General features: G+C 52.2%; 4 protein-coding genes, 1 long non-coding RNA gene, 2 pseudogenes and 3 gene segments (V, D, J or C); 5 read left to right on the top strand and 5 right to left on the bottom strand.

Annotated features, from left to right (window-relative positions):
* Nucleotides 1–6758: 6758 nt before the first annotated feature.
* Nucleotides 6759–15224, bottom strand: LOC128919225 (feather keratin Cos2-3-like). The gene is made up of 2 exons (XM_054224414.1): nucleotides 15144–15224; nucleotides 6759–7085 (listed from the first exon to the last, which is right to left on the bottom strand). Exons 1-2 carry the CDS (start codon nucleotides 15210–15212, stop codon nucleotides 6759–6761), a joined length of 396 nt encoding a protein of 131 aa, XP_054080389.1. The 5' UTR covers nucleotides 15213–15224.
* A 12636-nt stretch (nucleotides 15225–27860) lies between these two features.
* Nucleotides 27861–29737, top strand: LOC128919487 (T cell receptor alpha variable 1-1-like; annotated as a pseudogene).
* Nucleotides 29738–42821: 13084 nt separating this feature from the next.
* Nucleotides 42822–43778, bottom strand: LOC128919357 (olfactory receptor 6F1-like). The gene is given in 1 exon segment (XM_054224641.1): nucleotides 42822–43778. A coding segment is annotated over 1 exon segment (945 nt). The 5' UTR covers nucleotides 43767–43778.
* Nucleotides 43779–49437: 5659 nt separating this feature from the next.
* Nucleotides 49438–58203, top strand: LOC128919486 (T cell receptor alpha variable 26-2-like). The segment is given in 3 exon segments: nucleotides 49438–49494; nucleotides 49924–50207; nucleotides 57940–58203. Coding segments are annotated over 3 exon segments (600 nt in total).
* A 1832-nt stretch (nucleotides 58204–60035) lies between these two features.
* Nucleotides 60036–60861, bottom strand: LOC128919224 (feather keratin Cos1-1/Cos1-3/Cos2-1-like). The gene is made up of 2 exons (XM_054224413.1): nucleotides 60811–60861; nucleotides 60036–60362 (listed from the first exon to the last, which is right to left on the bottom strand). Exon 2 carries the CDS (start codon nucleotides 60339–60341, stop codon nucleotides 60036–60038), a length of 306 nt encoding a protein of 101 aa, XP_054080388.1. The 5' UTR covers nucleotides 60342–60362; nucleotides 60811–60861.
* Nucleotides 60862–74079: 13218 nt separating this feature from the next.
* Nucleotides 74080–74839, bottom strand: LOC128919223 (feather keratin Cos2-3-like). The gene is made up of 2 exons (XM_054224412.1): nucleotides 74761–74839; nucleotides 74080–74387 (listed from the first exon to the last, which is right to left on the bottom strand). The coding sequence occupies exons 1-2, from the start codon at nucleotides 74837–74839 to the stop codon at nucleotides 74080–74082; spliced, it is 387 nt and encodes a 128-aa protein (XP_054080387.1).
* A 6617-nt stretch (nucleotides 74840–81456) lies between these two features.
* Nucleotides 81457–82304, top strand: LOC128919485 (T cell receptor delta variable 1-like). The segment is given in 2 exon segments: nucleotides 81457–81502; nucleotides 81910–82304. Coding segments are annotated over 2 exon segments (441 nt in total).
* A 4668-nt stretch (nucleotides 82305–86972) lies between these two features.
* LOC128919484 (T cell receptor alpha variable 1-1-like) lies at nucleotides 86973–88368 on the top strand. The segment is given in 3 exon segments: nucleotides 86973–87045; nucleotides 87922–88240; nucleotides 88344–88368. Coding segments are annotated over 3 exon segments (393 nt in total).
* A 3526-nt stretch (nucleotides 88369–91894) lies between these two features.
* On the bottom strand, nucleotides 91895–97204 carry LOC128919379 (uncharacterized). Its single transcript, XR_008469890.1, has 3 exons — nucleotides 97161–97204; nucleotides 92572–92753; nucleotides 91895–92123 (listed from the first exon to the last, which is right to left on the bottom strand). It is a non-coding gene; the product is annotated as an uncharacterized LOC128919379 (long non-coding RNA).
* A 3427-nt stretch (nucleotides 97205–100631) lies between these two features.
* LOC128919483 (T cell receptor alpha variable 12-3-like) lies at nucleotides 100632–110649 on the top strand (annotated as a pseudogene).
* The last annotated feature ends 724 nt before the right edge of the window (nucleotides 110650–111373 follow it).

Below are 111373 nucleotides of genomic sequence, written 5' to 3'. Positions count from 1 at the left end.
GTTCACAAACTTCTCTTACATCAACAAAAAAGAATTCCTCACACCAAAATCGAAATAACACCATCACAACACCCACTAAGGTGGGCAATTTACACACACTCCATGCCCCGTCCCTCCACAACAATGACATCAGCAGCAATTCCCCACAATTATTCCACTCTCTGGTCTCTAGCAATATTTAGTCCATGTTCCAGGGTTCCCCAGGGCTCAATTTCAGGGCCAGTCCTCTTTAATGAGGAGGTTTCATAAATGATCTGGAGGCAGGAATCAAATGTACCTTGAGTAAGTTTGCCAACGATACTAAACCAGGAGGAGCTGTGGACTCCCTTGAGGGTAGAGAGGCCTTGTAGAGAGATCCGGGTAAACCAGAGCGCTGGGCAATCACCAGCCATATGAAAAGCAACAAGATCAAGTGACAGATTCCTCACCTGGGATGAGGTAATCCTGGTTACACATACAAACCGGGGGATGAGAGGCTGGAGAGCAGCCCCGTGGAAAGAGGTCAGAGGGTTTGGGTCGATGGCAAGTTGAATATGAGTCACCAGTGTGCCCTGGCAGCCAAAAGGGCCAACAGTGTGCTGGGGTGCATCAAGCCCAGCGTAGCTAGCTGGTTTTGGGAGATGATTGTCCCACTCTACACTGCACTAGTGTGGCCCCACCTCGAGTCCTGTGTGCGGTTATGGGCGCCTCAACTTAAGAAGGACAGCAAACTATTGGAGTGTGTCCAAGAGAACGGTGATCAAGATGGTGAAAGGTCTCGAGGGCAAGACTTAGGAGGAGTGGCTGAGGTCACTTGGTAGGTTCAGCTTGGAGAAGAGAAGGCTGAGGGGTGACCTCATTGCAGTCCACAATTTCCTCACGGAGGGGCAGTGGAAGGGCAGGTGCTGATCTCCTCTTTCTGGTGACCAGTGACAGGACACGTAGAAATGGTATGAAGCTGCATCAGAGAAGCTCAGATTGAACATTAGGAAAAGGTTCTTCACTGAAAGGGAGATCGGTCACTGGAACAAGCTCCCCAGGGAAGTAGTCACAGCACCAAGCCTGTCAGAGTTGAAGGAACGTATGGATGATGCTCTTAGTCATATGGTTTAGTTTTAGGTAGTCCTGCAAGCAGCAGGGAGTTGGACGCGATGATCCTTATGGGTCCCTTCCAACTCGGGATATTCTAAGATTCTATGACATGCCAGCACACGTAAAAATACATGTGCATATACATCCAGTTACACGGGAACCCCTGCGCAGGCACACACACACACACGTTCACCCCTGAGACTTGTCACCACATAAGTGTTCACATGTGCTTATACACACTTGCACCTATATATATATGCAAGCTCCTGTACAAACACAGATATGTGTTCGTCTGCTCACATGTATGCCCACAGACATACAAACGCACGCACACTGGCAACACACACACACTTACCTCCACACCTGCAAAAATGTGTGTGGACACAAACACATGCACAGACATAAACAGAAATGTCTTTGTTCACACACACGATGGCAGACACTCACTCTCACGTGTGCATTTGCAAATGCCCACACAAATGCAAATACAGAGGCACAAATATGCCCCCAGGTGCAGACAGATGCATATGCACAGGAGGAAGCCCAGCCTCTCCCCACACTCTGAGAAGCAGGACTCCACGGGCAGCTCTCTGCCCCTGTGCCCCTGAGGCAAGTCCTCGAAAGCCTACTGCTAAGAAGGCAAATGAGGCGCCAGCCACTGTTGGTGGATTTAGTGACAGCAGAGGGCTTTTGGGCTTTTGTGCATTGGCCAGAGGTAGTTCAACTGATTGTGTTCTCATTACAGGAAAGAGAGAAGGTGTATTGAGGTCCAAGCAGTGGGGTCTTTTTTTGAAATTTAACCATGTTCACATACCAATTCTGTCCATGAGAGACAAAGTCAAAGCTCAAGACCATCCCTATTGCTGCAGCTCCAGGCATTCTCCACTTTCCAAGTCAAAATGATCCCGACGTTTTGCAAGCTCCGGCCCATCCCTGGTGATTGCCGTAAGGCAGTTGTGGAGGTCTGGGACCAGTTCCAGCTTCAGCGCTGGGAGAGGTGCTGCCCTGACATGCTCACATGGCAGCAAATGTTGTGTGCGGGGGGTGAGCCCCATGGCCTACAGCTGCAAATGCTGGGGCTGGGACACCAGAGAGGAAGCTGGCCTGATGAAGTTGCCTTAAGATAAATACCATCTCTTCAAAAGACAAACTAATATTAATTAGCAGGTGGCATCAGGAGGAGATTTCAAGCTGTCTGAGCCAAGCCCTGACATCTGTCAGTTAACGTGGCTCATTCAAGCTCAGGGAGCTGCTCTGCTGAGGTGACCATCTCCTCATCTGCTTTTAGCACTGGAGCAGCCGGGAGAGCCAGAGGAGTGGTGGCAGAAGGCTGTGCCCAGCACTGCACTGGCACCAGGAGGACAAGCCTTGTGCCCGGAGAGCCTCCCAGAAAGGCTGGCATTTTCCAAGGGTCCTCACCTGGCCTGGAAGGCTCCCATTCAGGTCCCGCCAACTGGGACCTGCCTCCCATGGAAGGAGTCCCTCTCCCAGCTGTGGTCTGCAAGGGCAGCATCAGGAAGCAAGGTGCCAGCCAGACGGGTTTGTTAGAAATCTTCTCAGAAAGCGGCTGCCACATTGCTTAGGCTAAATCATCTGCTTCTGTCATTAGCCACAGGGCAGCCATAATAGATATGTACAATGTGTGTAAAAAGCACACCTATGTCAGGATTTTCCATTGTTGGATGTTGAGCGTGGCAGTGGCTGCAAGGTGCCAGACAAACGGTTTTTCCGGCTTTGACAAACATGCAGGTATGGCCTGCTCTGAGCAAGCTCTTGAAATTGGTGACCTGCAGAGGTGCTGTCCAACCTAAATTATGCTATGGAAAGAGTAAAGACAGTTGGGTTAGTTGGTTTGTTAAATGCTAAAAGTAAGGAGAGGACAAATGGAGATCCTACCTGTGTTGAGGAAAGTGAGAATGGAAGGGCTATGGTCAAGTGGAAGGACCGTCTCTTTGGGTTTGAGTGTGTTTTTTTCCCCAAAGAGCTTGAGATGGGAACGATTTATGAGATGGGATGGGAAGTGTGGCAGGAAACTTGATTTGTTGGTTCCTGAGACATCTTCTTTTGGACAGAGGAAGAAAGTGCCCAGTGCCTTGTTGGGCTGAGTAGGGCAGCTGGTGTCTGCAGGGTGTGGGGGTGTTGACCGTTGTGTTTCTGAGACCTGCGGGTTTGGGTATGCTGAAAGGAGCTTGGGACTAGACACCATGCAGGAGCCAGGAGAGGCCAACCCAGCCAAGGGCTTGAGGATGGAGAGAGAGAGGACACAGGCATCAGGGAAGGAGACACTCCCAACGCGTTGCAGAGGGGGATGTGTCAGAGAGGTGGGTCACCAGGTGCAGGCCTATCCCCCTTTAACCCCTCACCTTGCAAAGGCGGAAGCTGTTGACTGCAGGAGCAACATGTGCCAGTACTGGGGAAGAGAAAACCGCAGCACAGGCATTTGAGATGTGCTAAGAACAAGCATTTTCTCCTCCCCATTTCATTCTTTGTTCCCCTTGCAGAGCCACTTCCGGCAGCTCTGCTCTCTCGGGGCTTTTGGTGGGGATATGTGGGTTTTCTGAATCTCTCTCACACATGCAGGAGGATCGGTCTCAGCACACACATCAGGTATCTCGTCCTCTCTGCCTTCCTGAGGCAACCACTGGGTAAGGATTGTCTTTGACTGGAGGCATGATTCCTCTTCTTCCCAGGAGACCCACACCCCCTCAACAGGTCTCTGCGGGGAGCTGCTCTTGAATTATGGGCAAATGCACCTGCTTTCTCAAGATACTGCTACATAGAGAAAAGATGAGACCAAGAAGAAAGAGCTCCTCTCCTGACCATCATAGACCCCTTGCTTTCCTTTTCTCTTGCCATCCATCCACCTCTCTCTGCCTCTCTCTTCTGATCTCTCTGAGCCCAGTGTTTCACAGACATACCATTGCAGAAGCTCTTTTCTGTCTTGGTAGTACACCTTTCCTGACCTTGTACTTGTGTTTTGACACACAGGGTTTTTTGAAAGCTGATGCAGGGACATGAAAGCTCTCTCGTGCCACTCACGCTCTTAGGGTGTCCCAGTCTCTCTCCAGGCTGGTGCATGTCATGCAGCTTGCCCGGACTATGCATTCCTCCTGCAAGTCCTCAGTGCCTGGGCTTTCTTTTCCCTCCCTACCTTGACTTCGGAGCCTCCTGAGAGGACAGGGAATGGGGAGCAGCATGAAAGTGCTCACAGGTGTTCCCATGATCTCTCACCATGCTGGAGGTGACCTGGAGCCAGCACAGGAGGGCCAGGCACCACAGGCTCTTCCCTGGACTCTCCGGGCAGCAGGAGATTGGAAATCAAAAATGTGGGTGAAAGCACAGCTCTTCTCTGGGGGTATCCCTGTGGGAGGTAGTTGGTATTACTGTGTTGTGAGATCCACGCTGAGCTGAGGTGTGAGGCTGCCTGCTCAAAGATACCGCCTTGCTGTACCCATCCATGGGGCTAGTGCTGCAGAGAAAGGAAAAGGGAGCCCGCTCCTCTGACATTTTGCATCTCCTCTTGTTTTGCATTTCAGAGTCTTTCCCTGCACAGTCACTGACCCTCTTTTTCTTCCAGGCACCATGGGATAGACCACTGTCACCCAGCAAGAAGCACAAGTCACAGTGAAGCAGGGAGACACCTTTGAAACCACCTGCACCTACCAAACCTCCAGCTTTGATGCCTTGCTCTGGTACAAACAGAGAAAAGGACAAGCCCCACAGCATATCTCCTATCAGGCAGCAGCTGGCTACAAGCCCAGTGGCTGTCTCACCACCATGCTGAACACCACTGAGAAATACAGCCTCCTACAGCTGGAGAAAGTCGAGCTCTCTGACAGTGCCTTGTACCTCTGAGCTTTGCATGACACCCCGGTGCAGGGAGCTTCCTTGGCTGTGCAAGAGCCCAGGGGAGGGAGGGGATGGGTCTGAGCTTGGGGGAAGGGGCCCTCAGGTGTCCCTTGGCAGCGATGCTTCCCCTGTTCACCCAGGGATTTGCAAGACAAGACCCTCTTCCAGGATAGGACAGTGCCAGTGGCCTGAGAGGAAATCGAAGGGGGGTGAAAGACTCTCAGGTTCCCTTGTTTTCACCGGGGGTTATGTGGTTATTCTGCCCAATGGCTCTGGTGAGCTGGTGGGCAATGCAGGAGGTTGTGGGGGTTTGTGCAATAGTTCCCCGCTGCTGCTCTTTGCTTTCTGGATCTCCCTGCTGCACACTGCTTCCTCAGGGTTTCCTGTGGGCCTGTTTCTTTGAGCCTCTGCTCTGAGATGTGTCCCTTAGAGGCTGGAGTTCAAAGAAAGATGGAAAACCTGCCCTCTGGCAATGCTCCTTCCTGGAATTACGATTGCAATAATTTTCAAAAAAACTCAGAACCACCTTGTGGACCCTCCAGTTGCTGCATGGCCGTGTGCTGAGATCTGGAGGACCTCCTCCCCAGTGCACTCTGCCCATCCTTGGAGCCCTTCTCATGCAGTACCTCATAGGTTTCCTGCAGCCCTGCCCCATTTCTTCTGCAGTGTGACCAGGCTGTACAGCTCTATGCAAGATCTCGGTAGGGGAGTAGACCAGCAAGCAGAGGTGAGTAACAGGCTCTGTGAGGAGAAGAGCTGGCCTTAGGGAAAGCTATTTCATGATTCCAACATCAACCTGTGAGTCCCCTTAGCCTTGCACGTCTGTGTAACTGCTGGGCTGTGCAGGAAATTCTTTCGGGGTAGAGGGTGTATAGGTGGCCTGCCCTTACTACCCTTGGCCTTGCGTTCAGGCCGTGTGCCCTCATTCAGGGGACGAGTGTGAGGACAAGGATGAGAAGGCCGGATGTTGCTCTGAAGGCTTTTCCTCACACCATCTTTGCTCCTGTATCCTTGGGGGCCATCTTCTGACTGAGCTTCTTTTCCCACCACAGGGCTATCCAGAGCAGGAGGAATTCCCTTCTGCACAGGCTTGTGAGCTGCTGACCTCTCAGAGCCTCCAGCAGCACTGGGGAGCACTCTCTAAGGGAAAGCAATGGTCAGTCTCCTTGTTGCAGGACGTGTTCTGATGCCAAGAGATTCCATGTGAGCAGAGATGCTGGAATACAGGGCCTGATACCCACTGGCTGTGGAGGAGATGAGTATATCTTCCTCAGCTCCAAGGGACAGTGATTGGAAGGGACCCATTACCCCATGTCCCACCCTCCCCTTCCTCTTCTGCTTGTGCCCGCACCTTGTCCCCCACCACCCAAGACAATGCCTTTCTTCCTTGGCATACAAGGCAATGTTGACCATGAAAAGGATTACATGAAAGCAGATGTAAGTATGAGAAAACTTTAATGACTCTGAGGTGGAAAGAAGTACACTTGTAGAGGAGGTGGCCAGAGCAGGGAGAGGACCAGCAGATGACAGAAGTCTGCTGCCATTGCCCACAGTTGAGACCCCACAGGCCTGTCCCACAGAGGGAGAGGGGCCAGCAGATGCCCCACGGTGGCTTTGCAGGTCTTATGGCCTAGAAGAACAAAAAATACCAGAAGAAATGGGAGAGAGAATAAGGCAGGGAAGTTAGACTTTGGCCAGAGTTTCAGCGAAACCCATCAGCTCTCCTTTGGAAGGGCAGCAATGGCTGCTCAGCCTCCCTAAAATCAATGGCCAGGAGCTTTGTCTTCAATCCAGCATCAGGTTCCTAGGGGTCCTTGTCAGGGCTGTCACCAGCGCATTTAGCAGGGGGGGCACCTTCTGCCATAGTAGCGGCTGGAAATGCCAGAGAGGTCACAGCACCCAGAGGTGATGGGCACTCCATCACAGCTGAGGATGTTGCCAACAGCAGCGGAGGTGGAGGATCCCACAACGGTGTTCTGTGGGAAGGAGCTGAGGATGGGGCCAGGCAGGGTCACCACCACGGGGGAGGGCTGGATGACAACGCTGGAGTTCTGGCACTGCCTGACACAGGGCTCATTGCAGCTGTTGGCCAGTGGGGTGGGGCCACAGGGCCGGCAGGGCTGGCACCGGTCATAGCAGGACATGTCTCTGGGCTGCACGTGCAGCTGGGAGAGAGGGCAGAGAGGCAGTAGAGCACATACATATTTGAGGAACAGTCTGCCAGGAGTCTGTCACTCCACCACAAGCGTGTCAAAGGCACCTGCTGAGCCAGGAGCTAGAAACTGTGCAGTGAGGCAAAAGGGTTACCAGACACAGTACTGTGAGGATCACCCAGGCCCAACCAGGCTGCTGCCAATCTTTGCAGTGAAGGGCAACCTCAGCCAAGTGCCAAGTCCTCTTTCAAGATAATGCAAAGTGTCTCCAGGCCCAAGGAGGCTGCTGCCTATCTCTTAAGAGAACAGCTCCCTCAACCGAGTCCCAGACACTCTCTGACTCAGACCTTCACCCTTCTTCCCCTTCTGATGGAGAGCAGCACCACAGCCCCACTACAGGAGGGAGGAGTACACACCTGCATGAGCAGAAAACAATGCAGGGAAAGGGCTTCAGACTCACCTGGTTCCCAAGGAGAAGGAGGAGAGAGAAGTGGATGGGAGAGCGAGGAGTTGGGCTGGTTTTATGATGGCCCTGACCTGCCCTGGGCCCAGAGGTAGCTTCTACCGAAGTGGCATTGTCTAAGCTGCTCATGATGAACAGAAAACATCCCAGCTAATGACATGGGCTGGGTAGCTGTTTTCTCAATGCCGCCTTCTCATTTCCTGGCTTATGCTGTCCACCTTCCCTCATGGAGTCTTCTCCTGAGTGCTGGGATAGGAATGTGTCAGTGCCTGCTGCAGCCTCAGCTCAAGTGCCGAATGGGTGCAGTGCAGGCAAGTGATGTTGGCCTGGGGCGCACTGATGGGGTGGTCTGTGGCTGCATTGACAGGAATGAGCCAAACTACTCCCAACTCTGCAATCCTTGGTCGGTCTCCCAAGGACGTACCTTGTCTTTCCCTCTCATCTCACTCCAGTGGTCACCTGTAGGGTGCAGGTGGGCTGCACTGCTGGGTTTCATAGACTCTTCAAATCTTTTAAGCAGGAAACTAAGCAGCCCTCCCCAAGCTATGGGTATTAAAGAGCTGTAAAATTATTTCCCCCATTATTTCAATGCTGATGAAAATCAAAGTTATGCGGGTCCTCTACCACCACCAGGATGTTATTCTGCCCTAGTGAGGCCACATCTGGAGGAGGAACTTCTTTACTTTGAGGGTGGCAGAGCACTGGAACAGGCTGCCCAGAGAGGTGGTGGAGTCTCCATCTCTGGAGACCTTCAAAACCCATCTGGATGCGTTCCTGTGCAACCTGCTCTAGGTGAATCTGCTCTGATAGGGGGGTTGGACTAGATGATTTCCAGAGGTCCTTTCCAACCCTCATCATTCTGTGATTCTGTGATGACCTCCCTCGACCTGCTGACCACACCCTTCTTAATGTACCCAGGAGACCACTGGCCCTCTTGGCCACAAGGACACATTGCTGCCTCACAGTCAACTTACTGTCCACCAGGACTCCCAGGTCTCTCTCTACAGAACCACTTTCCAGCAGATCAGACCCTATCCTGTTATTCCTCCCTTGTTGTAGAACCCTACACTTGCCCTTGTTGAACTTTATTAGGTTCCTCTCCACCCAAGTCTCCAGCCGGTCTATGTCTTGCTGTATGGCACCACAGCCTTCTGCTGCAGAGCATCGGAGAAGGCCCACTCATTGAGCAGGGGGACTACAGTTCCTCTAGCCTTCCTTTTGTCACCTGTGTCCTTAGAGAAGGCCTTCTTGTTGCCTTTGACATCTGTTGCCAGAGTCAGTTCCACTTGGCCTTTGCCTTTCCTAACCTCATCCCTGCATGCTTGGACAGTGTCCCTGGAGTCCTCCCCAGTTTCCTCTGCTCACTTCCTTCTTGTGTTTTAGTTTGGCCAGGAGCTCCTTGTTCATCCATGCAGGCCTCCTGGCATGCTTTCCTGACTTTCTGCTCATTGGGATGGCCCGCTCTTGAGTTTGGAGGAAGTGGTCCAGATGTCTTAAGCCTCTGTTGCCTCCAGGGCTATACCCCACAGGAATTTTCTAAGCAGATCTTTAAAGGCACCAAAGCCTGCTGTCCTAAAGGCCCAGGTTATGAGCTTGCTATTTACCCTCCTCAGTCCCCTTGGGATCATGAACTCCACCATTTCACGGTCACTGCAACCCAGGCTGCCTTTGATCTTCACATCCACAACAAGCTCTTCCTCCTTGATACCTATGAGGTCCAGCAGAACACCTGTCCTCGTGGGATCCTCTATCACTTGGGGGATGAAGTTGTCATCCATGTACTTGAGGAAACGTGCTTATGTCCTGCAGTGCTGTTGTTCCAGCAGATATTGGGGTGGTTGAATTTTCCCATGAAGGCCAGTGAATATGAGACTGCTCCTGCCTGCCTGTAGAGGGTCTCCTCTGCTGGTTCTTTCTGATCAGGTGTCCTATAGGGGACACCCACTGCAGTATGTTCTTTATCTGTCTTCTCTTTAATGCTTACCCACAAGCTCTTGGTTGGCACATCACCCATCCTCAGGCAGGGCTCCACGCACTCCAGCTGCTCTCTCACAGAAAGAGAAAGTCCCCCTCCTCATCTTTTCAGTCTGTCTTCTGAAAGAGCCTGTATCCCTCCACTGAAACATGCCAGTCATGGGAGCCATCCCACCCTGTCTCCATGATCCCAACATGATCGTAGCCCTGCAACTGCTCACTGATCTCTAACTCCTCACATTTATTCTCTTTAAAGGCAATGAACTGTTTTGCAGTTGTAAACCCGTAGGTGGGGCAGAAGCCTTCCGCTTGGTGCCAGAAGTCACCAGCATCCATCCTCCAATTGTCCTCTGCAAATCTGCTTTTAGGAGTCTACAAGCAGTATTCAGTTTTTAAGAACCATCTTTTAAAAGCACAGGAACAGGCAATTCCATTGTGTTTCATGTCAAGCAAGCAGGGCAGAAGACCTCATGGAACTCAAGAGGAAAAAGAAATTGTAAAAACTCTGGAAGGAAGGTCAGGCTTCGCAGGAAGGTTATAAAGCTGTGGTTCACATATGCAGGGAAAAGGCAGGAAAGGCCAAGGCTCAATGAGAGTTGAGAGTTGGCCCGTCTTGTGTCAGTCAACAAGAAAGGATTTTTAAGTACTTAGATAGCAAGAGGAGGTCTAAAGGAAACACTGAACAAATACGTGTTGAAGATGGTCACTTGACTGAAGTCCTGTTGAACTAATTAGATATCCTTCTATGATGAGGTCACCCACCTAGTGGATGAAGGGAAGGCGGTGGATGGAGTTTTTCTGAATTTTACTAAGGCTTTTAATAGTGTCCCTATCCTTCTGGAAAAGTTGGGAAGTCAAGTGAGAAGTTCTGGAGAGTCAGCTGTGGGATGAGCAGGAATATGGTGTGCTGGGTGAAAAACTGGCTGAAAGGCAGGGCTTGAAGGGTTGTAGTGAATGGGGCTACATCTGCCTGATGACCAGTCAGCACTGGTGCTCCTCAGGGCTCAATTCTGGGGATGGTTCTGTTCAATATTTTGATCAGTGATCTGGATGTAGGAGTTGAGTGTGCCATGAGCAATTTTGCTGATGATACCAAACTGGGAGGTGTTGATGCGTCTCTGGAGGGACAAAAGGCCTTGCAGAGGGATCTAGGTAAATCGGAGCATTGGGCAATCATTAATGGCATGAAATTTAACAAGTCCAAATGACAGATTCTGCATCTGGGATGGAGTAACACCAGACACAGGTATAAATTTGGAGAGGAGTGGCTGGAGCTGCCCTGCAGAAAGGGATCTGGGGGTGCTGGTTGTCAGCAGACTCAACAGGAGTCAGCAGTGTGCCCTGGCAGCCAGAGGGCAAACCACAGCCTGGGGTGCATTAACACAGTCCAACCAGCCGGTCAAGAGAGGGGATTATCCCACTGCATCAAGCACTGGGGCGGCCTCCCCTTGAGTACCGTGTGTAGTTCTGGGCCCCACAAGTTAAGAAGGAAGTGAAGGTGCTTGAATGCATCCAGAGGAGGACAACAAAGCCTGTGAAAAGGCTGGAAGGAATGTCCCATGAGGAGTGGCTAAGGACTTTGGTCTTGTCTAGTTTGGAGAAAAGGAGTCTGAGAGGTGACCTCATGGCTCTCTACAGCTTCCTGAGGAGGGGAAGTGGAGAGGGAAGTGCTGATGTCTTCTCCCTGGGATCCAGTGTCACGACACAGAGCAATGGTTCAAAGCTGCGTCAGGAGAGGTTCAAAGTTGTCATTAAGAAACAGTTCTTCACCAAGAGAGTGGTCATACACGGGGACAGGCTTCCTAGAGAGGGGGTTGATGCCTGTCAGTAGTTAAGAGGCACTTTTGGACAATGCCCTTAATAACATGCTTTAACTTTTTTAACTTGCAACTGCTTGACGACTGACGAATGCCCACTGCTTGCTGTTTGTTATGCCTGAGAATATTCTGTGGTCTTACAGTTGCTGGCAACTGCTGCTTAAGGAAGTGCTCTGGAAAGATCCTTTTACCAAATTTGTGGAGGACATAAGGTTTGCTCTTCTGCTCATTTACAGAGCTTTAGGTAAAGCAGGGATGGACTATTTGGGGGAAAAAGAAGCACCTAGTCCATGCAAATTAGCACGAGCAACTATGGGGGCTGTAATGACCTGGGAAAGACATGAGGGCTGATACAGTCCTCTCTTTGGATGCTGAAATGAGGGACATTCTCCAGACACCAGCTTTGCTGGCCTATGAGAAAGCTTAGGTGTATACAAACGCTCTTCAAAAGTACTTCTCCCACAAGAAGGAGAGCAATCAGAAAAGGGGGACAATAACTCCTGCTTTTCCAGAGGAAAACCAGACAGAGGTGGATAAGCCCCTGGAGACTCCTGAGGACTCCAGCCCTGTTGTTCAGGAAGTGCCTGATAATATGCATCCACGGTATTGGAAGAATGCGCAAGTGCTCCTAGGTGAACTAGGGCAGCACAAGCCTGTTTCTTCTTGGGAAAACCAGGGAAGTGTTGTGTACAAAAGAGATGTCATTAAGGGGTCCCACCTGCATGATTTAGTCCAAGGTATCCTTCAGACTTGTGTCCCATCTGAGAAGACCTGAAGACTAGGATGTGTTTAGGAAAGCCATGGATGCGGTGAATGTCCCCTCTGGCATCATGGATCATACAACAACCGCGGTCTCTGGGAAAACTAAAAGTGACTGAAGATGTCCAAGAAGCATCCCAGACATCTTGTAATATGAGGATGATACCTAAAACTCAGTGGCACATGCTCTAAAGTTTACTGTTGAAATAAAAATATTCATGACGCAGTGGTATCCGCAGGCCATGACGGGGAGATGCTGCAGTTGCTTCCTCTGGAAAGCACTTTCTGTAGCATTGTGATTTTCAAACGCCATGATGCTTTCAGGAAAGAGAGCACTCTTTGAGTGGGGGGTAACCACATGAGTCAAAAAACTCTGTGTGGTTCTGATGTGCCAAGAAAATTGCTAGCCAGTGCACTCCGGTCTGGTTATGAGGGTGTGTAGTCACCACCACGCTCACTGGTCCTGCGGGATCATGGGCCCTAGGGAGCCAGTTCCTCGGCTAAGCACCCAGAAATGTTTTCCTGTTGTAGGGCTCTGCTAAGAAAAAACAAGAGAGTTGCTCCATCTCAGACTGGGATCTCATCCCTGTGTTACCACTGGACTCAGCACTGACTCCTACAGAAGAGGGAGAGGTGGGGAGAGGTGTCCCCAGTCCTAACCCCGTGCAGGAATCACTCTGTCCTCTGCCCTGGTCCTGTGCTGCTGTCGGTGTGTGGCATTTGTATGAGGTCAAACTCCCACAGCACATGGGCACAGAGCCTGCAGTTGTGGGATGCCCTTGGCCTGTGTGTGGGGAGCAGCAGTGCTGCATGGAGCACAAGGTTCACTTCAGCCCCAGGGTTCTGGGAATGCTGAAGGAGGTTGGTGCCTGGGGAAAGGCACCCCAGCGTGTAGCCTGTGTTTGGGCTGGTGCGTGCCCTATGCCGTTCAGAGACAGCTCATGGATCCTGCTGAGGGTTGAATGAAATCCCACTGTCACTGCCATGTCTCCACGGAGCTGGAATATCTCCTCTCACACAGCACCTTTCTGGACTAGACTGGGGTTGTGGCACTTGTGGGGCTGCAGAGTTCCTGTGCCTCAGGAAAGCTCTGCTTGAGGAAGACAAGGCAGCACAGAGCAGTGCTGCATCTTTGGGCACCAGTCACTGTCCTAGGCCTGCCTTCAGCCAAGGGGTGCTGGGTTCACAGGGACAGGGGACTCCAGTGAGTGGCCTACTGTAGCTGATACAAATAGGAACTTGTGAACACCTCAGCCCTACATATCTGGGCAACAGATGAAACATGCCAGATGCTGGAGAGTGATAGAATTGCATGGGGAATCTGTCCCTGCTGCTCGTGCATGGCATACTGACCATGTCCCCTAGATAAGGTGAAGGAGGGAAGAGGCAGGTGGAGTAGGCAATGTGGGCCATCCCCAAGGCTATTCACCCATTCCCAGTTCCTGCCATCCTTTGGGAACATGGTCTTCTGAGCCTCCTTGCCCAGCACAGCTCCACCCAAAGCAAGAGGAGCACTCTTCCCCAAGAGCTTGTGGGACTGCAGACTTCCCAGGCCTCCCACATGCCCACAGTTCCTCTCTGGAGGACAAGAGTTGTCATGATTCCCTTTCACACGACAGGGTCCATGGCCAAGGGGCTATTTCTGAGCAGAGCTGCAGCAAGGCAAGGACTGATGGCCGTTGGCTGTGGAGTAACCAGGGATGTCTTCTTCAGCTTCAAGAGGCAGTGCCTGAAAGAGGACTCGCTGCAGTGTGTCCCACCCTCCAATGCCTCTAGGAGTGATGAAAGGTTCCCCTGTGCCCCCACCTAATTCCTCCTGGAAAGCAATGGCTTTCTCCTTCCACAGTCAGTGTGCAGATAAAAAGACCATATAAAGGGCACAGGCAGGGTTGCAGCAGTTGTTTAATGAGTCTAAAGAATGCGAATGAGTCTAAAGAATGTGATCATTCCAAGTGGAGGCCCCCAGCGTGGGGAGCAGAAGGAGCAGACAAGAATGTGTTCCCTATTTCCTGTGGCAGAGTTCCCACAGGGCATCTGTTGACCTGCCCATCAAAGGGAGACAGGCTAGAAGGTTCCTCCAGGCTGGTTTCTGAGGTCTACACAACAAGGCTTTAAGGGAAGCACAAGACATCAAAGAAAAGATAGAAAAAGGGTGAGAGGAAGACTGGAAAGGTAAATATTGTCTGTGTTTTCAGAGACACCAGGTTGGCGTCTTCACATCTGTACTTGCAGGGAGAGTCAGAGATGGTCAGCTGCTCTTAAAAAAAATGGCATGAAGTCTGATCCTCTGTTCAGCACCATGTTCTGAGTTCCAAGGGGTCCTTACGGGGAGCCGTTGTCAGCATGTTTAGCAGGGGGGGCATCTGCTGCCACAGTAGCGGCTGGAAATGCAGGAAAGGTCACAGCAGCTAGAGTTGATGGGCACTCCATCACAGCTGAGGATGCTGCCAACAGCAGCAGAGGTGGAAGATCCCACAACGGTGTTCTGTGGGAAGGAGCTGAGGATGGGGCCAGGCAGGGTCACCACCACAGCAGGAGGCTCAATGACGACGGTGGAGTTCTGGCACTGCCTGACACAGGGCTCATTGCAGCTGTTGGCCAGTGGGGTGGGGCCACAGGGCCGGCAGGGTTGGCAGGGCTGGCACTGGTCGTAGCAGGACATGTCTTCGGTTCAGAGGTGCACCTGTGAGACAACCGAGTGAGGAAGCAAAACAACGGGATGCATGAGGAACAGCCTGTCACAGCACCATGAGAGAGAGAAAGAACATGCAGGGCTGGGAGACAGAGGCTGTGCCAAGAATGTGAGGACTTCTTGGCCTCGTTCTGACAGGGCCCAAAAAAAGCCACCAGCTCCTACACAGCTACTGCCTGGCCCCTGATTCCAGAAGGCACCTCAGCAGAATCCCAGCCTCCCTCCATGTCTAACCTCCCTGCTTCCCCCTCCCATGACAAGCAGCCCCATGAGCTGGCAGAGAACAAAGCTGGTATCAGCTGAGAGGTCAGCCGAAGTGAGACTCCCTTTTAGAGACAGTGGAAAAGAAAGTTCTTCAGACTCACCTGACTCCCAAGGAGAAGGAGGCAAGAGAAGTGGATGAGAGAGTGAGGCGCTGGGCTGGCTTTTATCATGCACCTTAACTGCCCCAGGCTGCCAGAGGCATCCCTTGCAGAGGTGATTCTTTGCTGACAAGCTCATCTTGAATGCAAAACATCCCGAGCAATGCTATGAGCTATGTTTTGGCTTCCTGGATTGCTGTCTTTCCATTTCCTGCTTTATGCCAGGCACATTCCCCAGTGGAGGCATCTTTTGCATGACAGGATGAGAGGCCCAAGCATTTCCGGTGCAATACACGTTGGCGTGGGCAGACGACTCATCTCACATTCTGGAAGAGTCCAGGAAGGGTCACTCAAGACACACTAAACAGATGCTTTGACAACACACACACACACACATACTCACACACTAATCTAGACCTCCAGGCATCTAGAGTGAAATGAGGAGACTCAAGACACCCAATGAAAGGCTGCCTACGCTGTCCAGGGCACAGGACATGGACCTGACAGAGTCATCTTCTGCAAATCCTGTTTGAAAGAGTTCATTGTAGCTGAGGGAAGACTGATGTGCACTCAGGGAGAGCCAGAGATGCAGCTGAGGAGAGTGACATACCCAGCTTGATTCCATTCACCCACACAAAAGCCCTTTCCCTGCTACCCATCTGCGCCTGAGTACCAGGGACATGGATATGGGGTTTAGCCATGGGATAGAGGTGTTTGTAGGCTCTGGTGGAAGATCCTGTGGGTTCACTTCTGACCGTATGATGAAGCAAGCCATGTGCAGGTGACCAGGTAGGCAGGCCCTGCTGTGAGCTTATGCTAGCTGAGGAGTTCAGAGGCCACCATTGGTCATTTTTAGGATCGGTGTCTCCAGAAACATGATTCATTCCATTTCCTGTGGACATCTGCTTAGGATGGGACAAGTCCCCTGTGTGAGCTGATGTCTCTCACTGACTGTGGGAAGAGTCTGTTGGAGTGGGTCCAAAGAAAGGCTCCAAAATGATCCGAGGGTTGGAACACCTCTCCTGTGAAGAAAGGCTGAGAGAGGTGGGGTTGTTTAGCCTGGAGAGGAGGAGGCTCTGGGCAGACCTTCTTGTGGTTTTGCAATTTTTGAAGGTGGCTTATAAGAAAGAAGGAGAAAGATGTTTTACCAGAGCCTGTAGTGAAAGGCCAAGGGTCAATAGCTTAAAACTGAAAGAGGGTAGATTTAGATTGGACATAAGGAAGAAATTATTCTATGATGAGGGTGGTGAGAAACTATAAAAGATTGACCGGAGACGTTATGAAAGCCCCATCATTGGAGGTGTTCAAGGTGAGGTTTGGTGAAGGCTCTGAGCAATGTGATCTAGTGAGAGATGCCACTGGCCATGACAAGGGATATTGAACTAGATGGTCTTTCAAGGTGCCTTCCCATGGGTGCAAATGCATACATGAGCAGAGCAAGAGGAACATGTACGTGAGCATGAACCTGCATACACACCGCTGAGAACTAGGGCACCCAATGCCAGCTCACAGCCTCTTGGGATGACTTTAGGCAAATCCTTCAGACCCCACAGTCAAGGCAATGAATCAGGCACCATCAGCTTTAGTGAGTTCAAGAGCTTGACGCTGGTTCAGTCAATTGTTTTCTCACTAGAAAAGAGAGAGAAAGCACAGTGGAGTCGAAGCTGCCATGACCTTTCCAGATATTGAGCTTCTCCATGTCCCAACTCTGTGCGTCAGGCATAACAAAAAATCTAGAGAACATCCATATTGCTGCAGCTACAAAGAATCTCCACATTACATTGGAAAAAAACTCCTCCAGCCTTAGATGATCCCGGGTGTCCTAAGTGATCTCTTTAAGGGCGATGTTGGGGTGTGGGACTTGCCCCAGCACTGTAAAGGGTACAGTGCCTCAGTGGTGAGCCTGGGACAAGCCCGACTCCCCACAGGCTGCAAAAACCGAGGCTGGAGCACCAGAAGTGACATGGACTGATCCCACTAATAAAGTCACTCAGCATCTTCAAAGCATTCCTTAAAATGCTATTTACTAGCGCTAAGACTAGAAAGAGAGGACCGTGTGGATAACCTTAAATCCCGCCAGAGACTGGGAACTCCAAGCTGGGAACTCCAACAACACCTGCTGTTCTGTCCAGTGACCATTTGGAGGTCACTTCCCATGATGGTGAAGACACACGGGCCCTAGCAACAGACCACAGCAGTGAAATGGGAAGCATAGGTTGAGGCAGCTCTGGGCCTGCCTTCTGCACAGCAGTCACAGGATGGTTCTCGCTCTGCACCTGTAGGAAGTGAGTATGAAGATGAAGCAGTGGAGGGTCTCATCACCAATACTGAAGGTAATCACGGCCATGTGATTAATCATGGCCAATCACGGCCAGCACAAGCCATGTCCAGGGCAGCTTGTGAATCAGCTAAGAAGTGGAGGATGTGCTTGGGCCTGCAGGAAGCCAAATGGGAGGTGAGTATTACATGCAGAGAAGGAGACAGGGAACTGGCCAGCCATGTGCCTGCCGCCAGCCAGATGCACACAGCCTTATGCACGATGGCCTCATAGAGCAGTGGGTTGCAGAGAGTCAAGCAGTGGCCGTAGGACATGAGATCGTAGAGGAAGCATTGAGCGCTTCTCAGGAGCCAGAAGTACAGGTGGGCCATGCAGCTGTGGAAGGAGATGTGTATGTCCCCTGGCCTGAGAAGTCATCCAGCACCTTTGGAAGGAAGGCACCAGAGAAGAGAGACTGCAACTTTTGGTCTTCAGTCATTCTGAGCTACACTTCATCCACCATAATTCCCTCTCAGTGGAGGACATGGGTGGGAGGATTACCATCCTTGCACTTGTACAGTTTTGCCAAGAAAACCTAGATTTTCATGGTGGGAAATAAGATATGAGACTGTAGTGGCGGCCAAGAGGTAGTTCCACGGATCATAAGGGATGAGACGTACAGGCTAAAAAGTGTCCTGCTCCCAAGAAAGGCAGCCAATTCCTGAGTGCACATTCTTTAGGGGGACCAATGAAGCAGTCAAGAGCTCTGCACCTGCCTTCAGCATTCATGGGAAGTGCTCCCAGTACCCTCATCCTTGCTGATCTTCCCGTTCTCCTGCACGGTCTCTATCACAGCAATTTGATCTCCTTCAGAAATCAACTGTCCCCGCTTCTGTGCTGACCACTCTCAGCTCCCACATGCTTAGCTCCAGTTTCGAGCCTTGATACATTCAGCGGCATAGATAACTACCCTGCTGATGCCTCCAGGCCATGGCCCCTAAATTACGTGGTGGAGGGGAGAGGTCATGCCAAAGGCTGTTCCCTGCATGACCACTCCTGCTATTCTGCCAGCAAATCATCTTCCAGAGCCCCACACCCTTCACCCCACCACCCCAGAGCAGCTCCGTCCATAGCAAGAGGAATGCCCTTCCTCAAGAGCTCATGGGGCCGCTGAGTCCTCAGGGCCTCCTGCCTTCTGGGCATTTGTGGGCAGAGATACCAGCAGGGCAAGGCCTGATGCTCACTGGCAGCAGAGCAGCCACAGATGTCTTCCTCAGCTCCAAGGGATGGTTCCCAAAAGAGGAGCCAATGTAGGGTGTTTGAACCGCTCATTTGTCTGTGACTGGAGCAGGGTTTCCTTGTGCTCTCAACCCCTTCCACCCCTTGTGCTTTGTCAGGACGGGATGTGTCCACAGAGGGAAGGACCACATGGAGGCCAAGCTTGAATGCAAGAGAAATTTAATGAGTCAAAAGCAGGAAAGAAAGTCATTCCAAGTGGGGGGTGCCAGTTCATGGAGCCCCAGGGGCATCTGTGAATCTGCGGTCCTCGGCTGTGGAGAAGTTCCTGCATCATGTCTCTCTACCCGCCCCACAGAGGATGAGGAAGACAGATGGTTCCCACCAGATTGGTCTTGGGGGAACCTTGCTGCTAAGGGGATGTGAAGCAAACAAGGAAAAGGGAGAAAAAGGCAAAGTCATTCAGCTATGCTGAAAGCAGCATTGAAAACATCAATCCTTTGCCCAGCACCATGTTGTGATTCCTCAGGGTGTCTCCTTGGGGTTTCCCCACAGTCTTTAGCAGGGGAGGCATCTTCTGCCATAGTAGCAGCTGGAAATGCCAGAGAGGTCACAGCACCCAGAGGTGATGGGCACTCCATCACAGCTGAGGATGCTGCCAACAGCAGCGGAGGTGGAGGATCCCACAACGGTGTTCTGTGGGAAGGAGCTGAGGATGGGGCCAGGCAGGGTCACCACCACAGCAGGAGGCTCAATGACGACGGTGGAGTTCTGGCACTGCCTGATGCAGGGCTCATTGCAGCTGTTGGCCAGTGGGGTGGGGCCGCAGGGCCGGCAGGGCTGGCACTGATCATAGCAGGACATGTCTCAAGGGTGGAGGTGCACCTGGGAGAGAAGCAGGGAGGAAAGAGAGCACAAGGGTGGGTGAGGAGCAGCCTGGTTACCCCGTCAGAAAGGAGCCAAGGCCACTTCTGAGTGGGGAGCTGGTAGCTCGGCCAGGAGCCACATGGTATATATTGCACTACAAAGAGCAGCCTGGCCCAGGGAAGGCCTTTCATTGGGTATAAATCAAAAGATCCTTCTGCCACATCCCAGCCTCTTGCTAAGCAGACCTTCTCCACTCTTCCCTCTATCATGACAAGAAGTTACAAAGCCCAGGACAGGACATAGCCAATATCAGCTGAGATGTCCATCAAGGATAGGTCTCATTCTGGAAGAGGTAAAGAGGCTCCAGACTCACCTGGTTCCCAAGGAGAAGGAGGCCAGAGAAGTGGAGGAGAGAGCAGGGACTTGGGCTGGCTTTTATACCTGCCCTTCATTGCCGCAGCACCAGAGGCACCCTTTGCAGAGGTAACAATTTTTGCACACAGTCATCTTGAATGAAAACCGTCACAGCTAATAATATGGGCTGTGCTTTGGTTTCCTGCACTGTTGCCTTTTCATTTCCAGAGCTGTGCCGTGCCCATTCCCAAATGAAAGCTTCTTGTTAGTGCTGGAAGGAAAGACTCCAGGATTTCCAGGGCAGGAATGCAGCAGTGCAAGGCAGAAGAGTCAGCTCAAGTGCTGGAGTGGTCCAGGGCAGGAAAGACACCTCAGCTTGGGTCACTCCGGTGGGGATGTTTGAAGTGTTTTTCTCAGGAAGACAATTCAGCCATCCTCAGCTGGATGCGAATGGGCTCCCATGCATGAGGACTCTTTCCCCCCCTTCTCTACTCCCTCCAGTGGTCACTTGTTGTTGCCTCCCCAGGTATGTGCATTGTGTTGCTAGGTTTTGAACCTGTCCTGACTACCACTGACCTCAGCAAAAAATTCTGGCTGCTTTGGAATGGTGCCCACTCCCTGGAGTCTGTGAGTACACAAACAATGGCATGGGCATGTCTGGGGCCTTGTGCTTCCGCACAGAGTTCTAACTCTGTAACAACCCCATCTGTCCTTGGCAGACTCCACGCTTGCTTGTGTCCCTACTTGTCTTCTTGTCTTATGTGCACTTACGTACAGCCGTGTTTGTGTGGATGAGTGTGGGAGCACAAATTTGTGGATGACTTGATGCTGTTGTGCATTAACGTGTGTGTGTGTGTATCCTTGTGCATTCCTCATCACAAGGGAATGTGCTGCTCATGGTAGGGACAGTCACATGAGTGCCAAAGTGCAGCAGGTTCCCAGGGTCAGAAGGAGCCTTACTGCAGTGGAGTGGTGATGGCACCAGCCTGCTGAAGATGCGTCCAGGGAAGAGACACTAAAATGCAGCCCCTGCCTCCTGATGCCTCCTTGTCCTGCCCCTGCAGAGCTCACGTTCCACTCCTGCCCATTTCAGGCCCCAACAAGGTTGGTTTCACTCCAACCTTGATCCTTAGTTGAATTCAATGTGACAATACTGAGAGTGCCTCAGCATGGCTGGCAGTCCCCACTCCTTGCCATTCCAGGCCGGGACACAGCTGCTCTCCCCAGTGCTAGAGAGTTCAAAGGATGGGGACTGCATTCTGGGCAAAGTGAAAGGCTGAGGAATTCTGCCCACCATGTGCTGGCCATCCCTGAGTGGATCTGCTTCCAAAACGCTGTGTACTGTGTCTGGGATGGGACACAGCCCTCCCTCATGCCCAAGCCAATGCCAAAAGTACTTGTGCTCTTCACAGGCCTAGTGCTGTGCCAGGCAGGGGCCGAGACCTTTTCCCAAACAGGTCCTGAATGAAAGAAACACAGAGTCTGATATCACTGCGCTGTGAGCAGAAGAACAGACTCTGTGGATTTCATAGGAGAAGCCAAAGAACTGATGACAGCTTTGATGTTCATGCTCAGAATGTTCATGTCCCCTACTGGAATCTCAGACTGAGCACCCAGCAACTGTCCCTGGGAGGGAAGGACATTGGATCCAAGACCACACTCCCCCAAAGCCCACTGCTGTCCTGCAGGGCTGTCCAGAGACACCCTCATTCAAACAAGGGCTATGCACAGTACAGAAAGTTCCTGAGCCCATATCCCTGCCTGAAGGTTTGTCTGCCTGGACTCGCATCCAGCTTGGAGATAAGGCAGCTGAGGGCTCCTCCACTTCCCTGTAGTGACCCCATAGAGATGAGTGCCAGGGAGCTCTTCCGGGAGAGCTCATCCAGGGCTGGTTTCCCTCTCCATGGAGGTGCTTCCGAGCTGAGGAGCTGATGACCAAGCTCATTGCTTTCTCAGGAGGTAACAGTCACTGTGGAGAAGGGAAGGGCAGGGCATGAGTGTACGTAGAGTTTAGCAAGACCTTTGACAGCCTCTCTCCTACTTCCTTCAGAGCCAAATTGGGGATAAATGGGTTGGAGAATGATAAGGTGAGAAGAAAATTGACTGGAGTGTTATGCAGAAAGAATTGTGAGCAGTGGTGCAAAGCCCAGCTGGCAGTCAGGTACTAATGGGGTCTCTCAGGGATCAGCAGTAGGACCAACACTGTTTCTTGATTTCCTGAGCAACATGAGAGGTTGGAAGGAGGGCACTCCCACCAAGGCTTTGGGAAACACCAACAAGGGGGAAACAGGCACTACACTGAGCTGTGTATAGGTAAAGTGTTCTGAACAGATCGAGGAACCACTTGCTCAGAGGAGGCGGAGAAGATAGGCCTTGCCTCTGGAAGTGCCTAATGACAGGAGTAGAGGCAATGGACATCAGCTGGAACATGGGGAATTCTCATGAAGCAGTAGTCTAAAAGAAATAGTGAGTCAAGGAAGGGGTTTCCCAGGGAGGCTGTGCAATCTCCATCCTGGGAGGTGTTCAAGGCTGGACTGAATGTGGCTTTGGGCAATCTGAGTTGTTCTGAGCAAAGGCTGATGCAAATGACCTCTGGAGATCCATTCTCACACACATTCTGACACTGGGATTCTCCACCACCCCTGCCCTCCCTGACCCCTGCCCGCCCATGGGCACATTTGTCCTCACATTCCCTCTGGCCCAACACAACTTCTAGGTGTTGTGCTGGGGCTGCAGAGCAGCAGCTGAAGGGAGGCTCTCAGCCTCCTCACTCCCAGCCTCAGGAAACGAGTGGCTGCTGGTTCCAGCCCCTGGGCTCGTAGAGAGCTCTGGGAAGCTGGTCCATGTGCTGGGCCAAGGCCCCGCTGCTGTGCCAGGCTGCAACTGGCGCTGTGCAGGCTTCTTCTTTCTGGAGGATGGGGAGAGTCCATTTCCCAGTTGGGCAAAGTGCTGCCTGCACCGGGGACAGCCCCTGAGCACTCTGAGCCCATGAGGAGCCCTCCAGCATCGCTGGCGCAGATCTGAGCTCCGGGGCGGAGCTGGCGTTACCGTAGGTGTCAGCAGTGAGAAGAGTGGGGAAGGGAAGGGAAAGGAAGGGAAGGGAAGAGGAGGAGAGGAGAGGAGAGGAGAGGAGAGGAGAGGAGAGGAGAGGAGAGGAGAGGAGAGGAGAGGAGAGGAGAGGAGAGGAGAGGAGAGGAGAGGAGAGGAGAGGAGAGGAGAGGAGCGGGGGGCAGCATGGCGCCGGGCTGGTGGGGCTGGCCACGCTGCTGCTGGGTGCCTGGGGCTGGCGGTGGTGGATGGGGCCGGGGCTGTGCCCCGCGTGTTCCCCGGGGAGCTCAGCGTCAACTCTTCCCTCTCCTCCTTCAGCCTCTCTTTCCCGCTCCTGGCTCTCTGCCATGTTTTGTGCCCCTTCCCAACCCTCCGAGTCCCCTCTTCTCCCTCTTTCTTCACCACCTCTATCAGTACGAGCCTCCTGGCACGTATGCCTAATTTTCATGTACCCTTTCCTTCCCCTGTGCATTCTGCAGTTCTTACTGCTCTCAATATAGCCCTCTCTCCTTACCTGTAACAACCTCTGCTCCCTCTCTGCCCTTTGTCCATCCACCCACCCATATTCTGATCCATCTCTCCATGTGTCTACCATCTCTAACCCCTCTTCCTAGTGCCTGAGACCCCTCTCCCATCTTTCCCTCTGCTTCCTTCATATCCATAACTACAAATTGACTTTTCTGCACTGTGTCATTATTCCATATATCCTCTGATCCCCCTGTGCTTTCAGCATTTATTCTTCTCAATTCAACCCTTCATCCTTCACTGTAACACATTCAACTCTCCTGTCTCCTCTTCTTCTCCCCATCCATGCATCCACCCATCCATGCCTCCACCTGGCTTTCATTCGATCTCTGTATGCATCTATTACAGAGTCCCTTGCGGACTTGTCCCATTGCTCCACAAACCCACACAAGGATCACTCTCGATGACCACATGGTCCCCATTTGTTCCAGTCCAGCTCTATCCACATGCCACTCTTTCTGACGATTTCTCTGGCATAAGAGCCATCAGACCTGGCTGCTCTTTAGTGATCTTTGGCCTTTTCCTATCCTTTCTCTGTAGTGGCTGTGGGCAGAGCGCAGGTGCAGCAGGAGCCGTCGGCAGAGACCAGCAAGGGCACCGCCATCAGCATCAACTGCTCACACCCCAACATTAAGGGAAACATGAACGTTCAGTGGTATCATCAGCTTCAAGACCAGGCACTGTGTCACATTGTGACAAGTGTCACTGGAGATAAACCAGTGTGGGACCCACCGGAGCGGCTGTGAGTATCGGCAGACCACTGCTCCAGCACTCTGTGGCTCGCCTGGCCCCGGCGCGGGGATGCGGCCGTGTATTACTGCTTCCTGGGAGACACGGGGAGAGGAGCCGGGGCTGCGGCCGGGCAGAAAATGGCATGGGCGGGGCTGGGCGTGTGTGTCGGGGCCGCGGGGACAGCCCCGGGCGGGCTCGCCACAGGGCGCTGCCGCTCCCGGCCAGGAGCAGCGCCTTTCTGCTCCGCACAGGGCGGTGGGCGGCAGGGATCCTCCTGCCCACGGGAGGCCGCACAGCCCTCGCTCCTGCCGCACGGACTGCCCACTGCTGACATGGAACATACAGGGCCTCTTCTCGGCCTTTTGACTTTCCCCATGAGGATGCCGAGGGAATCCTGAGCAGGTGCTTTCCTCTACTCTGCAACCATAGGGACTCCAGAGCAGAGTTACCAATGCCAAATGGTCCTTAGAAAAGAACAACCAGAAAGGGTTTCACAGTTCATTTTCCTGTAAAAGCTCAGATATACAATGGAAAACTGAGTCCGCCAGCTACAGAATTCCACACTCCTGCCCAAATGTTCCTGCTAGCGTTACACAGTCATTGCATGGGGTCAAGAGTTGAAGCTCCCCAGCAGCAGGAGAAGGGCATGTTGAGGTCAGAGGCACCTTCAAACACTCCCCACAGGGGCTCAGTGGTGAGACCACGAGCTTCTTTGACAGGATTCCACACATTTGCAGTTGGTGCCCAGGAGACAGGGCAAACTGCTTGGCCTGGAGACACTGAGCACAGCCTCAAGGCATGCCAGGTTCCTCCTTGAGGAATGAGTCAGAAAGGGATTTGCTGAGTTGCCCTCAGGGGCTGGAGGTCTGAGGGGAATGAGAGCTGGCAGGAGGCCTCTGGCCTCCGGCCAGTCCCCGGGGAACTCTGTGTGGCTCGAGCAGCTGACAGAGGTGGTCAAACCCATGGGCAGAGGCTTCTGAGTCACACAGGGAAGGATCAGCCCTGCTCTCTGTCCCAACTGGACTTGATAACTGCGTTCCCAGGGAACTCCTGGCAGGTGACAAACAAGGCAGAGCAACAGGCATTGCCAGGCCAGCACATGCATCTGATACATGGTCACATGGGATTGGCCCCTCTTATTGCTGTCTCTGTCTTCCCGTGCTTGCTCCTGGCCAAATTGCCTTGATCCTTCCCTTTCCCTGTCTCTGCTGCTTCTCCGAAACATCCCATGTCTTCCACAAACTAGAAAAAAACTTTTCCACTTCACAGAATCATAAAATGTGTTGGGTTGGAAGGGATCTTTGAAGGCCATCTAGTCCAACCCCCCTGCAGGAAGCGGGGACATCTTCAACAAGATGAGGTTGCTCAGAGCCTCATCAAGCCTGGCCTTGAATGTCTCCAGGGATGGGGCCTCCACCACTGCTCTGGGCAACCAGTTCCAGTGTCTCACCACCCTCATTGTAAAGAACTTCTTCCTAATGTCAAATCTAAACCTACCCTGCTCTAGCTTAAAACCATTGCCCTTTGTCCTAATGCTACATGCCCTTGCAAAGAGTCTCTCCCCAGCTTTCTTGTAGGCCCCCTTCAGGTACTGGAAGGCCGCTATAAGGTCTCCCTGGAGCCTTCTCTTCTCCAGGCTGAAAAACCCCAAATCTCTCAGCCTGTCTTCATAGGAGACGTGCTCCAGCCATCGGATCATCTTTGTGTCCCTCCTCTGGATCCGCTCCCACAGGTCCATGTCCTTCTTGTGCTGAGGGTTCCAGAGCTGGAATTGGAATCCCATAAGGTGTTTGATCCCCCTGAAGGTGGAAACATCCCTGAGTTTATAAGATGATCCTCTCTTCTCACCCTTCTGGAGGGTGTCGTCTTCAGGCAAAGGGGCAGACCGTTATACCTGAAGGGATGGGCAGTAGATGTCTGTGAAGCAGAGGGCTGTGCTGGATGTCCTCCAGCCAGAGAGAGGTGTTTCGTCTGACTCTGGGTGGGATGGTTACAGCAGGTGCTGTTCCCAGAGACATTTCCCTTGAAGGGCCTCATCCATGGCCTAGGGAGAAGGGAGGGAATACTCCTGTGGCAAAAGAGACACAGATACTGTTCCTGGGTGTGTCTTGTCTGTTCCTGGTTCTACCTCTTTTCAGACACTACGGAGGAACAGGGACCACATGAGTGGCTACAAATGGGTCTTTCTTCAGGTGGTTGCAGGCCCCTGTCTCCGGCTGGGCACTGCATGGCAGGAGCAGGTCACCATGGACCCTGCTCCCATGCTGGGGCTGGTTGGGCTGGTTGTGACCTCCAGGAGGAGCAAAAAGCAGGAAAACAGCCTGCAGCCTCCTAGACTAGAACTGGCCTTCTTCAGCGTTCAAAAGAGAAGCTTAAGAGAGACCTGTTCCTAAGACATGACTGGAGCATGAAAAGCCGGATGGAGCCAGACACTTCTTGAGCACAGTGACAGAGCGAAAGGCAATGGACATGATCTGGAACAGGGGAAGTTCCTACTGAAAATTTGGAATTGTGGAGTTTTTTGATGATGAAGGTGCAGCATGGCTGTAGATAGATCCCACTAGGAATGGGTGTCTGCCTCTGCAGAGTCTTGACTAAAATACCATGAGCTGGAGATAGTACCAGAAGGTAAAGGGGGATAGAATGTGTGATGTTATGCCCCTTCAAATGCTGGGAACCCTGAGTTATGGAGCCTGAGGTGGAGATCGAGTTGGGACTTAGCACATAGTGCAAATCCTGCCCATGCTGAGATTCCTCTTAGGCATTGTCATCTCTGGAGTTTTCATGGCATTTCCTTAGAAATAAACCGCTCCCAATTTCTACTGTTCAGCAAAAGGGCGTTTATATGAAAGCACAGTGCTTCACTCCTAGATCAAGACAAGGACGTGTTTGTGGCAGCGTTGCCAAGTTTGCCAAGTGATATATACAGCTCAGCACAGCACAGGTCTGGGCCTACTCAGCTCAGGTTAACTTAACGACAATGAGCGGTTAGTTTTCTCTGCCATGAGTGGTGCATGGGATCACTCTGGAGTTCCTGTGGCAAGGGGGTGGGAGTAGGGGTCCCCACCTGCAGTACCCCCACCCCTTCACATGCCCTTTCAGCTGTGGGTGCGGGGCTGCCCTATCCCCATCCCTCACAGTGCAGCACTCCAATGGGTGTCCCATGTGCTCCCTGGGAGCGGGGGTGACCCACTCATGCCTAGTTCTGTTCCCTCCTGGTCCCTTACAATTTACCCTAGTGTAGGAGTATGTTGTCCTTGGTATCTCTGGGTTTGTTGCATCTACACAGCAGTTCTGGAGCCAGGTTCCTTGCTCATACTGTGGGTTGTCCTACCAGAACTGGACACAGCCAGAAGCCCTGGGCTGCTGGATGGTTCCTGTCCTAACAGGGGAGGACTCCACTGTGAGCTCGCTGGAACAGAGTGAGTCCCTTTCCACCACTGGGACCCCCAGATTCCCCAGGAACTCTTCATGGGGAAATGCTGAGAATGCCACTGGCTGAGGGAGCCACAGGTGTTGCTGCTGGAGGAGGGAGAAACCCAGAAGCAGCATTTGAAGCACAGGACGAACAGATCACTGCTCTTCCCCGCTTCTTCCTTTGCTCCCCCAACAACGTTGTTTCCAGCAGTTCTGTTATCTCGGGTCTGGGAGGGCGTTTTCTGACTCTCTCTCACTCCACAAACAGGTGGGTTGGTCTCAACATGCAACTCAGATCTCTCATCCTCATGGCCTTCCTGGGGCAACGGCTGGGTAAGTCCTGGCTTTCTATAAATGCATCCTTCTTCTCCCAAGGCTTGCCAGGTTGATCAGGATCATGCAGAGAACTACTCCTTAACTAGAGGAAAATGCTGGGAAATATTGACTCACATTTTTGGATTTCAACCTGTTCTCTCAAGATCCTCTTTCTTTTGGATATGAAAAGAAAGAAGAGAGATACCTGCTTTTCTCTCACCTTCATGCCTTTCTCTCTGACTTTCTCTCCTGATCCGCGTGCTGTCGCCACAGGAGATCTCAGCTCTCATTTTTGCATGAGAGCACTCTCACATTTTCCCTTTCCAATGCAAATTGGCAGAACATGTCAACACTGCCTGGAGGACATTTATGCTCTCATCCCACTGGCATTACCAGGGCGTCCCATTATGCCTCCTGGCTGGCACATGCCTGACATGCCTTCCAGTTTTCTCCTGGCTGTTTACACAGCCAGGGATCTCTCTTTCTACCATTCATCTCAGCATCGCCGGTCATCAGGGAGCTAGGAACTCTTGGAGATGACAGGCATAGTGAAACAGGATGAACCTTTTTGCCATAGCTCCATAGATGCCTCAACATGCTGGAGTTGTGCTGGTCCCAGCACACAAAGGTTAGGAGTAACAGGCTGTTCCCTGGTTCTCTGGGCACTAGGAGCAGGGAGGAGGAACAGGACTTGGGAGGAGGAGCAGGGACACTGCACAGCTCTTCTCAAGCTCCACACTGGGCTCAGAGCTCCGAGCTGCTGCCCAAAACTCCTCTCCACCTGGATGTCCCCAGAACTCAGGATTTTCCTACAGGACAAGGGAGAGGCAGCCTTCTCTGCCTGGGTCTTGCTTCCACTCCTGATTTGTTTCCCAGAGCCCTTCCCTGCTGAGCTGCTGACCTTCGCTTTCTTCCAGGCACCATGGGCCAGGTCACTGTCACCCAGCAAGAAGGACAAGTCACAGTGAAGCAGAGAGACAACTTTCAAATAACATGAACCTACCAGACTTCCAGCTATTATGGCTTGGTCTGGTACCAGCAGAGGAAAGGCCAAGGTCCCCAGCTGGTCTGCTATCAGGCAACTGCTGGCCGCAAGCCCAGTGGCCGTCTCACCACCGTGCTGAACACCATGGAGAAATACAGCCTCCTGCAGCTGGAGGAAGTCGGGCTCTTTGACAGTGCCTTGTACCTCTGTGCGGTGCGTGACACCCTGGTGCAGCGAGCTTCCTTGGCTGTGGAAGAGCCCAGGGGATGGAAGAGATGTGTCTGTGCAAGGCTGAGGATGAGGGAAGGGTCTGTCAGGTTTGCCCTTGCAGCGCTGCTTTCCCTGTACACGCAGGGGAAGTGCCCTCGGGTGTCCGTTCCACACATCAATTTATGCAACCATGGCCTTAAATATTCCCATACCACACTACATGAAGGCACAGTCTTCTTATTGCCAATGCATTGGAAGTTCTTCTGTCTGATTAAACAGCACACACTTGAACCATTGCATTTATATATTAGCCATTTGTTTATCTTCACCGCTATTAATAACCGCAGGCACATCCATCCTCCCCGACACCCACTGGGTTTGTCTTGTCTCAAGATGGAGACACCTTAAAGCTGGTTCCATTTTGTTATTTCCCTCTTGAACATTGGCCATGGCAGTTGATGTAAAGAGATGCTGTGCCTTTTCTTCTCCTAGGCAGATCCCAGCATGGGGCATCCATGGGTCTTCATTCCCCTGTTCTCGCTGGGGGCGTTAAACATTCTAGTGGGAGCTGGTCAGTTCCTCCTGCTCATCTGCTGTGATGAACTGGCACTTTTGGTAGCAAGTGTCCTGGATCTGCTCAGTCACAAATGAGTGCCTGAGCACTCCTCTCTTCCCCCAGAGGGATTTTCTTTCTTTTTGTCCCTGTGCATAGAGGTGACTCCTCAAGGGAAACATCTCCATGAACAGTAGCTGCTGCAGAAGCTCCCCACACAGGGACAGGCATTGTCCCTCACTCTGCTGGGTTGAGGGGGACACTCAGCACAGCCCTCTGCTTTACAGACAGTCCCTCTCCAAGCTTCACATAGTCACACGTGTGACCTCTAAATGCCTTTGCTAGCCAGGGTCCTGTCCCCTGGGCAAGCACATGGTCTACCCTAGTACAACAGCACAGTCCAGGGAAAGGCTGCATTGCTGTTGACAACAGGAACATTGGGTGCCCCTGACGTGTAACTGTCATCGTCCCCTTGGGAGCTGCAGGCTCCAGTCCCCGAGAAGGAGATGCCAGGCTACAGTGACTTGGGCCCACAGCAGGAGCCTGTAAGGTTTTACATTTCAGGTGCAATTGGGTAGGCTAGAGTGAGAAAGCAAGAGCAGGAAAGAGGAATGAAGATGACCCCAGTCCGCGTCAGGCAGTGCGCACACCATGGGTTCAGGTGCTCATGGATGACTTTCACCACCTCATTGTCTGCTGCAGGAGGAAAATGGCTGGGCACAAGCAAACCAGGACACGTGTGGGCTGTATGGAAGACACATTTTTGATGCAGGCAATCCATGAACAGACTAAGAAAGAGGCTCTCTGTGATCTGCTACTCACAAATGAGGAAGAACTGTTGGATGATGGAAAGTTCAAGATCAGCCTTGCCTGCAGTGACCAGGAGACTGTGGAGTTTAAGATCCTCAGAGAACTGACCAAGACAAACAGGACAACTACTGCAATGGACTTCAGAAGAGCGCATCTTGAAGTGGTATGGAATCGACCGGCTTGGCACAATGCCCTGGGAAACTTCCCCAAGGCAGGGAGGTCCCAGAGGAGCTGGCTAACCTTCACAGAGAGCCTCCTCAGAGCACAAGGATGGTCCTCTGCAAAGCAGATTTAAACGCACAGCTGGAGTGGAAAATTGCAAGAGATGTGAAGGGAATCAAGAAAGGTATTTCTGGGCCTATTGGCAGCAACAGGATGGCTAAGTAGATTTGGGCTCATTACTTGGTAAGGAAGTGGATCTGGAGACAAGTGACATGTACTCGATGTCTCTTTCTCCTCAGCTTTTACTGGTATGGCTTCTCCTCAGGCCTACCATATCCCTCACCCTCCTCACAGACTCTATGGGAATGAAGCAGCACCCACAGTAGAAGAATAAGGAATTAAGGAGCTCGTACTACCATTTGGACATACACAAGTTCATGGGATCACTTGGGATGCATCCAAGGGCATTCAAGGAGCTGACTGGACAGTATCTACCCAGTCCCTGGAAGGAAGATGGAGACAGTACTCTCAGGAGCCTTCTCTACATGCGTGAAAGGCAAGAAGGGGATTTGGAGCAGCTGACATGGTTTTACTGAGGACAAATGATGCCTCACCAACCTCATTGCTTTCCATGAGGAGGTGACAGGCACTGTGGGAAGGGGAGGGGCACTGCCTGGGGTGTGCCGTGACTTTAGCAAGACCTTTGACATAGCCTCATGAGTGCACACACATGCACACCCATAGGCAGACGAAGCTATGCACACTCACAGGCATGGACACGCACAAATATGTGTGCTGTTGGGGAATTTTTATTGTACCATTTGAGGCAAGTTAAACACTTGCCTATGCTTAGAGTAAAAACAAAAAAAAAAAAAATGAAAAAAAAAACCCAACAAATGACCACTAAATGATCAATCTATTGGCCAGAGTCCTATCACCATAAGCAGTTCTACAAGGAATCTGCAAAGATGAGACAGAAGGCAATTCCTTATATACACTGGCAGAAGCACAGGTGCCAACTGTCATAAGTGATCTCCCTAAGGGTGCCGTGGGGGTGTGGGACCAGTCCCAGCTCTGTAAAGGGAATGGTGCCTCAGTGATGAGTATTCACAGGGCAGCAGAGTGTGGCACACCTGGGACAAGCCAGACTCCCCACAGGCTGCAAACACTGAGGCTGGGGCACCTGAAATTATAATAACTGATCCCAGTAAGAAAGGCACTCTGCCTCTTCAAAGCATTCCTTAAAAATGTCATTTATTAGTGCCAGGACTAGAAAGAAAGAGATGATAATATAGGTAACCTTACATCCCTCGAGATGCTGGGAACACTGAGCAGATCCCATTCACAGAAGCGTTGCTCCATTTTGGTCCGTTGAGTTTTAGAGCATTTTCTTCAAAGGAAACAGTTCCATTCATCATTTCAACTGTCAAACGCTACAACTCTGCCAGTTGTTTATTGCATGTGAAAAACTACGAGCAGCTTTCCCATCCTTGTTTCTTAGGGTGGAAACCAAGGTGTTGAGCAGGGGAGTAAGAATGATGCAAAGAAGAGCCACTGCTCTGCCTAGCGACCCTTTGGAGGGGGCTCCCATGTACGTGGAGACACACGTGCCATAGAAACTGGCCACAGCAGTGAAATGGGAAGCACGGGTTGAGTCAGCTCAGTGCCTGCCTTCTGCACAGCAGAGCCACAGGATGATTCTTGCTCTGCACCTGTGGAGAAGTGAGGATGAAGTGGAAGCAGCAGAGGGTCACCTCACCAATACTGAATGTGATGACATCCTTGTTGGCAGAAGTGCCAGCACAAGCCATGTCCAGGAGGAGGGGTGGCAGATGACTGAACTGGTGCATGTGCCTGGGTGCGCAGTAAACCAAGAGGGACGTGATCTTCTCATTCCCCTGCATGCTCTTTATGAGAGCAATTTGATCTCCCTCAGAAATACACCGTTTCACTGTCCCCATTTCTGTGCTGACTGCCCTCAGTTCCCACAGGTTTAACTCCAGTTTCCAGCCTCAATTCATTCAGCAGAATGAGTGACTTTTCCCTGCTGATGCCTCCAGGCCATGGCCCGAGATTTGGTGATGGAGGAAAGAGGTCACCCCAAAGCCTGTTCCCTGCATTACCACTCCTGCTATTCTGCGGAGCCAATCATCTTCTGGAACTCCACACCCACTACCCAACCACCCCAGCACAGCTCCGGCCATTGCAAGAGGAACACCCTTCCTCAAAAGCTCATAGGGCTGCTGCCCCCTCAGGGCCTCCTGCCTTTCTGGGCATCCATGAGCAGAGGCAGAGCAGGGCAACACCTGATGCTCATTGTCAGCAGAACAGCCAGGGATGCCTTCCTCAGCTCCAAGGGATGGTTCCCAAATGAGAAGCCCCTGCAAGCCGTCCCAACCTCCCACTCCTCTGAGAATGGAGATGGGTCTCCTTGTGCTCTCAATCCCTTCCATCCCTTCTCCTTTGGAAGCCAGGCAGTGTCCCTAGAGGGAAGGACCACATAGAGGCCAGGCTTGAATGCAACAGAACTTTAATGATTCAAAAGAGGGAAAAAAAGTCACTCCACATGGAGGCCACCAATGCGTGGGGCCCCAAGGGCAGCTGTGAGTCTGCTGTCCTTGGCTATGGAGAAGTTCCCACATCATGTCTGTCATCCTGGCCCACAGAAGGAGATGAGACAGACAGTCCCTAGCAGGCTGGCATTAGGGGGAAAAGGGGATCCAAAGCAAACAAGGAAAAGGGAGAGAAAGGCAAAGCCATTCCGCTGTGTTGAAAACAACATTCAAAAGATCAATCCGCTGCCCAGCACCATGTTCTGAGTTCCTCAGGGAGTCTCTTCTTGGGGCTTTCCTATAATCTTTATCAGAGGAGGGACCTTCTTCCATAGTAGCGGCTGGAAATGCCAGAGAGGTCACAGCACCCAGAGGTGATGGGCACTCCATCACAGCTGAGGATGCTGCCAACAGCAGCGGAGGTGGAGGATCCCACAACGGTGTTCTGTGGGAAGGAGCTGAGGATGGGGCCAGGCAGGGTCACCACCACGGGAGAGGGCTCGATGACAACGGTGGAGTTCTGGCACTGCCTGACACAGGGCTCATTGCAGCTGTTGGCCAGAGGTGTTGGGCCACAGGGCCGGCAGGGCAGGCACTGGTTGTAGCAGGACATGTCTCTAAGGGTAGAGGTACACCTGTGAGAGGATCAGGGAGGAAAGAGAGCACAAGGGTGAATGAGAAGCAGCCTGGTTACCCTGTCACAAAGGATCTAAGGCCACTACTGAGTGGAGAGATGGAAGCTGTGTTAAGGAGCCACGTTGTTATCAATGGTCTACAAATTGGAGCCTGGCCCACGGAGGGTCTCGTAATTTGTAAACCAGGGCCACCACAGCTACATCCCAGCTACTCTCTTTGCAGAACTTCCCCACACTTCCCTCTAGCACGACAAGGAGCTCCAGGACACAGAAAAGAAGAGAGGCAATACCAGCTGAGAGGTCCATCGAGGAGAGATCTCACTTTGGAAGAGGAGGAGAAGGAGCTTCAGACTCACCTGGTTCCCAAGGAGAAGGAGGCCAGAGAAGTGGAGGAGAGAGCAGGGACTTGGGCTGGCTTTTATACCTGCCCTTCATTGCCGCAGCACCAGAGGCATCCTTTGCGGAGGTAACAATTTTTGCACAAGCTCATCTTGAATGCAAACCATTGCAGCTGATGATATGGGCTGTGCTTTGGTCTCCTGCACTGCTGCCTTTTAATTTCCAGAGTTGTACCATGCCCATTCCCCAGTCAAAGTTTCCTGTGATCACTGGGATGAAAGGCCCCAGGATTTCCAGGGCAGGAACGCAGCAGTGCAAGGCAGAAGACTCAGTTCAAGTGCTGTGTGGGTCCAGAGGAGGCAAGTGACACCAGCCTGGGTCACTTCAGTGGGGCTGTTTGGTGTCGTTCTCTGGAAGAAGCTCCAGCCATCCTCCGCTGGCAGCCCAAGTGCTCCCGCACATGAGGAAGTGACACTTCCATCTCTTTCGTTCCCTCCTCAGCTCACCCCAGTGGTCACTTGTTGTTGCCTCCCCAGGTGTGTGCGTTGTGCTGTTAGGTTTTTGACCCCATCCTGCCTAACACTGTCTTCAGGAAAAAACTGTGGCCTGTTTTGACTCGTCCCCACTCTGTGCAGTCTGTGAGTACACAAGTAAAGACACAGGAATGCCTGGGGCCTTGTCCTTTCCCAAATGCTCTAACCCTGCCACAGTTGTCCCCAGGTGTTGTCAGCAGGATCCACACCTGGGTGTGTTCCTGCATCTGTTCTTCTCATCTGTGCTTTACGAGCAGCTGTGTTAGCGTGGATGAATGTGGAATCACAAATTAGCGTATAATTTCCTGGTGGCCTGCATGAGACCGTGTGTGCATGTGTGTCCTTGTGTGTCCCTCCTCAAGAAGCAATATGCTGCTCATGACAGGGACATTCTCTGTTGCTCTCTCCATGAGCACCAGAGAGCAGCAGATTCCCAGATTCAGAAGGCACCTGAGTGCAGCTGAGTGGTGATGGCACCAGCCTGCTGGAGATGTGTCCAGGGAAGAGGCACTGAAATGCAGCCCCTGCCTCCTGACACCTCCTTCTCCTGCCCCTCCAAAGCTTCTGCCAATTTCAGGCCACAAGAACAGTTTCACTCCTGTTTGACTCCTTAGTTTAATTCATATTAACAATATTGGGAGTGCCTCAGCATGGTTGGCAGTCCCCGCTCCCTGCCTCTCCAGGCCAGGACACAGTTCCTTTCCCCAGTATTAGAGAGTTCAAAAGGACAGGGATTGCTTTCTGGGCAAGGAGAAAGGATGAGGGATCTTGTCCACCATGTGCTGGCCATCCCTGAGTGGATCTGCTTCCAAAGCACTATTGATGTGTCTGGGATGGGACATAGCCCTCTCTCATGCCCAAGCCAATGCCAAACGTACTTGTGCTCTTCACAGGCGTGGTGCTGTGCCCGGCAGGGGCTGAGACCTTTTCCCAAACAAGTCCTGAATGAAAGGAACACAGAGTCTGATATCACTGCGCTGTGATTGGAAGAACAGACTCTGTGGATTTCATAGGAGAAGCCAAAGAACTGATGACAGCTTTGATGTTCATGCCCATTATGAACACCAGTGTCGGTGGTGTCTGGGGTGGGACACGGCCCTCTCTCATGTCCATGTCAATGCCAAATGGGCTTGTTCAGCACATTGACCTGATGCCAAGTCAGGCAGGGGCTGAGACCTTGGATCAAACAGGTCCTGAATGAAAGGAACCTGAAGCCTGACATCGCTGTGCTGTGAGTGGAAGGACAGACCCTGTGGCTTGCACAGGGAAAGCCAAAGGGCTGACAACTGCTTTGGTCTTACAGCCTACAAGGACCTTCATGTCCCACACTGGAATCTCAGTCTGAGTGCCCAGCAACTGCCGCAGGAGGGTACAGACATTAGATTTGAGGCCACATCCACCAAAGCCTAGTGCTGTCCCACGGGGGTTTCCAAAAGGGACCCTCTTTCCGACACGGGGTGTCAAGGGTGTATAGAGTTCCTGAGCCCATCTCCCCTCCTGAATGTTTGTCTTCCTGGACTCAGGCCCAACCAGGAGACAGTGTAGCCAAGGCTTCCCCCTTCCCTTTCATGTACTTTGGTGAGCTCATTGCCAGGGGACATTGCTCATTGCTCTGCTGGGACAGCTCAGCCAGGGATGACTTCCCTCTCTGTGGAGCTGCTTCTGAGCTGAGACTCTAGTGTAGTTGAGGGCAAAGCTCATTGCTTTCTCAGGAGGTGATGGGCACTGTGGACAAGAAAAGGCAGTGGAGATGAGTATCTAGAGTATAGCAGGACCTCTGACAGCCTCTCCTGTCCTTTTTATGACCTAACTGGAGGTAATTGGGCTCAATAAGAGGATGGTAAGGTTACAGTGGAATGTCGGTCAGAAAGAGTTGTGAGCAGTGGTGCAAAGCCCAGCTGGCAGACACGACCTTGTGGGGTCCCTCAGGGATCAGCAGTAGCACCAACACTTCCTAATGTTTTCATGTACAGTAGTGGTAAGATCAGCACTTCCTGCAAGTTTGGGGATGATGCCCAAGTACAGGGAAGAGGCAGGACACTGATCTCTGTAAGCCAAATTGTTCCCAGCAGGTCCATGAAGTACCTGTTTCAAGGAAACCGAGAAGGTGGCCTAGACTCTGGAAGCACCCAATGACAGGAGTAGAGGCAATGGACAGTAGCTGGAGCATGTCGAGCTCAAATTCAGTAATGGGCTAAAAGAATTGAGAACAGGAATGGATTTCCCTGGGGGTTTCTGCAATCTCCATCCTGGAGTGGCCTGATATAATGGGAATCAATAATGGGAACTGTTCAATGCAGGTGTTGGTCTAGATGACCTCTGAAGATCTCTTCTCACCTACATTCTGACACTGGGATTCCCCACCAACCCTGCCCTCCCTGACCCCTGCCCACCCATGGGCACATTTGTCTTCACACTCCCTCTGCCCCAACACAACTCCTAGGCATTGTGCTGGGGCTGCAGAGCAGCAGCTGAAGGGAGGCCCTCAGCCTCCTCACTCCCAGCTGCAGGAAACGAGTGGCTGCTGGTTCCAGCCCCTGGGCTCGTAGAGAGCTCTGGGAAGCTGGTCCATGCGCTGGTACAAGGCCCCGCTGCTGTGCCAGGCTGCAGCTGGCGCTGTGCAGGCTTCTTCTTGCTGGAGGACAGGGAGAGTCCATTTCCCAGTTGGGCAAAGTGCTCCCCGTGCCGGGGAGAGCCCCTGAGCACTCTGAGCCCAGGTGAGCCCCCGAGCGGCGCCGGCACAGAGCTGAGCTCCGGGGCGGAGCTGGCGGCGGCGGAGAGGAGAGGAGGCGGTGGAGAGGAGGCGGAGCGGCCGGAGCAGAGAGCCGGGGCTGGCGGGGGGCAGCGAGGCGCGGGCGGCGGAGCGGCGGGATGCGGCGGTGCCGGGGCGCAGGGCTGTCGGGGCTGGCCGCACTGCTGCTGGGTGCGTGGGGCTGGCGGTAGTGGATGGGTCCAGGGCTGTGCCCGGCGTGTTCCCCGGGGAGCCCAGCAACAACTCTTCCCTCTCCTTCTTCAGCCTCTCTTTCCCGCTCCTGGCTCTCTGCCATCTTTTATGCCTCCGAGCCTCCTCTTGCTATTTTCCCGATGTCCTCACCGTTTTGATCGGTAGACCTGCTTTGCATTCACCTTTGCATGTCTATTTTTGCATGCACCCTCTCCTTCCCCTGTGCATTCTGCAGTTCTTATTGCCCTGAAAATTGTCGTCTATCCTTTGCTGTAACACCCACTTCCCCTCCTGGTCCTCTCTCGCCATCCATCCACCCACCCACCCACCTGACTTTTATCTAATCTCCGCATGCATAAATTTCAACTTCCCTCCCTGCCTTCTCTCATGCCTTCAGACACCCACACCCGGGTCACTCTCCATTTGTGTTGATAGGCCCATACTGCCATCTCTTCCTGTCCTGTGTCCCTGCCACTGTTCCTGTCAATTCCTCTGTTACAAGAGCCATCAGAGCTGGACCACCTTTAACAGCTGTTGTCCTTTCCTTCTCCTTTCTCAGCAGCAGCTGCAGGAGGAGCCCACGTACAGCAGCAGCAGACGGTAGAGACCCCCGAGGGCACTGGCATCAGCATAAATTGCTCGCACCCCAATATAAACTCTTACGACTTCAAACACTGGTACACTCAGCTGCCAGGACGAGGCCCTGCATTGCTCATGCGCACACTTGAAGATTCGAAAGAGCTGCGGGACCCGCCGGGGCGGCTGTGGTGTCGGCAGACCGCCGCTCCAGAGCCCTGTGGCTCGCCCGGCCCCGGCGCGGGGCCGCGCTCGCGTATTACTGTGCCCTGGGAGACACGGGGAGAGGAGCCGGGGCTGCGGCCGGGCAGGAACCGGCGCGGGCGGGGCCGGGCGTGTGTGTCGGGGTCGGAGGGACAGCCCGGGTGGGCCCACCAGGGGGCGATGCCGCCTCGCCCCAACCGGCTCCAGCTGGCCCCGAGCTCCGGGCCGCTTCCCCCGCCCGACTGGGTCCGGCCCCGGCAGCGGCAACCCCGCACGCCCTGAGGGACGCACAGAGAAATCCCCCGCCGCACTGCCGCCGCCGCCGGGGCAGGAATGGCGCCCGGAGCGCTTGCGGTGTCCCGCGGTGTCCGGCAAGGAGAGATGGCAGCGGCCGGCCCCGCTGGCTCCCGGCCAGGAGCCGCGCCTTCCTGCACCGCACAGGGCGGCGGGCGGCAGAGATCCTCCTGCCCACGGGCAGCCGCCCAGCCCTCGCTCCTGCCGCACGGACCGCCCACTGCTGCTGCTCCATGGGCAGGGGCTGGCGATCTCTTTCCACCCCACTCACGTTGCCAGGCACTCTTAGAAGAGAAAGACCCAACTGCTACAGTGCCATCTCAAGCCCTTGCTCTGAAACCACAACCACAAGTGGTTTCTTGCTGGGAACTTTGTCAATCCACTCAGCTACACAATTACAACCTGTACCCTCCAGCTTCACGCTGCTTCTAGTGTTGCAAAGGCATCCTGTGGAGCTTGCAGTTCTACTCCGGCACCAACTTGAGAAAGAGATACTCATTGTCACAGACACCTTCAAGTCTCTTCTGCAGTGCCTGGTGATCAGAACATAGAGCTTGTGGCACCAGATTCCCGTTAACCTCAGATTGAGAGCCTTTGGTGTTGAAGGGAAGTCCAGGAGAAAGGAGAGAAGCCAGAGCTGGGCACTAGCTGAAAGACACATCTGAGACTCGAGGTCAGACTCAGGAGGGAGCCCCAAAGAGATGTGCTAAGTTACCCTATGGGGCTGAAGGTCTGTGGGGAGAGCTGAAAAGGGGCTTCTGGGCATGGGGTCCTGGGCCCAGCTAGTCCCCAGTGAGGCCTGTGTGGCTGTAGGAGCTGAGAGAGCTGGGACAGTCCGTGTTCAGAGGCTTCAGGGGCAGAGAGGAAAGGCTCAGTCCTCTTCCCTGCCTCAGCTGGGGCCTGTAGTGGCAGCCATAGTTGTATTCCAAGGGAACTCCTGGCAGGTTTGCAGTCATTGGAGAGCAGACGGCAGCCCACTGTCCTTCTGAAATGGCCTTGACTGAACAACAGGACAGTAAAGGCCTTGTGGGAGCGTGGCTGTGAATGGGGGCTGTTGTGACAATAACGTGCTTCCTGCAGTCCCTGCCAACTGTGTGAGAAAGGCCCTGGGTGAGAAGAGGCGGAGGAGCCCTGCTCCAGGCAGCAGACACCAGAAGACATGAAAATCAAGTAGCTCTTTTGCTTGCCTGGGTATTGAGGTTCTGGGGCTCAGGGTGGGAGAAGCATGTGGAGGCTGTGTGTAATGTGGGTAAGTGAAGGGACACAGAAGGACTGCCTGCACAACAGAGAGCTGTGTTGCCATGCCAGAGTGAGGCAATGTGTCTGTCCCTGTGCAGCTGGTTTCTGGAGCAGATGCTCTTCACAGAGATGTTTCTCTTCAGGTTCCTCCTCTACGGCCAGAGGAGAAGGGAAAGAGTGTGTGACACCTGGGTCCAAGGCACTTCAGTGTGTGCCTGGTCCTCTCTCCATCCAGACAGTCCAGGGACAGGGTGGACATGGGTGGGTGCAGGGGTGCCTTCTCCCTCTCCTGCAGAGCTGGGTGCAGGCCTGTGCAGCTGGCTAGGTGGTGGGTATCAGGAGAAGTTCTCAAGGGATCTTTGTTCTTTAGATGGCCACTACTTAAACCATGATTCTTTTATGTCTCTAGAGGGCTGCCTTGTGGTAGAGGTCGGGGGAAAGGCCCAAAGAGGCCTGGCTGGAGCAGCAGGCAGAGAGTTTTGCTCCACCCTCTGGGCTGTGGTTTGGAGGCCTCTTTGATCGGGCAGAGGGATAGAAGAGGTGAAGGTGCAAGCCTCAGGTCCCTCATGCTCGCAGGTCCCTGGGCACCCCCGTGAAGAGAGAGCGTGACATGGTCCTGATTTTCCTGTCAGCCCTGGTGGGACTGGCTGACTTTGGTGAGATGTGACTTTCAGGCTGGGGAGACTGAGGCAAGAGTTTGTGCATCTGGTGGTGGAAGGGAGGGGATGTGAGTGCTGACTGCCTAGGACACCCGGGAGTGTATCCGTAGGGAGATCAGGGGCTGCATATGGGTACAGCAAATAATCTGGGAGATGTCAGGAGTAATGGGCATCAAAGGAGGAACAAGACCTCACCTGAACTTTGCAGCTGCTCAGCATTCCTGAATGTGCTGCTAATACATATTAAGCCTGAAAAGAGGGAAAGGTGCTGGGGAATGGACCAACGTGGCATAGAGCAGCTTCTCTGCTGTTTGTATTGGATACAATGCTACCAATCTCTGTAGGGATGGTCATAAACAAGAAGCTGCAGAATAAACAAGGGCAAACAGCTAGTCATTTCTGAAGCTAGGAAAAGTGAGATGGACAGTGGGGACAGTGAGCAAACTGATGAAGTTGTAGATGGACAGGTCCATTGGCAAGCAAAGCTGGAAGCTCTTCCTGGCTTTACAGGTCATGCCCAAAAGGACTCTGTGCTCCAGTTCCCAGCAGAAATGACCATCCAGGTGGGACACAAGGCAACGCGGCATTGCAATTTCTCCACCAGCGATTCCAATCCCTACGCCTTCTGGTACCAGCAGAGCCAGACCCAGTCCCTTCAGATGCTGCTATGAGTAAGCAAGTACAGAGCTCATGAGGCATCAGGGAGGTTCTCCTCCACACTGTCTGCAAAGGACTCCCAAGTGCTTCTGCATGTGCGAGACACCGAGCTCCAGGACAGCGCTGCCTATTTCTGTGCACTGAGCCCACACTGGTGCCCACAGCTGGCAGCAGTGCACAGAAACGTGGGGGTGCTCTGAGGAGCAGTTCCCTCCCTGCCACTGCTTGCATGGAGCTCTGAGCTCAGCCTGCCCAGCAGTGGCACCTGGGGCTGTGGTGAGGGTGGGCCTCTGCCTCCCCAGCCTGTGCTGCTGTGAAGCACATGCCAATGTGACTTTTACAGCTGTGTCTAGATCCAGGGTCTTTGTTGGTGAATAGAACCAAAGAAACCTGACTTGGGGCAGGCCCATTGGAGGCTAAACCATAAAGAAGCCAAACCAGGCTTGTAAATGCCCTCTGTTTAAAATAGCTGGTATACTGGAGTGAGTCCGCAGGGCAAGTAACCTAGATGTTCCGTATGGATTCAATCATCTCAATGGAGAGCTCTACACTGAGGTGAAATCCATCCCACACTGATCTTAAAGGTGTGTCTGCCATCTTGATGCCTCCTCCTTCTGAAGTGGTCACATGGACGCCCTTCAGTGTCCATGTGCAGAAAGAAGAGCTTTGAGAACATGATGCCTCAAATGAAAATTGGAAGGGGGAAAAGCAAGTGCCCTTTGCACGTCCTCCCAATGAGTGTGAGGAGAGAGTTGCTGCCCAGCCAGGCTTCCACAGCTCTGCAGTTTGGGGACTTTGCCAATCTCATTGAAGTGTTTCCACAACAAAGCCCAAAATGGGTGGAATGATGGATTGTTAAAAACTGATGTGGGGTTTCAGATGTGGAAATGTCCTGACACATCTAGCATGAAGCATAGTGATTTGCATATTTTTAATTAGAAAGAACAAAGTACCTCCAGATACTGGATAGGGGGAAGGAAGAGGAGTGTGAATTTTGTTGACTGCCTTCTGTTAGAAGTAATGGCTTTTGAGATACCAGACATTGCCAAATTTTCTGTTGAACCAGAGCATGATTCTCTGAAACAGCCCCAAGAATGGGACATAAATCCTTCCAGAAAATGTCAAACTAAACAGAGAAACACATGCCCCTTTCCTAAGGCAGTGAGCCAGCTGCTAGGAATCATTTAGGGGGCACAGGTGAATCCCTGACAAAATGAAGCACTTGGCAACCTGGAATTCAAACCTGTGGGAGGACAACTCTTCCAGTGTTCTGTTGGAGAGCTGCTTCTGGATGGGGTTTGTGAGCCTTTCCAAGTGGTGGTCTTTAGAGCACTGGGAGGCATTCTGAGTTTACCCAGGAGGGAACAGAGGGAGGTGGGAGCATTAGAATTGAGGCTCAGCCCAGCCTAAGGTGGCTGTGAGGTGAATGAAATGGGCTCAGTGGGGAACTGGTGGCTTCTCACTACCTGTGATGCCCAGGTGCAGTTACACTTTGGTGAGGACCTTCTGCAGGGTGGAAACCATGGGAGGGAGGGGATGAACCTCTTTGGTCCCACTGAGACCCTTTGAAAAGCCACTTCACTTGTTCTGGAAGGCCCACCACAGAGCTTGCTTCACATCTTTGTTCCTGAGTGTGTAAATGAAGGGGATCAACAGAGGAGTTACAGCTGTGTGAAAGGTGTTCATGAGTTTGTTCAGATCCAGTGAGTTCTGGGCCGATGGCTTGACGCACAGGAACATGGTGGAGCCATACCAGAATGTGATAACACTGAGGTGGGCGGAGGAAGTGGAAAATGCCTTTTTCTGACCATGAGCTGACATGATTCTGAGCATGGAAGAGGTGATGTACGCGTAGGAGAGCTGGGTAACCACACAGGGCGCCACCAGAACAGTTTAGGAGGCAAGGAATGTCGCTAGCTCCATGGGCCACATGTCACTGCAGGAGAGGGCGAGGCAGGAATCTATATCACAGAGGAAATGATTGATGACATGTGGCCCACAGAACATCAGCCTGGATGTCAGAAAGGCCATCAGCGAGACGGACAGAAAGCCTCCCAGCCAGGAGCTGAGCACCAGCCGAGCAGAGAGGACACTGCTCATGAGGGAGCTGTATCTCAAGGGGTAGCGTATGGCTAAGTAGTGGTCATAGGCCATGACAGACAGGAGAAAACACTGAGTGGAGCCTAGGGAGAGAAGAAAGAACAACTGGAGGACGCAGACGTTGAAGGAGATGGTCTGGCTACTCCCCAGCATGACTCCTATGGCTTTGGGAACAACACGAGTAGTGTGCCAGATCTCCAGAAAGGGGAGATTACGGAGGAGAAAGTACATTGGGGTACAGACGTTGCTGTTCGTCCACATGAGAGCCATGATGGATGCATTGCATGTTACTGTCAGGGAGCACGTCAGTGCAAATACCACCACAAGGGAGACCCAGAAATGCCACGTGCCTGGCAAGCCAAGAAAAATGAATTCTTCCACAGTTGTCCCATTTGCAGTGTGTTCCCGAGGATTGAGGTTCATTTGCAAAGACAGGAAAGTTTCTGTGAGCGTCTGCATGCCCGTGCTGGTCCTTCAGATGCCACTAGGAGTGAAACTAGAGCAAATGATGCCTCATCAACCTCATTGCTTTCTATGTGGAGATGGGAGGCACTGTGGGAAGGGGAGGGGTACTGCCTGGGGTGTACCTTGATTTCATCAAGACCTTTGACCTACCTTCATGGGTGCACACACGTGCACACCCATGCGCACACAGAGGTATGCAGACTCACAGGCATGCACGTGCACAATTACGAATATACAGACCAGTCACACACATTTATGCCCTCCTCCATGTGTGTGTGTGTATGTGTATGGCGGTGTGCTCTCCCCCTTTCCCCACCTCGGCTGCTGCTCAAGCCATAACCATCAGTGGGAGTTGTGATGAGTTGCACCTGGACTTTGAGGGATGGCTGGCAACACAGTCAAAACACTGCCTGGAGTGGGGACCTAGCTATTTTGTTCCCATGCGAATATGACTATAGGACAACTCTCTTACTCTATAAATAGTGGACTGCGTGCCAGGGTCTCCCCTTGAGTGAGGAAACCCACTTAAGGTTCTTCTCCTCGAGGCTGAGAGGTTCCTTGCCGCAACAGATTCTTGGTAAGTGACTAATAGCATGCTAAACTTTGAAATCTTAGCTAAGTGATATAAAGGATTGATTGCGCGTATATAATCCTTTAGACATAAACCGTTGAGCAAGTCTGGGACTAGGGCTGCATCCAGCCACGCCCAGACTCCTCTCTGAGAAGGAGTTTAGAAAGCAAGGGGGTCCTTACTGAACCGCGTGACTCAATGGGAGGGTTTCCGTGACAGCTTGTCTGACCCTGTCCTCTATGCAGTAAATAAACAAGTGTGCCCTTCTACTGAAGCTCGTAAAACACTGTTGCATTCACTACTAACTTTCTTAAATTACTGTTTCATATAAATAAATATTTCACTACTTCTCTCTTATGAGTGAAGTTAATCACTCCCCCCATGACAGTCTGCGAAAACACATACACATGGATACAATTGCCAGAACACATACCCACAGAGAACATTGGTGCACGCTCACATTTGCATGTGTATTACCACAGGCACACACATGTATGTGTGAATGTGTTGTCCCAAATCTGGGTTCTTTACCCGGTGTGCAAGCCAATAACACACATAGCAGAGATATTTCCAAGTTTATTTCATTACTGCGCAGAAATGGAGTGCTCGTTCCAAGGGAGCACACCTTCGTTTCAAAAATTTCCCTTTTCATACACTGATTATTACATATTCTAATAATTGATACATATTCATTGTTATTCTCTTTAATGATTGGTCAAGGTTTCTTTGCTTCCTTTATGTATTGGTATGCAGACTCTGTCCTCTTCGTCTGTGCTTCTCTTTTAAATAGGTGGTATCAATGGGTCGGTGGTCACGGTCTCCCCCTGCCAAAATTACCTTTTAACTACTTCTCCTCTAATCTTAGATTAATCATGTCTAGTTACTATTTCTCTGTAATTAATGAAACATGGTTGGCGCTGTATAGATGACTTCTAGCAGCAGCAGCAGGTTCCCTTGGTTGCTTCAGATACATGCTATATTTCACTTTTCAAGTTAATATCAATTTTACTACAAGTGCACACATGAGTACAGCGAGAGGAACGTGTACACAGCCACGATCATGCACACACACCACTGAGAACCAGGACTCCTGACACCAGCTCTCAGCCCCTCTAGAGGAATCTAGGCCAGTCCTTCAGACCCTACAGGTAAGGAAGGAATCAGCCCTGCATGCTCTGTATCAGAGCAATATGATCTCCCTCAGAAATATACCGTTTCACTGTCCCCGTTTCTGTGATGACTACCCTCAGCTCCCACAGGCTTAGCTCCAGTTTCCAGCCTCAATGCATTCGGCAACATGGATGACAATCCCCTGCTACTCCTCCCGATGCCTACTGGCCATGGCCCCTGGATTGGGCGATGGAGGGGAGAGGAATGTGGAGTGGCAGCTATGGGCCATCCCAAGGGCTGTTTCCTGCTTAACCACTCCTGCCATTCTGCAGAACAAATCATCTTCTGTAGCCCCACACTGACCCTCTGACAGCCCAGAGCAGCTCTGGCCATAGCAAGAGGAAGGCCCTTCCTCAAGAGCTCATGGGGCTGCTGACACCTCAGGGACTCCTGCCTTTCTGGACATTTGTGGGCAGAGATAACAGCAAGGCAAGGCCTGATGGTCACTGGCAGGAGAGCAGACCAGGATATCTTCCTCAGCTTCAAGGGTTGGTGCCCAAAACAGGAGCCACTACAGGCTGTCCCAACCTCCCACTCCTCTGAGAATGGAGATGTGTCTCCTTGTGCTCTAACCCCCTTCCACCCCAGAGCAACACCCTTCTCCATTGGCAGCCTGGGGAGTGTCCACAGAGGGAAGGACCACATGGAGGCCAGGCTTGAATGCAGCAGAAGTTTAATGAGTCCAAAGAGGGAGACAAAGTCACTCCAGGTGGGGGCCGCCAGTTCATGGAGCCCCACGGGCAGCAGCAGAGGCTCTGTTGTCCTTGGCCGTGCAGAAGTTCTTGCATGCTGCCTGTCTGCCTGCCTGCCCCATAGAGGGAGAGGAGACAGCAGGTCCCTACCAGGCTGGCATTAGTAGCACCTTACTGCCAAGGGGAACTGAAGCAGTCAAAGAAAAGGGAGAGAAAAGCAAAGCTCTTCAGCTACACCGAAAACACATCCTAAATCTCGATCCCTTGCCCAGCATCATGTTCTGCATTGCTCGAGATGTCTCCCTGGGACTTTCCCAGCATCTTTATCAGAGGAGGGACCTTCTGCCACAGTAGCGTCTGGAAATGCCAGAGAGGTCACAGCACCCAGAGGTGATGGGCACTCCATCACAGCTGAGGATGCTGCCAACAGCAGCGGAGGTGGAGGATCCCACAACGGTGTTCTGTGGGAAGGAGCTGAGGATGGGGCCAGGCAGGGTCACCACCACAGGAGGAGGCTCAATGACGACACTGGAGTTCTGGCACTGCCTGATGCAGGGCTCATTGCAGCTGTTGGCCAGAGGTGTTGGGCCACAGGGCCGGCAGGGCAGGCACTGGTTGTAGCAGGACATGTCTGAAGGGCCTGGAGGTGCACCTGGGAGAGGATCAAGGAGGAAAGAGAGCACAAGGGTGGGTGAGGAGCAGCCTTGTTACCCCATCAGAAAGGAGCCAAGGCCACTACTGAGTGGGGAGCTGGAATCTTGGCCAGGAGACACACAGTCTTCATCACCCTACAAAGAGTAGCCTGGCCCATGGAAGGTGTCTCCTAGAGCATAAACCAAAAGCCCTGTCAGCCACCACTCAGCTTGTCTCTAAGCAGACCTTCTCCCTGCTTTCCACTAGCATGACAAGAAGACGCAAACCCAAGGATGGAGAGAGACAATATCAGCTGAGAGGTCCATCGAGGAGAGATCTCACTTTGGAAGAGGAGGAGAAGGAGCTTCAGACTCACCTGGTTCCCAAGGAGAAGAAGGCCAGAGAAGTGCAGGAGAGAGCAGGGACTTTTATACCTGCCCTTCATTGCCGCAGCACTAGAGGCATCCTTTGCAGAGGTAACAATTTTTGCACAAGCTCATCTTGAGTGCAAACCATTGCAGCTAATGATATGGGCTGTGCTTTGGTTTCCTGCACTGCTGCCTTTTCATTTCCAGAGTTGTTCCATGCCCATTCCTCATTCCCCAGTGAAGGCTTCCTGTGATCAGTGGGATGAAAGGCCCCAGGATTTCCAGGGCAGGAATGCAGCAGTGTGGGCAGAAGACTCAGCCCAAGTGCTGGACAGGTTCAGAGCAGATGACAATAGCCTGGGTCACTCTGCTCATCTCGCCTCATCTCACCCCAATGGTCACTTACTGTTGCTTCCCCAGATGTATGTGTTGCACTGCCAGGTTTTCACCCTACCCTGCCTAATACTGCCCGGTTCCCAGGGGTCCTCAGAAGAATCCATGGTTCATGGTGTTCCTATGCGTGTTCTTGTCTTTTGTGTACTTGTAAGCAGCCAGGTTTTTGTGAATGCACATGGGAACACAAGTTTGTGCATGATTCCATGCCAGCGTGACTGAGCCTGTGTGTATGTGTCCTTGTGTGTCACTCATCAAGAGGGCATGTGCTGGTTACGGCAGGGATACTGTCCGCTGCTCTATCCATGAGCACCACAGAGCAGCATGTTCCCCGGGGCAGAAGGAGCCCGAGTGCAGCTGAGCGGTGATGGCACCAGCCTGCTGGAGGTGTATCCAGGGAAGAGGCACTGAAAGGTAGCCCCTGCCTCCTGACACCTCCTTCTCCTGCCCCTGCAGAGCTCACACTCTGCTGCTGCCCATTTCAGGCCACAACGAGGATGGTTTCACTCCATTTTGGATCCTTAGTTGAATTCAGTGTGACACTATTTAGAGTTCCTCAGCACGGCCTCTCCAGGCCAGGGCACAGCTGCTCTCCCCAATGCTAGAGAGTTCAAAGGATGCGGATTGCATTCTGGGCAAGGAGAAAGGCTGAGCAATCCTGCCCACCTTGTGCTGGCTGCCCCTGAGTGCACTTCATTCCAATGCAGTGTCGGTGGTGTCTGGGGTGGGACATGGCCCTCTCTCATGTCCATGTCAATGCCAAACGTACTTATGTAGCTTATCAACCTGGTGCGGGGACAGGCAGGGGCTGAGACCTTGGATCAAACAGGTCCTGAATGAAAGGAACATGAAGCCTGACATTGCTGTGCTGTGAGTGGAACGAGAGATCCTGTGGCTTGCACAGGAAAGCCAAAGAACTAATGACCACTTTGGACTTCAGCCAATAAGGTCCATCATGTCTCACATTGGAATCTCAGTCTGAGCCCAGCAGCTCTCCCTGGGAGGAAAGGGACGTTGGATTCAAGACCACATCCCCCAAAGCCAGCTACTGTCCCACAGGGCTGTCCAGTATAGACCGTCTTTCTGACAAGGGCTGTGCCCAGTGGGGAAGTTTTCTAAGGCCATGTCCCCTCCTGAATATCGGTTGCCCTGAGCTCACATCAAGCTTGGAGACAGTACAGCCAAAGGCTTTCCCCCTTGCCTTTGAGAGACCTCAGTGAGATCAGAGCCAGGGAGCTCTGCTGGGAGAGCTCAGCCAGGGCAGGTTCCCCTCTCCGTGGAGCTGCTGTTTCTGATCTGAGGCTCTAGTGTAGCCACGATAGCTGACTGTTCCTTTTCTATTGCGACCTGAGAGCATCCAGCAGAACCCCGTGCCCTTCCCTTCCACATCTGGTTTTAAATGTCCAAGTTTTGTCCAAGAATGTCCGAGACATATTCGAGAAAATAAGAGTGCTATTAAAATAGCAAGCACTTGACCTCCAAACCTTCCTGCCATGCCCTGCTGCTGTGCCGTTTGCCCTCCCCTTGGCTCCTTCCAGAACACCAGCGTCCCCGTGGCCGAGGTGCCCGTGCCGGGGACATCCCGTGCCCGCCCTCCCTCACCACCGGTGTCGCTGCGGGCAGCTCCGCTCCGGCCGGTCTCTGCCCTGGTGCCGCCTTCCTGCTCAGGGCGCAGGGCTGAGCCCCGGGGCGGAACTGGCGGAGGCAGAGAGGAGAGTAGAGGAGGCGGCAGAGAGAAGGGGGCGCGGCGGGAGCAGAAAGCCAGGGCTGGCAGTGGGCAGCGAGGCACGGGCGGCGGAGCGGCGGGATGCAGCGGTACCGGCGCGCAGGGCTGTCGGGGCTGGCCGTGCTGCTGCTGGGTGTGTGGGGCTGGTGGCGGCAGGCAGTGGGCTGTGTGTTACCAGCGCTGGAGCCGGGGCTCTCCTGCTCCTTCTCGAACCTTATTCCCCCTCTGTTCTCCTTTCTACAGACATCCCTTCTGCCCTCAATGAGGACATTCCCTCCCAGATGACCTGTCTCACTCTGTTACTCCATCCATCCATCCATCCATCCATCCATCCATTCCTCCCAGTCCATATCTTTTCCTTATTCCTTTCTCCTCGTCTTTATTCTGTTCTTCCAAACATCCCTCCTACATTCTTGTCTCCAACCAAGCACTCTCAGAGAAATTTTCTCTCCATACTTTGTTCTCTGAACATATCCCCATCATCAGTGACCTGTCTTCTCCCCTCTCCTGGTGCAAGACATTTCGTGCTGAAGCAAAGTGATTCTTCTTTTCTTCTTGGCAGTGGCTGCAGGCAGAACCCAGGTGCAGCAAGAGCCGTTGGCAGAGACCACCGAGGGCGCCGGCATCAGCATCAACTGCTCCCACCCCAACATAAAGATCACCTACTTCATCAACTGGTACCGTCAGCTCCTGGGCCGAGGCCCTGCATACCTCGTGAGCAGCCTAAAAGACTCCAAAGAGCTGCGGGACCTGCCGGGGCGGCTGTGGGTGTTGGCAGACCGCCGCTCCAGCGCCCTGTGGCTCGCCCGGCCCCGGCGCGGGGACGCGGCGGTGTATTACTGTGCCGTGGGTCTCCCGCGGGGAGAGGAGCCGGGGCTGCGGCCGGGCAGGAACCGGCGTGGGCGGGGCCGGGCGTGTGTGTTGGGGGCGGAGGAACAGCCCTGGGCGGGCCCGCCAGGGGGCGCTGCGCTCCGCCCGCCGGGGCCCCTCCGGACAACCAGGAGGGGTTTCACAGTTCGTTCCCCTGTAAAAGCTCAGATATACAATGGAAAACTGAGTCCGCCAGGTACAGAATTTCACACACCTGCCCAAATGTTCCTGCTAGTGTTACAAAGTCATTGCATGGGGTCAGAAGTTGAAGCTCCCCAGCGGCAGGAGAATGGCATGTCGAGGTCAGAGGCACCTTCAAACGCTCCCCACAGGGGCTCAGTGGTGAGACCAGGAGCTTGTTTGACAGGATTCAGCACCTTGGCAGCTGGGGCTCAGGAGACAGGGTAAACCGCTTGGCCTGGACACACTGAGCGCAGCCTCAAGGCATGCCAGGTTTCTCCTTGAGGAGTGAGTCAGAAAGGGATTTGCTGAGTTGCCCTCAGGGGCTGGAGGTCTGAAGGGAATGAGAGCTGGCAGGAGGCCTCTGGCAAGAGGCTGTGGGCTCCAGCCAGGCCCCGGGGAACTCTGTGTGACTCAAGCAGCTGACAGAGGTGGTCAAACCCATAGGCAGAGGCTTCCAAGGCACAGAGTGAAGGATCTGTCTTGCTCCCTGTCCCCGTCCCCTGCACCATGGGGCTTCCCCCACCTGACCGGAACCGGCATCAGCATCAGCACTGGGCGTGGCATCAGCATCCACCATGGCCCCAGCACCGGCATCACCGGGTCCTCCTTGGAGTCAGTGCCTGGGCTCAGCCCCATTTCTCATCAATGGCTCCTGTGGGTCTGTGCTCCTGAAGGCAGCGAACAGCCCCTTGGTCAGCAGACACATGGAGACTGAGATGCTCAGTGCAAGGCAGGGAGGGGAGTGTGGTGTTTCCTACAAGATCCTCTTGCTTCCCCATAAAGTGCTCCCAGTGTTCTGGGTAACGTGGCATTCTCTGGCCTGTCCGTAAAGACCTGACAGCTTTGTCTCAGAAATGCCTCACAGACGTAGAATAAGTTGCAATGGCAGTCATCCACTCCAGCGAACCATAAATGTTTGTAAGAGCTCCTTCAAGTTCTCTTTACTGTGGCCTACCACCTGCTCCTCAGCCCTGTCAGGGGCAGACCTTCACCTGGGCTGTAGTGGTTCCCTTGCTTTGCAGCAGTGCTTGATTTTATTCCTCTGACACCAATGGAGACAAAGAATTCACCCCAGAACACCTTTGGATCCTCCCTCTTGCCTAGGTAGCTGATTCCTTCTGGACATGACAAAGCTGTTTCAAACAGGGCAGTACATTGCCCCAAAGGAAACACCAATATAGTCAAACAGGGGGACCTCCCCAGGGGGCACATGCTTCTGCTTGTCTTGTCTTCTCCGTGCATCTCCTAATCATAGTGGGAATAGCCTCATGGTTGTCACCGCAGGATCCTGAGGTAGCTCTTCCTTGGCTGGTTTTCCTTCTTGGAGATCTGCTGTGCCACCACCGTTGTCCCCAGATGCTGGAGGCATTCCATCATTTGTGTTTCCTGCTTTCCTTTTCCCACTTCTTCCTAGGTATGACTGAGTTCCTGATCCTCTCAGCCACGTCCTTTGATCATTCTGTCACCATATGCAAGCTGCTCGGTGAAAAATGCTGTCACGACAAAGAAAGTCTGCTTCCTGCCAGCACTGGGAGCACGCACAGTGGGCTTTATGGTCATCTTTGCCCAGGTGTCTCTGCTGCTGCAGTGCCCTTTGTGCACCAAGAAGGTTGTTGACCAGTTCCACCGAGATGCTGGGCCAGCAGGATCATGGCCTGTTTGGGTTGGGTTGACCTTGTCTGGCTGCCAGGTGCCCACCAAGCTGCTCTGTCACCCCCACTCCTCAGGAGGACAGGGGGAGAAAAGAAGACGAAACAAGAGAAAACAAGCTCATGTGTTGAGAGAAGGACAAGGAGATCACTCAGCCATTACTGTCACAGGCAATACAGGCTTGACTTGGGGAAATCAATTTAATGTATTGACAATCAAATCCGAGTAGGATAACAGAAAATAACAAATCTAACAGCACCTTCCCCCCACCCCTCTCTTCTTCACAAGCTCAACTTCACTCCTCACTTCTCTGCTTCCTCCTCCCAAGCATCTCAGGGGGAAGGGGAACGGGGGGTGCAGTCCGTTCATAACGCTTCTTCTCTGCCACTCCTTCCTTCTCGTGCTCTTCCTCTGCTCCAATGTGGAGTCCTTCCCATGGGAGACTTTGTGAACCGCTCCAACACAGGCCCTTCCCATGGATTGCAGTTCTTCATGAACTGCTCCAGCATGGGCCCTTTGCATGGTCTGCAGTCCTTCAGGCACAGATTGTTGCAGTGTGGGTCCCCCGCAGGGCCACAGGTTCCGCCAGAAAACCTGCTGCAGTGTGGGGTCCTCTCCATGGGGCCACAGGTCCTGCCAGCAGCCTGGTCCAGCGTGGGGTCTCCATGGAGTCACAGCTTCCTTCAGGGCACATCTACCTGCTGTGGTGTGGGGTCCTCCATGGGCTGCAAGTGGATATCTGCTCCACCTCTAACCTCCATGGGCTGCAGGGGGACAGCCTGCATCCCCATGGTCTTCACCATGAACTACAGGGGAATCTGTGCTCTGCGCCTGGAGCACCTCTTCCCACTCCTTCTTCACTGACATTGGTTTCTGCAGGGCTGTTTCTCTCACCTATTCTCACTCCTCTCTTCCAGCTGCTCTTGCGCAACTGTTTTTTCCCTTCTTAAATATGTTAGCATAGAGGTCCTACCACTATCGCTGGATGGCTCCGATTTAGTCAGTGGCGGACCTGTCTTGGAGCCGGCTGGAGCTGGTTCTGTTCAACATGGGACACATGCAACTTCTGTCATCTTCTCACAGAAGCCACCCCTGCAGCCTCCCTGATACCAAACCCTTGTCCAATAAACCAGATACAGTCCACCCCTCGCCTCTGTGAATCGCATATTTGAGAATTGTCCTTAATAGATGCATTCATCACACAATCTACAATGTTCACAAACTTCTCTTACATCAACAAAAAAGAATTCCTCACACCAAAATCGAAATAACACCATCACAACACCCACTAAGGTGGGCAATTTACACACACTCCATGCCCCGTCCCTCCACAACAATGACATCAGCAGCAATTCCCCACAATTATTCCACTCTCTGGTCTCTAGCAATATTTAGTCCATGTTCCAGGGTTCCCCAGGGCTCAATTTCAGGGCCAGTCCTCTTTAATGAGGAGGTTTCATAAATGATCTGGAGGCAGGAATCAAATGTACCTTGAGTAAGTTTGCCAACGATACTAAACCAGGAGGAGCTGTGGACTCCCTTGAGGGTAGAGAGGCCTTGTAGAGAGATCCGGGTAAACCAGAGCGCTGGGCAATCACCAGCCATATGAAAAGCAACAAGATCAAGTGACAGATTCCTCACCTGGGATGAGGTAATCCTGGTTACACATACAAACCGGGGGATGAGAGGCTGGAGAGCAGCCCCGTGGAAAGAGGTCAGAGGGTTTGGGTCGATGGCAAGTTGAATATGAGTCACCAGTGTGCCCTGGCAGCCAAAAGGGCCAACAGTGTGCTGGGGTGCATCAAGCCCAGCGTAGCTAGCTGGTTTTGGGAGATGATTGTCCCACTCTACACTGCACTAGTGTGGCCCCACCTCGAGTCCTGTGTGCGGTTATGGGCGCCTCAACTTAAGAAGGACAGCAAACTATTGGAGTGTGTCCAAGAGAACGGTGATCAAGATGGTGAAAGGTCTCGAGGGCAAGACTTAGGAGGAGTGGCTGAGGTCACTTGGTAGGTTCAGCTTGGAGAAGAGAAGGCTGAGGGGTGACCTCATTGCAGTCCACAATTTCCTCACGGAGGGGCAGTGGAAGGGCAGGTGCTGATCTCCTCTTTCTGGTGACCAGTGACAGGACACATAGAAATGGTATGAAGCTGCATCAGAGAAGCTCAGATTGAACATTAGGAAAAGGTTCTTCACTGAAAGGGAGATCGGTCACTGGAACAAGCTCCCCAGGGAAGTAGTCACAGCACCAAGCCTGTCAGAGTTGAAGGAACGTATGGATGATGCTCTTAGTCATATGGTTTAGTTTTAGGTAGTCCTGCAAGCAGCAGGGAGTTGGACGCGATGATCCTTATGGGTCCCTTCCAACTCGGGATATTCTAAGATTCTATGACATGCCAGCACACATAAAAATACATGTGCATATACATCCAGTTACACGGGAACCCCTGCGCAGGCACACACACACACACGTTCACCCCTGAGACTTGTCACCACATAAGTGTTCACATGTGCTTATACACACTTGCACCTATATATATATGCAAGCTCCTGTACAAACACAGATATGTGTTCGTCTGCTCACATGTATGCCCACAGACATACAAACGCACGCACACTGGCAACACACACACACTTACCTCCACACCTGCAAAAATGTGTGTGGACACAAACACATGCACAGACATAAACAGAAATGTCCTCGTTCACACACACGCTGGCAGACACTCACTCTCATGTGTGCATTTGCAAATGCCCACACAAATGCAAACACAGAGGCACAAATATACCCCCAGGTGCAGACAGATGCGTATGCACATGAGGAACCCCAGCCTCTCCCCACACTCTGAGAAGCAGGACTCCACGGGCAGCTCTCTGCCCCTGTGCCCCTGAGGCAAGTCCTCGAAAGCCTACTGCTAAGAAGGCAAATGAGGTGCCAGCCACTGTTGGTGGATTTAGTGACAGCAGAGGGCTTTTGGGCTTTTGTGCATTGGCCAGAGGTAGTTCAACTGATTGTGTTCTCATTACAGGAAAGAGAGAAGGTGTATTGAGGTCCAAGCAGTGGGGTCTTTTTTTGAAATTTAACCATGTTCACATACCAATTCTGTCCATGAGAGACAAAGTCAAAGCTCAAGACCATCCCTATTGCTGCAGCTCCAGGCATTCTCCACTTTCCAAGTCAAAATGATCCCGACGTTTTGCAAGCTCCGGCCCATCCCTGGTGATTGCCGTAAGGCAGTTGTGGAGGTCTGGGACCAGTTCCAGCTTCAGCGCTGGGAGAGGTGCTGCCCTGACATGCTCACATGGCAGCAAATGTTGTGTGCGGGGGGTGAGCCCCATGGCCTGCAGCTGCAAATGCTGGGGCTGGGACACCAGAGAGGAAGCTGGCCTGATGAAGTTGCCTTAAGATAAATACCATCTCTTCAAAAGACAAACTAATATTAATTAGCAGGTGGCATCAGGAGGAGATTTCAAGCTGTCTGAGCCAAGCCCTGACATCTGTCAGTTAACGTGGCTCATTCAAGCTCAGGGAGCTGCTCTGCTGAGGTGACCATCTCCTCATCTGCTTTTAGCACTGGAGCAGCCAGAAGAGCCAGAGGAGTGGTGGCAGAAGGCTGTGCCCAGCACTGCACTGGCACCAGGAGGACAAGCCTTGTGCCCGGAGAGCCTCCCAGAAAGGCTGACATTTTCCGAGGGTCCTCACCTGGCCTGGAAGGCTCCCATTCAGGTCCCGCCAACTGGGACCTGCCTCCCATGGAAGGAGTCCCTCTCCCAGCTGTGGTCTGCAAGGGCAGCATCAGGAAGCAAGGTGCCAGCCAGACGGGTTTGTTAGAAATCTTCTCAGAAAGCGGCTGCCACATTGCTTAGGCTAAATCATCTGCTTCTGTCATTAGCCACAGGGCAGCCATAATAGATATGTACAATGTGTGTAAAAAGCACACCTATGTCAGGATTTTCCATTGTTGGATGTTGAGCGTGGCAGTGGCTGCAAGGTGCCAGACAAACGGTTTTTCCGGCTTTGACAAACATGCAGGTATGGCCTGCTCTGAGCAAGCTCTTGAAATTGGTGACCTGCAGAGGTGCTGTCCAACCTAAATTATGCTATGGAAAGAGTAAAGACAGTTGGGTTAGTTGGTTTGTTAAATGCTAAAAGTAAGGAGAGGACAAATGGAGACCCTACCTGTGTTGAGGAAAGTGAGAATGGAAGGGCTATGGTCAAGTGGAAGGACCGTCTCTTTGGGTTTGAGTGTGTTTTTTTCCCCAATGAGCTTGAGATGGGAACGATTTATGAGATGGGATGGGAAGTGTGGCAGGAAACTTGATTTGTTGGTTCCTGAGACATCTTCTTTTGGACAGAGGAAGAAAGTGCCCAGTGCCTTGTTGGGCTGAGTAGGGCAGCTGGTGTCTGCAGGGTGTGGGGGTGTTGACCGTTGTGTTTGTGAGGCCTGCGGGTTTGGGTATGCTGAAAGGAGCTTGGGACTAGACACCATGCAGGAGCCAGGAGAGGCCAACCCAGCCAAGGGCTTGAGGATGGAGAGAGAGAGGACACAGGCATCAGGGAAGGAGACACTCCCAACGCGTTGCAGAGGGGGATGTGTCAGAGAGGTGGGTCACCAGGTGCAGGCCTATCCCCCTTTAACCCCTCACCTTGCAAAGGCAGAAGCTGTTGACTGCAGGAGCAACATGTGCCAGTACTGGGGAAGAGAAAACCGCAGCACAGGCATTTGAGATGTGCTAAGAACAAGCATTTTCTCCTCCCCATTTCATTCTTTGTTCCCCTTGCAGAGCCACTTCCGGCAGCTCTGCTCTCTCGGGGCTTTTGGTGGGGATATGTGGGTTTTCTGAATCTCTCTCACACATGCAGGAGGATCGGTCTCAGCACACACATCAGGTATCTCGTCCTCTCTGCCTTCCTGAGGCAACCACTGGGTAAGGATTGTCTTTGACTGGAGGCATGATTCCTCTTCTTCCCAGGAGACCCACACCCCCTCAATAGGTCTCTGCGGGGAGCTGCTCTTGAATTATGGGCAAATGCACCTGCTTTCTCAAGATACTGCTACATAGAGAAAAGATGAGACCAAGAAGAAAGAGCTCCTCTCCTGACCATCATAGACCCCTTGCTTTCCTTTTCTCTTGCCATCCATCCACCTCTCTCTGCCTCTCTCTTCTGATCTCTCTGAGCCCAGTGTTTCACAGACATACCATTGCAGAAGCTCTTTTCTGTCTTGGTAGTACACCTTTCCTGACCTTGTACTTGTGTTTTGACACACAGGGTTTTTTGAAAGCTGATGCAGGGACATGAAAGCTCTCTCATGCCACTCACGCTCTTAGGGTGTCCCAGTCTCTCTCCAGGCTGGTGCATGTCATGCAGCTTGCCCGGACTATGCATTCCTCCTGCAAGTCCTCAGTGCCTGGGCTTTCTTTTCCCTCCCTACCTTGACTTCGGAGCCTCCTGAGAGGACAGGGAATGGGGAGCAGCATGAAAGTGCTCACAGGTGTTCCCATGATCTCTCACCATGCTGGAGGTGACCTGGAGCCAGCACAGGAGGGCCAGGCACCACAGGCTCTTCCCTGGACTCTCCGGGCAGCAGGAGATTGGAAATCAAAAATGTGGGTGAAAGCACAGCTCTTCTCTGGGGGTATCCCTGTGGGAGGTAGTTGGTATTACTGTGTTGTGAGATCCACGCTGAGCTGAGGTGTGAGGCTGCCTGCTCAAAGATACCGCCTTGCTGTACCCATCCATGGGGCTAGTGCTGCAGAGAAAGGAAAAGGGAGCCCGCTCCTCTGACATTTTGCATCTCCTCTTGTTTTGCATTTCAGAGTCTTTCCCTGCACAGTCACTGACCCTCTTTTTCTTCCAGGCACCATGGGATAGACCACTGTCACCCAGCAAGAAGCACAAGTCACAGTGAAGCAGGGAGACACCTTTGAAACCACCTGCACCTACCAAACCTCCAGCTTTGATGCCTTGCTCTGGTACAAACAGAGAAAAGGACAAGCCCCACAGCATATCTCCTATCAGGCAGCAGCTGGCTACAAGCCCAGTGGCTGTCTCACCACCATGCTGAACACCACTGAGAAATACAGCCTCCTACAGCTGGAGAAAGTCGAGCTCTCTGACAGTGCCTTGTACCTCTGAGCTTTGCATGACACCCCGGTGCAGGGAGCTTCCTTGGCTGTGCAAGAGCCCAGGGGAGGGAGGGGATGGGTCTGAGCTTGGGGGAAGGGGCCCTCAGGTGTCCCTTGGCAGCGATGCTTCCCCTGTTCACCCAGGGATTTGCAAGACAAGACCCTCTTCCAGGATAGGACAGTGCCAGTGGCCTGAGAGGAAATCGAAGGGGGGTGAAAGACTCTCAGGTTCCCTTGTTTTCACCGGGGGTTATGTGGTTATTCTGCCCAATGGCTCTGGTGAGCTGGTGGGCAATGCAGGAGGTTGTGGGGGTTTGTGCAATAGTTCCCCGCTGCTGCTCTTTGCTTTCTGGATCTCCCTGCTGCACACTGCTTCCTCAGGGTTTCCTGTGGGCCTGTTTCTTTGAGCCTCTGCTCTGAGATGTGTCCCTTAGAGGCTGGAGTTCAAAGAAAGATGGAAAACCTGCCCTCTGGCAATGCTCCTTCCTGGAATTACGATTGCAATAATTTTCAAAAAAACTCAGAACCACCTTGTGGACCCTCCAGTTGCTGCATGGCCGTGTGCTGAGATCTGGAGGACCTCCTCCCCAGTGCACTCTGCCCATCCTTGGAGCCCTTCTCATGCAGTACCTCATAGGTTTCCTGCAGCCCTGCCCCATTTCTTCTGCAGTGTGACCAGGCTGTACAGCTCTATGCAAGATCTCGGTAGGGGAGTAGACCAGCAAGCAGAGGTGAGTAACAGGCTCTGTGAGGAGAAGAGCTGGCCTTAGGGAAAGCTATTTCATGATTCCAACATCAACCTGTGAGTCCCCTTAGCCTTGCACGTCTGTGTAACTGCTGGGCTGTGCAGGAAATTCTTTCGGGGTAGAGGGTGTATAGGTGGCCTGCCCTTACTACCCTTGGCCTTGCGTTCAGGCCGTGTGCCCTCATTCAGGGGACGAGTGTGAGGACAAGGATGAGAAGGCCGGATGTTGCTCTGAAGGCTTTTCCTCACACCATCTTTGCTCCTGTATCCTTGGGGGCCATCTTCTGACTGAGCTTCTTTTCCCACCACAGGGCTATCCAGAGCAGGAGGAATTCCCTTCTGCACAGGCTTGTGAGCTGCTGACCTCTCAGAGCCTCCAGCAGCACTGGGGAGCACTCTCTAAGGGAAAGCAATGGTCAGTCTCCTTGTTGCAGGACGTGTTCTGATGCCAAGAGATTCCATGTGAGCAGAGATGCTGGAATACAGGGCCTGATACCCACTGGCTGTGGAGGAGATGAGTATATCTTCCTCAGCTCCAAGGGACAGTGATTGGAAGGGACCCATTACCCCATGTCCCACCCTCCCCTTCCTCTTCTGCTTGTGCCCGCACCTTGTCCCCCACCACCCAAGACAATGCCTTTCTTCCTTGGCATACAAGGCAATGTTGACCATGAAAAGGATTACATGAAAGCAGATGTAAGTATGAGAAAACTTTAATGACTCTGAGGTGGAAAGAAGTACACTTGTAGAGGAGGTGGCCAGAGCAGGGAGAGGACCAGCAGATGACAGAATTCTGCTGCCATTGCCCACAGTTGAGACCCCACAGGCCTGTCCCACAGAGGGTGAGGGGCCAGCAGATGCCCCACGGTGGCTTTGCAGGTCTTATGGCCTAGAAGAACAAAAAATACCAGAAGAAATGGGAGAGAGAATAAGGCAGGGAAGTTAGACTTTGGCCAGAGTTTCAGCGAAACCCATCAGCTCTCCTTTGGAAGGGCAGCAATGGCTGCTCAGCCTCCCTAAAATCAATGGCCAGGAGCTTTGTCTTCAATCCAGCATCAGGTTCCTAGGGGTCCTTGTCAGGGCTGTCACCAGCGCATTTAGCAGGGGGGGCACCTTCTGCCATAGTAGCGGCTGGAAATGCCAGAGAGGTCACAGTACCCAGAGTTGATGGGCACTCCATCACAGCTGAGGATGTTGCCAACAGCAGCGGAGGTGGAGGATCCCACAACGGTGTTCTGTGGGAAGGAGCTGAGGATGGGGCCAGGCAGGGTCACCACCACGGGGGAGGGCTGGATGACAACGCTGGAGTTCTGGCACTGCCTGACACAGGGCTCATTGCAGCTGTTGGCCAGTGGGGTGGGGCCACAGGGCCGGCAGGGCTGGCACCGGTCATAGCAGGACATGTCTCTGGGCTGCACGTGCAGCTGGGAGAGAGGGCAGAGAGGCAGTAGAGCACATACATATTTGAGGAACTGTCTGCCAGGAGTCTGTCACTCCACCACAAGCGTGTCAAAGGCACCTGCTGAGCCAGGAGCTAGAAACTGTGCAGTGAGGCAAAAGGGTTACCAGACACAGTACTGTGAGGATCACCCAGGCCCAACCAGGCTGCTGCCAATCTTTGCAGTGAAGGGCAACCTCAGCCAAGTGCCAAGTCCTCTTTCAAGATAATGCAAAGTGTCTCCAGGCCCAAGGAGGCTGCTGCCTATCTCTTAAGAGAACAGCTCCCTCAACCAAGTCCCAGACACTCTCTGACTCAGACCTTCACCCTTCTTCCCCTTCTGATGGAGAGCAGCACCACAGCCCCACTACAGGAGGGAGGAGTACACACCTGCATGAGCAGAAAACAATGCAGGGAAAGGGCTTCAGACTCACCTGGTTCCCAAGGAGAAGGAGGAGAGAGAAGTGGATGGGAGAGCGAGGAGTTGGGCTGGTTTTATGATGGCCCTGACCTGCCCTGGGCCCAGAGGTAGCTTCTACCGAAGTGGCATTGTCTAAGCTGCTCATGATGAACAGAAAACATCCCAGCTAATGACATGGGCTGGGTAGCTGTTTTCTCAATGCCGCCTTCTCATTTCCTGGCTTATGCTGTCCACCTTCCCTCATGGAGTCTTCTCCTGAGTGCTGGGATTGTGAGACCCCATGATTTCTGGGGCAGGAATGTGTCAGTGCCTGCTGCAGCCTCAGCTCAAGTGCCGAATGGGTGCAGTGCAGGCAAGTGATGTTGGCCTGGGGCGCACTGATGGGGTGGTCTGCGGCTGCATTGACAGGAATGAGCCAAACTACTCCCAACTCTGCAATCCTTGGTCGGTCTCCCAAGGACGTACCTTGTCTTTCCCTCTCATCTCACTCCAGTGGTCACCTGTAGGGTGCAGGTGGGCTGCACTGCTGGGTTTCATAGACTCTTCAAATCTTTTAAGCAGGAAACTAAGCAGCCCTCCCCAAGCTATGGGTATTAAAGAGCTGTAAAATTATTTCCCCCATTATTTCAATGCTGATGAAAATCAAAGTTATGCGGGTCCTCTACCACCACCAGGATGTTATTCTGCCCTAGTGAGGCCACATCTGGAGGAGGAACTTCTTTACTTTGAGGGTGGCAGAGCACTGGAACAGGCTGCCCAGAGAGGTGGTGGAGTCTCCATCTCTGGAGACCTTCAAAACCCATCTGGATGCATTCCTGTGCAACCTGCTCTAGGTGAATCTGCTCTGATAGGGGGGTTGGACTAGATGATTTCCAGAGGTCCTTTCCAACCCTCATCATTCTGTGATTCTGTGATGACCTCCCTCGACCTGCTGACCACACCCTTCTTAATGTACCCAGGAGACCACTGGCCCTCTTGGCCACAAGGACACATTGCTGCCTCACAGTCAACTTACTGTCCACCAGGACTCCCAGGTCTCTCTCTACAGAACCACTTTCCAGCAGATCAGACCCTATCCTGTTATTCCTCCCTTGTTGTAGAACCCTACACTTGCCCTTGTTGAACTTTATTAGGTTCCTCTCCACCCAAGTCTCCAGCCGGTCTATGTCTTGCTGTATGGCACCACAGCCTTCTGCTGCAGAGCATCGGAGAAGGCCCACTCATTGAGCAGGGGGACTACAGTTCCTCTAGCCTTCCTTTTGTCACCTGTGTCCTTAGAGAAGGCCTTCTTGTTGCCTTTGACATCTGTTGCCAGAGTCAGTTCCACTTGGCCTTTGCCTTTCCTAACCTCATCCCTGCATGCTTGGACAGTGTCCCTGGAGTCCTCCCCAGTTTCCTCTGCTCACTTCCTTCTTGTGTTTTAGTTTGGCCAGGAGCTCCTTGTTCATCCATGCAGGCCTCCTGGCATGCTTTCCTGACTTTCTGCTCATTGGGATGGCCCGCTCTTGAGTTTGGAGGAAGTGGTCCAGATGTCTTAAGCCTCTGTTGCCTCCAGGGCTATACCCCACAGGAATTTTCCAAGCAGATCTTTAAAGGCACCAAAGCCTGCTGTCCTAAAGGCCCAGGTTATGAGCTTGCTATTTACCCCCTCAGTCCCCTTGGGATCATGAACTCCACCATTTCACGGTCACTGCAACCCAGGCTGCCTTTGATCTTCACATCCACAACAAGCTCTTCCTCCTTGATACCTATGAGGTCCAGCAGAACACCTGTCCTCGTGGGATCCTCTATCACTTGGGGGATGAAGTTGTCATCCATGTACTTGAGGAAACGTGCTTATGTCCTGCTGTGCTGCTCCTCCAGCAGATATTGGGGTGGTTGAATTTTCCCATGAAGGCCAGTGAATATGAGACTGCTCCTGCCTGCCTGTAGAGGGTCTCCTCTGCTGGTTCTTTCTGATCAGGTGTCCTATAGGGGACACCCACTGCAGTATGTTCTTTATCTGTCTTCTCTTTAATGCTTACCCACAAGCTCTTGGTTGGCACATCACCCATCCTCAGGCAGGGCTCCACGCACTCCAGCTGCTCTCTCACAGAAAGAGAAAGTCCCCCTCCTCATCTTTTCAGTCTGTCTTCTGAAAGAGCCTGTATCCCTCCACTGAAACATGCCAGTCATGGGAGCCATCCCACCCTGTCTCCATGATCCCAACATGATCGTAGCCCTGCAACTGCTCACTGATCTCTAACTCCTCACATTTATTCTCTTTAAAGGCAATGAACTGTTTTGCAGTTGTAAACCCGTAGGTGGGGCAGAAGCCTTCCGCTTGGTGCCAGAAGTCACCAGCATCCATCCTCCAATTGTCCTCTGCAAATCTGCTTTTAGGAGTCTACAAGCAGTATTCAGTTTTTAAGAACCATCTTTTAAAAGCACAGGAACAGGCAATTCCATTGTGTTTCATGTCAAGCAAGCAGGGCAGAAGACCTCATGGAACTCAAGAGGAAAAAGAAATTGTAAAAACTCTGGAAGGAAGGTCAGGCTTCGCAGGAAGGTTATAAAGCTGTGGTTCACATATGCAGGGAAAAGGCAGGAAAGGCCAAGGCTCAATGAGAGTTGAGAGTTGGCCCGTCTTGTGTCAGTCAACAAGAAAGGATTTTTAAGTACTTAGATAGCAAGAGGAGGTCTAAAGGAAACACTGAACAAATACGTGTTGAAGATGGTCACTTGACTGAAGTCCTGTTGAACTAATTAGATATCCTTCTATGATGAGGTCACCCACCTAGTGGATGAAGGGAAGGCGGTGGATGGAGTTTTTCTGAATTTTACTAAGGCTTTTAATAGTGTCCCTATCCTTCTGGAAAAGTTGGGAAGTCAAGTGAGAAGTTCTGGAGAGTCAACTGTGGGATGAGCAGGTATATGGTGTGCTGGGTGAAAAACTGGCTGAAAGGCAGGGCTTGAAGGGTTGTAGTGAATGGGGCTACATCTGCCTGATGACCAGTCAGCACTGGTGCTCCTCAGGGCTCAATTCTGGGGATGGTTCTGTTCAATATTTTGATCAGTGATCTGGATGTAGGAGTTGAGTGTGCCATGAGCAATTTTGCTGATGATACCAAATTGGGAGGTGTTGATGCGTCTCTGGAGGGACAAAAGGCCTTGCAGAGGGATCTAGGTAAATCGGAGCATTGGGCAATCATTAATGGCATGAAATTTAACAAGTCCAAATGACAGATTCTGCATCTGGGATGGAGTAACACCAGACACAGGTATAAATTTGGAGAGGAGTGGCTGGAGCTGCCCTGCAGAAAGGGATCTGGGGGTGCTGGTTGTCAGCAGACTCAACAGGAGTCAGCAGTGTGCCCTGGCAGCCAGAGGGCAAACCACAGCCTGGGGTGCATTAACACAGTCCAACCAGCCGGTCAAGAGAGGGGATTATCCCACTGCATCAAGCACTGGGGCGGCCTCCCCTTGAGTACCGTGTGTAGTTCTGGGCCCCACAAGTTAAGAAGGAAGTGAAGGTGCTTGAATGCATCCAGAGGAGGACAACAAAGCCTGTGAAAAGGCTGGAAGGAATGTCCCATGAGGAGTGGCTAAGGACTTTGGTCTTGTCTAGTTTGGAGAAAAGGAGTCTGAGAGGTGACGTCATGGCTCTCTACAGCTTCCTTAGGAGGGGAAGTGGAGAGGGAAGTGCTGATGTCTTCTCCCTGGGATCCAGTGTCACGACACAGAGCAATGGTTCAAAGCTGCGTCAGGAGAGGTTCAAAGTTGTCATTAAGAAACAGTTCTTCACCAAGAGAGTGGTCATACACGGGGACAGGCTTCCTAGAGAGGGGGTTGATGCCTGTCAGTAGTTAAGAGGCACTTTTGGACAATGCCCTTAATAACATGCTTTAACTTTTTTAACTTGCAACTGCTTGACGACTGACGAATGCCCACTGCTTGCTGTTTGTTATGCCTGAGAATATTCTGTGGTCTTACAGTTGCTGGCAACTGCTGCTTAAGGAAGTGCTCTGGAAAGATCCTTTTACCAAATTTGTGGAGGACATAAGGTTTGCTCTTCTGCTCATTTACAGAGCTTTAGGTAAAGCAGGGATGGACTATTTGGGGGAAAAAGAAGCACCTAGTCCATGCAAATTAGCACGAGCAACTATGGGGGCTGTAATGACCTGGGAAAGACATGAGGGCTGATACAGTCCTCTCTTTGGATGCTGAAATGAGGGACATTCTCCAGACACCAGCTTTGCTGGCCTATGAGAAAGCTTAGGTGTATACAAACGCTCTGCAAAAGTACTTCTCCCACAAGAAGGAGAGCAATCAGAAAAGGGGGACAATAACTCCTGCTTTTCCAGAGGAAAACCAGACAGAGGTGGATAAGCCCCTGGAGACTCCTGAGGACTCCAGCCCTGTTGTTCAGGAAGTGCCTGATAATATGCATCCACGGTATTGGAAGAATGCGCAAGTGCTCCTAGGTGAACTAGGGCAGCACAAGCCTGTTTCTTCTTGGGAAAACCAGGGAAGTGTTGTGTACAAATACATGTCAGCAAGGGGTCCCACCTCTTGATTTAGTCCAAGGTATCCTTCAGACTTGTGGCCCATCTGAGAAGACATAAAGGCTGGAATGTTTTTAGGAAAGCCACGGCTGCGGTGAATGTCCCCTCTGGCATCATGGATCATACAACAACCACGGTCTCTGGAAAACTAGAAGTGACTGAAGATGTCCAAGAAGCATCCCAGACATCTTGTAATATGAGGATTATACCTAAATTCTGTGGTGCATGCTGTAAACTTTACTGTTGAAATAATAATATTCGTGGAACCATGAAATCACAGGATGGCTTTACTTGGAAAGGACCTTTCAAAGGCCATCTAGTCCAACTCCCCCTGCCACGGAGGTTTTATATTCATACAATCTTGAAACTTTGCTGTCTGTAGTGTCCATTCAAAAAACATGTTGGGTTGCGTTGGGTTGAGATTAAAAAGCACATACTCAGCCGTGCAGTTGGGTTGTAGGCTTTATTTATGGAACACAGTTATGAAAATTACTGCAAGAAATGCTGGTCTGGGTCTTCTGAAAATTATTTTGAGTAGGTGTGGCCATGAGGAGAGCTCCATCTTCATATTTTACAAAATGCATCAGTATCTGATCATTTTCTACTGGATTGTGAGAATACAAATTTGAAAACTGTTTGGAAGGTAATCTCTTGTTACGGTGATGTAGGAAAAGATGCAGTGGTATCCGCAGGCCATGACGGGGAGATGCTGCAGTTGCTTCCTCTGGAAAGCACTTTCTGTAGCATTGTGATTTTCAAACGCCATGATGCTTTCAGGAAAGAGAGCACTCTTTGAGTGGGGGGTAACCACATGAGTCAAATAACCTCTGTGTGGTTCTGATGTGCCAAGAAAATTGCTAGCCAGTGCTCTCTGGGCTGGTTATGAGGGTGTGTAGTCACCACCACGCTCACTGGTCTTGCGGGAACATGGGCCCTAGGGAGCTAGTTCCTCGGCTAAGCACCCAGAAATGTTTCCCTGGTGTAGGGCTCTGCTAAGAAAAAACAAGAGAGTTGCTCCATCTCCGACTGCGATCTCATCCCTGTCTTACCGCTGGACTCAGCACTGACTCCTACAGAAGAGGGAGAGGTGGGGAGAGGTGTCCCCAGTCCTAACCCTATGCAGGAATCACTCTGTCCTCTGCCCTGGTCCTGTGCTGCTGTCGGTGTGCGGCATTTGTGTGAGGTCAAACTCCCACAGCACATGGGCACAGAGCCTGCAGTTGTGGGATGCCCTTGGCCTGTGTGTGGGGAGCAGCAGTGCTGCATGGAGCACAAGGTTCACTTCAGCCCCAGGGTTCTGGGAATGCTGAAGGAGGTTGGTGCCTGGGGAAAGGCACCCCAGCGTGTAACCTGTGACTGGGCTGCTGTGTGTCCTGTACCCTTCAGAGACAGCTCATGGATCTTACTGAGGGTTGAATGAAATCCCACTGTCACTGCCATGTCTCCACGGAGCTGGAATATCTCCTCTCACACAGCACCTTTCTGGACTAGACTTGGGATGGGGCACATGTGGGGCGGCAGAGTTCCTGTGCCTCAGGAAAGCTCTGCTTGAGGAAGACAAGGCAGCACAGAGCAGTGCTGCATCTTTGGGCACCAGTCACTGTCCTAGGCCTGCCTTTGGCCAAGGGGTGTTGGGTTCACAGGGACAGGGGACTCCAATCTGTGGCCTGCTGTAGCTGATACAAATAGGAACTTGTGAACACCTCAGCCCTACATATCTGGGCAACAGATGAAACATGCCAGATGCTGGAGAGTGATAGAATTGCATGGGGAATCTGTCCCTGCTGCTCGTGCATGGCATACTGACCATGTCCCCTAGATAAGGTGATGGAGGGAAGGGGCAGGTGGAGTAGGCAATGTGGGCCATCCCCAAGGCTATTCACCCATTCCCAGTTCCTGCCATCCTTTGGGAACATGGTCTTCTGAGCCTCCTTGCCCAGCACAGCTCCACCCAAAGCAAGAGGAGCACTCTTCCCCAAGAGCTTGTGGGACTGCAGACTTCCCAGGCCTCCTACATGGCCACAGTTCCTCTCTGGAGGACAAGAGTTGTCATGATTCCCTTTCACATGACATGGTCCATGGCCAAGGGGCTATTTCTGAGCAGAGCTGCAGCAAGGCAAGGACTGATGGCCGTTGGCTGTGGAGTAACCAGGGATGTCTTCTTCAGCTTCAAGAGGCAGTGCCTGAAAGAGGACTCGCTGCAGTGTGTCCCACCCTCCAATGCCTCTAGGAGTGATGAAAGGTTCCCCTGTGCCCTCACCTGATTCCTAGCACAAAAAAATGGCTTTCTCCCTCCACAGTCAGAGTGCAGATGGAAAGACCATGCAAAGGGCACAGGCAGGGTTGCAGCAATTGTTTAATGAGTAAAGAAGGAAATGAGGTCATTCCAAGTGGAGGCCCCCAGCGTGGGGAGCAGAAGGAGCAGACAAGAATGTGTTCCCTATTTCCTGTGGCAGAGTTCCCACAGGGCATCTGTTGACCTGCCCATCAAAGGGAGACAGTCTAGAAGGTTCCTCCAGGCCGGTTTCTGAGGTCTTCACAACAAAGCTTTAAGGGAAGCACATGACATCAAAGAAAAGATAGAAAAAGGGTGAGAGGAAGACCAGAAAGGCAAATATTGTCTGTGTTTTCAGAGACACCAGGTTGGCGTCTTCACATCTGTACTTGCAAGGAGAGTCAGAGATGGTCAGCTGCTCTTAAAAAAAATGGCATGAAGTCTGATCCTCTGTTCAGCACCATGTTCTGAGTTCCAAGGGGTCCTTACGGGGAGCCGTTGTCAGCATGTTTAGCAGGGGGGGCATCTGCTGCCACAGTAGCGGCTGGAAATGCAGGAAAGGTCACAGCAGCTAGAGTTGATGGGCACTCCATCACAGCTGAGGATGCTGCCAACAGCAGCAGAGGTGGAAGATCCCACAACGGTGTTCTGTGGGAAGGAGCTGAGGATGGGGCCAGGCAGGGTCACCACCACAGCAGGAGGCTCAATGACGACGGTGGAGTTCTGGCACTGCCTGACACAGGGCTCATTGCAGCTGTTGGCCAGTGGTGTCGGGCCACAGGGCCGGCAGGGTTGGCAGGGCTGGCACTGGTCGTAGCAGGACATGTCTTGGGTTCAGAGGTGCACCTGGGAGAGAAGGCAGGGAGGAAGCAAAAATAGGGGATGAGTGAGAAGCAGCCCGTCACAGCACCATGAGGGAGACAAAGAACATGTAGAGCTGGGAGACAGAGGCTGTGCCAAGAATGTGAGGACTTCTTGGCCTCGTTCTGACAGGGCCCAAAAAAAGCCACCAGCTCCTATGCAGCTACTGCCTGGCCCCTGAGTCCAGAAGGCACCTCAGCACACTCCCAGCCTCCCTCCATGTCTAACCTTCTCCCTGCTTCGCCCTCCCATGACAAGCAGCCCCATGAGCTGGCAGAGAGCAAAGCCAATCTCAGCTGAGAGGTCAGCTGAAGTCAGAGAAAGCAGAGAAGGAGAAGGGGCTTCAAACTAACGTGACTCCCAAGGAGAAGGAGGCAAGAGAAGTGGATGAGAGAGTGAGGAGCTAGGCTGGCTTTTATCATGCACCTTAACTGCCCCAGGCTGCCAGAGGCATCCCTTGCAGAGGTGATTCTTTGCTGACAAGCTCATCTTGAATGCAAAACATCCCAACCGATGTTACAGGCTGTGTTTTGACTTCCTGAATTGCTGTCTTTCCATTTCCTGCTTTATGCCAGCACATTCCCCAGTGGAGGCATCTTTTACATGACAGGATGAGAGCCCCAAGCATTTCCGGTGCAATACACGTTGGCGTGGGCAGACGACTCATCTCACATGCTGGAAGAGTCCAGGAAAGGTCACTCAAGACACACTAAACAGATGCTTTGACAACACACACACACACACATATTCACAAACTAATCTAAACCTCCAGGCATCTAGAGTGAAATGAGAAGACTCAAGACACCCAATGAGAGGCTGCCTACACTGTCCAGGGCACAGGACATGGACCTGACAGAGTCATCTTCTGCAAATCCTGTTTGAAAGAGTTCATTGTAGCTGAGGGAAGACTGATGTGCACTCAGGGAGAGCCAGAGATGCAGCTGAGGAGAGTAACATACCCAGCTTGATTCCATTCACCCACACAAAAGCCCTTTCCCTGCTACCCATCTGTGCCTGAGTACCAGGGACATGGATATGGGGTTTAGCCATGGGATAGAGGTGTTTGTAGGCTCTGGTGGAAGAGCCTGTGGGTTCACTTCTGACCGTATGATGAAGCAAGCCATGTGCAGGTGACCAGGTAGGCAGGCCCTGCTGTGAGCTTAGTTCGGAGATCAGAGGCAACCATTGGTCAATTGCAGGATCGGTGTCTTCAGGAAGATGATTCATTCCATTTCCTGTGGACGTCTGCTTAGGATGGGACAAGTCCCCTGTGTGAGCTGATGTCTCTCCACTGACTGTGGGCAGAGTCTGTAGAGTCTGTTGGAGCGGGTCCAAAGAAAGGCTCCAAAATGTTCCAAGGGTTGGAACACCTCTCCTGTGAAGAAAGGCTGAGAGAGGTGGGGTTGTTTAGCCTGGAGAGGAGGAGGCTCTGGGCAGACCTTCTTGTGGTTTTGCAATTTTTGAAGGTGGCTTATAAGAAAGAAGGAGAAAGACATTTTACCAGGACCTGTAGTGAAAGGACAAAGGTCAATGGCTTAAAACTGAAAGAGGGTAGATTTAGATTCAATATAAGGAAGAAATTATTGTATGATGAGGGTGGTGACACACTAGAAGAGTTTGGCCAGAGATGTTATGGAAGCCCTATCATTGGAAGTGTTCAAGGTCAGGTTGGATGGGGCTCTGAGCAACCTGATCTAGTGAGAGATGCCACTGGCCATGGCAGGGGGTTGGACTAGATGGTCTTTCAAGGTGTCTTCCCATGTGTGCAAATGCATACATGAGCACAGCAAGAGGAACATGTATGTGAGCATGAACATGCCCACACACCGCTGAGAACTAGGGCACCCAATGCCAGCTCTCAGCCTCTTGGGATGACTCTAGGCAAGTCCTTCAGGTGCCACAGTCAAGGCAATGAATCAGGCAGCAACAGCTTTAATGAGCTCAAGAGCTTGACGCTGGTTCAGTCAATTCTTTTCTCGCCAGAAAAGAGAGAGAAAGCACAGTGGAGTCGAAGCTGCCATGACCTTTCCAGATATTGAGCTTCTCCATGCCCCAGCTCTGCGGGTCAGGCACAACATAAAATCTAGAGAACATCCATATTGCTGCAGCTACAAAGAATCTCCACATTACATTGGAAAAAAACTCCTCCAGCCTTAGATGATCCCGGGTGTCCTAAGTGATCTCTTTAAGGGCGATGTTGGGGTGTGGGACTTGCCCCAGCACTATAAAGGGTACAGTGCCTCAGTGGTGAGCCTGGGACAAGCCCGACTCCCCACAAGCTGCAAAAACTGAGGCTGGAGCACCAGAAATTACATGGACTGATCCCACTAAGAAAGTCACTCAGCATCTTCAAAGCATTCCTTAAAATGCTATTTACTAGCGCTAAGACTAGAAAGAGAGGATAGGAGGGATTGAAGGAGCTGGGACTGTTTAGTTTGAGGAAGAGGAGGCTGAGGGGAGACCTCATCGCTCTCTACAACTACTTGAAAGGACATTGTCGAGAGGTTGCTGCTGGTCTCTTCTCACAGGTAATTAGCGATAGAACAAGAGGGAATGGCTTCAAGCTGCAACAGGGTAGGTTTAGACTGGACATTAGGAAAAAAATTCTTCAGAGAAAGAGTGGTCAGACACTGGAATAGGCTGCCCAGGGCGGTGGTGGAATCGCGATCCCTGAATGTGTTTAAGAGTTGTTTAGATGTGGTGTTAGGGCATATGGTGTAGAGGAGAACTTTGTAGAGTGGGGTTGATGGTTGGACTCGATGATCCCAAGGGTCTTTTCCAACCTAAATGATTCTATGATTCTATAGATAACCTTATATCCCGTCAGAGGGTGGGAACTCAGAGCTGCTCTATATCAGCTGCTCTCAGAGAAAGAAAGAATCACAGAATGGCTGAGGTTGGAAGGGACTCCTGGAGGTCATCTTGTCCACCCTCCCTGCACAAGCAGAACCACCAAGAGCCAGTTGCCCAGGACCGTGTCCAGGTAGTTTTTGAACATCTCTAAAGAGGGAGACTCGGTAAACTCCTTGGAATACCTATGCCAGTGCCCAGTCACTCCCACAGCACACGACAATGTGCTGCCCCCTCTCCAGGGCACAGGTCACTGGACTGATCCCATCCACAGAGGATTACCCAGTTTTTGTCAGTTGAGTATTAGAGCATTGTCTTCAAAGGAAACAGTTCTATTCATCAGTTCTACCATCAAACACCACAACCCTGCCAGCTGTTTATTGGATGCGAACAAATACGAGCAGCTTTCCCATCCCTGTTTCTTAGGGTGCAAATCAAGAGGTTGCGCAGAGGAGTAAGAATCGTGTAAGGAACAGCTGCTGTTCTGTCCAGTGACCATTTGGAGGTCACTTCCCATGATGGTGAAGACACATGGGCCCTAGCAACAGACCACAGCAGTGAAATGGGAAGCACAGGTTGAGGTAGCTTTGTGCCTGCCTTCTGCACAGCAGAGTCAAGGGATGGTTCTTGCTCTGCACCTGTAAGAAGTGAGAATGAAGATGGGAGGTTCTCATCACCAATACTGAAGGTAATCACGGCCTTGTTGGCACAAGTGCCAGCACAAGCCATGTCCAGGGCAGCTTGTGAATCAGCTAGAAGTGGAGGATGTGCTTGGGCCTGCAGGAAGCCAAATGGGAGGTGAGTATTGCATGCAGAGAAGGAGGCAGGGAACTGGCCAGCCATGTGCCTGCCACCAGCCAGATGCACACAACCTTATGCACGATGGCCTCATAGTGCAGTGGGTTGCAGAGAGTCAAGCAGTGGCCGTAGGACATGAGATCGTAGAGGAAGCATTGAGCACTTCGCAGCAGATGGAAGAAGTACAGGTGGGCCATGCAGCTGTGGAAGGAGATGTGTATGTCCCCTGGCCTGAGAAGCCATCCAGCACCTTTGGAAGGAAGGCACCAGAGAAGAGAGACTGCAACTTTTGGTCTTCAGTCATTCTGAGCTACACTTCATCCACCCTAATTCCCTCTCAGTGGAGGACATGGGTGGGGGGATTACCATCCTTGCATGTGTACTTTTTTTGCAAGGCAACTGAATTTTCATGGTGGGAAATAAGATATGAGACTGTAGTGGCTGCCAAGAGATAGTTCCACTGGTCATAAGGGATGAGATTTACACGTGTCCTGGTTCCGGTGGGGATAGGGTTAATTCTCCCCAGGCTCCAGCAGGGACACAGGTATTCCATCCCATGTGAGCCATGCCCACAGGGAGCTGCTGGGGGAGGGGGCAGGAAGTCGAGCTTGGAGCAGGCTGGGGCATCCAGGGTCTGGTCGGTGAGCAGCGATTCTGTAATCGTGTTTGTATATTCCTCTATCCGTGTTGTTTTTTTCTTATTCCTGTTCTGTTAAACTGCCTTGGTCTTAACCCACATGTTTTGCCTTTTTTCTTCTGATTCTTCTCCATATTGGGGAAGCCCAAGAGAGCAGCACATGGTTCTTTGTTGCCATATGAGGCCAAACCACATCAACATGTTAAAAAGTGCTCTCCCCCCGAGAAGGGCAGCCAATTTCTGAGTACAAATTCTTTGGGGGGACCAAGGAAGCAGTCAAGAGCTCTGCACCTGCCTTCAGCACTCATGGGAAGTGCACCCAGTACCCTCATCCTTGCTGATCTTCCCGTTCTCCTGCACGGTCTCTATCACAGCAATTTGATCTCCTTCAGAAATCAACTGTCCCCGCTTCTGTGCTGACCAATCTCAGCTCCCACATGCTTAGCTCCAGTTTCGAGCCTTGATACATTCAGCGGCATAGACGACTTTACCCTGCTGATGCCTCCAGGCCATGGCCCCTAAACTACGTGGTGGAGGGGAGAGGTCATCCCAAAGGCTGTTCCCTGCATGACCACTCCTGCTATTCTGCCAGCAAATCATCTTCCAGAGCCCCACACCCTTCACCCCACCACCCCAGAGCAGCTCCGTCCATAGCAAGAGGAATGCCCTTCCTCAAGAGCTCATGGGGCCGCTGAGTCCTCAGGGCCTCCTGCCTTCTGGGCATTTGTGGGCAGAGATACCAGCAGGGCAAGGCCTGATGCTCACTGGCAGCAGAGCAGCCACAGATGTCTTCCTCAGCTCCAAGGGATGGTTCCCAAAAGAGGAGCCAATGTAGGATGTTTGAACTGCTCATTTGTCTGTGACTGGAGCAGGGTTTCCTTGTGCTCTCAACCCCTTCCACCCCTTGTGCTTTGTCAGGATGGGAAGTGTCCACAGAGGGAAGGACCACATGGAGGCCAAGCTTGAATGCAAAGGAACTTTAATGAGTCAGAAGAGGGAAAGAAAGTCATTCCAAGTGGGGGGTGCCAGTTCATGGAGCCCCAGGGGCAGATGTGAGGCTGCGGTCCTTGGCCGTGGAGATATTCCTGCATCGTGTCTGTCTGCCTGCCCCATAGAGGATGAAGAAGACACATGGTTCCCACCACGTGGGCCTTGAGGGAACCTTGCTGCTAAGGGGATGTGAAGCAAACAAGGAAAAGGGAGAGAAAAGCAAAGTCATTCAGCTATGCTGAAAGCAACATTGAAAACATTGAACCTTTCCCCAGCACCATGTTCTGAGTTCCTCAGGGTGTCTCCTTGGGGTTTCCCCCAGAGCCTTTAGCAGGGGAGGCACCTTCTGCCATAGTAGCGGCTGGAAATGCCAGAGAGGTCACAGCACCCAGAGGTGATGGGCACTCCATCACAGCTGAGGATGCTGCCAACAGCAGCGGAGGTGGAGGATCCCACAACGGTGTTCTGTGGGAAGGAGCTGAGGATGGGGCCAGGCAGGGTCACCACCACGGGGGAGGGCTGGATGACAATGGAAGAGCTCTGGCACTGCCTGACACAGGGCTCATTGCAGCTGTTGGCCAGAGGTGTTGGGCCACAGGGCCGGCAGGGCAGGCACTGGTTGTAGCAGGACATGTCTCAAGGGTGGAGGTGCACCTGTGAGAGGATCAGGGAGGAAAGAGAGCACAAGGGTGGGTGAGGAGCAGCCTTGTTACCCCACCACAAAGGAGCCAAGGCCACTTCTGGGTGGGGAGCTGGAAGCTCGGCAGGGCCCACATGGTATGTATTGCACTACAAAGAGCAGCCTGGCCCAGGGAAGGCCTTTCATTGGGCATAAACCAAAAGATCCTTCTGCCACATCCCAGTCTCTCACTAAGCAGGCACTCACCCCTCTTCCTTCTGTCAAGAGAAGAAGTTAGAAAACCCAGGACAAGACATAGCCAATATCAGTGGAGATGTCCATCATGGAGAGATCTCATTCTGGAAGAGGTAAAGAGGCTCCAGACTCACCTGGTTCCCAAGGAGAAGGAGGCCAGAGAAGTGGAGGAGAGAGCAGGGACTTGGGCTGGCTTTTATACCTGCCCTTCATTGCCGCAGCACCAGAGGCACCCTTTGCAGAGGTAACAATTTTTGCACACAGTCATCTTGAATGAAAACCGTCACAGCTAATAATATGGGCTGTGCTTTGGTTTCCTGCACTGTTGCCTTTTCATTTCCAGAGCTGTGCCGTGCCCATTCCCAAATGAAAGCTTCTTGTTAGTGCTGGAAGGAAAGACTCCAGGATTTCCAGGGCAGGAATGCAGCAGTGCAAGGCAGAAGAGTCAGCTCAAGTGCTGGAGTGGTCCAGGGCAGGAAAGACACCTCAGCTTGGGTCACTCCGGTGGGGATGTTTGAAGTGTTTTTCTCAGGAAGACAATTCAGCCATCCTCAGCTCGACGCCCATGGGCTCCCATGCATGAGGACTCTTTCCCCCCCTTCTCTACTCCCTCCAGTGGTCACTTGTTGTTGCCTCCCCAGGTATGTGCGTTCTGTTGCTAGGTTTTGAACCTGTCCTGACTACCATTGACCTCAGCAAAAAATTCTGGCTGCTTTGGAATGGTGCCCACTCCCTGGAGTCTGTGAGTACACAAACAATGGCATGGGCATGTCTGGGGCCTTGTGCTTCCGCACAGAGTTCTAACTCTGTAACAACCCCATCTGTCCTTGGCAGACTCCACGCTTGCTTGCGTCCCTACTTGTCTTCTTGTCTTATGTGCACTTGTGTGCAGCCGTGTTTGTGTGGATGAGTGTGGGAGCACAAATTTGTGGATGACTTGATGCTGTTGTGTATTAATGTGTGAGTGTGTGTGTCCTCATGTGTCCCTCATTACAAGGGAATATGCTGCTTATGGTGGGGACAGTCAGAATAGTGTCGAAGTGCAGCAGGTTCCCAGAGTCAGAAGGAGCCTGAGTGCAACTGAGTGGTGATGGCACCAGCCTGCTGGAGATGCGTTCAGGGAAGAGGTACTGAAATGCAGCCCCTGCCTCCTGACGCCTCCTTGTCCTGCCCCTGCAGAGCTCACGCTCCACTCCTGCCCATTTCAGGCCACAACAACGATGGATCCACTCTAACCTTGATCCTTAGTTGAATTCAGTGTAATGATATTGGGAGTGCCTCAGTGTGGCTGGCAGTCCCCACTCCCTGCCTCTCCAGGCCAGAACACAGCTGCTCTCCCCAGTGTTAGAGAGTTCAAAGGATGGGGATTGCTTTCTGGAGAAGGAGAAAGGATGAGGGATCTTGTCCACCATGTGCTGGCCATCCCTGAGCGGATCTTCTTCCAAAGCAGTGTCGGTGGTTTCTGGGATGCACTTGTGGTCTTCACAGGCCTGGTGCTGTGCCAGGCAGGGGCCAAGACCTTTTCGCAAACAGGTCCTTAATGAACGGAACACAGAGTCTGATATCACTGCACTGTGAGTGGAAGAACAGACTCTGTGGATTTCACAGGAGGAGCCAAAGAACTGATGACAGCTTTGATGTTCATGCTCAGAATGTTCATGTCCTATATTGGAATCTCAGTCTGAGCACCCAGCAACTGTCCCTGGGAGGGAAGGACATTGGATCCAAGGCCACACTCCCCCAAAGCCCACTGCTGTCCTGCAGGGCTGTCCAGAGACACCCTCATTCAAACAAGGGCTATGCACAGTACAGAAAGTTCCTGAGCCCATATCCCTGCCTGAAGGTTTGTCTGCCTGGACTCACATCCAGCTTGGAGATAAGGCAGCTGAGGGCTCCTCCACTTCCCTGTAGTGACCCCATAGAGATGAGTGCCAGGGAGCTCTTCCGAGGGAGCTCAGCCAGGGCTGGTTTCCCTCTCCATGGAGGTGCTTCCGAGCTGAGAAGCTGATGGCCAAGCTCATTGCTTTCTCAGGAGGTAACAGGCACTGTGGAGAAGGGAAGGGCAGGGCAGGAGTGTACGTAGAGTTTAGCAAGACCTTTGACAGCCTCTCTCCTACTTCCTTCAGAGCCAAATCGGGGATAAATGGGTTGGAGCATGATAAGGTGAGAGGAAAATTGGCTGGAGTGTTATGCAGAAAGAATTGTGAGCAGTGGTGCAAAGCCCAGCTGGCAGTCAGGTACTAGTGGGGTCTCTCAGGGATCAGCAGTAGGACCAACACTGTTTCTTGATTTCATGAGCAACACGAGACGTGGGAAGGAGAGCACTCCCGCCAAGGCTTTGGCAAACACTGACTCAGGGGGAACAGTTGCTACACTGAGCTGTGTATAGGTAAAATGTTCTGAACGGGTCGAGGAACCACATATTCAGAGGAGAAGGAGTGGACGGGCCTAGACTCTGGAAGTGCCCAATGACAGGAGTAGAGGCAATGGACATCAGCTGGAACAGGGGAATTCTCATGAAGCGGTAAGCTAAAAGAAATAGTGAATCAAGGAAGGGGTTTCCCAGGGAGGCTGTGCAATCTCCATCCTGGGAGGTGTTCAAGGCTGGGCTGAACGTGACCTTGAGCAACTGGATTTGTTCTGAGCAGGGGTTGTTACAGATGACCTCTGAAGGTCTCTTCTCACCTACATTCTGACACTGTGATTCCCCACCACCCCTGCCCTCCCTGACCCCTGCCCGCCCATGGGCACATTTGTCCTCACACTCCCTCTGCCCCAACACAACTCCTAGGCATTGTGCTGGGGCTGCAGAGCAGCAGCTGAAGGGAGGCTCTCAGCCGCCTCACTCCCAGCTGCAGGAAACGAGTGGCTGCTGGTTCCAGTCCATGGGCTCGGAGAGAACCCTGGGAAGCTGGTCCATGTGCTGGGCCAAGGCCCCGCTGCTGTGCCAGGCTGCAGCTGGTGCTGTGCAGGCTTCTTCCGGCTGGAGGACGGGGAGAGTCCATTTCCCATCTGGGAAAAGCAGTGCCCATGTGGAGTCCCTGAGCGGTCTGAGCAGGAGCGAGCCCCTGGGCGGTGCCGGCGCAGAGCTGAGCCCCAGGACGGAGCTGACAGCAGACGGCAGGAGCGGAGAGGAGGCGGTGGAGAGGAAGCGGCCTTGCGGGGCTGGCCGCGCTGCTGCTGGGTGCATGGGGTGGCAGGGGTGGATGGGGCCGGGGCTGTGCCCAGTGGGTGCCCCAGGGAGCCCAGCGTCAACTCTTCCCTCTCCTTCTTCAGCCTCTCTTTACCACTCCTGACTCTCTGCCATCTTTTGTGCCCCTTTCCAACCCCCCGAGTCCCCTCTTCCTGTTCTTCCTCTTTCTTCCCCACCTCTGTTGGTACGAGACTCCTTGCATGTACACCTGATTTTTCATGCACCCTCTCCTTCCCCTGTGCATTCTGCAGTTCTTATTGCCCTCAATATAGACCTCTCTCCTTCACTGTAACAAGCCCTCTCCCTGTCTGCTCTTTATTCACTCACACACTCATATTCTGACTCATCTCTCCATGCATCTACCATCTCCAAAGCCTCTTCCTACTCCTCGAGACCCCTCTCTCATCTTTCTCTCTCTCCTTCCTTCATATCCATAACCACAAATTGTCTTTTCTGCACCGTGCCATTATTCCACATATCCTCTGATCCCCCTGCGCTTTCTGCATTTATTCTTCTTCTCAATTAAGCCCTTCATCATTCACTGTAACACTTCCAACTTTCCTGTCTCCCCTTCTTCTCGCCACCCATGCATCCATCCACCCATGCATCCATGCATCCGTCCCTCCACCTAGCTTTCATTCTAACTCTGTATGCATCCATTAAAAAGTCCCTTGCAGACTTGTCCCCTTGCTCCACAAAGCCACACCACTTCACTCTCGATGACCACATTGTCCCCATTTGTTACAGTCCAGCTCTATCCACATGCCACTCTTTCTGACGATTTTTCTGGCAAAAGAGCCATCAGAGATGGGTGCTCTTAGGTGATCTTTGGCCTTTTCTTATACTTTCTCAGCAGTGGCTGTGGGCAGAGCCCAGGTGCAGCAGGAGCCGTCGGCAGAGACCACCGAGAGCACTGGCATCAGCATCAACTGCTCGTATCCCAACATAAAGCTTTCCTACTACACCTACTGGTACCGCCAGCTCCCGGGATGAGGCCATGCGCTGCTCCTCAGCACTCTCAAAGACTCCAAAGAGCTGCGGGACCCGCCGGGGCGGCTGTGGGTGTCGGCAGACCGCCGCTCCAGAGCCCTGTGACTCGCCTGGCCCCGGCGCGGGGACGTGGCCGTGTATTACTGCGCCCTGGGAGACACAGGGAGAGGAGCCGGGGCTGCGGCCGGGCAGGAACCGGCGCGGGCGGGGCCGGGCGTGTGTGTCGGGGTCGGGGGGACAGCCCCGTGCGGGCCCGCCAGGGGGCGCTGCCGCTCCGACCGCCGGGGCCGCCTCGCCCCAAACGGCCCCAGCCGGCCCCTCGCCCCGGGCTGTTTCCGATGCCCGACCAGCCCCGGCAGCGGCAACTCCGCACTCCCAGCGGGACGCACAGAGAAATCCCCCGCCACACTGCCGCCGCCGCCGGGGCAGAAATGGCGCCCGGAGCGCTGGCCGTGTCCGGCGGGGCCCGGCAAGGAGAGATGGCAGCCGCCGGCCCCGCTGGCGCCCGGACAGGAGCAGCGCCTTTCTGCTCCGCACAGGGCGGCAGGCGGCAGAGATCCTCCTGCCCGCGGGCAGCCGCCCAGCCCTCGCTCCTGCCATACGGACCGCCCACTGCTGACATGGAACATACAGGGCCTATTCTGGGCCTTTTGACTTTCCCCACGAGGATGCCGAGGGAGCCCTGAGCAGCTGCTTTTGTCTGCTCTGCAACCACGGGGACTCCAGGGCGCAGTTGCCAATGCCAAACCTGCCTTAGAAAAGGACAACCAGAAAGGGTTTCACATTTCATTGCTCTGTGAAAGCTCAGATATACAATGGAAAACTGAATCCTCCAGCCCCACATTTTCGCAGAGCTTTCAAAATGTTCCTGCTGGCGTTACAAAGTCGTTGCATGGGGTCAGGAGTTGAAGCTCCCCAGCAGCAGGAGAAGGGCATGTCAAGGTCAGAGGCACCTTCAAGTGCTCCCCACAGGGCCTCAGTGGTGAGACCATGAGCTTGTTTGACAGGATTCAGGACCTTTGGAGTTGAGGCCCAAGAGGCAGGGTAAACCGCTTGGCCTGGACACACTGAGCGCAGCCTTGAGGCATGCCAGGTTCCTCCTTGAGGAGTGAGTCAGAAAGGGAGTTGCTGAGTTGCCCTCAGGGGCTTGGAGGTCTGAGGGGAGTGAGAGCTGGCAGGAGGCCTCTGGCAAGAGACTGTGGGCTCCAGCCAGTCCCTGGGGAATCCTGTGTGTCTCAAATAGCCGACAGAGGTAGTCAAACCCCATGGGCAGAGGCTTCCAAGGCACAGAATGAAGGATCAGCCCTACTCCTTATTTTCTTTCGACTTGATGGCCTTATTTCCAGGTGAACGCTTGGCAGGTGACAAAGAAGGCAGAGCAACAGGTATGGCCAGGCCAGCACACATATTAGACACATGCTCACACAGTTTAGCCCCTCTCATCGCTCTCTCCATCTGTCTTCCCACACTTGCTCCTGTCCAAATGGCCTTGATCCTTCTCTTTCCCCATCTCTGCTGCTTCTCCTAAACATCCCATGTCACACACAATCCCCAAATACTTTTTCACTCTATCCCGTAAGGCGTTTGATCCCCTTGTAGGCAGAAACATCCCTGAGTTTATGTGATGATCCTCTCTTCTCACACTTCTGGAGGGTGCCATCCCTAGAGAAAGTGGCTGATTGTGATACCTGAATGAAGAAGGATTTGATGTCTGTGAAGCAGAGGGCTGTGCTGGATGTCCTCCAGCCAAGAGAGGTGGTGTGACTTACTGTGGGTGGGATGTTTACAGCAGGTGCTCTTCCTAGAGACATTTCTCTTGAAAGGTCTCATCCATGGCCTTGGGAGAAAGGAGAGAAAACCCTGTAGGGACAGGGAGTCAGACACCTGGATCTAGGTGCTATTGGCCATTCCTCGTTCTGCCTCCTTTCAGACACTAGCGAGGCACAAGGACCACATCACGGGTGCAAAAGTTCCTCTCTCAAACCCCATGACAGGTGAGTGCAGGCCCTTTTCCCTGGCTGGGCAGTGGATGCCAGGAGAAGTTCACTGCTCCCATGCTGGGGGCTGGTTGTGCTGGTTGTGATCTCCAGGAGGAGCAAAAAACAGGAAAACAGCCCCCAGCCTCCTAGTGCCTGACAACAGACTGCTTGCTCTCTTCCTTCAGGCTTCCACAGGAGTTTTCAGGTCCTCAGGTCCCTTTGGCAGTGTGACCTGGAGCTGAGAGGCAGCGCTTCTACACCAAGCTATGTCTGCCTGAGGGGATGCTCAAGCACCTTCTGACATGGAACGCTGTGAGAAGCCTGGCTGTGGCCTGACTTCCCAAAGACAAGCCTTCCGGTGCTGAACAACCTCCCCTTGGCCCTTGCAAAATTAGGGTCACAGTTTGATTTCGTTCCTTGGGCTGAGCACTTTAACAACTTCAATTAGTCTCTCTGCAGAGCCTCCTCGTGGCAGAGATGTGGAGTCCCAAGCCAGACAGTCCCAAACTCCTGTCTGCAGCAGCAGAGAAAGAGTTTTGCTCCACCCCCTGTGCTGAGGGTTGGTGGGTGCTTTGGGCTGGCAGAGGGAGGAGAAGTGGTGAACTCTCAAGCTTCAACTCCCGCTTCCTGTGACATGCTTTGACACGGGGTGCATGGGAGAGTGTGACATGGTCCTGATTTTCCTGGCAGCTCTGGTGGGACTGGCATATTTTGGTGAGACACAAGGTTCAGGCTGGGGAGGAGCAGGGCAAGAGGTTGTTGTGGCAGTGGTGGGAGAAGAAATTTGAGTTTGACTCTGCAGGAAACTGGGATTCATTCCACAGGGAGAGCAGGGAGTACAGGTGGGAACGGAAAATCATCTGGGAGATGTCAGCTGTAATGGGTATGGAAGGAGGAAGAAGACTCTGCACATGCCTGTCAGTATTCACAAGAACCTTTCTGTGGGTTATTTTTGCACGGGTGTTTAGAGAAAGAGAGAGCTGCTTGGGTAGAGTCCTACACTGGAAATGGAAACTTCTCTCCCAGGTGTATTTGACCAAATGCTGCCAGCCTGTGTAGGGATGGTTGAAATTCTAGGGGAAGGCTGGGTCAATGCAAGGAATGTTGGAATTCCTTTACAGGTCATGCACAGAAGGACTCTGTGCTCCAATTCCCTCCAGAAAGGACCATCCAGGCAGGATACGACACAACACTGCACTGCAATTTCTCCACCAACTATTCCGGTGCCTTCATCTACTGGTACCAGCAGCTCCCAAAGCAGTCCCCTCAGATGCTGTTGTGGGTGAGCAAGTACAAAGCTCATGTGGATTCAGGGAGGTTCTCCTCCATGCTGTCTGCAGAGGACTCCCGGGTGCTTCTGCATGTGCGGGACGCCGAGCTCCAGGACAACGCTCTCTACCTCTGCGCACTGAGCCCACACTGGTGGTGCCCAGGAACCACACCCGGGTGCTGTGGTGAGGCTGGGTCTCTGTCTGCACAGTCTGTGCAGCAGGGAGAGGATCTGAGAATTGGTTAGGTTGAAAAGCATCTTTTGAGATCATGCAGTCCCTGTTAAAGCCGGGCCAGCCAGAGCAGGTTTCCCAGGACTACGTTCATTTTGGTTTTTCTGCTGGTGGGCACTCACTCTTCTCCCGTCAGTGGGCATTACTGAGAAGAGTCTCTTCTTCATTCCCTCCCATCAGCTATTTACACACATTGCCAAGATCTCCCACAAGCCTTCTCTTCCCCAGGCTGAACACTGCCAGCCCTCTCAGCCCATCCTCAGAGGAAACATGCTCCAGTCCATCCACTATTTTGCTGTGCTCACTCCAGTATCTTTCTTGTACTGGGGAGCCCAGAACTGGACCCAGCACTCCACAAGTGGCCTCACCAGCACTGAGTGGAGAGGAAGGGTCAGGTACCTTGTCCTGCTGGTGATTCTCTTCCTGCTGCAGCCCAGGATGCTGTTGGCCTGCCTTGCCACGAGGGTGCATTGCCACAGCAGGCTCAGGGACACCCCTGAGCCACTGAAACTGAGTGGGACACAGCAGTGAGTGTTCAGGTGAAGCATCCCAGAGGCTTCTTCAGCTATAACTTTTCCTGAGCGTCCCTCAATGACCACTGTGTGAGAAGGGGGCTCTTGGTGGGAGACGTGACTGCTCCTGTGGCTTTACTTCCCAGGTACAGAAGCCCAAAGTGGGAAAATGACTTCCTGGCCCTACGTCTGGGGATCAGGGAAAGCCTAGACATGTGAGCAAGACCCATCAACCAGGCATTGGACAAGATTCCCTGTTCAACCACTTGAGCTGTCCGCCTGCTTTTCATGTCTCCCCTCCAGCCCTGAGCACTCACTAATACTTGGCTGGGGCGATGCATCTGGGTCCCTCTGGGTTCTCTGCCCAACAGAAAACCACTGGTGGCTGCATTTCCAGGATGTGCATTTCTGGGCTCTAGTTTGTCCCTCTGTGCACAAGGCTCTTGCCATACTAAGTCCCTCAGCCTTTCTTTATGAGAGAGGTGTTCCAGTCCCCTAACCATCTTGGTAGCCCTTTGCTGTACCCTCTCCAGCAGTTCCCTGTCCTTCTTGAACCGGGGAGCCCAGAAATGGACACAGTACTCCAGATGCAGCCTCACCAGAGCAGAGTAGAGAGGAAGGATGACCTCCACTCGACCTGCTGGTCACGCTCTTCTTGATGCACCCCAGGATGCCATCAGCCTTTTTGTCCACAAGGGCGCATTGCTGGCTCATGTTTGAGGCCAGGTTGTCCACCAGGATTCCCAGGTCTTTTTCCGCTGAGCCGCTCTCCAGCAGGTCAGCCCCCAACCTGTATTGGTGCATGGGGTTATTCCTCCTCAGGTGCAGCACCCTATGCTTGCCCTTATTGAATTTCATAAGGTTTCTCTCCACCGAGCTCTCACGCCTTTCCAGGTCTCACTGTATGGCAGCACAGGCTTCTGGTGTGTCAGCCACTCCTCCCAGTTTTGTATCGTCAGCAAACTTGCTGAGGGTGCACTCTATCCCTTCATCCAGGTCATTGATGAATATATTCACTAGGACTGGGTCCAGTACTGACCCCTGGGGAACACCACTTGTTACTGACCTCCAACTAAACTCTGTGCCTCTAATCACGACCCTCTGAGCTCTATCTTTCAACCAGTTTTCAATGCTTAGGGGAAGGGTCAAAGGTGAGGGGGAAAGAGGGGATTGGGGATGAGCAAGGGGAGCCAATAGAGAGGAGAAAGGAAAAAGGGAGGTATTTGCAAGTAGGCAGTGGCTGGTCAGTGCGCTTGTTGGGATGAGCCCTGTGCCCGATCACCACAGTCCCCTCTACCTTCTTCATAAATCCTTTCTTAATCTTCCTTCTGTCTACCTTCACTCCCTTTCCCATATGTGAGTGCTGCAAGGTCTGAGGGCCAGTAAATGGAGCGACTGATGTGCAAGAGAGATCTGGGTGCCAGTAACTGGGCAAACAACCAATGGCCATGGGGACTGTAGGCCTGGGTGCCAGTAACTGGATGGACCAGGGTGTGCTGCAAGGTCTCAGTGCCAGCAACTGGAGAAGCGGCCTCTGGTCACAGACCCTGTCGATCTCTGTGCCGGGGCTGGAGGGACTGGGGTGTAAGCAAGGTCTGGGTGCCAGCAACTGGAGAAGGAAGAACGTGTCCCAGGGCTCATATCTCTTGCTGTCAGCAACTGGAGGCACCACACTGCATATGTGTGTGTGAGAGGTCAAAGGACCAACGACTGCAGGGACTTCAGTGTGTTTTCTCCTGGGTGAATTGAACCCGACATGCATGGGTGATTATGTGGACTCTACCAGCATATTTCAAGCTGGCCAATCCAGAGAGTGGGAGAAAAAGCTGCATCTAAAGTCTGAGACAGAGATGGGTAAGTGAGCTCAAGGCTAGTGCATGGCTATTAGAGAGGTGGTAATATCTGAGGGATCTGCAATTGTGAGGGTGGTTGTGAGAGGAGCGGGTGATTGCATGTATCTGTCAGAGAAAAACAGCCTAGTCTAGCCAGAGACCCCAGTGCTGGGTAAGAGGGCCCAGGCTGCAGGCAGGGCTATTGGATGGGCTGAGGGCCTGTGTTGGTATTTGAGACACGCACAAATGTGGGTGTGCTTGTGACTCCAGAGGGTGAGGGGGTGTGTGTTAGAACTAGGGAAGTGCATGTCACAGCCGTAATGGAGTCAGTCAAACAAAGGGACACTTTAATGATGAAGAGACCGGAGCATCTCTGGTAGGCTGAGAGAACTGGGCCCGTTCAGCCCCAAGAAGAGAAGGCTCAGGGGAGATCTCATCAAGGCATACAAATAGCTGAAAGGGAGCTGTGAAGAAACTGGAGCCAGGCTCTTCTCCCTGGTGTCCAGTGACAGGCATTTGGCACAAACTGAAACAACGGAGGCTCCGTCTGAACCCCAGGAAACCCTTTTTCACTGTGAGGGAGCCCTGGCACAGGGTGGCCAGAGAGGTTGTGGTGTCTCCATCCTTGGAGGAATACAAAATCCATCTGGACATGGTCCTTTGCACCCAGGTCTAGGTCACACTTCCTGAGGTGGTGTGTGGACCCACTGACCTCCAGACATCCCTTCCAAACTTACTAATTCTGTGTTTCTTTAACACAAGACATGAGGAGGGTCTGAGAGGACTGGCCTTCTTCAGCCTTCAAAAGAGAAACTAAAGTTGAGAGCTTTTTCTAACACTTGATTGGAGCATGAAGAGCCAGATGGAGCCAAACTCCTTCTTGAGCACAGTGAAACAGTGAAAGGCAATGGCCATGGTCTGGAACAGGGGAAATTCCTACTAGAAATTTGGAGTTCTGGTTGTTTTTTGTTTTTTGGTTTTGGTTGTTTTTTTTTAATGCATGCATGTTGATCCCATTAAGAATGGGACTCTGCCTCCACAGAGTCTTGACTAAAATACCACCAATTGGAGATAAGAAGGTAAAGGGGCATAGCACAGGTGATGTTATGTCCCTTCAGGTGCTGGGAGCCCCAGCTCTGGGGCATGAAGTAGAGCTCGAGTCGGGTCTTAACACATAGTGCAAATCCTGCCCATGCTGAGATTCATCTTAGGCATTGTCATCTCTGGAGTTTTCATGGCATTTCCTTAGAAATAAACCACTCCCAATTTCTACTGTTCATCAAAAGGGCATTTATATGAAAGCACAGTGCTTCACTCCTAGATCAAGACAAGGACGTGTTTGTGGCAGCATTGCCAAGTTTGCCAAGTGATATATACAGCTCAGCACAGCACAGGTCTGGATCTACTCAGGTCAGGTTAACTTAACAACAATGAACAATTTGTCCCTCTGCCATGAGTGGTGCATGGGATCACTCTGGAGTTCCTGTGGCAAGGGGGTGGGTGTAGGAGTCCCCACCTGCAGTACCCCCACCCCTTCACATGCCCTGTCAGCTGTGGGTGCAGGGCTGCCCTATCCATAGCCCTCGCAGTGCAGCACTCCAATGGGTGCCCCATGTTCTCCCTGGGAGTGGGTGTCACCACTCATCCCTCATCCTGCTTTCCAGTGAACTTATACCATTTTCCTAGGGTAAATCGTCCTTATCATCTCTGGGTTTGTGGCATCTACACATCAGTTCTGGAGCCAGGTTCTTCTCTCACACTCTGGGTTATCCCACCAGAATAGGACAGAGCCAGAAGCCCTGGGCTGCTGCACAGCAGCTTTCATCTTGTGTTTGGGGGAATCTGGGGGAGAGTTGTTTTTCCCAGGTAGCTGAGGAAATAATGGGAAGAAGTGAGAGAAATGGAAGAGACTTCTGTTCCCAAAGGAAATAGCAGTGTCCCCAAAGAGCTCAGGCCCCCAGGCAAAGTTCTGAAACTTCACTGTGGAAGAAACCCCTGACGTCCAATATAAGCCAGCACCGGTGTTCAGAAGAGCAGGGGATTCTCACTGGGGAGGAGGGGACTCCTCTGTGAGCTCACCGGGAACAGCCTCTCCCCACCACTGGGACACGCAGAGCCCACAGGGACTCTTCATAGGGAAATGCTGAGAATGCCACTGGCTGAGGGAGCCACAGGTGTTGCTGCTGGAGGAGGGAGAAACTCAGAAGCAGCATCTGAGGCACAGGAAGAACAGATCACTGCTCTTCCCCGCTGCTTCCTTGGCTCCCCCAACAACATTGTTTCCGGCAGCTCTGTTATCTCGGGGCTGGGAGGGGGTTTTCTGACTCTGTCTCACTCCACAAAGAGGTGGGTTGATGTCGACATGCACCTTGGATCTCTCATCCTCACGGCCTTCCTGGGGCAACTGCTGGGTAAGTCCTGGCTTTCTATAAATGCATCCTTCTTCCCCCAAGGAAACCCTTGCCAGCCTGATCAGGATCATGCAGAGAACAACTCTTGAATTACAGGAAAACACTGTGAAATACCAGCTCACATTTGTGGTTTTGCACCATTTTTCTCAAGACGCTCTTACTGTTTGAAAGGAGAGAGGAGAGACACCTCAGACCTCTTCTGCTGCTCTTCTCTCACCTTCAATACCTTTCTCTCTGCCTCTCTCTTCTGATCCACCTGCTCTCACCATAGGAGAACTCACCTCTCTCTGCACTCTCACACTTTTTCTTTCCAATGCAAATCAGCAGAACTTGTATGCTCTCATCCCACTGACATTAACTGGGTGTCCCATTCTGCCTCCTGGATGGCTTATGTCTGCCATGGCTTCCAGTTTTCCCCTGGTTGTTGACTCAGTCGGGGATCCATCTTTCTACCATTCAGCTCACCATTGTATATACTCAGGGAGCTAGGAGCCCTCAGAGATGAGAGGGATGGGGAAGCAGGATGAATCTTTTTGACAGAGCCCTATGGATGCCTCAACATGATGGAGTTGTGCTGGTCCCAGCATGCAAACTCTAGGCATGAAAGGCTGTTCCCTGGTTCTCTGGGTAGTAGGAGCAGGAGCAGGGAGGAGGAGCAGGAGGAGCAAGGAGGAGCAGGGACTCAGCACAGCTCTTCTCAAGATCCACACTGAGCTCAGAGCTCCACATTGCTACTCAAACTCCTCTCCACCTGACTGTCCCCAGGCCTCAGGATTTTCCTCTAAGGCAGATGACAGGGAGCCTTCTATGCTTACTTTTCACATGTGCTGGTGGTTTTCTTCCCCTGCTGAGCTGCTGACCTTCGCTTTCTTCCAGGCACCATGGGACAGATCACTGTCACCCAGCAAGAAGGACAAGTCACAGTGAAGCAGGGAGACACCTTCCAGACAACCTGCACATACCAGACTTCCAGCTTTTATGCCTTGCTTTGGTACCAGCAGAAGAAAGGCCAAGGTCCCCAGCTGGTCTCCTATCAGGTAGCAGCTGGCCGCAAGCCCAGTGGCCATCTCACCACTGTGCTGAACACCATGGAGAAATACAGCCTCCTCCAGCTGGAGGAAGTCAAGCTCTCTGACAGTGCCTTGTACCTCTGTGCAGTGTGTGACACCCCGGTGCAGGGAGCTTCCTTGGCTGTGCAAGAACCCAGGGGAGGGAGGGGATGTGTCTGTGCAAGGCTGAGGGTGGGGGAAGGGGCTGTCAGGTGTGCCCTGGCAGTGCTGCTTCCTCTGTACACCCAGGGATCTGCAGGACAAGATCCTGTGATGGAATGTTTTCTGTCCATTCCACACATTGATTTATGCAACCATGGTCTTAAATAGTCCCATACCACACTAAATGAAGGCACAGTCTTCCTATAGCCAATGCATTGGAAGTCTGGTAAAACACAAGCAGCACGCACATGAGCCGTTGCATGTACATATTAGCGATTTATTCGTCTTCGCCACTCCTAATAACCACAGGCACATATATCCTCCCCGACAGCGGCTGAGTTTGTCTTGTCTCGAGATGGTGACACCTTAAAACTGGTTCCATTGTGTTATTTCCCTCTTGAACATTGGCCATGGCGGTTGATGTAAAGAGATGCTGTACCTTTTCTTCACGTAAGCAGATCTCAGCATGGGGCCTCCACGCATCCTCATTCCCCTGTTCTCGCTGGGGACGTTAAACATTCTAGTGGGAGCTGCTCAGTTCCTCCTGCTCATCTGCTGTGATGAACTGGCACTTTTGGTAGCAAGTGTCCTGGATCTGCTCAGTCACAAATGATCAAATTGTGTCTGAGCACTGCTCTCTTCCCCTAGAGGGTCCTTCTGTCCTTTAATCCCTGGGTACTGTGGTGGGGGAAACAAAGGAAACATCTCAAGGGAAAGCTGGGGCGGAGCTGGCGGCGGTGGAGAGGAGAGGAGGCGGTTGAGAGGAGCCGGAGTGGCCGGAGCAGAGAGCCAGGGCTGGCGGGGGGCAGCGAGGGGCGGATGGCAGAGCAGCGGGATGCGGCAGTGCCAGGGCACAGGGCTGGCGGGGCTGGCCGCGCTGCTGCTGGGTGCGTGGGTCTGGCCGTGGTGGATGGGGCCAGGGCTGTGCCCGGCGGGTTCCCCGGGGAGCACAGCGCCAACTCTTCCCTCTCCTTCTTCAGCCTCTCTTTCCCCCTCCTGCGTCTGACATCTTTTGTGCCCCTTTCCAAACCCTCCGAGTCTTCCTATTCTTCTTCTCCCTCTTTCTTCACCACCTCTATTGGTACGAGCCTCCTTGCATGCACGCCTGATTGTTCATGCACCCTCTCCTTCCCCTGTGCATTCAACAGTACTTATTGCCCTCAATATAGCCCTCTCTCCTTCACTCTAAGAACCCCTCTACCTCTCTACTCTTCCTCTCTTCCCTCATTGATCTTCTGACCCATCTCTCCATGCAACTACCATCCCTAAGCCCTCTTCCTGCTCCCTGAGGTCCCTTTCTCACCCTCTGCTTCTGTCATATATGTAGGCACAAGTTTGCTTTCTGCATCGTGCCATACATCCACTCATCCCCCTGTGCATTCACCTTTTATACTTCTGAATTCATCCCTCCATCCTTCACTGTAACACACTCACCTTTCCTGTCCTTCTGTCTCTCATCATTCATCCATCCACCCATGCACCTGACTTTCCTTCTGTCTCTCCAGGCATCATTTGCAATTTCCCTCCCAGACTGCTCTCCTTGTTCCACACACGCCTGGATCACTCTCCATCCCTGTTGATGAGCTCCCTATCGCCAGTTGTGCCAGTCTGTCTCTGTCTCACTGCCACTCTTTGTAACGATTTCTTGGGGAAAAGAGCCATCAGAGCTGGGCGACCATTCTTGATTTTTGTTCTTTCCTTCTCTTTCTCGGCAGTGGCTGTGGGCAGAGCCCAGGTGCTGCAGGAGCCGTCGGCAGAGACCACCGAGGGCACCGAAATCAACATCACTTGCTCGCACCCCAATATACAGACCATGGAGTTCATCTACTGGTACTGTCAGATGCCGGGACGAGGCCCTGCATTGCTCCTGAGCACTCACAAAGACTCCAAAGAGCTGCGGGACCCGCCAGGGGCGGCTGTGGGTGTCGGCAGACCGCCGCTCCAGCGCCCTGTGGCTCGCCCGGCCCCGGGGCGGGGACGCAGCCGTGTATTACGGGGAGAGGAGCCGGGGCTGCGGCCGGGCAGGAACCGGCGCGGGCGGGGCCGGGCGTGTGTGTTGGGGCCTGGGGAACAGCCCTGCGCGGGCTCGACAGGAGGCGCTGCCGCTCCGCCCACCGGGGCCGCCTCGCCCCAAACGGCCACAACTGGCCCCACGACCCAGGCCGGTTCCCCCGCCTGACCGGCCCCGGCCCCGGCAGCGGCAACCCCGCACGCCCAGAGGGACGCACAGAGAAATCCCCCGCCGCACTGCCGCCGCCGCCGGGGCAGAAATGGTGCCCGGAGCGCTGGCCGTGTCCGGCGGGGCCCGGCAAGGAGCGATGGCAGCCGCCGGCCCCGCTGGCGCCCGGCCAGGAGCAGCGCCTTTCTGCTCTGCAAAGGGCTGCGGGCGGCAGAGATCCTCCTGCCCCACGGGCAGCCGCCCAGCCCTCTCTCCTGCCGCACGGACCGCCCACTGCTGACATGGAACATACAGGGCCTATTCTGGGCCTTTTGACTTTCCCCACGAGGATGCCGAGGGAGCCCTGAGCAGCTGCTTTTGGCTGTTCTGCAACCACGGAGACTCCAGGGCGCAGTTGCCAATGCCAAACCTGCCTTAGAAAAGGACAGCCAGAAAGGGTTTGTTATAGATTGTGGCCCAATAATTGACAGGAACCAGTCCAATTAATCAAATTAGTTTATTAAGCAAGCGGCAGCAAGCAAAACAGCGCTGGGCGGCCGGGGAGTCTTTGCTCCGCCAACGGCGCACACCCACTTCCCGAAAGTAGCTGATTATATACTCTTCTGGTTCCCGTATATGTGTCAATCCTGGTATATTCTGTGTCCGAGCGACGTGTTGCTAGGGGGTCGGTCTTGTCCCGCCTCCTGGTGGTCGTGAGGCTGAAGGCTCCTCATCTTTATCAGTATCCTTGGGGAGACTCTTTTCAGCTTATCTCACAACTTAGCTCTTCCCTTTGAAGTGTTAAAGCACACCAGATGCCTGTGATTTAGGCCTTGAGGTGTCAAAGCGCACCAGATAGCACACTGGATGCCTGCGATTTAAGTATGTGAAGAGTCGAAACATTGTAATTTTTCACCAGCCTTTAAGAAAGCCTGATTTGATTAACAAACATGATTTTATTTATTACAATCCCCCCCCCTTTTTTTTTTTTATTTACCATTTTGTTCATCAAATCTTTGGAGTTCAGCGTGACTTAAAGCTAATGTTTCTTCTATTGCTGGTTCCTTATCTAGTGGCTCGTATTTAGCCCTGATAAGCATTAAATGGGCAGCTTCCAGTCTGCCCTTTACAATTTCAATTACTTTGTTCAATATACAAGGGCCAAATGTTAATCCCAAAATTAATAGTATCATAGGTCCCGCGATGGTAGACAATAGCGTAGTCATCCATGGGGAATAATTGAACCAAGATTCATACCAATTTTGCTGTGCTTCTCTTTCTTTCTTTCTTTTTTCTAATCCTTCTCATAGTTTTGTCATGGTGTCTCTAACTACTCCAGTGTGATCTGCATATACGCAGCATTCCTCATCCAGAGCAACACACAAGGCCCCTTGCTGTGCAAACAATAAGACACCTACAAGATTTAGTAAAATTAAAATTAGAGTGTGGCGAGAAGGGTGGAAACCCGGCCGGCTAATAAGTTTAGTTTGAACACTCACTCCAATTACCCAGTCCTTTTCAATGCTATCACTCCTCCCGGGGCATTTCGTGCGATTCCCTTGGTTAACACTGAGGCAGTCCTCCCAGTGTCTTTGTACAGTCCCACTCTTTGGGTTCTGTTCTCCACAGCTTTTTACTCCTCTGCCTCGCTTGTCGACTCGGTTGCTTCGAGCCACGAGGGGTATCATCTTCTCGGCAGCAGGGGTAGTCTTCAGGAGAATAAATGCAATTTTTAGTCGCTTGCTTCTGTGCATTTCAGGTGAATCGCACTGAACCCCTTTAAGTGTCTTGCGACAACACACTTTAATAATGTCAATTACAAATGGAGCAGGTTCGCTAGGGTGATAGCTATAGTACTCGGGTTTAATACCCCGTGCAAATATCTCCCGCCATTCACTAGATTGCTCCTGGATTTCACCATTAAATATTTTTATGTCTAGAGCCAATTTGGTGAGCTCACGCTCTTTGTCCCCACAAGGTTGGCAAACCCCTCGAGGGGGTATCCCGTAACGGCAATGGGTCCCCCTCCGTTCTCGACACCCTTTACAAATAAAACAAATAAAAAGGATAACAATTACAGCTCAGAATGTCACACTTGATTCTTATGTCCCCTGTATCACCATAACCGTACCCCACTGATATGCTGTAGTCGCTCACTTGTACCACAGTTATATGTGTGTCCATTTACAACCTCCTGAAGGCAATCTTCAGATCTCCAGGCGGGCTTGTCACTTCCCAAGAATAGTCTTTTAATGGTCCTTTTACGTGGCTCGCATGAGTCCAGCCTCTCTCTGCTGTCCGGATGGCTGTTTCTGTGGTGAGTAAAACGAGATAGGGCCCTTCCCAACGGGGGGTTAATGGGGACTCTTTCCATGATTTGATTAGCACTTTGTCTCCTGGCTTTATGTTATGCATGGCGACATCCAAGGGGGGGTCTCTGTACTACTAAGCCCTTATTCCGCAGCTTTACTCTCCTAGCCATGAGTTGAATTATATAAGGTCTAATTTGTGAATTTTCAAGTTGGGGGTGGTCCTGCGGAATTTCTAAATCGTATGGCATCCCATATAACATTTCAAAGGGGGAAATTCCTACATCAGTTCAGGGCTGTGTTCTTATATTCAATAGTGCTAAGGGGAGGCACTTTACCCATGACATCTTAGTTTCTAACATCAATTTTGTGAGCTGTTTCTTTATTTCCTCATTTACTCTTTCTACCTTTCCCGAGCTTTGTGGATGCCAGGGAGTATGATATTCCCATTTTGTCCCCAAAGAGGAGAGAGCTTCCCTTGCTATTTTTGAAACAAAATGGGAGCCCCTATCAGAGTCTATTACCTCAATGGATCCATACCTAGGGATTATATTTTCCAGCAAAGTCTTCACTACGGTTTGAGCGGTGGCTCTAGCTGTCGGGAATGCTTCCACAAAATGGGTTAGGTGGTCTATGATTACTAATAAGTATTTATATCGTCCCACCTTTGGAAGTTCAGTGAAGTCTAGCTGGATTTTAGCAAATGGTTTGTGAGCCAGTTCTCTTCCCCCCAGGGCTTTTTCCCGTAACTGATGTTTATTGACCCTTTTGCATGTCATACATTCGCTAACTATTCTCTTTGCTATATTGTATACACCAATGCACATATTTGTGGCAAACTGATCCACTAACGCCTGAGTTCCCCAATGGGTGTTCTCATGGAGTTTTTGCATGATTTTCAAAGCCAGAGGTTTTGGGAGAACTTCCCGGCCATCCGGGAGTTTCCACTTTCCTTTTTCTGTCTCCCTGATTCCCATCTGAGTCAGCTTATCTTTTTCCTGCACTGTAAAACTCAGGATTGAGTGAATTTTTCCGTGTAGATGGCAATGGCTATACTTGGGGTTGTCACATTCATCATAAATTAGACATCTGCAAGGGACTGCATCGATTCCAAAATCCTTCCAACACTCATAACATGGGAATTCGTCTGATTCCTTTCCACAAGTTATACAGTCCTCCCGAGTTCTTTTAGTCTGGATCACCATTAATGCCGCTCTTTTTGCTTCTTGATCAGCAAGATTGTTTCCTCTGACTAATGGGCTTAATCCTTTTTGGTGTCCTTTTAAATGTACTACGGCTATTCCCGCTGGTCCTCGTAATGCTTGTAAAACCTGGATTATTAATTCCTGGTGTATTAATCCTTTTCCTTGAGAATTTATTAAACCCCTTTCTTCCCAAATTTTTCCAAAAGTATGCACTACGCCAAAGGCATATTTTGAATCCGTATATATGGTTCCAATTTTACCTTTTAAAAGTTGCAAGGCTCTTAATACAGCATATAGTTCACAAGCCTGTGCAGACCAACTAGGACTCAGAGGTCCTGATTCTATTACACTAAATGTTTTTTCCATCAATGATTGCAAATCCTGATTTTCTCTTTCCTTCAACTACCCGGGATGATCCATCTACAAATAGCTTTTCTCCTTCTCCAAGTTCTTCCTCATCTAAATTTGGTCTGATTTTTGTTTGCTCCTCAATGTTGTAAAGACAATCATGATTTATTTTGTCACTCGGCTCCCCATACAAAAACTGTGCTGGATTCTGCACGCTTGTTACCTCGAGTTCCAGTTTGGGAGAGGAGATTAGGATGCCTTCATATTTTAGGAGCCGGGCGTCTGTTATCCATTTGTCAGCTTTTTGTTGCAAAATTCCCCTGATGTTGTGAGGTGATAATACCCTCAATTCTCCTCCAAAGGTAATTTTATGGGCTTCCTCTACCAAAAGGGCTGCGGCTACTACCGCTTGAAGGCAGGTAGGCCAACCCCTACTTACAGGGTCCAGGAGTTTAGATAAGTATCCCACAGGTTTCTTTCTTCCTGCCCATTCTTGTGCTAATACCCCAAATGCGGCCCCTTCATCAACATTGATAAATAGATAAAATGGTTTCTTTATGTCTGGCAGGCTCAAAACTGGGGCATTTACTAAATCAGTTTTTAGTGTTTCTAATTGTTTATCATCATCCTCCGACCATTTCAATAATCCATCCTTAGTTAATTTGGTATAGAGGAACTTCACCTTTTTGCTATAGTTCTCAATCCATTGCCTGCAATAGCCAAAGAGACCTAATAATTGCCTAACCTGTCTTTTAGTTCTAGGAGCCGGTAATGACAATATGCCATTCACCCTTTCGGGGTCTAATTTCTTAGTTCCCTTGCTTAGTCTGTGTCCCAGATATTTTACTTCTTTCTCAACAAATTGTAGTTTTGATTTTGATACCTTCAATCCTTGTAAACTCAAAAAATTTAGTAACTTAATACTTTCCTGCCTCACTTTTTCTTCACTATCACCAGCTAGGAGCAAATCATCCACATATTGGACCAGTGTGACTCCTTCACTTAACTCATACCCCTTCAGGATTTGTTCTAAGGCTTGTCCGAACAAGTTCGGAGATTCGGTAAACCCTTGGGGCAATACCGTCCGCCGTAATTGTTGTTTCCGATGGTTATCTGGGTCTTCCCATTCAAAAGCAAAGTAATCTCTTACTTCTTTGAGAGGGCATGCCCAGAATGCATCCTTCAGATCTATTGCACTATGCCATTGATTATCGGGCCCTATTTGACTCAGGAGGGCGTGTGGATTCGCCACCACCGGGAATCTAGCTATTGTTCTCTGGTTAATTTCTCGTAAGTCATGTACTAACCTATATTTTCCATCTGGCTTTTTTTACAGGCAGGATGGGAGTATTAAAAGGAGACATACAGGGCTCTAGCAACCCCTTTTCAAGTAATCTTTGGATCTCAGGTTTCAAACATAGCCTCCCTTCTCTAGGAAGGGGGTATTGTTTTATCCTGACTGGTATTTCTGGGTTCCTTATTGTTACTGAAAAGGGTTCAATATCTAACTTACCTACTGTTTCCGGGGTGTACTAGACTTCAGGATTTATTTTCTCTTCATCTCTTACTCGTAAGGGACACAGTTTAATTTTTTTAGTGTTTCATTTTTTACTTCTAAGCCAATTCCTAATTCAATCATCAAATCTCGGCCCAATAAATTATAGTCTGCTTCAGGCATGAGTAGCAGGGACCCCACCCCTACCTTAGAATGGGTTTCAAAAAACACATCCTTTATTACGGGTATTCCAAAAGGTTCTCCTTTTGCTCCAATAACCTGTATAGTCGCCAAGGATATTTTACATCCTTGGGGCAATTTTTGAACGGTAGATCTTTCTGCTCCCGAGTCCACTAGGAACTCAATTTCTTGTTGCTGGGCACCCACTTTTAGTTTTATCAAGGGCTCTGGTTTTTTTTTTTTTTTTTTTTTTTCCTCGGGTTCCCAGCAAATAGAGCCCCTGACACCCCTAGTTTTTGAACATTTTCTCATCCATCATTCTCTTTCTGCAGTCCTTTTTAACATGCCCTTTTCCTCCACAATAAAAACAAACCACAGTTCCCCATTCTCTCCCTCTTAAAGGTTTTCGGGTCTCCTGTCTTATCTGGCAAGCTTCAAACCCTTTTCCAGGGGTTGACGTCCTTTGCCCTTCTCTGACTGCAGCTACCAACATTCTGGCTTGTTTCTTATGTATTTCCTCCTCCCTGCGGACATACACTTTCTGGGCTTCCCTTAACAATTCATCCAAACCCCTATCCTGCCAATCCTCCACTTTCTCCAGCTTCTTTCTAATGTCCGTTCATGATTTAGATACAAATTGGGTTTTTTCCTACCCCCCTGTTTCTTCTCTCTCAAGTGATATAGATTTACTCTAGTCTCTGACCTTATCCACAAGTGTGCATATTCACTCTCCTCCAGGCTAAAGGGTTCCTTAGAATTAACATAAATAGGTAAAGCCTGGCATATCCAATCTTCAAAGGACCCAAAAACGGGCCAATACAGGTGGTCACTTCTAATTTGTTTCCCACCCCAAACTTCCATACAATAACGTATCATTTTTGCTTTATCCTTACCCTGCCTAGAAGGGTAATCATCCCAATATTTAATCTTTAATCCTAACGAACTGTCTGGCGGTATCTGGGGTAACCTAACCTTAGGCACCGACCCACCCATGGGATCAGAAGGCTTGCTTTTCTTCTGTCCCATCTTCCAGAGTGCCTTCACACACACACACAATCTTTTCCCCCTGTTCGTGGCCCAGTCCCTCGCGGGAGATGGGAACCGCACTACTAAGGGGTCCGCACTTGCTTCGTCCTCAAGTGGACGTCTCACACAGGCACACTCCAGGATACCCAACCCCAACCGAATGGATCACCGGCCTATACTTACTCACTCCTGAGTCTTCGTTCGGGTCTTCGTGCACAAAGTTTACGGGGTTGCCCGCTTTTATTTGCTTGCTGCCGAATTTCGAGTTCGTCGGTAGAGGTTTTGGGTGTAAAAACCCCCAACAGGGGCCGCTTACTCAGCGGGGCACCCCCCCTGTGAGGTTTACAGCCAAATTGCCTCTATTCGAGTCACGGCACCAAATTCGTTATAGATTGTGGCCCAATAATTGACAGGAACCGGTCCAATTAATCAAATTAGTTTATTAAGCAAGCAATGATTTTATTTATTACGGTTTTCACATTTTTTTACTCTTTAAAAGCTCAGATATATAGAATGGAAAACTGAGTGAGCCAGCTACCGAATTTCACACTCCTGCCCAAATGTTCCTGCTAGTGTTACAAAGTCATCCCATGGGGTCAGGAGATGAAGCTCCCCAGCAGCAGGAGAAGGGCATGTTGAGGTCAGAGGCACCTTCAAACACTCCCCACAGGGGCTCAGTGGTGAGACCACGAGCTTCTTTGACAGGATTCCACACATTTGCAGTTGGTGCCCAGGAGACAGGGTAAACACTTGTCCTGGACACACTGAGCACAGCCTCAAGGCATGCCAGGTTCCTCCTGGAGGAGTGAGTCAGAACGGAATTTACTGAGTTGCCCTAAGGGGCTGGAGGTCTGAGGGGAATGAGAGCTGGCAGGAGGCCTCTGGCCTCCAGCCAGTCCCCGGGGAACTCTGTGTGGCTCGAGCAGCTGACAGAGGTGGTCAAACCCATGGGCAGAGGCTTCTGAGTCACACAGGGAAGGATCAGCCCTGCTCTCTGTCCCAACTGGACTTGATAACTGCGTTCCCAGGGAACTCCTGGCAGGTGACAAACAAGGCAGAGCAACAGGCATGGCCAGGCCAGCACATGCATCTGATACATGGTCACATGGGATTGGCCCCTCTTATTGCTGTCTCTGTCTTCCCGTGCTTGCTCCTGGCCAAATTGCCTTGATCCTTCCCTTTCCCTGTCTCTGCTGCTTCTCCGAAACATCCCATGTCTTCCACAAACTAGAAAAAAACTTTTCCACTTCACAGAATCATAGAATGTGTTGGGTTGGAAGGGATCTTTGAAGGCCATCTAGTCCAACCCCCCTGCAGGAAGCGGGGACATCTTCAACAAGATGAGGTTGCTCAGAGCCTCATCAAGCCTGGCCTTGAATGTCTCCAGGGATGGGGCCTCCACCACTGCTCTGGGCAACCTGGGCCAGTGTCTCACCACCCTCATTGTAAAGAACTTCTTCCTAATGTCAAATCTAAACCTACCCTGCTCTAGCTTAAAACCATTGCCCTTTGTCCTATTGCTACATGCCCTTGCAAAGAGTCTCTCCCCAGCTTTCTTGTAGGCCCCCTTCAGGTACTGGAAGGCCACTCTAAGGTCTCCCTGGAGCCTTCTCTTCTCCAGGCTGAAAAACCCCAAATCTCTCAGCCTGTCTTCATAGGAGACGTGCTCCAGCCATCGGATCATCTTTGTGTCCCTCCTCTGGATCCGCTCCCACAGGTCCATGTCCTTCTTGTGCTGAGGGTTCCAGAGCTGGAATTGGAATCCCATAAGGTGTTTGATCCCCCTGAAGGTGGAAACATCCCTGAGTTTATAAGATGATCCTCTCTTCTCACCCTTCTGGAGGGTGTCGTCTTCAGGCAAAGGGGCAGACCGTTATACCTGAAGGGATGGGCAGTAGATGTCTGTGAAGCAGAGGGCTGTGCTGGATGTCCTCCAGCCAGAGAGAGGTGTTTCGTCTGACTCTGGGTGGGATGGTTACAGCAGGTGCTGTTCCCAGAGACATTTCCCTTGAAGGGCTTCATCCATGACCTAGGGAGAAGGGAGAGAATACTCCTGTGGCAAAAGAGACACAGATACTGTTCCTGGGTGTGTCTTGTCTGTTCCTGGTTCTACCTCTTTTCAGACACTACGGAGGAACAGGGACCACATGAGTGGCTACAAATGGGTCTTTCTTCAGGTGGTTGCAGGCCCCTGTCTCCGGCTGGGCACTGCATGGCAGGAGCAGGTCACCATGGACACTGCTCCCGTGCTGGGGCTGGTTGGGCTGGTTGTGACCTCCAGGAGGAGCAAAAAGCAGGAAAACAGCCTGCAGCCTCCTAGACTAGAACTGGCCTTCTTCAGCGTTCAAAAGAGAAGCTTAAGAGAGACCTGTTCCTAAGACATGACTGGAGCGTGAAAAGCCGGATGGAGCCAGACACTTCTTGAGCACAGTGACAGAGCGAAAGGCAATGGACATGATCTGGAACAGGGGAAGTTCCTACTGAAAATTTGGAATTGTGGAGTTTTTTGATGATGAAGGCGCAGCATGGCTGTAGATAGATCCCATTAGAAATGGGTGTCTGCCTCCAGAGTCTTGACTAAAATACCATGAGCTGGAGATAGTACCAGAAGGTAAAGGGGGATAGAATGTGTGATGTTATGCCCCTTCAAATGCTGGAAACCCTGAGTTATGGAGCCTGAGGTGGAGATCGAGTTGGGACTTAGCACATAGTGCAAATCCTGCCCATGCTGAGATTCATCTTAGGCATTGTCATCTCTGGAGTTTTCATGGCATTTCCTTAGAAATAAACCGCTCCCAATTTCTACTGTTCAGCAAAAGGGCATTTATATGAAAGCACAGTGCTTCACTCCTAGATCAAGACAAGGACGTGTTTGTGGCAGCGTTGCCAAGTTTGCCAAGTGATATATACAGCTCAGCACAGCACAGGTCTGGGCCTACTCAGCTCAGGTTAACTTAACGACAATGAGCGGTTGGTTCTCTCTGCCATGAGTGGTGCATGGGATCACTCTGGAGTTCCTGTGGCAAGGGGGAGGGGGTGGGAGTAGGGGTCCCCACCTGCAGTACCCCCACCCCTTCACATGCCCTTTCAGCTGTGGGTGCGGGGCTGCCCTATCCCCATCCCTCACAGTGCAGCACTCCAATGGGTGTCCCATGTGCTCCCTGGGAGCGGGGGTGACCCACTCATGCCTAGTTCTGTTCCCTCCTGGTCCCTTACAATTTACCCTAGTGTAGGAGTATGTTGTCCTTGGTATCTCTGGGTTTGTTGCATCTACACAGCAGTTCTGGAGCCAGGTTCCTTGCTCATACTGTGGGTTGTCCTACCAGAACTGGACACAGCCAGAAGCCCTGGGCTGCTGGATGGTTCCTGTCCTAACGGGGGAGGACTCCACTGTGAGCTCGCTGGAACAGAGTGAGTCCCTTTCCACCACTGGGACCCCCAGATTCCCCAGGAACTCTTCATGGGGAAATGCTGAGAATGCCACTGGCTGCATTTGAAGCAGCATTTGAAGCACAGGACGAACAGATCACTGCTCTTCCCCGCTTCTTCCTTTGCTCCCCCAACAACGTTGTTTCCAGCAGTTCTGTTATCTCGGGTCTGGGAGGGGGTTTTCTGACTCTCTCTCACTCCACAAACAGGTGGGTTGGTCTCAACATGCAACTCAGATCTCTCATCCTCATGGCCTTCCTGGGGCAACGGCTGGGTAAGTCCTGGCTTTCTATAAATGCATCCTTCTTCTCCCAAGGCTTGCCAGGTTGATCAGGATCATGCAGAGAACTACTCCTTAACTAGAGGAAAATGCTGGGAAATATTGACTCACATTTTTGGATTTCAACCTGTTCTCTCAAGATCCTCTTTCTTTTGGATATGAAAAGAAAGAAGAGAGATACCTGCTTTTCTCTCACCTTCATGCCTTTCTCTCTGACTTTCTCTCCTGATCCGCGTGCTGTCGCCACAGGAGATCTCAGCTCTCATTTTTGCATGAGAGCACCCTCACATTTTCCCTTTCCAATGCAAATTCGCAGAACTTGTCAACACTGCCTGGAGGACATTTATGCTCTCATCCCACTGGCATTACCAGGGCGTCCCATTATGCCTCCTGGCTGGCACATGCCTGACATGCCTTCCAGTTTTCTCCTGGCTGTTTACACAGCCAGGGATCTCTCTTTCTACCATTCATCTCAGCATCGCCGGTCATCAGGGAGCTAGGAACTCTTGGAGATGACAGGCATAGTGAAACAGGATGAACCTTTTTGCCATAGCTCCATAGATGCCTCAACATGCTGGAGTTGTGCTGGTCCCAGCACACAAAGGTTAGGAGTAACAGGCTGTTCCCTGGTTCTCTGGGCACTAGGAGCAGGGAGGAGGAACAGGACTTGGGAGGAGGAGCAGGGACACTGCACAGCTCTTCTCAAGCTCCACACTGGGCTCAGAGCTCCGAGCTGCTGCCCAAAACTCCTCTCCACCTGGATGTCCCCAGAACTCAGGATTTTCCTACAGGACAAGGGAGAGGCAGCCTTCTCTGCCTGGGTCTTGCTTCCACTCCTGATTTGTTTCCCAGAGCCCTTCCCTGCTGAGCTGCTGACCTTCGCTTTCTTCCAGGCACCATGGGCCAGGTCACTGTCACCCAGCAAGAAGGACAAGTCACAGTGAAGCAGAGAGACAACTTTCAAATAACATGAACCTACCAGACTTCCAGCTATTATGGCTTGGTCTGGTACCAGCAGAGGAAAGGCCAAGGTCCCCAGCTGGTCTGCTATCAGGCAACTGCTGGCTGCAAGCCCAGTGGCCGTCTCACCACCGTGCTGAACACCATGGAGAAATACAGCCTCCTGCAGCTGGAGGAAGTCGGGCTCTTTGACAGTGCCTTGTACCTCTGTGCGGTGCGTGACACCCTGGTGCAGCGAGCTTCCTTGGCTGTGGAAGAGCCCAGGGGATGGAAGAGATGTGTCTGTGCAAGGCTGAGGATGAGGGAAGGGTCTGTCAGGTTTGCCCTTGCAGCGCTGCTTTCCCTGTACACGCAGGGGAAGTGCCCTCGGGTGTCCGTTCCACACATCAATTTATGCAACCATGGCCTTAAATATTCCCATACCACACTACATGAAGGCACAGTCTTCTTATTGCCAATGCATTGGAAGTTCTTCTGTCTGATTAAACAGCACACACTTGAACCATTGCATTTATATATTAGCCATTTGTTTATCTTCACCGCTATTAATAACCGCAGGCACATCCATCCTCCCCGACACCCACTGGGTTTGTCTTGTCTCAAGATGGAGACACCTTAAAGCTGGTTCCATTTTGTTATTTCCCTCTTGAACATTGGCCATGGCAGTTGATGTAAAGAGATGCTGTGCCTTTTCTTCTCCTAGGCAGATCCCAGCATGGGGCATCCATGGGTCTTCATTCCCCTGTTCTCGTTGGGGCGTTAAACATTCTAGTGGGAGCTGGTCAGTTCCTCCTGCTCATCTGCTGTGATGAACTGGCACTTTTGGTAGCAAGTGTCCTGGATCTGCTCAGTCACAAATGAGTGCCTGAGCACTCCTCTCTTCCCCCAGAGGGATTTTCTTTCTTTTTGTCCCTGTGCATAGAGGTGACTCCTCAAGGGAAACATCTCCATGAACAGTAGCTGCTGCAGAAGCTCCCCACACAGGGACAGGCATTGTCCCTCACTCTGCTGGGTTGAGGGGGACACTCAGCACAGCCCTCTGCTTTACAGACAGTCCCTCTCCAAGCTTCACATAGTCACACGTGTGACCTCTAAATGCCTTTGCTAGCCAGGGTCCTGTCCCCTGGGCAAGCACATGGTCTACCCTAGTACAACAGCACAGTCCAGGGAAAGGCTGCATTGCTGTTGACAACAGGAACATTGGGTGCCCCTGACGTGTAACTGTCATCATCCCCTTGGGAGCTGCAGGCTCCAGTCCCCGAGAAGGAAATGCCAGGCTACAGTGACTTGGGCCCACAGCAGGAGCCTGTAAGGTTTTACATTTCAGGTGCAATTGGGTAGGCTAGAGTGAGAAAGCAAGAGCAGGAAAGAGGAATGAAGATGACCCCAGTCCGCGTCAGGCAGTGCGCACACCATGGGTTCAGGTGCTCATGGATGACTTTCACCACCTCATTGTCTGCTGCAGGAGGAAAATGGCTGGGCACAAGCAAACCAGGACATGTGTGGGCTGTATGGAAGACACATTTTTGATGCAGGCAATCCATGAACAGACTAAGAAAGAGGCTCTCTGTGATCTGCTACTCACAAATGAGGAAGAACTGTTGGATGATGGAAAGTTCAAGATCAGCCTTGCCTGCAGTGACCAGGAGACTGTGGAGTTTAAGATCCTCAGAGAACTGACCAAGACAAACAGGACAACTACTGCAATGGACTTCAGAAGAGCGCATCTTGAAGTGGTATGGAATCGACCGGCTTGGCACAATGGCCTGGGAAACTTCCCCAAGGCAGGGAGGTCCCAGAGGAGCTGGCTAACCTTCACAGAGAGCCTCCTCAGAGCACAAGGATGGTCCCCTGCAAAGCAGATTTAAACGCACAGCTGGAGTGGAAAATTGCAAGAGATGTGAAGGGAATCAAGAAAGGTATTTCTGGGCCTATTGGCAGCAACAGGATGGCTAAGTAGATTTGGGCTCATTACTTGGTAAGGAAGTGGATCTGGAGACAAGTGACATGTACTCGATGTCTCTTTCTCCTCAGCTTTTACTGGTATGGCTTCTCCTCAGGCCTACCATATCCCTCACCCTCCCCACAGACTCTATGGGAATGAAGCAGCACCCACAGTAGAAGAATAAGGAATTAAGGAGCTCGTACTACCATTTGGACATACACAAGTTCATGGGATCACTTGGGATGCATCCAAGGGCATTCAAGGAGCTGACTGGAACAGTATCTACCCAGTCCCTGGAAGGAAGATGGAGACAATACTCTCAGGAGCCTTCTCTACATGCGTGAAAGGCAAGAAGGGGATTTGGAGCAGCTGACATGGTTTTACTGAGGACAAATGATGCCTCACCAACCTCATTGCTTTCCATGAGGAGGTGACAGGCACTGTGGGAAGGGGAGGGGCACTGCCTGGGGTGTGCCGTGACTTTAGCAAGACCTTTGACATAGCCTCATGAGTGCACACACATGCACACCCATAGGCAGACGAAGCTATGCACACTCACAGGCATGGACACGCACAAATATGTGTGCTGTTGGGGAATTTTTATTGTACCATTTGAGGCAAGTTAAACACTTGCCTATGCTTAGAGTAAAAACAAAAAAAAAAAAAATGAAAAAAAAAACCCAACAAATGACCACTAAAATGATCAATCTATTGGCCAGAGTCCTATCACCATAAACAGTTCTACAAGGAATCTGCAAAGATGAGACAGAAGGCAATTCCTTATATACACTGGCAGAAGCACAGGTGCCAACTGTCATAAGTGATCTCCCTAAGGGTGCCGTGGGGGTGTGGGACCAGTCCCAGCTCTGTAAAGGGAATGGTGCCTCAGTGATGAGTATTCACAGGGCAGCAGAGTGTGGCACACCTGGGACAAGCCAGACTCCCCACAGGCTGCAAACACTGAGGCTGGGGCACCTGAAATTATAATAACTGATCCCAGTAAGAAAGGCACTCTGCCTCTTCAAAGCATTCCTTAAAAATGTCATTTATTAGTGCCAGGACTAGAAAGAAAGAGATGATAATATAGGTAACCTTACATCCCTCGAGATGCTGGGAACACTGAGCAGATCCCATTCACAGAAGCGTTGCTCCATTTTGGTCCGTTGAGTTTTAGAGCATTTTCTTCAAAGGAAACAGTTCCATTCATCATTTCAACTGTCAAACGCTACAACTCTGCCAGTTGTTTATTGCATGTGAAAAACTACGAGCAGCTTTCCCAACCTTGTTTCTTAGGGTGGAAACCAAGGTGTTGAGCAGGGGAGTAAGAATGATGCAAAGAAGAGCCACTGCTCTGCCTAGCGACCCTTTGGAGGGGGCTCCCATGTACGTGGAGACACACGTGCCATAGAAACTGGCCACAGCAGTGAAATGGGAAGCACGGGTTGAGTCAGCTCAGTGCCTGCCTTCTGCACAGCAGAGCCACAGGATGATTCTTGCTCTGCACCTGTGGAGAAGTGAGGATGAAGTGGAAGCAGCAGAGGGTCACCTCACCAATACTGAATGTGATGACATCCTTGTTGGCAGAAGTGCCAGCACAAGCCATGTCCAGGAGGAGGGGTGGCAGATGACTGAACTGGTGCATGTGCCTGGGTGCGCAGTAAACCAAGAGGGACGTGATCTTCTCATTCCCCTGCATGCTCTTTATGAGAGCAATTTGATCTCCCTCAGAAATACACCGTTTCACTGTCCCCATTTCTGTGCTGACTGCCCTCAGTTCCCACAGGTTTAACTCCAGTTTCCAGCCTCAATTCATTCAGCAGAATGAGTGACTTTTCCCTGCTGATGCCTCCAGGCCATGGCCCGAGATTTGGTGATGGAGGAAAGAGGTCACCCCAAAGCCTGTTCCCTGCATTACCACTCCTGCTATTCTGCGGAGCCAATCATCTTCTGGAACTCCACACCCACTACCCAACCACCCCAGCACAGCTCCGGCCATTGCAAGAGGAACACCCTTCCTCAAAAGCTCATAGGGCTGCTGCCCCCTCAGGGCCTCCTGCCTTTCTGGGCATCCATGAGCAGAGGCAGAGCAGGGCAACACCTGATGCTCATTGTCAGCAGAACAGCCAGGGATGCCTTCCTCAGCTCCAAGGGATGGTTCCCAAATGAGAAGCCCCTGCAAGCCGTCCCAACCTCCCACTCCTCTGAGAATGGAGATGGGTCTCCTTGTGCTCTCAATCCCTTCCATCCCTTCTCCTTTGGAAGCCAGGCAGTGTCCCTAGAGGGAAGGACCACGTGGAGGCCAGGCTTGAATGCAACAGAACTTTAATGATTCAAAAGAGGGAAAAAATGTCACTCCACATGGAGGCCACCAATGCGTGGGGCCCCAAGGGCAGCTGTGAGTCTGCTGTCCTTGGCTATGGAGAAGTTCCCACATCATGTCTGTCCTCCTGGCTCACAGAAGGAGATGAGACAGACAGTCCCTAGCAGGCTGGCATTAGGGGGACAAAGGGATCCAAAGCAAACAAGGAAAAGGGAGAGAAAGGCAAAGCCATTCCGCTGTGTTGAAAACAACACTCAAAAGATCAATCCGCTGCCCAGCACCATGTTCTGAGTTCCTCAGGGAGTCTCTTCTTGGGGCTTTCCTATAATCTTTATCAGAGGAGGGACCTTCTTCCATAGTAGCGGCTGGAAATGCCAGAGAGGTCACAGCACCCAGAGGTGATGGGCACTCCATCACAGCTGAGGATGCTGCCAACAGCAGCGGAGGTGGAGGATCCCACAACGGTGTTCTGTGGGAAGGAGCTGAGGATGGGGCCAGGCAGGGTCACCACCACGGGAGAGGGCTCGATGACAACGGTGGAGTTCTGGCACTGCCTGACACAGGGCTCATTGCAGCTGTTGGCCAGAGGTGTTGGGCCACAGGGCCGGCAGGGCAGGCACTGGTTGTAGCAGGACATGTCTCAAGGGCCTGGAGGTGCACCTGGGAGAGGATCAAGGAGGAAAGAGAGCACAAGGGTGGGTGAGGAGCAGCCTTGTTACCCCATCAGAAAGGAGCCAAGGCCACTACTGAGTGGGGAGCTGGAATCTTGGCCAGGAGACACACAGTCTTCATCACCCTACAAAGAGTAGCCTGGCCCATGGAAGGTGTCTCCTAGAGCATAAACCAAAAGCCCTGTCAGCCACCACTCAGCTTGTCTCTAAGAAGACCTTCTCCCTGCTTTCCACTAGCATGACAAGAAGACACAAACCCAAGGACAGAGAGAGACAATATCAGCTGAGAGGTCCATCGAGGAGAGATCTCACTTTGGAAGAGGAGGAGAAGGAGCTTCAGACTCACCTCGTTCCCAAGGAGAAGGAGGCCAGAGAAATGGAGGAGAGAGCAGGGACTTGGGCTGGCTTTTATACCTGCCCTTCATTGCCGCAGCACCAGAGGCATCCTTTGCAGAGGTAACAATTTTTGCACAAGCTCATCTTGAATTCAAACCATTTGCAGCTAATGATATGGGCTGTGCTTTGGTCTCCTTCACTGCTGCCTTTTAATTTCCAGAGTTGTACCATGCCCATTCCCCAGTCAAAGTTTCCTGTGATCACTGGGATGAAAGGCCCCAGGATTTCCAGGGCAGGAACGCAGCAGTGCAAGGCAGAAGACTCAGTTCAAGTGCTGTGTGGGTCCAGAGGAGGCAAGTGACACCAGCCTGGGTCACTTCAGTGGGGCTGTTTGGTGTCGTTCACTGGAAGAAGCTCCAGCCGTCCTCCGCTGGCAGCCCAAGTGCTCCCGCACATGAGGAAGTGACACTTCCATCTCTTTCTTTCCCTCCTCAGCTCACCCCAGTGGTCACTTGTTGTTGCCTCCCCAGGTGTGTGCGTTGTGCTGTTAGGTTTTTGACCCTATCCTGCCTAACACTGTCTTCAGGAAAAAACTGTGGCCTGTTTTGACTCGTCCCCACTCTGTGCAGTCTGTGAGTACACAAGTAAAGACATAGGAATGCCTGGGGCCTTGTCCTTTCCCAAATGCTCTAACCCTGCCACAGTTGTCCCCAGGTGTTGTCAGCAGGATCCACACCTGGGTGTGTTCCTGCATCTGTTCTTCTCATCTGTGCTTTACGAGCAGCTGTGTTAGCGTGGATGAATGTGGAATCACAAATTAGCGTATAATTTCCTGGTGGCCTGCATGAGACCGTGTGTGCATGTGTGTCCTTGTGTGTCCCTCCTCAAGAAGCAATATGCTGCTCATGACAGGGACATTCTCTGTTGCTCTCTCCATGAGCACCAGAGAGCAGCAGATTCCCAGATTCAGAAGGCACCTGAGTGCAGCTGAGTGGTGATGGCACCAGCCTGCTGGAGATGTGTCCAGGGAAGAGGCACTGAAATGCAGCCCCTGCCTCCTGACACCTCCTTCTCCTGCCCCTCCAAAGCTTCTGCCAATTTCAGGCCACAAGAACAGTTTCACTCCTGTTTGACTCCTTAGTTTAATTCATATTAGCAATATTGGGAGCTCCTCAGCAGGGTTGGCAGTCCCCGCTCCCTGCCTCTCCAGGCCAGGACACAGTTCCTTTCCCCAGTATTAGAGAGTTCAAAAGGACGGGGATTGCTTTCTGGGCAAGGAGAAAGGATGAGGGATCTTGTCCACCATGTGCTGGCCATCCCTGAGTGGATCTGCTTCCAAAGCACTATTGATGTGTCTGGGATGGGACATAGCCCTCTCTCATGCCCAAGCCAATGCCAAACATACTTGTGCTCTTCACAGGCGTGGTGCTGTGCCCGGCAGGGGCTGAGACCTTTTCCCAAACAGGTCCTGAATGAAAGGAACACAGAGTCTGATATCACTGCGCTGTGATTGGAAGAACAGACTCTGTGGATTTCATAGGAGAAGCCAAAGAACTGATGACAGCTTTGATGTTCATGCCCATTATGAACACCAGTGTCGGTGGTGTCTGGGGTGGGACACGGCCCTCTCTCATGTCCATGTCAATGCCAAATGGGCTTGTTCAGCACATTGACCTGATGCCAAGTCAGGCAGGGGCTGAGACCTTGGATCAAACAGGTCCTGAATGAAAGGAACCTGAAGCCTGACATCGCTGTGCTGTGAGTGGAAGGACAGACCCTGTGGCTTGCACAGGGAAAGCCAAAGAGCTGACAACTGCTTTGGTCTTACAGCCTACAAGGACCTTCATGTCCCACACTGGAATCTCAGTCTGAGTGCCCAGCAACTGCCGCAGGAGGGTACAGACATTAGATTTGAGGCCACATCCACCAAAGCCTAGTGCTGTCCCACAGGGGTTTCCAAAAGGGACCCTCTTTCCGACACAGGGTGTCAAGGGTGTATGGAGTTCCTGAGCCCATCTCCCCTCCTGAATGTTTGTCTTCCTGGACTCAGGCCCAACCAGGAGACAGTGCAGCCAAGGCTTCCCCCTTCCCTTTCATGTACTTTGGTGAGCTCATTGCCAGGGGACATTGCTCATTGCTCTGCTGGGACAGCTCAGCCAGGGATGACTTCCCTCTCTGTGGAGCTGCTTCTGAGCTGAGACTCTAGTGTAGTTGAGGGCAAAGCTCATTGCATTCTCAGGAGGTGATGGGCACTGTGGACAAGAAAAGGCAGTGGAGATGAGTATCTAGAGTATAGCAGGACCTCTGACAGCCTCTCCTGTCCTTTTTATGACCTAACTGGAGGTAATTGGGCTCAATAAGAGGATGGTAAGGTTACAGTGGAATGTCGGTCAGAAAGAGTTGTGAGCAGTGGTGCAAAGCCTAGCTGGCAGACACGACCTTGTGGGGTCCCTCAGGGATCAGCAGTAGCACCAACACTTCCTAATGTTTTCATGTACAGTAGTGGGAAGATCAGCACTTCCTGCAAGTTTGGGGATGATGCCCAAGTACAGGGAAGAGGCAGGACACTGATCTCTGTAAGCCAAATTGTTCCCAGCAGGTCCATGAAGTACCTGTTTCAAGGAAACCGAGAAGGTGGCCTAGACTCTGGAAGCACCCAATGACAGGAGTAGAGGCAATGGACAGCAGCTGGAGCATGTCGAGCTCAAATTCAGTAATGGGCTAAAAGAATTGAGAACAGGAATGGATTTCCCTGGGGGTTTCTGCAATCTCCATCCTGGAGTGGCCTGATATAATGGGAATCAATAATGGGAACTGTTCAATGCAGGTGTTGGTCTAGATGACCTCTGAAGATCTCTTCTCACCTACATTCTGACACTGGGATTCCCCACCAACCCTGCCCTCCCTGACCCCTGCCCACCCATGGGCACATTTGTCTTCACACTCCCTCTGCCCCAACACAACTGCTAGGCATTGTGCTGGGGCTGCAGAGCAGCAGCTGAAGGGAGGCCCTCAGCCTCCTCACTCCCAGCTGCAGGAAACGAGTGGCTGCTGGTTCCAGCCCCTGGGCTCATAGAGAGCTCTGGGAAGCTGGTCCATGCGCTGGTACAAGGCCCCGCTGCTGTGCCAGGCTGCAGCTGGCGCTGTGCAGGCGTCTTCTTACTGGAGGACAGGGAGAGTCCATTTCCCAGTTGGGCAAAGTGCTCCCCGTGCCGGGGAGAGCCCCTGAGCGCTCTGAGCCCAGGTGAGCCCCCGAGCGGCGCCGGCACAGAGCTGAGCTCCGGGGCGGAGCTGGCGGCGGCGGAGAGGAGAGGAGGCGGTGGAGAGGAGGCGGAGCGGCCGGAGCAGAGAGCCGGGGCTGGCGGGGGGCAGCGAGGCGCGGGCGGCGGAGCGGCGGGATGCGGCGGTGCCGGGGCTGGCCGCACTGCTGCTGGGTGCGTGGGGCTGGCGGTAGTGGATGGGTCCAGGGCTGTGCCCGGCGTGTTCCCCGGGGAGCCCAGCGCCAACTCTTCCCTCTCCTTCTTCAGCCTCTCTTTCCCGCTCCTGGCTCTCTGCCATCTTTTATGCCTCCGAGCCTCCTCTTGCTATTTTCCCGATGTCCTCACCGTTTCGATCGGTAGACCTGCTTTGCATTCACCTTTGCATGTCTGTTTTTGCATGCACCCTCTCCTTCCCCTGTGCATTCTGCAGTTCTTATTGCCCTGAAGATTGTCGTCTATCCTTTGCTGTAACACCCACTTCCCCTCCTGGTCCTCTCTTGCCATCCATCCACCCACCCACCCACCTGACTTTTATCTAATCTCCGCATGCATAAATTTCAACTTCCCTCCCTGCCTTCTCTCATGCCTTCAGACACCCACACCCGGGTCACTCTCCATTTGTGTTGATAGGCCCATACTGCCATCTCTTCCTGTCCTGTGTCCCTGCCACTGTTCCTGACAATTCCTCTGCTAGAAGAGCCATCACAGCTGGACCACCTTTAACAGCTGTTGTCCTTTCCTTCTCCTTTCTCAGCAGCAGCTGCAGGAGGAGCCCACGTACAGCAGCAGCAGACGGTAGAGACCCCCGAGGGCACTGGCATCAGCATAAATTGCTCGCACCCCAATATAAACTCTTACGACTTCAAACACTGGTACACTCAGCTGCCAGGACGAGGCCCTGCATTGCTCATGCGCACACTTGAAGATTCGAAAGAGCTGCGGGACCCGCCGGGGCGGCTGTGGGTGTCGGCAGACCGCCGCTCCAGCGCCCTGCGGCTCGCCCGGCCCCGGCGCGGGGCCGCGCTCGCGTATTACTGCGCCCTGGGAGACACGGGGAGAGGAGCCGGGGCTGCGGCCGGGCAGGAACCGGCGCGGGCGGGGCCGGGCGTGTGTGTCGGGGTCGGAGGGACAGCCCGGGCGGGCCCACCAGGGGGCGATGCCGCCTCGCCCCAACCGGCTCCAGCTGGCCCCGAGC

The sequence above is a fragment of the Rissa tridactyla genome, chromosome 19 (genome assembly GCF_028500815.1).
Source record: "Rissa tridactyla isolate bRisTri1 chromosome 19, bRisTri1.patW.cur.20221130, whole genome shotgun sequence".
Lineage (NCBI taxonomy): Eukaryota > Metazoa > Chordata > Aves > Charadriiformes > Laridae > Rissa > Rissa tridactyla.
The sequence above is the reverse complement of the archived record's forward strand: the minus strand, read 5'-3'. Positions and strand labels throughout refer to the sequence as shown.

Coding starts and splice junctions, on each gene's coding strand:
- LOC128919223 (XM_054224412.1), bottom strand. CDS start 74,839: ATGAAGGGCAGGTATAAAAGCCAGCCCAAGTCCCTGCTCTCTCCTCCA. Junction 74,388..74,760: donor TCCTTCTCCTTGGGAACCAG/GTGAGTCTGGAG, acceptor TCCACCCTTGAG/ACATGTCCTGCTACAACCAG.
- LOC128919225 (XM_054224414.1), bottom strand. CDS start 15,212: ATGATAAAAGCCAGCCCAGCGCCTCACTCTCTCATCCACTTCTCTTGC. Junction 7,086..15,143: donor TCCTTCTCCTTGGGAGTCAG/GTGAGTCTGAAG, acceptor CCTCTCTCCCAG/CTGCACGTGCAGCCCAGAGA.
- LOC128919224 (XM_054224413.1), bottom strand. CDS start 60,341: ATGTCCTGCTATGACCGGTGCCAGCCCTGCCGGCCCTGTGGCCCCACC.